Source organism: Meleagris gallopavo, chromosome 3, assembly GCF_905368555.1.
Source record: "Meleagris gallopavo chromosome 3, MGAL_WU_HG_1.1, whole genome shotgun sequence".
Classification (NCBI taxonomy): domain Eukaryota; kingdom Metazoa; phylum Chordata; class Aves; order Galliformes; family Phasianidae; genus Meleagris; species Meleagris gallopavo.
In genome coordinates this window covers 73,651,297-73,794,683 of record NC_139406.1, presented here as the reverse complement: position 1 = coordinate 73,794,683, position 143,387 = coordinate 73,651,297, and the positions used below count along the sequence as shown (strand labels likewise).

The window sequence follows — 143,387 nt, the reverse complement described above, 5'->3', positions numbered from 1 at the left end:
TATCAAGCATCTCTGGAAATTGTATCATGTTATTTCCATTAGTTTCCGACCTCGGTAAGCTGGGATTGACTGAATGCTCTGAGGGAGTTCAGAATGAGAACGGCTGAATCACAGCAGCCTCACTGCAATGATCGAAGGCAACCACAAGCAGAAATCTGCATGAGTCATTCCAAAGAGAGAGGCCAGAGAAAAGGGTGGGCGTGCTGTGTACTAAAGTACATAGCTCTTCTGGGAATGTGAACTTCTCAGGAGCTTTTACTTTACTATTCTGGTGTAAATCTGAAGGGAATCTGCTGATTTATATGTCATTGTCATAGACACAGGTGGGTTCTGCTGGGAACAACTAGTACAGCCCTGCATCTGCCATGCCCTGCATCTGCCATGCCCTTAGACCTACTTGTTATCTACCTGCTGCTCACCCATACATGCAGGAAGGAACCACTCCAGAATAAAGGCACAGGGCTGAGTGGGTACAAAACTGTACACAAAGAGAGATTATGGGACCACGGCCTTAGCTTCTCCTACTCTGATATCCCAAATGTTTGGAGGAAAAATCACTGCCCCTCCTGGGCAAGGGCTGGCAGTATGGTGCCTTATGCAATGGGGCCATGCCTTGCACAACCCTCCTCATGTAGTCTGGGTGACCAGCTGTCTTGCATAGCACCAGCAGGAAAGAGGATTAATAAGCTAGTTGGCTTGTCAGGCGATACCTCCCCTAAACAACAGGACACCCTCACCTACAGACAGAGATACAAACTGCTGAGGGCACCGAGCACACTATGGAATGGGCTCACAGCCTGGCAGGAATAAAAAGCAAAAACGGCAAAAAAAACAGCCTACCTGTCAAAAGTATCCCACAGGTTGCAGGTTATATACCTCATAGTGCCTGAGGCCAAACCTCAGCAGCCACAGGTACCTCTCATTCCAGTGACAGGGTCTGCGCCACTCACCTGGCTGCTCCAGACAGCGTACCTCCTCTCTGGTTTATTTTCCCTTCTTCTGCTTTAGCTTCTTTTTTGGTTTGTCCCAGGGTGAGAGCCATGAATCCTGCATTCCTCTGCAGGTTCCTATGCATTCAAAGGAACACTCTCTTTTACAAGAAACACCCTAATTCCAGAGTATAAAACCATTGTTCTGTCAACTTATTTATGCAGCTAAGCATTAAAATATTTATGCAGACTGGATCAATGTCTATTTCAAGTCAAAACCTCACAGTCAGGAGCTCCTGCAGCCTACGACAGCTTTCCCTCAAGCTGACACTGGCAGGACAGAGCTGACTAAAGCTGTCTTGGAGATAGAAGGGCCCACCACTGCCCGGGCACTGTCCCCTTGTTCCTGAAAAGAGGTGTCCAGCCATAGGTTTGGAGTCTCCATATTTAAACAGTGTTGCTGCTGTGTATGGGGATGGGTGCCCAGCATGCACCATGCAGATGGCAGCAGCCCACTTCGCAGAATCACAGAATCACAAAATGGTGAGGGTTGGGAGGGACCTCAAGGATCATGAATCTTCAACCCCCCTGTCACATGCAGGGCCACCAACCTCCCCATTTAATACTAGACCAGGCTGCCCACTTTAAAGCCTTCTGATGACCAATGAACATACATATATATGGCAAAACACATCAACTAACTGCTTCCTTCTAAGCACTGGATTACCTGTTGTTCCCATGGCAGAAAAATATCTCCCAGAAACTTCCTTCATTTCTAGATTCTCTGTATCTTGATATGAAAACACAGCATCTGACGAGATATGAGAACTGGATCTCTTTTAGTTTTATTATAGCTTTTTTAAACCACATAATTAAATGTCTCATAAAAATTCTCCTCATAATCTTATAGTATAAATCGTAGAATCAGAATGGTTTGGGTTGGAAGGGACCTCAAGTATCATCAAGTTCCAACCTCTCTGTCATAGGCAAGGTTGCCAGCTGCTAGGTTAAGTACTAGATCAGATTGCCCAGGGCCCTATCCAACCTTGCCTTAAACACCTCCAGGGATGGGGCATCAACCAGCACCTCATCATTCTCAGTAAAAAACCTTCCTCTGCCATCTAACCTAAATCTTCCTTCCTTTAGTTTAAAACCATTCCCCCTTGTCCTATCACTATCTACCCATGTAAAAATTCTTTTCCCTCATGTTCATATCTTTAAATACTGGAATGCTCTTCAGGGTATCATGGCATACATTTTCCCAGACTGCTCTAGAAATGTAACCAGATTTACAAACAGAAGTCTTATTTACTTACATATTCCTACACCTGTACCTCTAGAAGGTATACAAAAATACAAGGATTGAATACACTAATATAGTAAAAGCAAAACCAGAGGATATTCTTTGCAGAAAGAAACTGCGGTGACAGATGAAATGACATAGAATGGCAGTATGTATGTGTGCATATAAATATTGTGTCTTTCTGTTCCAGAGCATGGTGTTATCAAACTGGAAAGCTAAAAAACAGCAAGAAATAATCATGCTACCTTAAAGATTATGAGATTTTTTAAAAAGTATGTAATGAATTCTTGGTCTTTCACTTTCTCAGTGTTCAAGTCCAGCTCTAGCATGTACTTCCAAGCTGGAAAAAAAAAACCAAAAAAACACAACAAAACAAAACAAAAAAAGCATTGTTGAGATTCCTGTATAATCAAAACAGGGCCTGCAAAGACACCGTTTATCGAGAGCCACACACTGAGACTGTGAGAGCTGGCAGCAGTGACCATATAACAATTAAGAATAACATTTTTTCCAGACAGGATACACACCATTTGTCACTTTGTAAGCTTTAGGATTTGAAAATGGAACTAAAAGTATTTCCTTTACTCCTCCCAATGCAGCTGATGTTGCTTCATCTTCTGTCATTGCAAGTATTTGTTTTCATCACAAAATAAATTAAAAGCCTCCTTCCTTTCTCCTCCTTTCCCTTATCCCCAGTTTTGAAACTCTTCTCAAGCACTGATGTAGAGCTTTGCTGCTGATTGGTTCTACTGCTTAGATGTGATGAGGGGAAGCTTGGACATGAATGGCCAGAAGACCACCCAACTTCAGAGAAGGTTGGGGAGCAACCAGAAGGACAGGCCTTTCAGCTGGCTCTGTTCCCAAAATACAGTATGACCTTAAAACAGTATCAGCAAAGGCAGGTAAGGGTTTTACAAAGCATGCTCGCAACTAAAGCACCCAAAAATGACAGTTTGGATAGCTTCATAGGCAACATGCTTGGTGTTGTGCCAGTCGTTTGGCGTGATGTGAAAACTTGCAAATTGAGCAGGGTCAAAATGCCCTGCAGAGGAAGATGTCCGTCTGGTTCCCCCAGCACCACCGTCCTGCCTTTAGGGAGCTCTCTTCACCCCGCAGTTAAATAAGGGACAGCCCCGCAGCCCTCGGGGTGAAGGTGTTTTAGGCCGTGCCCTCCCCTTCTACCTCCTGCTTTCCCTCCTGCAGGGAGAGGCCTGCACGGCCATTAGCACCCACCTCCCCCCGCCTTGGCTCTGGCCCCCCCCCCAAGCTGTTCAGCCAACAAAGTCTAGCAAAGCAGGCGAAGGGCTGTGACTAATTAAGATGTTATCTCGTGAGCAGATTGAAATGAAGGTGCCTGGAAAGAGAATGCAAAAATCCTAAGTAGCTGTAAAATGGCTCTTTTCGCCAACCTTAAAGCAGGCCCCCCTTAATAACTCACAGCTGTGCATATTTGAACCTCATCTAGCACCAGCTCATGCATTATTGACGTTCTTATTACTGGCAGCAGAGCTGCAGAAACGACAGTGATATCTGCTTTAGTTGATGGGAGAGCGAGTTTTGGGTAGGGCTCCCGCTTTTTGCAGAGCACAGCCCCTGTACTGGGAGAGCTGTGTAAGAGGAGGAGGAGGAGGTGGGAAAGCAGCTGAGCTGGAAGACTGAAAACCTTACAGAGCAGAAGGGTGGAGAAGCACAGGTAGAGAAACCTGCAGGATTAGTGACTGTATGCTCTTGGAGAGTGAGCTCATCTCCTTGTTAGCAATGTCCTCTGATGCGCAATGGCCCACGCTGAGGGCAAAGGGCAGGTCCCCTGGCCATGCACCAAGGCAGGGAGCTGCTGCCTGGCACGGAGACCTTGAGTTGATGCAGAGGACTCTGCTGTGCCCACGAAGGAGGTATTGGTGTGCACCACAGCCTGTGGCAGACTTCTGCCACTAGTATCCCAGGACTGCTGTCACACAGCATGCTTGGTAGCTTTTGTATAGATGCCACCTGATGAGGAAATGGATGGACACTACCAATTGCATTCTTGCAAAGCACCAGGCAGCTGAAAACTTTCTCTCTTTCCAGTGAGGTCAAGGACAAAATGATGAAAAGCTCTGTTTTCTGTGCCTGAAACCCATTTTGTCTCCTGCTACGCTTTTCATAGACAGCCTGGAGCAGATTATTTGTGCAGTCTTTACTCAGCTGTTCCAAAGCCCTTGCTGGATGGAGGGAATGGCCCTCCCAGGCAAGTTCTCAGCAGAATGGTCTGGACTCTGCTGGTGCTCTCGCTTATCACTGGGAGGATATTCCAGAACCACGTCCATTGGCAGACAGGAAGTTAATGCACAGCCTCCGATAAGCCATCTGTTACAAAAACAGCAATCAAAATCCAAAGCAGCAGCCCTTCAGTCAGCAACGAGACTAAACTCAGGTTAGCTGAAGCCAAATTCTCCTTTTAAGTAAACAGACCTCCAAGTATTGCTACCCTGACACATGCTGGATCATTGCTTACAAGATGAAACTAGCCTTTCTCCTGCCTGAACTTGAAGTCAAAGGGAACTTTTGAATGAATCATGGATGCAAGCCTCGTGGTAGGCAAAGGTTCTGCATACATGGAAAACTTAGAGTCAGACCGGCTGCAACGGTCCAAGGCAACAATGCTTCAAGGACAAGCACAACTTCTGTGGAAAAAGGAGCCAGAGCAGTAAGAAAGCACCAGAGCTGCTTGGAGGACCTCTGAACAATGGCCACTGGGGAGGCCTGTGTGCATCACTGCCAGGAGTTTTAAAGAAAAAACCCACATTACGGCGTGACTGTTGACAATGTCCAGTTCAAAGCTGCTTTGTGGTTTGGAAAATGTCTCATCAAAGGGAGGAAAAAAATTAATGGGAACCTCCTCTGGGAAAGTTTAGCAGTAGGTAAGGGATAACCAGCTTTCTGTAGGTACCCCATGTAAGATCTCAAGGTGAGCCTGGCAGGTTGCCAGCAGGTTCTGATAGAAGAGCACTGCATGTCCCAGACTCAGGGGCTATGCAGGGGCTGTGTTTGTAAACTACTTCCCATCTTGGCTAGCTCAGCCTGCTTCTTCCTGCTCGGGCACTTGGGTGATTCAGCCTGGTCATGCATCTTCTCTAATGCCTTCGTGGTGAGTAAGATGAGCTTTCCAGGAGCCGATCTCCCAGTGATACACATAGGAAATATTCTTACATTCTGCCCCTCCTTCCTTAAGTTCTCCTATGCAGGAGTAAGGAACAGATGTGCCTTAGTACTAATTGCTTGGAGGTAAGCCTCACTGGAGACCCGTATCTTACTCACCTGATTTGCCCTGGCTCCTCAGTGTGAATGATGTGGGCAGGAGGACAAGCCTGGTGCAGAGGACGTGTTTGTTAGCACATTCCATCCATCCAGTTGTCCACAGAACGAGATCCAGGAAGACAGCCATGAGGCCAGGAAGCTCAGGTCTCATTCATAATTGCTTGCTGTGCAGCAAGCTGCAATCATATGGGAGTTATAGACATTACAGTCTAGGAGCAGGAGGAGAGACCTTACCAACAGGGTTTTAGTTTGAATCATTCCAAGATCCATCTGCACTCTGAGAATTGCAATTCATGAGCTCAGTCCTGAGAGTATTTCTCAGTATTTTTTTCTGAAATTGAAAAGCACTGATGGAAACTGCACAGATGTCTTGCCTTATCAAGTGCTTTGAGACCGGGTGTCCTGCTTTCCCAAAACAGGCATCTATCACCAGCAAAGCACACTTTGCCTTACAAAGCACAGAAGAGAGAGGGATTTTCTGTCCTGAGGAATTTACATCTAGGAGGTATCGCTCTGAGGATGGGCAGTCTCTTACTTTCATGGTGAATTTTTCTCCGTTCCTCTTCAGATCTTTCACATTTTGCTGGTTTTGGAAACAAGAAAATACTCAGCACTGTTATGAATCCCTTTAGAAGCCCAGAATAGCGGACTGCTCTGTAACACATACAAACTTGGTTTTCACCTCCTTTGGACCCCTTGAAGGTCTGGTTTTGGAGAAGTTCATGCTCTGGAGCTCCTGCAGTGATGATGGCAGGCACTGGCTGGGGGCTCCCCCACCATTTCTTACAGAACATGGCAAGAGGTTGTAAAGGAAGATGTCTCTTCTGCTTAGTATTTTCAGCAGGGCTGGGGCTTGTTCAAGGACTCCCTCCTCACCTCCTTACAGGCTGAGGTCAAATGAGAACACAAATCTCACTGATAAGGTTGTCAAAACATGCCAATTGAATGTCAGATATGATTAATAGGGAAGATAACACCGATGTGGTAGGTCATGGGGAGGAAACTGCTAAATCAATTGTAAAAATGGAGAATGTGTTGGAGGAGGCTCCAGAACCAGGTCAGAGTGGAGAGAAGTTTGTGTGCTGGTGTGGAAAGCTTTGCTGCTGGTGCACAGGGCATTCTGGAAGGGCTTGGAATATCATCAGGAACGTCACTTTTTTATAACATGCAGATGGTTTCAGGACAGCTTCCAGATATTCCCATGATTTCATTGCCTTAATGCATCGCACTGCATCCCCCAGTACACTGCATCCCCCAGTATCTGATAATCAACCCGGTCATCTATCCAGCCAAGCCGCCTCTGAGCTGTGGTAGGAGGCATTCCTTGAGAGCTCTTTGCCACTGTGGTTGTGCAGTCCAGGCAGGGGAGCTCCCCACTCATCACCTTTCACAGGATTACAAGGACACCTACAAGGGTCACTGCTTCACCTTTCCCTGTTAGCATCAGCTGCTGTGGCATTCATGCCCCAGGTCACCCAGGAATGGCCATACGGCTCCTGTCACTCAGATTACAGTTCCCAACCCTATGCATTTGCACAGGAGAAGGCTGGAGGCTGAGGTGGAGGAGGAAGGGAAAGGCTAGCCACAGATTACTGCACTGCTCTATCAGAAGAATGAGATGAGGGGCAGGACGGGTTTTGCAATGCCTTTTCAGCCACAGCAAAGCACCCGTCAGCAGAACTGAGAGGGGATGTGACAGAGGTGAAGAACAGGCGGCCCCAAGAAAGTAAGACATGAGCCAGAGCTCTTGCTTTCCCAGCCTATGATTTCTTGCTTAAATTTCTTTCGAGACAGTGGCCCTGTATAATGCTTCAGGCATTTCACTTCAATCTCAGCCTTATTTATTGCCTCCTCCCAATGCTCTGATGCTTTTCTCCTCCCCAGCACTCCTGCAGCTGAGGAACTTTGCCAGTGCCACTGCCTTGGCTGAGTGGAGGAATAAGCAGAGGTAAAAGTAGGGGCTTTGCATGCACCAGTGTTCCCACTTCAGTTGTCAGCAGTCACGCTGACAGACGACCCTGGCACAAAAGCACATAGCTGCAATTTACACACAACTTTACCCCAATAAATATAAATTGACGCTGGCTTGCTGATCACGGCAGGGAAGCCAGTTACCAACCCCCAACTGCAGATATTGTAGTTAATCTTTCATGCCAACAAAGCCTCGATTTTGATTTAAATCTCCCTTTTATCTTTCTGCCTTTCTACCCTAGAACAAACATACTTTCACCTACTGCAAGTGAATTGGATGAAAAAGCCATTTTTCTTGCCCTGTCACAAAGCCACATTCTGAGGCTACTGCACGTGTGGAATTTTCCATGTGGTTGTGATAAGCAGCCCATGTGCACAGAGGGAAAAAACAGCTTGGCTTTTAGATGGTGCAAGAATTGCCTCTGATTATTTCCGCAACACCTGTACAGGTCCTTAACCAAAGCCTCTGGCTGCCTCCAAGTGAAACAGAGCATCAGGTGCTAACACAACAACCAAGTGCCAACCAAGCGTGTAGAAAGTGTCAGCAAACAATGCTGTAGTTGATGGGATATTTAAGAGTGTCACAAACAGCTGTAGCCAGCTAGAGTACATAAAAGGGCATAGCCATTAATTCACAGTGGCCCACACCACTGATTTGATGCACACAAATTGGAGAAGCAGCTGGCTAAATGTCATGCTGCTGGCTTGTTTTTGAAGCCCAGGTAACAGATTTCCAGTTCCTTTCCAAACACGGTAGAAAAAACTTGTGCAATGACTTATTGCAGTAGCTCCCGACTCAGATCATTCTAGTGTGAAGGTTATGTACTCTGATCCAGAGAAAAATCAGATGAAGCCCTCTGTTTCTATGTAAGTATAGAAGAAGTCATATTCTAAAGTAGTTGCTTGCCACCTGTTGCTTTCCTGTAGATGTTTTATGTTGAGGTTTAGCTGAATTTCTAATTGGTGGTAATCTATAGAAGCCCCTTTCGTGTGAAATTAGAATTTTAGAGTTTCCTCAGTCCACTCCCACTCGTTTTAAAAACAACAAGAGTTTCAATGATGATTTGTGGGAGAACTACCCCTAGTGCAGGCTCTGATCATGAGATTTGGTGTATGAGCATCAGCAAGGTGAAAATATGTTCACAGGAAATCTGTGTACCTCCTTCAAACACACCTCTGCTTTAGCAAAAGATGTCCCCATTTCTGGGCTCAGCTGGGTGCTGTGTTTGCCATGTGAACCTGATGCACCCACATGAGATGCTTGGTGGCAATATGAATCCCCAAGCCAAAGAAAAAGGACTATGATGGCTTCCAGGTTCAGCAAGCCCAGCCTCTGACTGCCACAAGTGCTGTATCTGCATTCCCGGGATGTTTTTGGATGGGACTTTAAAGATATCCTGCCCAATCCCTCAAAAACAGCTTCATTCTTCTTCACAGAGACAGACTGAAGAGCTGAAAAAAGCCATTACAAAAAACGTAGCTTGGAAGGAGACAAAGTTCATACCAGCCACACTTCTGCAGTGCTGACAAATTGTGCTCAAGAAATCCACTTCTCCCGGAAACATTCACACAACTTGTTCTATTTTACGAGGAGTGTTTCTGAGCCATGGGTGAGTGCAAACAGCTGCAGGTCTGTCCATCTGGGCAAGGCCTGAGGATCACTATGGGAAGCGACAGCCCCTCAGAAACACACCTGAGAATGGCTGTGACTCCGACCTGGCACCAGGGATGGCACCGGGGATGGCCATCACAGGGCGGCCCAGCACCTCACCCATCCCTCCGCTCATCCCTACTGCCTCTCCGAGTGCTGGCGGTGCCAAAACCTCCAGGCCTCTGCCACAAGTTCCCTCTCTTCTCTCTTCTCTCTGCTGACGTAACCTGGCATTTTTGCTTTCAAATCCTGCCGTGTGATGAAAATGAAATATTAAAGAGGAGCGTGAAATTAAATGTGGCCTCCAGCTAGGGCTCCCCAGGAATGCTGCTCAAAGTGCATTATTCATTTTCATCTTTAATTCATTCTGAAATGCCATTTGTGGATCCTGCAACATGTTCAGGTCTGGAGCAGCACAGAATTACGAGTTCATTACCACAGGGTGTACGGGACCCACGTCATCTTCTTCCTCTTGGGCACACACCTGGGTGCCCACTGCTCAGCAGCCTGGGTCCATGGTCTGGAACCCAAGGTCTGCCCAAAATGTTCCTTGGCTTCCATCTCCAGAAGGGCAGAGCACAGCACCAAAGTCTTTGGGAGCTAAACTTTGGAATTGTAAGTATTGTTTGATGATGGATATGGTGAGAAATTAGGTATTTCTCAAAATACATACTCCAAGTTTTTGAATTTTTTTTACTTTCGTTTATCTGTTTTATCAAATTTGATCTACTTTACCTTAATCTAGCTCAGTTTGCTGTCAGTGCTGTCCACTCTGCCAAAGAGAGGATGTTGTGAATAGAAACTGATGAGGCACTCCCAAGCAACAGAGATGAACACCGCTGATAATAAAGCAACAAGGAAAAAGCAGTTTCTCTTCTATAGTGGGGTTTTTGCAGCATGCCGTAAGTAGGATGTAAATTCACATGTAGGACAATCAGGGGAAAACCAGTCTAGCCTCGTTGCTCACTCAGTAGGTTAGTACCACACATTTCATACAGCAAATGAGGCAACAATTTTGGAAAAAAGCAAAATATACGATCAGGTTGTTATCAGTATGCAAAGTAGATCAAATTAAAGCAGTACAGGACTCCATAATCCTGGTGTTTCTTATCTTTGGTTGCTTGACCTTGCAGCCTTACTGTTCTTTGAACACAGATTGTGGGTTATAAACCAGTATTTATAGTACAGGAATACCCTCATTTCCCTAAGACAAGATGTACTGAGGCAGTGTAGCACAGACGCAGCATCTGATCCAGCAAGCTTGCCATCCAAGGAGATTAATAGAGAAGGAAGGGAATGGAGGAGAAATAAAATAAGCTCAAATGCATATGGTTGTGTGGCTACATGCACACACTCATAAAAAAAAAAAGTATTTACATTAACATATGTATTGATTTAAAAACTCAGGATTTTATATATATATGCATAGAATATATATAGAATTATATATATGCATTTGAGTACCTAGCAAATCACTGCCTTTCCCCAGCTGCCTCGTAGCCCAGCTAACATATGGCAGCTGGTTGTCCTGCTGGCGTCATAGCACCAGGGAGCTATGAGCAGCATATTCGAGCCAGGCACTTCCAGGTTTCGTCAGGGAGATGCTCCACACGTAAGGTGAAGTGCAGTGGGATTGCAACAACGCACATGAAGGGAATAGGCAAATTTCCTGAAAGCCTCTGGGAAATTACCCTTCTAAATAAGTTTGATTTAAAATGTTTTGGAGAAACATTTTGAGAGGAAATTTTTTAATTTATTTGTTTATTTATTTATCTTTTTAATAAATTGTCCATTCTACTTAATTTTGAACAAGAGAGAACAAAATCTATTCTTTTGTTCTTGTTGTCATTTTCAAAATGATTTGAAAATCATTTGAAAACTGAGACTCAGTGTACGAGTTTTAATATCAGGAAACACTTTTTTTATTGTGAGCTTTCCAGAAAGCTTGTGGAGTCTCCATCCATGGAGGCATTTTGAAGCTGCCTGGAACCCCTGCTCTGGGTGGCCCTGTGGGAGCAGGGTAGGCCAGATGGCTCCTGCCAACCTCAGGCACTCTGTGATTCTGCCAGTTTGGGCTCAGTAGCTAACCTTGCTTATATTGCTCATTTATATAGAATCATAGGGTGGCTTGGGTTGGAAAGGACATCCTGACTCCCTGCTGTGGGCTGATTGCCAATTACCAGCTCAGGCTGCCCAGGGTCCTATCCAACCTGACCTTGAGCAACTCCATGGATAGGGCATCCACAACTTCTCTGGGCAGCCTATGCAATGCCTCCACTGCCCTCTAAGTGAAAAAATTCCCCCTAACACCTAATCTATACTTTATAAACTCATCTCAGCAACAGGCTTGGATATGAAGTAATTTGCTCTCATTTGCAAATGAGAAAAGCAGTAGTCAGTAGTTTTCAGTTCTTTTTGAGTCATTAAACCCCAGACGTTTTCCAGTAGAAATACAGATTCCTCTCCAGTGAAGTGAAACCTAATTGCAGGAAGTGTAATTTTCTTTGTGCATGGTTTACTGACTCTCCTGCTCCTGGACCAGAGGACCCCAGCCGGGGCTCCAAAGATCTTAATTGTTGTTGTGAATAACTGCCTATTTTCTTAGCAGGACTTTGAGCTCCATAAGGTACAATCTAATGGCTTCCAGTGAGTATTATTTATCATATGTGCATACTGAGACACATGGCATTACTTCCATCCTTCAAGTCCTAATAGAGATGTCCTGTAAACAGCTGTGGGCTGTTCCTGGGACATTATGTATTTTCTTGTCAGTATTATGCACAGCAGCTCTCGCTTCTAACTTCCAGTGTGGTTTGTTGGATTGTATTGATTCATTTTTGAAGCAATAATCTATTTTAACTATTCTTACAAAAAATAAACACAAGGCTTTACAAGTGAGCTGAACTTCCCAGGAAACCCACACAAACATTCTCTTGCTTGCTTGAAAGCTGATTGTACCATGTACAGACTGACACATCAACGCACTTGCAAGGTGACTAACGCTGTAACCTCCCTTGAAGGAAAAGACCATGTTTGCGTGATCTGCTGTACTTGGCAAACCTGCCTTTCTCCATAATCACCAGTGTAAATAAAGAGTAATTTAACTGAAATCAGTGGCTGTACCTGTGACAATCTGGGGTGTAGTAAGATCTGATTCAAGTCCACAGGGGTGAATGTACAGTTGCTGACATGGGTTCATACCACAAGCCAGTGCCTCAGAAAGGCTGGGAAGCCTCGAAGATGAATGTTGTATTTTTACTAATTGAGATCTGCTCTCTGAAATACCTGTTCTGATCTTGAGCTGAAAGAAAGGAATACAACACTTGTTCTCTTTATTCTAGCTGGTATTAGCATTTTTCTCCATATTAATAGCACTCAAAGTGCCCTCCCTTCCTTTGGGATTAAGTGAATGCATGAGTGGAAGAGGAATGACTTTTCATTGGAGGAAATTGATGGGGCAATGAACTGAGGGGAACAGCTCCTTCCAAAAAGATGAGAAGACAGGAAAGGGATGGCCGAGGGAAGGCAATCATTCAAACACCACAGGCTTCTGAGAGACTTTGTAAGTCCCTTTCCCCCATTCCACCTTGTTTCCCAGCTGCATTGAGCTGCTGCAGCCTTCAAGCAAGATTGCCTGAGCACACCTGTCAATCAGTATGGCAATGCAGGGAAATGGTCTAACTCTCACACTGCAGTTTGTTTGCTGTCACACTGCTTTGTATTAATCCTGGCTGCACGGTACATATGGTTCAGAGTAACATCTTGAGAACCTTAAATCTGAATTTAAATGTATATATTTTTTTCTTATTTCTGATATAATCTACCTCTAACATATGTACGCAACCCAGGAAATTTCTAGCATTTTATATCCCTTCATAAAGACACCTCCAAAAGAGCACCTGTGTACATTGAAGTGTTTGCTAGAAGCACACCAGTAAATGAGTACTATGTGTCCTTTCAGCTGGCATTAAGATTATAATGAATCATTGATAAAGCTAATAATGTACTCAGTTTAATCTAATATTACAGCACAATAGCTGTGCCTAGTGCTTACAGCACAGGAATATACAAAAGTAATTAGTTTTACACCACTGAAGCTAACTGCAGTTGAACCTATCCAGGTTATGAAAGTTTGCCAAAGCAAGTGGTACAAAAGATCAGCGAAGGCTGCACGTGGACTGACTTTTAAGCATCCAGGCCAGTCTCAGTGTCACTTCAGCAAAAGAAGAAATAATATATATCATATGCATCTCAAGTAGCTTACAAAGGAGCTATCAACATCTTGATGTGAAATTGAGCTACGTGGGAGAGTCCCTCTGATAGGTGTTGTTGCTTCCAAAATTTTTCCTGGAACTTACTCTATGTTTACCTTATGAGCAGAATCAGCTCATTTACAAAGCAAGCATGGATTCTATGGACCAAAAGTAATCATAGCCTTGGAGCCAGACCCTTCACTAGTATGTGCCGTAACAGCTCTTTGATGGAGTTACACAGCCATGGGCCACTGAAGTTCTGGTCCACTTGCTCTCTGAAATGGCAAACCAAACACTGTCTTCTACTGCTTTTTAAACTTAAATCAGAAGATTACGCCCCAGATTACTGCATCTTTAGGTATTATCCATAGACAGATAACCCTCAGGTATGATATCCTGTCCAGGTGGAAAAATACAGTTGAACTCATTCTTCTGACAGCAGTATCCAGAACCAGATGTAGCCTGGATTTATTCTGGTCCGTAGATCATCCCAGCCAAAGATGACCACAGAAGAGATTACTGCCATCTCACTGGCAACAGTGCTCTATTTTCTGCCTCTTCAGAAACCGTAGTGTTAACTATAGCATAAGAAGTAGGGTAGGACAAGGCAGGAATGCCAAACTGACCTGAGCTTCTGAGGCCATCAAACCCAGCCACCTGCTGCTTGTAATTCTTTTAATGAATGTCTCCAGCTCAAGGGCCAGCACCAGGTTACACATACGCCAGGCTTCAGCTGGCAGCAGCCAGGACCAGCCTCTGTCTCAGGGGGCAGCAAGGAAACATCAGCTCAAGTAAATGGACTTGACCAAAAAAGAATTTATGGGGTAGGGGAGCTGAGGAGGAGCTTCCCAAAGACCAGCATTAATTCCACAGCCATGAGTGGAAGTGGTTTTGCCTCTCAGTGACTTGTTAGGCCCGATGCCTTGTCTCTGCACTGCAGAGCAGGCTGAGCAGAGAGCTGCTGCCTCCTCAGCAGGGAGAAATGGCCCCCTTGGGTGCAGTGCAGGGGGCAGTGAGTCCCTGGCTTGGAAAGAAGGCTTCCTAAACAGTCAATCTCTTTGCCTCCATGCCTATACTTTATTTACCTCAAGACTAGAAGCTACAGCATTACTACACACCCGACTTGTTTATCATGTGCTAGCACAACAAAAGGATGCATTTCACATTAGGTTATGACATGGCTACCCTTCTTCCTTAGATTGACAGGACTAAGTCAAGCCAGACGTGTTGGGATGGAGCTGAGCATTATGTCTCAGCAAAGCCAGGAGCCCCCAGGAACACCTACAGTATTCCTGTGCCATATTTAGTAGCAGTGGTAAGAAAACAACAGAGCTCAGCAGAAAAACAAGTCAAAAGAGATATAAAATGATAGCAGAGATGGAACAACACCAGGAAACTAGAGTGCTGTAGCCAACTGAAATAATACTGAATATCAGAAAACTGACATTAACCTAGGAGATAGCCTGTCAGAGCTGAAAAACAGGGCATAGCACAGTGCTGCTGGTCTTGCCACCCCTAAATTGGAGCTTTCAATCTAATCTACTTTAGTTTATTTATTTTAAGAACCATGTCCAGCTGCACCATGGGTGAATTTTACAGAGGAAGTTTGTGTGTCTATCAACATGGAGGTGAATTTTGCCAAAAACACAACTCTGCTAGCAGTTTGTTGAGTTTTACAGTGATAGTCACTTCAGGCTGTTATTGCAAGTTCTGCTGGGAAGCTTTTATCACTGGGGCCACTTGTTTAAACAAAGAAGATTCTTACATCCACCAAATGTGGCTTTTAAATGGGGAAAGTTTCTGCAGAGTCACCAGTTTGTCTCTAAATTTGCCATAAACTCCCATCAGCTACTTTCCTGTCTCTTTAGAGAGCTATAATGATAACAGCAATTATAACAGATCATAAACAATTCTGAGAAGTCCTAGCCAACTCATTCCTAAGCAGAGTGATAGGACTGTTGTCCTTGCTGTCCACAACTCCCTTCATCAGATGACTTACTAAAGCCTTTTCTATTCCTGTGCTCATTTTCTTGCCATTTGTCCCAGCTTTCTTCAGTTTCTCTTTAACTTGGAAAAGATTAAAAGAAGAAAAAGAAAAGTGAAGAAAAAAGACCCAATTTCCTCAGATGATTTTTTTTTTCTTTCTGTTGGTGAGAACGTCTGTCTCTTCACAAGGACCAATTAACATTCTCAACATCGCTCTGGACCTAATCTAAATATGAATAAAATATCAAACCCTTCCTAAAATTGTTCTTTGTTCTTCTTACCACATTGAAATTGACTTTTTGACATGATGCCAGGCAGAACTTCAATGCAAAATGCATAATTCCTCCCCCTCCACGTTTGCATACTGAGATGTCCACTGGCCATTGCTACTGTAACAATGGACCCCCAGTCTTCCCTGAAACATCCTGAAGGTCATGTAAAACAATTCAGAACTGTCTTAAAAGTTTGGGATTTTTTAGATATCTGGATCGGTGAGCATATTACATATTCTTTCCTTGATCTAATGTCACCTTTTTATTGGCTTAAAGAAATGAGCCTGTAATAAGCATTGAACATATCATAGAAAAATGAAGAAATTCTTGTACATTGGAACATTTGCATGGCTCTTGTTCATTTCTGGCTAATTACGGTCACTTCCACATGTAATTATCCAAATAGCTCTAGCAATCAATGTAATTGTGCTAAGCTGTTGAAAAATCAGCCTCATTAGATTTTGCCTGGTAAAAATGTACAGTTTTTCAAAACCCTCCGTTTTGATCTTATGTTAGTTGCCAAAAGGCCTTTAGAAGTAAGTAGGTTTTGTTTGTCTCTTTTTTTGTTTGCCTGTGTGTGTTCTTTGACGCTCATTACAGTGGTCTGAAAAATGTCTATTGCCTCCTGTAAAAAGCTATTAAGTTGTCTGCAAGTTATTGTACAGTTCTTTCATTTTCAACACTGTAAAATCTCCAGCTTTGATGACTGTGGAATTAAAAGAATATCTCAAAATATGACCTGGAGATTGAGTGTCGTGCACCCCTAAAAATAACTGTGCTGGGAATCCCAAGCAACATGCTGAGCTGCTCTCTGGCAATTATGCCAACACGTGGTGGAGGAAGAGTGCATTGTGTCAGACGTGTGATCCCTCCTGCTCAGAATTGGAGAGAAGTGGGGTTTGTGCTTTGGGGTGACAGGGATGAGTGGAGCTGGGACAGGTTGGGGCTGGCTGCAGCTCTGCTCTGAGGGAGCCAGAGGTGTGCTATCCCTTCAGCAGTGCCTGTAATGCACTGCGATTGAGAGCCAGCCCCCTACCAGCGCTGCAGCACCAGGGAGGTGATAATTGTCAAAAGTAAGCAGTAAGTGCCCTGCTGAGTGTGAACATCCACTGATACATCACTGCCGTCAGCCAGCTGAAGGATGCTTTTTCACACTGGGTTTGCTGTTGGAAGAGAAACTGTTTGTTCTTCGGCAGTAGGTACTTGATTCTCTCTTTTTATCAGTACTAAATCTCTTGTGGTCCTAGAGATATGCCAGGGTTAGGATTTGTTCTAGAGAGGAAAGCACAAAACAGAAGAGGAAGACAGATGCAGGGAGAATTTAATAAAACAGGGCCTTGGATGTGGCCCAAGGTGCTGGCTGAGTGGCTCTGAGGGGCTGCAGAGGTTGTGCCCTGAGCAGAAGCCAGCCCAGTTCCCCACCAGTGGCCGTGGCAGACAGTGAGCAGGGACAGGAGGGGGGAATGAGGCTGAGCCCCAGGGCAGCCCCTCGACTCTGCAGCCCATGGCATGGTCCCATGAACACGAGGAGCTGACCCCCATGTTCTGCTGGAAAAAAAGCAAGTGAAAGGCTTAAGCACAGCTATGGACGGCTTTTCTCTTATCTGAAGATCTGCTGCCTTCCATGCCTCCCTTTGAGTGTAAAGGAGGTTATTCTGGAGTCATCTCTCGCAGCTGCACCATAAAATACCTCAGTCATGTGGTTTTAAGCAACCCAGAGCAAAAAAATAAACCACAGTTCTTTAAATAAAGATGCACGTATTCTTGTGACATTTCCACACAATTCCAATCTCCAAGGGAATCAAATGCTCATTACTATACACACTGTTCTGCAGAGTCCAAATCTGGTCTTTAGGCAAAGAGAATTCCCATTTGGCTGGGCTTATTCATACAGCCTGCAGTTTTATTTGAAGTGACTGAGAAAATTTTAAACTGGACTGAGCAAGTAATTAGATGAAGAGTTCAACTGTATTAAAAAGTCCTGCACCAATAGAGAAATGGCTCTGCTGCAGAAGCTGACCATCTTATCTGACATGCAGCTTCCAGGAATCTAGATGTAGAAGAAATGTGCTATGTAACACTTTATTGCAGCTACAGGGAGGACAACAAGATGAAGAATGGCCCCAGAGCAGTTAATCAAACTAGAAGTTAAAAGGCCACTCAGGTGTCTGATGTTTTTATACGGTAGATCCCAGTTTAACAAAGAGATGGATCCTCTCAAACTCTGTCTCTCCCCTCCTTTAAGGATTGTGGAGTTCATCTTTTCTACAGTACACTTTCACATTATCCCCTTGGGGCAGCCACATTCATTATTTCTGTAGAACACCGTTTTCCCTTGCTTTTATTAGAAACAAGCAGCTGGAAAAGATGAGGAGCCAGCAACATGTGATCAGATGGGTCTGTGGGGACCACCAGGCAGCTCTCCATAGGTTGCAGTTGGAAATTCTGAAACAGCTCAAAAAGAGCTGGTTTTGCTCTTTGTATGCTAACACTGAGACACTATGATAGTTGTGCCAGAAAGTAGTAGTGCATTATATGGGTTAAGACACAGTTTTTTTGAATTGTTCAACTAATGACCAAAAGGCGGGAGCAAACAACAGACAAACACTGTACCGAAGTCTTGGCCTTTTGGCTAAGATGTTAGTAAGCATGATTATTCATTTGAAAAACGAAAAGGGACCGAAGAACCTGCAAAACACCAAGGGAAAAATAATCTCACTAACTTTGTTGTCAGTCCCATCAAGACCAGAAGGGACAAAAGAGCTGAGGGAGTGACCAAGGTGTAGAGAACTGGGAGGCAAACTCTGCCAAGCCCTTGGGATATCTCCATGTTGTTCCTGAAGGAAGGTGAATGCCACTGACCAGCGCTCTCCTCTATATCTATTTGTGCATACAGAAGAAGAGAAAGAGTCTTCTTCGCATGTCTTTATTTTCAAACTGTCTTTCATTTACCTGGCTCTTAGAGAATGGCACCAGGATTGGATATAGACTGAATGGTCAGTTTTATTTACCGATCTGAAAATTGCAACTTGGTACATTCTACTGCGAATAGATCCTTGGGCAACTGGGATAAAGGAGCCTTGATATGGGAATGATCAGAATTACATTTAGGTTATTTTCTTTAGCAGCAGGAACAGCAGGCAGGATGCCCAGGGATTTAACTAACTCCTGTTCAAAATACCACCTGTGGCTTTTCTTGTTGCACTGCTACTTCATTCAGTATGTGAGTGAATATTTCTATGATAGTTGGTATAGAAGAGTCTTTGGTTAGTATCTATTTCAGTTTCTAGAAACATAATATTAAATGTTCTGTAGCTCAACAAGCTTAATTGCTCATTTGGTTTGAGCTCAACTGCATTTGTGGCTTAGATCTTCCAATCTCTCCAAAACAGGGCATACGTTAGTGAAGTTCCACTTGCCATCAATTTCCCCTTTTCTACAGATAAAAATCAGTTTTCCTCAAGCATTTTGCTTAAATTGATTTGTCAACTGAATGCAGCACTTTGTCATCTTGTTTGGAATTCTGCAATACTTCAGGGACGGACAGTGTTGACAGCCACATTGCTCCTGTTATATATGTCTATGGGCACGTGTCAAACAGAACACCAGATCTTGCAACAAAAATATATATTCAAATTACAGGTTTATTGGCATCACATCTTCCTACTGTGCTAAAATAGCCTCCTGCAGTCTATATTCAGTGCTGCTATTTCTGCATCCTGCATTTTGCTGAGCAGCAAGACAAAAAAGAAGGCAAGTCACAAGTCACTATGGCCCCAGTGTTGCAAGGGTGTTAACACTCTCTTCTCTGGGCACTTCCTGAACCAAGTATCAAGGGTGAGTCTTTTAATCCCAACTGGGGTATTCTCAATGTCTTTTACTTGGCTGGAGTGTCCCTTATATATCTTTGGTACTGCACAAACACTACATCAATGTTTCATGTGCAATAATGGAGAATAAAGCTAGTTTATATATTTGCCCAGCAAATAATCCTTGCAGAGACCCCACTGCATCCTTCCAGTTGCCTGTTGGGATCTGGCTGACAAAACTGTCCAGCTGTGGAAAAATTGGCTTAAGGGTCTTAGAAACGGGCTAAGAGTTTATTTGCAGATTAAACTCCGATGCAAACTGTCATCACTGACTAATGATAGCACTTTGCTTTTAAGTATGAGCATTTATTATAACAAATAATTATGCAAGAATCACCATCTAGATTTTTAGTAATGCTGTAGAGGAAGAGAGAAACATTTGATACCTTTTCTTAGACTAGCCTAATCCAAGGGAACAATTCATTTTTCCTAGCTTTTCAGATACTAAGGGTGAATCTAAGCTCATAATCTGTGCATTCTACACACTGAAAGACACAGACAGAAAGGGACTCATGCAGCTTCTTTAATGATAATCAGTTGACATGGGGCTACGGCATACCATGGGAAAATGGTATGCGTTGGATATTTACATCCAATATTTACATTAACCTGTGAGTTCAGCGTCAGAATGTGGAGTGTTTCTAGTGTCTCTATTCTTCAGAACAGTACTTTATATCCTTCAGATCCTAACTCTGGTGAGGCCTATAGAAAGGCAGGAAATTGATTCAGCTCTTAGGAATGCAAAATCCTGCAAACAAAAGAATATAGAAGGCAAATGACAGATGAGAAAGAGTTCTAAAAATAATAAAAATAAGTTTATTGTCATTCTGTCTTTCTGTTAGGCAAGTGATGTTGTTTTGTTCATGTAACCAAGCAATACAGTTGTCACAAGGCAGGTGGGAAATCAGAAGCAGGAGTGTGTCATGAGATCTCTGCTGTAAAGCTGTAATGCAGCACCATGAAGAGGATTTAAATTGATGCCATTTAAGTATCTGTCATTATGACTAATGTAATTACTCCACTGAGCCCTGTCTCTAGCAATGGACAATATCAGAGGCTGCAAACGAATTGTAAACTTATTCAGCCTTTTGTAAATATCAGCTAAGTATCTGAGTGTAATAATGAATTCCATTCCCCAAGAATATCAGAACCCATATTACAGGTCCCAGATCTGACAGCTAAATAGGTGGTGAACTGGGGAGACTTGAAGCTTACAACATACACCCCTGGCACTTCAGAAAATCCACATAAGCTGAGATCTATGCAGCCAGGAGATGTTGCACAAAATATCATTGTACCAAATCCCATAATCTTTGCTCTGTGCTAACTCAGCACTCCCTAATGAAGTGAAGGACAGAACAATCAGCAATGTCCAGAGTAGGATCTCAACATCACAACCATTCCAGTTACTTTGCACATCCATCCAAGCCTGGAAGGATGGTGAGATGTTATTCTCCACTGGGCTGTGTGGTTGCACAGCCAGCTGAGCCTATTTAAAGCTAGCTCAGATAAACCTACATACCCTGCATTACAGATAAACCCCACAGCAGTGTTACAGAGCCTGCTTGCTGAGCAGAATGACTGCACTTCTTTTGCCTCAAGTAGAAACTTGGATTATCTTAGTGGTTAAAATTTACTGAAACTTGAAAAAAAATTTTTTAACATGTTTCAGCATCAAATATCAGTTCAAGCCCTTTAGGAATAAATGTGGTGGAGAAACAGGTTCCAGAAAGTGGTGAGTAGCACTGCAGTCTTCAGAGAGGACTCACTTCTGTGGGTCTTCTGGTAGACTGCATCTGCAGTGAGTATTGAATTAGGAATGGTATCAGAGGGAGAAAATGATCTCCCAAAAAGCAGGTGCAACCCTAACCCTGCCTTCCAACAATCTAAAATTTGTGACTCATTACTCTTGGGTGAGAGGAAATCTCTGACTGTGTGGCTTGGCCAGAACTGAGTGCAGGGAGGGGGAGTGGAACGAAGGGCTGCACGGTGAGTGAAGTCGTAAGGTGTCATGTACTGAGCTGATCTAATGCAAAAATAGAAAAGAATCAAGGGAAAGAAACTCTGTGAAGACAGCCAAGAAAAAATAAAGGAAGCAACACCAATAACACACTGCACCTTCTGTAGGCACAGTCCTCAGAGAAGCCAAATCCACTAATTCCTGCCTTGATTACTTTGGGACAGTAGGCAAATTCTGACATGAAAGACAGTAGAAGGCTAATTCAAGAAATTAACAACTGTGGTCTGAAACAGATATTGCATATATTTCACATCAATTCATTTTTCTTTTTGAGAAGGTCAGACAAAGTGGGCACACCATGCAGGAGCTATATTACTCCATTTGTAGCATGGCAGAGGGGAAGCCATGTCCTGAGGACCTTGTTGGACAACATAGGGAAGAAAGTACATAGCAGCATTTTCCTCCCTTTGTCATCAGTGCAAGTGCACGTGAACTCCCTTATTTACAGACAGCAAAACATGCTTTCTGGTCCTGTAGTTTTGCACAATAAAAAGATTGAACTGGGCAAAGTCTTGACAAGATGTGGCCCAGGGAATTATCTCAGGAACTGATCCTGTTCTGGAAGCCAGTATGTGTAGACCCACTACCCATTCTCAATCACACTCAGCTGACCCTCTCCCAGATACCATGGTATGCAGCTAATCTGAGATATTCTCAGGAATGTTCTACCAACTCTGTAGCTAAATGGCTAACGGACAGTTAAAACAACAACAACAACAACAACAAACTCACACACAAAAAAAAACAGCAAAACAACAAAACACAAAACTTTCCCAATGAACCTGATGGGTTTCACATCATGCCTTTCATAGGTCCAGAACCTAAGTAGTGTTCTTTCAGTGTGGCAAACAGGACTGTTTGGCCCTAAGCAGGAGAGAAACTGAGAAATTATCAAAGGCTTCAAGAGTGCAGGGCGGAACTACAAAGTAGACAGAAGTACTTCAAGTTTGCAAACAAATATTAATAGGTTGAAAAAGCTGCTTTAAATACTCACCCTTAAAGTTGCTCTTCAAGCAAAGAGATGCAACTTCAAGCTCTTCCTACATTGCTCCTATGGTGTTCTCACCCCTCACAGCACTCTCAGAGTGCAAACTGAGTGCTGGGGACTTTGAAGGATGAAGCTTGAGGGACATCCTCCTTTCACCTCGCTCCATGCCTGGAGCTCACAGAGGTTACCCTTGGAGTTTCAGGCTAAACACTTAATAGACCATCTGCCCAGATCATGTTCATTTCTTGCACAGGTAGGAGAACAGATTCCCATCAGGGCTGGATCTGCAGCTGACAATAACACTGCTGGAGATAGATCTGCTTCCACCCCTCTGCTAGTGGTGACCTATAGGACCCTATTGGAACATGAATCCTGAAGATATCTGTATCCTCAGTGCCAGCACTGCAACCTTGTGTATGAATGCAAGGGCTTGGCTCAACCCTTTACAGATTGCATCCTGGTAGCATAGCTTGGAGCAGTTCTCCAAAGCAGGTAATACATAGAGAGGCTCAGTTCCCCACAAACTGCATATCTCTGTGAGAACCAGCTCAGCAGAAGGAAGAGAAAATGGTGGGAAGAAGCTGGTCTGCCAAAGGTTTGAGGAATTACAGTAAGTAATGGTCTTTGTTGATATTTCTTCTTCCCTGTAGCCCGGTCTGAGTGGTGACCAGACTGAAAAGCTTGGGCTGCTTCAGATACTTCCTTGTACATGAGACCAGCAGTTATCTTCCAGTCATGCCGTACATGGCCAAACTAGGCACATCCTGGTATGCTGCCAATCAAAAATTAGAACTTTTTGGAGCTCTCTGTCAAAGATTTAGCAAGGTACTGTTCCTGGGTGATCTCACAGCACTGCACTTACTGCCATCTCTGTGTGCCATGACTGTCCAGAAAAGGGGCTTGATGCCCTGGGAACTGCTGGAGAGACTGATGGATCTGAACTCTCTACCACAAGATATTGCTCTGCTAGCGACTTGTGTGGAGCCAGCTTCGTGGGAGGGAAGAAGTTCATACTTCACTTTAGAAGTCCGTATCTGGATAGGTTGATGAAAGAGAGAACAGAGACTTCTGGGCAAGAGGTGAAGTCTGTAATTCCTGCTTCATAGTGGTCATGCTGAGGGTAATAACAGTAAACAGCAAACTTGCCAGAGGCATTGGCAGGGAGACAAGCACAGCCACAAATGCAATGCTTGCAGTGAAATTGCAGTGCTGGTGGTGGCCCAAGCATGTAGAGGACAGCAGCTGTGCTCTGCAGTAAGAGTTCACCCACTGGCACTGAGAAGGACCTCAGGGTGCTTCCCTCATGTCCCCTGCCCTTGGGCAGCAGCTCAGTTGGCAGGGTGTTTTACTGCAAGTGGAAATCATGAGTTTGTTTGTGAGGGAACCCATAGATAACACTGTAGATGAGCCATACCATCAAGGACTAAGCAGTAACTAGGACTTTGGGGTGTAGTTAATGTGTCACCACAAAAATATGGATGCACAATGTTTGTGAATCTAAGTACAGATAAATCAGAGCAGATATAAACTCCTGGAGGAAGGGCAAATATAAATGTCGTCTGGCTCTGCTGAAGATGGACCATATGTGCTGCTTCAAGGACCCTCCAGCCGATTTGAAATCAGCTTTAGAAAAAGAATTGTCCTTTCGCAAGCAGGATTATTTCAACCATGACTTTAATCTTTTCACATCTAGCAGTGTTGATGAAGAAGCTATTTAAAACAACCTCTAGCACTTTTGCCTTCATACAATTCCTACCCCCTATCCCACTGTCCTCATGCTTAATACAGCAAAAACATTCTTGCTCAAGCTTTCCAGAAACAATTTCACCTTTGGGCAGAGACTAAGCACGAAACTTCTCAAGCCCAAAAAACAGAAGTTCCAGTCTGTTCCAAGTAATAGAGGAGGAAAGCCCAGGGACTGGAATGGAAACAATGTTGTGCAATAGAAACGAAAGTCTGCTGCTTTTCACAATGTAATTCCTGCTGGATTTTCATTTCTTCTTCTAACAAGTTAAAGCTACCCAAGGATACAGGGAGTGATGGACCTCTAATGGGGGCTAGCTCCAAGGAGGCACATGGGTATCACACAAGCACCTCATACCTCCTCTCCCATAGGTCCCTGACTTCCACAAGTCTCCAGAGCTTGAACATTTCACCCAGAACTGGAGTTTTAGGTGTTCACAAAATTTTAAACTCACACATGGTATCCTAGGCTCCATCAGAAGACGGGTGGCCAGCAGGGACAGGGAGGTGATTGTCCCCCTCCACTTTGCCCTTGTGAGGCCTCATCTGGAGTACTGGGGCCAGGTCTGGAGCCCCCAGTACAAGAAAGAGAGGGAGCTGTTGGAGAGGGTCCAGAGGAGGGCCACAAAGATGATCAGCAGACTGCAGCACCTCCCCTACGAATACAGGCTGAGGGAGCTGGGCCTGTTCAGCCTGGAGAAAAGAAGGCTGCAGGGTGACCTCATTGCAGCCTTTCAGTATGTAAAGGGAGCCTACAAACAGGAGGGGAATCAACTCTTTGAAAGGATAGATAACAGCAGGACAAGGGGTTTTAAGTTGAGGGAGGGAAGATTTAGGTTGGATGTCGGGGGAAGTTCTTTACTATGTGAGTAGTGAGGTGCAGGAACAGGCTGCCCAGAGAGGTTGTGGATGCTCTGTCCCTAGAGGTGTTCAAGGCCAGACTGGATGGGGCCCTGGGCAGCCTGGTCTAGTATTAAATGGGGAGGCTGGTGGCTCTGCATGCAGTACGGGGGTTGGAGCTTGATGATCCTGGAGGTCCCTTCCAACCCAAGATATTCTATGATTCTGTGATTCTACGAAATGAGTGCTCTTGGAGCCTTGCAAGTTGAGTGACAGCTGATGTGTGTTTAGGAGCAACTTTTTAGAATGTGACAACCAGATTTCTCTTGATCATTCTATTCCTTCTCTTTAGGTGGATGCACGCCTCTAAAGAACCAGTAGAGACAGCACTTTATGAACAGACATCTTGAGAACAATAAAAGTTCCAAACAGAGGAAAAAAAAAAAAAAAAGAACAAAGAAAATGCAAGTATGTTATTGATGGCCTTTTTCTGCTGTTGCAAATATGCTTGTCTACAAATGTCTACCAGACTGTGGAGAAACTGGGGAAGATACAAGGATTCCTAAGATTTTAGAATTGGAAAATAAAATCTATTATTATCATTATTTGTGTAAGGTAACAAAAGAGTATTTCCCATTTTCCACCCATATCCTGTTTATGATCATAATTTAATAACTGGGAGTTACACACTAAAGAGTACGGCTCCTTGCTGCGATGGCACACCTTACATAGCATTGTGCCCAGTACTTCACGTCAAGAAAATGCTGTAACTTCCATATATCATGGGACTTCAGTGCTGGGGGAAAACAAACAAACAAGCAAACAAACAAAAACACCCCAAAACTAAAATAATGAATGGGATCTTTATAAATCACAGAAAATGCCATGTATAGACTATCTAGTATTTGCAGAGAGATGTACTGGATGATCTGTAAGACTAACGTTGTCCAGGAGCTGGCTTAAAACACAGCCCACCATTGGAATTCAGATGTCATGTGGCCAGCATAACTATCTGCTGGTTAACTGGTTGTCTAGGCTCTTCCATTTCAATTAAATCAAACCTGCTGTGCAGTGGAAAAAATGTATGTATGGCCAGTTGTCACCGTTAATATATTAGATAAGTATGAAGTGCCAAAAAATGACAATAATTAAATTTACTGATACAAAACTTTAAAAATCAAGGTTTCCCTCCGCAATGGAATTCTTCATTCACTGAGCTCCAGCTTGTGCTCGTTACTCAGCACTACTCCCTGCAGTTAGTAGAACTAACCATAGCAGGCAATGCAGTATCAAGCCCTAGGACAATAAAGTCTCTCTTTTTTCTTTTTTAATCACTTGAAGCAGATTTTCTTTCTTAGGGCAGGCATGTTTTGGGGCCTGTAGTTCTAGGTATCTTGAATTTTCTACCCTTGTTTTTTCTTTATTGACTACTATGAGAACTGATTCAATCACATGATGAAACTGTGAGATAGCTGATGTTTGAAGTGGCTATGGAAACCTTAGAATCATAGAATGATAGAATCATTACGGATTGGAAAAGACCACCAGGATCACCAAGTCCAATCTCAACCCAACCCCACCAGTGCCACATCTCCACATCTCTCGAACATTTCCGGGACAGTGACTCCACCATCCCCCTGGGCAGCCTGAGCCAATGCCTCACCACTCCTTCTGAGAAGAAATCGTTCCCAGTACCCAATCCGAACCTCACCTGGCACAACTTAAGGCCAGAAAAAAGGACCAGATGGACAAAAAAAGCCCCTGTCCCAACAGCATGATTCATCTTTAATGTTTTATGACATGCTGAGAATTTGGAAATTCTCAGCCTGCACATTATTTACCGGTACTTAGCCATTCTGTAGCTCAGATCAATGAGAGCATCTACCTCATCTTGCTCTGTTTGATACTAATTCAGTCTCTTAAGCATTTATAATGTGTTTCTTACCATAGAAATCCTGAGTTTAAATATCCTTTCATTCTATCTTCAGGTTAATTATACTTCTTGACAAAAATCCTAACTGGGATTTCTCCCATGATGTGTATTTTTTAACCCACTCCACTCAATACAATTGATGATAATCAGTGTGTGGTAAATGATTTTTCACGGAGTAAACAGAAACTTGACAGAATTCAACACCTCTTCCTATCCTTGTGCAATTTGTATCTCAGATATAATGATATATAAGAATATATTTATCAGTTTCATGTTGATATTCATTCTTGCACATTTTTTCATGCCTGGTCTAAAGACATGTTTTGCTCTCAATGGATAACGCAGATGTTTCAGTTGGTCAAGGGATTTTGTCCTTTCTTCTTCAGGTGCAAGTCACAGTGCGTTTTTACACTAGATTTTCTCTAGTAGCAAAATTGATCCAAGCAGTTCTCTGCCTGCCCCATGCCACTTGCTTCTGCTGCTGCATCAATTTTCTGTCACACTTTTCATACAAATGCAGCCTTTTATGGGGCAATACTGCAAGATGGATTTGTAGGATGAAGGATGCTGAAGATAAACTCTCCAGAAAAATACATTTTTGGTAAGAGATTTGAGCTGGTAGATGTAGGAAAGTAGTGAATTCCCAAAGAAAGAGTGTTCTTCAGAACAAGATGAGAGAAAGTTCAGAGACACAAATGTGTGTGGCAGAAGAGGAAAGCCTGAGGATATCTCTTTTTTCCCTAGAAATGATAGACGAGACCAGATGATGGCAGAGGCTGTAGGAAATATAAAATTATCTACAGAAAAAAAAGAGTTTGGCTTTGGAGATTTTCTGTTTACGAAGGCTGAACAGTCACAAGAAAATTTCTGAGAAAGATAGGTGTGCAATCAGAGGGACGGAAACATTTATCCACCATGTTTGATGCTCTTCCAAATGAGTTAAAAGACTTGAACATAAACATTTGGTGTTCCATCTCAAGGCACAGTACCCTTTCCTATGAGATACCACTGCTACCACTGCTGCACACATAAATACTGACTGTGCTGAGACCTGTGGTCCACGCTAGCATGGACAATGAGAAGAATATACCAAATTAGGAAAAGGTTATTCACATCATATCCATTCCCTAATCCCCCATCACTAAGGGAAGAAGCACTTTTCTTTCTCAGCCCCGTCTGCTCACTTCTGTTTGCACTGCTATGATTTTTGCCATTCCACCTTTGACAGTGTGCTGTGTGTGCTTACATCTCTTTAGGACATACTGGATGCTTTGTTTGGATTTTTGTATTCTGATGCAGCACTTTGTACGTTTCTGGCAGCTGCGGAATTAAATACCCTCCTATCTAGACAGAATGTTTCAATCTTAGATGTTCTCCAGAAAGCGAATTGGAAAGACAGGTTTGTTTGTTTTCATAAACCTTGTATACTTGACAAAATGCACTACGCATGAGGTATTTCCTTTTTGAAGAAGGGTCTGGGCAGTCCCTGCTTTTCCTCAGTATCTCTTTGTCATCCTGCTCTATAAAAATAATAAGAAAGCAAACAAGAAAATAAATATATCCTCCTTACGAATCAAAACAAACCTCTATCATTTATTTTAGTGAACTGCTTGTGCAGAAATGGCTCTCTTTCCTCCCTGTGCTTTCTGCATTTTGCTAATTGACTGTTTTGAATGCTGCTGTCAAAAGGCACCTACGTAGCTGCAGGCTCTCTGCTGCATGGCTCTTAGGAGGCAGCTGGATAGAGCTTTCTCTTTTGTCCCTCATCAGTTTACAGGGGAAACCATCAGACTGCCGCAGCGACCACTCTGACTCCCAATGCAGAATTTAAAAACCTGGCCTCCATTGCCCTCCTGTTCTCCACCATTAGCCAAGAGACCTCCTGTTCTCCACCATTAGCCAAGAGACCTCAGAATATTGTTACTGATTTGCTGAATCTCTCTAGACATTTAGATACCAATACATACTGCATTACTTTGCTTTTCTTCTTGCTGCTTTTTGTTTTATTGCAACTGACAGCTGCACATTTGAGTTGGTAAAACGGTTTGCTGTTCTGGTTCCACTCAAAATGCGTTCTCTTATCGGGCTGTGTGCTGTCTGTTCCCCTCTTCATCCTCTGCAACTCATTCATCTTCACTCTCGCCTTTGCTTTTTCTCCCTTAAAACCAACCTCACTTCTCTACTTTATTTCTGTGCACCACATTTAATATGTAAGAAATCCGAGATGTTTCCCTGCATGTTACATATAATAATTTTCTGCATATGTTGTCCAGCCACATGCAAGTGCTCTATAGGTGAGCTTGAAGTGACGAGCGCATGTCTGCAGTGCGGGAGCCTCAGAAACTCACCTATTTAGCTAGGAAGCAAAGAAGGAAGTGCATGGTTTGTAGACAGCATACCAACATTCCAGTGTAATTTTATTGCTGTTACCCTTGTTTTCCATTTCCCCTCCCTGCTCACTGCAATCACCTGTTCTATCATACAGATTAAGCACTTCACCATGAAAAGACCTGTATCCATCCTTAGTTTTGTGCACTGGGAGCAGTCCTGCTGGCTTAGAGCTGCACACAGGAGTAAGGCTACGTATACGTGCAAGCCTGTAACAGACCATACGCTGCAACTCCACAGCAGAACAATAGTACATGCCATTCATTTTGCAACACGTGCATGTTAAATGCAGGCTGGGTAACCGGGATGTATCTCCACTTCATGGGAGCACCACTGCTCATCCCTGAGCGTGGGGCAAAGCCCACTTCTGGGCAGTGCACTCTCTCCAAATGAGAAAACGATTAACCAGAGAGGGAAAAAAAGCACAAGGCTTAAGACCATTGTAGTAGCGATGTATGCAGGTAACTCTTCCAGTGCGGCAGAGGGCGGGGGGGGAGGGGGGGGGTTTGGGGCTGGCCCAGAAGTGGAGCTCAGCTAAAGTGTGCAGGGAGAGGGCAGGCAGTCGCGGTGTTCCTGCAGAGATGGAGAGTTCTGAGGAGAAGCGGTGAAGGTCACAGCAGAAAGAGACAGAAACCTGACCGAGCAGCCGGGCTGGGGCTCTCCTGATGGCAAGAAGGGACTGACAGGCTGCTCTAGGGCACGAAATCAGGGCCGTGTCCTTCCTGCAGGTCAATCGGCACCCAAGCTAACCCAACGAAACGCCTCGGCGCTCCACTCTTCTCCCAGCACTTCTACACCTTCCCGGTGTGGAGCCCACCGCACAGCTACTCGCTGCGCCGCGCCGCGCCGCACCCCGCCCAGGCAGGGCACCCAGGGGGACACGGAGCACCCACAGCCACCACCCCCTCCCTCGTTCGGCGCCCCTCAGTCCCGACCCTGCGGGGCCGTCCCACTGCGTGCCTGGCCCAACCCAACAGCGACCGGGGGAGGGCGGGGGCGGCGCCGTGCGGCTGAGCTCAGCGCGTCGGGAAACCGCTGGGGCCGGGGCGCCTCCTCCGCGGGCAGCGCCGCCCCTCCGCGCTGCACACACTCGCGCACACACACACACACAGCCGCTTCCTGCGTGGGGCCGGACCCGGCGGGCGGAGCGGCACCGCTTCCTCCCTCCCTCCCGCCCGCCCGCCCGCCGCCGCCTCGCAGGTACCGGGGGTGGGGGCGAGGGGAGCGGGGAGCCCTGCGGCGGGAGGCGGCCTCCCTTCGGGCCTCCTGCCGGGGCCGGCAGCCGCCGCCCCGAGCGCGGCGGAGGGGAAGGTGGAGCGGAGCTTCCGAGCCGGGGCCGCCCGTGGGCGGGGGCCCGAGCCCGGCGGGGCGAGGGCCGGGCGGGGAGCGGCCGGGGAGCGGTGGCAGAGGGGCGTCTCGGGTCGGGGGGCGGTGGCGGCTCCTCGCATTGCTGCCGAGTGAAGTCATCGCGCCCATTGTCTCCCCTCGGCTCCCCCCGGGCGGGGCGAGGGGCCCGGCCCGCCCCGAGGAGGAGGAAGGAGAAGAGGAGGGGGGCCCGGCCCGCGCTCCCCGCCGGGTGGGTAGCGGCGTGCGGCCGCCCGGGACGCCGCGCCTCCGCTCGCGAGGTACGGGGGAGGCCCCGCCCGGCGCTGCCTCGGCCGCGCGTCCCGGGCCGGCGCGGCGGGTCCGGGTGCCCGGGGCTTCCCTCTGCGGAGGCGGAGTGGTGGCGGTGGGCGGTGTCGGGCCGGGTGTTCCCGTGCTCGGGTCTCCCCGCGGCGCGGCTCTGTGTTCCGTGCGCAGGGGGAGCGGGGACAGGGAGAGCCGCGGCCGGGCGGGGGCTGGCGGCCCGCGCAGTCTTCGTGCCCTCGTGCCCGCCGGCGTGAGCGTGCCCGCCGGCAGCGCCGCGAGCGCCGTGTCTGTGCGCGCTGGGAGCGATGGATGGATGGATGCTTTATCGCCGTTGTCATCGAGGACAGCGTTGTTTGTAAAAGGCAAAGGGCAGGTTGGGAAATGGGTCTCGCGGGGTGGGAAAGCCCGCTCGCAAACTCACCGTGCAAAACATGTGTTAATTTTTCCTTAAAAGTTAAGAAAAAAAATGTTTAGGAAAAAAAATACATATTCTCCTATATTTCATTATCGGATGAGTTTTTCGTTGTTGTTAAGTTCGGTAGAAAGGGGTTTCAGTTCGACGTTCCGAGCGAAGTGAAGCGCGTGCTCCGGGATGGCCCGCGGGGCGGCGGCGCTGCTGCGTGACTTCCGAGCTCTGCCATTATTTAGCTGTAAACATCGAAATGTTTCTACTCGAAACTTTCAGAAATATGAGAAAACATTTCGTTTTAATGGCGTGTGAACCAGGCCAGCTTGGGGCGGAAAGTGAAAATGAAAGCTTTTAGCGTATTGGCAGCGATGCTGCTCCTAAAATCACTGCACTAAAGGGTTTACAGGAAACATCTCCTCTGCGTGCGTATTTCCTGCACTGTGCTGGAGCTCCAGGTCTGCTTTATGAAGTTCAGCATCTACAAAATGCAGAGTTGTAGCTGTTGTGTTTGTGTCGGCAGCTGTATTGGAGTCAGAGGACAGCATCAATTCTGAGAGGGGGAATCTATTTGTCTATTTGTGGTTTTCTCTGCTTCCTCTTACATCCACCAGGCAAACATACTGCTTTTCTTATATAAAGCGCTCGTCAGGTTGTACTTAATTGTGCTGGTTGGGGCTCGGGAGGAAGGAAGACACTCGGTAGGTGGGTTTGTTTACCTTCGTGGTGTGTACAAACCTCCGGCTCTGCAGTAGTAAATGAATCACTAAAACTCCTGTAGCTATGGCACTCCCAGAGAGCATCAGCATACACGTTAGGTAAGCTTGTGTTGTGTGGTTATTTTCAAGTCCTTGAATTTTTTTGTCAGTTTGGTACAGCCTTTTGATGGAAAAAGTGCATGCACGTTTTATTATTCATTAACAATCTTTAACTATTACTGCACGTGACAAACCTTTAGACTTTGAATTTGTCCAGTGAGTAGGTGGTTCTTCCCAGCCATTCAGGTTTATTCAGTGAAGCTGATATTCTTTAGATTTATCAAAAGGATTCTTTGCAAAGATACCTTTCTGCCTTTCCAGACGAACAGACAGACAAACTCCCTTTTTAGAGTGCCAAAATCTTTTCAGAGGACTTCTGGTTTGGAAGTACTAGGAAAGGTCTTTGAACTCTGAAGTACAACTCAGCTGTTCTGCACCACTGATGGCTTTTAGCCAAGTTTGTGGTCTCTATTATGAGGTCAGTTTACTCTGGCCCACGGTTAGACACCCGTAATTATCTTTGTGATTTGTTTTTGGAGTTGGACCTAGGCACTGCATACCAGCATAGCAGAACAGATTTTAATACCTGACTGGAACAAATGGATCGATGCATGTTTCAGGCTCTCCTTTTCTCAGCGTGGTTCCTGGCATGAGGCTGAGCTGTGAGCTGGTCTGATCTGTAGGGTCAGCAAATGCTCTGTGAAGGAGCAGTAAAGATGCTCATTTTAACTTGGGCTTATCTGTGAGAAAGTTAATGTCATTTTTTTCTCTTTCTGCATTTGTCATAGAGCTGAGTTTCTGTTGTCCACTGTATATTAACTGATGGAAGATGTGTAGCTGAATGAACTGCCGCATGCAACACGGCTTGGAGATGCTGAGAATGCTGTTGGACCTAAAATTGTTAAATATGTTTGAATCACCTGGAGGTGGGCTGATGCCAGGAGGAACAAATGTAACATCAGGCCCTGCAGGAGTGATTGTTTTGGGCTTTGATTTTATCAGTGTGTTGGTGGTTTTGCTTTCCTTTTCCCTGTAAGAAAAACATGAGGGGGGGGTCCATCAGTTCCTAGGAAATAGAGTTCCTGATGTTCCTGATATTTCACAAGAGTGGACTTCCTTTAATTTTTGATTGCTTGAAGTTTTCTTCATGATTTGATCTAACAGCTCTTCTGTAGTTGTTTGTCTTTTATGGTGAAGCAGTCTTTAAGGAAAAGATAATTTTTTTGGGGGTTGTGCATAGGTTACATTTCAGACATTGTCTTCTACTTTAACTCAGAGAGAAATAAAACTCCAAATACACAGCTGTGAGTTTCAACTAAGGGATCTGTGCTCCACCAGACTTGTGTGTTTTTTTTTTTCTGTTAAAGTAGAATTTCAGTCCTTCCCTCTTAAATGTTTGTGTAAAAATTATTCTTCAGGCGCTCTTATTTATTTATTTTTAGTGCTCTGTGATAAATCATAAAAGTAGGTCTTCTGTCTATTGCTGATATTTATAGGTAGACTGATTTGTTCCAAGCTTCTGTAAAGTGACAATCACCTCACTGTCAGACTTCCTTGTAAGGTTATTTTTTTAGCTGATGGGATCAGTGGAAGAGACTTTCTTATCTGAGTTGTAGGAAGGCTCAGGCTTCTTTCTAAATTGATCTCTGGTTGTTTTGCATATGTTTCTGGCAGTTCTCAGGCACTGCGGGACTGTCTCACCTTGGTTTAGGTTGTTGGTCCTTCCCTGGTGCTTGTGGCTCTTTCTTTTTTTCTTAGTACAGCCTGCTCAATGTTGCGACTTGAGAATCTGAAACATGGCAGTGATTCCCAGAGAGAACTGTGGATATTATGTAGGACTAAAATATTGCAGGCCTTGGTTACAAGTTTCTTGTTGCATGCATGGCTTATGTGAGTTTGAGTTGTTGAAAGAGTGTGGAGAAGAAAGAAAAGCCTCACAACTGAATTGTAATAAAGCATTTGTAGTATCACTCTGAGGTCTTTCTTCATTAAGAGATGTGGGGAAGGCGTTTCTTTGCACTGTTCTGCTGGACTTTCATGGAAGTTCTTTGAGGAGAACATTTACCCTACGTTGGGGTTTATCCATAGAATAAGAAAAGGTAGGAGAAATCATGGAAAAATTGTGGTAGGCTTTTCTGCTCTTAAACTGTGGCTTAATCGGTCATCTGCTGAGTGACTGTTGGCATCTTGTTGAACAGAAGTCAAAACACTGCACCTGTACTTGCCTTGTGCAGGGTGACAGAAAACTACTTCCATAGCTGAAGGATGAGTTTCCATCAGGTTCCCTTCACATCTAGTTATATATTACACTGGTCTGGAAAGCTGATACAAGAGCTGCTTTAATGTAAAGCAACCTGGCGGAGGGTCCTAATGAAATAAGCTTAAATAAAAGTTACACAGTGTTTCCTCAGCCATTAAAACTTCCTTTCTTTAGAGGCCAGCATATCTGCTAACAATGCCTTCAGCAAGGCATTTGAAGGGCATCTTTGTTACAGTTCAGTTTGCTATAGTCACTTGTTTTTGATTTTTCTTTCTTCTTTTGCTTCCTAAATAGAGCTTCATTCTGTTAATGCAAGTATCCTGTTATTGTCCAGAACAAGCTGTTGTTGTGGGACTCTGTCAGTTCTGTTTCCATTTATAGTTGAGATAAATGACTGTTAAACAAACATTTTTCCATAGGTCCTTTAGCTGCTCCCATAGGGGAGATTAGAGCTCTTGCTCTAAATTGGAGCCCCTGGCTGTCCCTTTCACTTGTTCCATTTATTGAAGGAAGAGCTTCTTCAGCAAGAGGAATAGTTCTGGAGGAACTGTGTGCTGTAAGAGTCACGGTACTTTGTTCTCATCATGATTCCTTAGTGCTGCATATTCTCCGTAAACGGAAGTATGAGTTTTTAAGTTTCTTGGTTAACAGTCAGATTTTTACATAAAATCCCACTGTGCAACTTACATCAAGTTAATCGTGTTACATTACTGTGTGAAAATGCTCAGTCTGTCAGTGTTGTGCACCCAGGGAGACTTCTGGTGAGATGGTGATAGGTTTCCAAGGTGGGTGGGCTAGCTGTGCGGCCTGGTCCTGTGCCTTGGGGGTCTGCTGAACTCTGCATGCTGAGCTGGCACTGAAGATTTTAGTTGAACCGTGGGGACTTCACAGTGCTACCTGACTGATATCTCTGATCCAATGACATTGCAGCATTAGTGCTGCTGCACTTTTTTTATATACATATAAACACATACATATACATTTATATATGCGTATGGCCTATCTAATGCATTCCTGTGGAAAAGACTTGGTGGTGCCATGCCTAAATGCGTCATCTGTCCATTTTCTTAGCTTTGCTTTGAAAGCACATAGTGCACAGAACTTGCTGTATATTTCAGTGAAACTGGTCCAGAGAAGGAAAATTTTGGCTGGTCAGAACTCAGACTCGGAGAGAAAAAATGATACTTTTCATAGGAAGTAGGAGACTTTTACTCTGTCGAAACTAAATAGTTGATGACTGCTTTTCTCCCAGTGCTTTGGGCTTTTTATGACCTAAAAATTGATGCCATATGCTCATATTCAATGCTGCAGCTTTTTCCTGTCTTGAGATCTAATTGTACTGAGACAGTGAATGTTTGTATTCAGGTGTTACCTGAACATCTATAAGGCGACTGTGTATTCAGCAAAGATGCTGACAAAAAGTGGTTGATGAAACAAATTATGCTCGCTCCTTCATTTAAAAATTCTTTATGTAGGAAGCATCCTGCTGTCCCTCAAACATGTAACAGTGGAAGAACATTTGGTCAAGATAAGCAATAGCTGCAGTGAGACCACCCAGCTTGCAAGGGAGCTGGAGCGAAGCCTACTGCAGAACTTTTCTTTCTGGTGAGCTGTTGGGAAGTGTCGTAACTAGGGCCTATCTTTCATGTTTTTCCACAGTGAGCCGTCTAATATGGTGATTAATTCAAAGACGTGTCTGTAAGATGAAGTGTATCCAAGGCTAATATCTTCATTTTTAGAATGTGTGTTAGAAAAATTATTTTTCTAACAGCTCAGTTTATCTTTAGTTTCTTTGTTGTGCATCCAGTTGGAGGCGTTCTGACTTTGTATTCCTCTACTTTTAGTCAAAAAATAAATAGAACAAAGCTTTCAAACTTACTGTTTTTTGCTGAGTTGAAGACCTTGCTTCAGTTTCCTGTGAAGACCAGTTTCCTTCTCAGTTTTACCTGTAAAGTTATATCTGGTACTTAGCTTTTGTTTGACTGTGCCTCTTCAAAAAAAGGCATCATGCTTTCGTTTTATGTGACGCTACTAAAAATACATCCTGAGAGTCCAGGAGCTCTTTTACTCAGGGTCAGAGATGGAGGTATCAAACTTCTGCGTCCTTTTTTAAGCAACAGGAGCCTTGGCGCGTGTAGCCTGTGAAGCCAGTCTGCTGCTTTCTTTCAGTCATAAACCTGCAGTCAGTGCATAGAGAAGAAACCTGCAAAGCTATTGTGCTTCTGTATTCTTTTAATTTCACAATGCTGTGGTTTTCAACCATCTCTGTTTGGACAGAGGAGTTTTCTGTATCTAGTAACCAAAAGCATTTTCTTCGTGAAGTTCCTACTTGAGTAATTCCTTTTTTCCCCGTTCTTTCTTCCCTTTCCTGTTACTGTTTGCTGTGGGCTTTTTTCATTCCCTTACATGGTAGTATGTAGATTTTTCCTGTGGTGGATAGTTGCAGAAAAATGGATTTCACCTTCTGCGACCTGACACCAGGCAGAAATTCAGCTGGGAAGACGATAGGAAAGAGCTGTGTAAGCTCAGCAGAGGAGTCCTGAGTCTTTCCATTATTAACAATTAAAGATGATTCCATGATAAATTAGGTAATGGATTAACTTATTAAAGAAAAGAGAAACAAAGGTAAACAAAGAGAAGGATCCTGCCTTGCAAGAATTTGGATTTTTGGGATTACGTGCTGCCTGTGTGTCTGGAAAAAACCCTATCTCCTCTGGTTTTAGTGTTAATTTAGTTAGTATAGGGATAAGGTATGTTATGTGCCAGATAACGTTATCTTTTGTCATTGAATTGAATCTTTGCAAGGAGCTGTTGTTTACTGGGAGGGTGGATTAAGAAATAAAAGCATCTCGAAGCATAATATTTAATCCTGCCCAGCAACACTTTGCAGCTTTTTCTCTAAAACTTGCTTTTAGTGAGACCGGCTTCTTCCCACCTCCTGCACCCTGCCCTAATCAATTACCATCTCATGGCTACTAGTGTTGTTTGAGTAAAGAATGAACAAGGACATGCTTTTCTTATCTTCTGCTTTTTTTTCTCCTGGTTTTCTTCCTAAGGTGTGATTTTTTTAAATTTTTTTTTTTATTTTTTTTAGGGCAGTGTAATTAATCCGTATCATTTTCTGCTGTTTTGAGTCATACAGTATTACCTTTCAGTTTAAAGTGTAATTTAGGTTGAAATACAGAATAATTTGGGTTTGAACTGTGGCTTAGAGATGATCCCCCACAAACTGGGAATATTTGCGCTCTATGCCTTTTGAAGCCATCACACAAAAAATGGCACATGCACAAGGAGCGTGAAGCCACAATACGCTCCGTTTGTTCACCTCTGGTGGTTAAAAGTAAAGAATCCATCTTAATATGGTTGGTGTTCCTCCTGCAATTTGGGAAAACGCACCTCAGGAAGGTTGCATTGTGCTAAAAATTGTTCACAAGAGAGACGAATCAGAACTGCAGAAGGAATGAGCTTCCTGCTGGCAATACAACGAACAGAAATGCAGCGATTTGTGGAAAGCAGATCGATGCTTTTATCTTGGTGGTGAGGTTTTTTTTTTGTTTTGTTTTCTTTTGAAAGTGGTGTAAGTTCCCAAGCGCACTGTGAAAGCAATCCATCTGAAGTCGGAACGAGTCACCTGCAGTGTTGAAATCCCAGAAACGTGGGCCTTGGTTCTGCAGTATGAAACTGCAGGTAGGATGGTTACCTGAACCTGAGTGGCTTTGCAGTATTTGGTGATTAAGATAAAACCTTGTTTTAGAGATTGAAGAGTGTTTGGTTTGGTTTTTTTTTTCCAAAAAAGGGAGGAATGACCAGATTTACATTTGTTGTTCTGTGACTTTGAAGTTCTGAAACTTTTTCACTGAGGTTTGACTTCTGGTATTGTCTGCATGTGTGTATTTCTTGAATGGCCATTGTGCAAAAGAGTGTATTTTGTAGGTGGAGAATTGCACAGCTTTTAATAGTGGGCAGAATTTAAAAACTCAGCTCCCCTTTATGTGATGATGGCGAGGAAGATACCTCCAGGATGCTGGTAGTTTATCTTCCTTGCTTGGAAACCATGATTGAGTGCACTAGAAATGCCAGAAACAGGTGGATATGGCTTCTGCAGCAATTAGGTGGCTTCTTTGCCACCTTCTATTAATGATAAAGGGTTGCACATATCAACAAGGTGAAACTGATTCCTCCATTGCCTGCAGCATGTCATTTCAGGGTTTCAGGTCAGTTGAGAAATACCAGAATTCACGTTGAAGCAAGCATAGCCTGATCACCTTTTGTGCCTATCCTTGTTAAGCTGCAGTCCTTAATTATGTAGCTGTGGTTTTTTGGTCTGTTGCTTTTCCCCTAGAGAAATAAGTGAATGCTTTTTGCCCTGTATGCTGGGTAGTGGATCTGGGTTGGGCAACGTTAAACCTTGTCTCTAGGGCAATTGTTTCCTTTCAGTAAGTTTGTAGATGTACTGCAAATAAACCAGAAGACTGAAATAATTTTCCTCTTCCTTGATTAAGGCATCTGAATAATGGCTGTGTATAGCTATCTCATCCTTCTTCTTTGTGGTTGATACGATCTTTGTTGGAAGCCAAGGAGAACTTTTCATAGGTCAACACTAGTGGTATTTCTTGGTATTTGTGATGGCTTTTTTTCCATATGCATACTTGTACCTACTTGATAGTGCAGACATCTTTGGACACATAACTTGCTGTATAACATAAAAAGAAGTGAAGTTCTTGGGCATCTCAGATCCAGCATCCGAGGCTGGTAAATGATTCCATCCTTAACCATATGCTTTTTAGTATCTTATCTGTTAAGAGGAATATTAACCATTCTACTTCAGTGGGATGTATGTAGTATTTTAAGGTTTCAGCAGTATTAATCTGACGTGTTCTGCTGTCAGGAAATTGGTTTCCTCTTGCACAATATTCAGTATTGTTCTGTTCTTCCTTTAGTATAAGGGGAATGATCAGTAAGAACAAACAAATGAAACATTGAGTAGTGACCTGGTAAGTGTGAATCTGGTAAAGATTCTACAGGGGAGAAAGGAGTAAAAGTCACGCAGTTAAACCATCATAAGGTACTTTAGCCCTCATTTCTGAACTGCATGAAGTAAACAGAATTAATTGTGTGTGGTTTCCTAGTTGTTAAAAATAATAATTGCACTGACGGGTTTGGAACCTTCTCGCTAAGCAGGCCTCTGCTATTTGAGCTTGTCGTATCTAATAATACTCTGTCATGCTTTACAGGATTGGCCCCGGACAGTATGATCCATGTGTGTGAAGGGGTTTTGTGAGTATCTTCATGCTGTGGGGGACCAAGCTGTAGAGGAAGGCATGCTTTGACAGCACAAGCCCCTTTTGCAGTCTTTTCTTGTCACCAGCAGTGTACCTTTTACTTTCTGCCTGCTCAAGTGTTTTATCCAAATCCTATTCTAATTTAATCGGTTCAGATCTTCATTGAGAAGTTTCCAAGTCAGTCTGAATTTATACCCTTTCAGTGCCTAATCTGATGCCTTTCTCTTCTGCCATTTGGCAGCACTCCCTCTGTCAGCTTTCCCGGTTCTGCTGCTCTTTGTGTGTTCTCCTTGTTATCCGTGCTCTATGCTTGTTAACTCATTTTCCTCTAGTGTTTGCAGTCTCTATTTTGGGGTACTTCGGCCCTAGTGTATTGTGTATCTGGAAATGAAAGGTAGACCCTGTTCAGTTCCAGGCTGGTTCGAGTGCAGGAGAGATTCCAAGAACCTAAATTTGTGCTGTTCGCTAGAAATTATGTATTCCTCTCTTGGAATGAATATTGACAAGGCCAATAAAATGTACATCCTAGATGCACAGGTCAGAATTCCAATCCCAGTCTCAAAGCAACACTAGTGCTTAGCCTTTCCAGAGGAAATATTTCAAGTTTTGGATTTGTTTTTTCTATGATAACTTTCAAAAAAAATCCAAAACCTTGAAGAATTTGCTTAAGCAGCTTGTTTGAAATAACTGTGCTGAAGATCTTAGCGTATAACTTTTCAGCCGTTTGCTCAAGAAGCAGCAACTAAGCAGATTTGGAAATAGGATGTTATAATGGGAAGTGACAGACAGTTGTAATAACAGAGTACTGGCTTTTCTTTTAACAAGAGATCGTTGTCTTTTGGGATAAATGACATACTAAATTGTAAAAATGAGGTGAGTCACAATGCCTTTTACTTGTTATTACTTGGGTTTCTGTTTTCAATAGGATGGTTATATTTTTCCAGTTTGACTTAATCTGGCTGTCTGCTTACATTCTCCTCCCCCGTACCATCTGCTGTTTAACCGTGAGGTGTTATACCCATCCTTACATTAAGCCTCTGGTAGGTCTGCTGTACTCTGTGTTGCTCATGTCTGGCTTGTCAAGTAAGGTCTGACAAATTGTTGATTTTTGGGAATTACTCCCACAAAATAGTGTAGCATGCTAATTTGGAAGCTTAGCTGCTACCCTCAGGACATCGTTACTGCAGCAAATAGCCTCAGTAGTTTAAGCTGTGAAGTCTGTAGCTGCCTCCTGTTTATTGCTCTTCTCCCTCTTGGGATCTACTAACCTACAGCCATCAATGTAATGAAGTGCATGCCCTTGCTTTAGTTGAGATCTGAAAAAATTAGCTTAAGGTATCTTATAGTTTAAACAGAACATCTAATTCTGCTCTGAAGTGAATCTGTTCAGTATGTCTGCTGTAGGTTAACCCACAGGAGAGGCAGAGGACAGCTGCCTGTGCTAGTTTAAAGCTTTTAGGCTAGTTCAGCAGGGGCTTTCTTTGTAGGACTCAAATGGCACAGAGAATCTTACTGGAGCTACAGCCCCCTGTAGCAGAGTCTCTTGCTATGGACCTTGGAAGAGGTACATACCCTTTAGTATGCAACATCTTAACATTTTGGGAGAAAACTTAATGTGTATTTGCCTGTAGAACATACCTGCTGTGTGCCTGTATAGATGAAGTTGCTCAGTGCATCACTGGGGAAAACTCTATTAAAATATCAGATGCAACCTGCCTAGCTCTGCATATCAGTAGCATTTTGAAATGTTTTTTTTTTTTTTTTCCCTGCAGACATACCTTTCTTGAAGTTGCATATGGCTTAATTAGTCCTGATATTACTGTACCTGAAATGATAACTGATTTATAAGACAACAAATAACTCTGAACCCAAACTGAGGGAGCAGTGGAAACAAACGGTGTGCTGCATTAGAATTCTGTAGCTGCAGTCTTGCGTAGTTTGGATTTTTTTAACTGTCTTGTCCCTAAGTATTTTACCATTTAATTGTGGTGATAGAGATGTATGAAGAAAATTCTGAATAACTTCAAGTGATGTTAGTTTTCCTGGTGCTGTGGCCGTTTTACTCTCTATTTTAGATTATAGAGCCAGCAGTTGTTCTCTGGAAAACTCTGAGGTTATTTTCCTTTTGTAATGTAGAAAGACAAGTATTGAAGGGTATGTTCTCCTGTACCGACACAAGATTTATGTGTAACAAACTTAAATAGCTTTTAAATGAAATTATACACCTGCTTCCTTTAATGCATTTGTGTAGCTATTTTCTTTGGAACTGTAGGAGGAAATAAATGGTTGCAGATAAACAGTGAAGCTCTTGACTTCAAAGAGCTTCCTTCAAAAGCAGAATAACTTCACTTTCCTTTCTCAAATGAATAAAACTGAAATGTAACTTACCTTGTTTTGGTCCTTGCCCATGTGTATAAATCTGTGGGAATTTTTCATCATGGGTCTTTTATAGGAATTTTATAGGAAACAGATTTTTCTCTGTTGCATATCCTTACTGTGTTGTATTTTTTTTAATAAAAAGCTCTCTGAAGGTAAGTTCCCTTGTTGAGAATAGACTATAGAGCTGAAGTGTTCTACACTAACACTGTAGGACAGCATCTTTTCTTCAGTGAGTCCTTACCTAGAGTATTCCGAAAATAGACTAGACAGCATCTGTTCTCACATTTTTCTTAACTGGGATGTTACTTAAGGAATCTAATTAAAACATAATAGTTCTTACTGACAGAGGCTGTTAAATCAGGATGCATGTGGATATCTGTTCTTCAGATAAGCTTATGCATACACAAAGATCAACTGTTTGTAAGCTTTGGACACCCATTTGTTTTCATTATCCTTCATCTCTGAAATACTCAGTGCTCCTGAACATGTTTTTAGATTTCAGTGGCAGACAGTTTCTTTTGCAACTCTGACTTGTAAGGACCCCTTTCTGCCTACCCACCCACATTCTTGGAGTGCACTGTGTGTATATTTCTGCAGTCTTCATAAGTATATATTTAGTGTTTTCAAAAACTAAACTTTTTTTTTCCTTTGGTCTGTTACCAGAACTTTTTATTAAGGTGTGCTATTCTAATGTTATGCTCCGTAATACATTGCATACATCAGTCTCGGAACACAATTTCTAAGATTGGTACCAGTTCAGCTCTACTTCACAGCTTCTACTTTTTGTTGAGAGAAGCATTTTCTGAGTTCACGATAAGCAAATTATTTTATTGTTCTTGGCAAGCCAGACCTGGTATGAATTAGATATGACTACAAGGCCTGTGTTTTATATAAAAATGCTCTCTCTAGGTCAGGATGTGATCTGATTTCCTTTTGCTTTAATCAGGGTGTGTTATTAAATGTTAAATCTTCAAAAAGAGTATGTGTTAGAAAAGGAAAACACAAACATTATTTTCATGCGGCATAAAATTGTAACTGTAAGCCTGCAATTAACTCTTAACAAACTTGTTCTAGATTTGAGGGAGCTCGTGTTCCTCATACAAAACTGTGTACAAATGCTCATTTTTTAAAAAGGTGAAGCTTTACATTACTGGAGCATCTGACATCTAGACCATCAAGTTAAAAACTTTCCTTCTAGCCAGTTATAGAATCACGAAGGTTGGAAAAGGCCTCTGAGATCATCCAGTCCAGTTGTCCACCTACCACCAATATTTCCCCACTAAGCCATGTCCCCCAGTACAACACCTGAATGTTTTTTGAACCCTTCCAGGGACAATGACTCCACCATCTCCCTAGGCAGCCCATTCCACCTTCTGACCACTCTTTTGGAGAAGAAATTTTTCCTGGTGTCCAACCTGAATCTCCTCTGAAGCAACTTGAGGCCATTCCCTCTAGTCTTATCACTAGTTACATGGGAGAAGAGGCCGATCCGCACCTCACCACAACCTCCTCTCAGGCAGCTGTAGAGAGCAATAAGGTCTCCCCTGAGCCTTGTCTTCTCCAGGCCGAAGAATCCCAGTTCCTTCATTTGCTCCCCACAAGACTTGTGCTCCAGAGCCCTCACAGCTTCATCGCCCGTCTCTGAACATGCCCCAGGCCTTTAATGTGTTTCTTGTAGTGAGGGACCCAAAACTGAACACAGTACTCAAGGTGTGGCCCCACCAGTGCTGACTACAGGGGGATGATCACCTCCCTGTTCCTGCTGGCAAAGCTATTTCTGATACAAGCCAGGATGCCATTGGCTTTCATGGCCACCTGGGCACGCTGCTGACTCATGTTCAGCTGAGCATCAGCCAACACCCCCTGGTCTCTTTCTACTACACAGTCTTCCAGCCATTCTACCCTGATCCTGTAGCGTTACCTGGGGTTGTTGTGGCCAAAGTGCATGACCTTACACTTGATCTTGTAGAACTTCATCCCATTGGTCTCAGCCCAGTGATTCAGCTTGTCCAGATTCCTTTGTAGGGCTTCCTACCCTGATAGGATAGCTAAGTGCAGTTTGTAGTTAGTTAATGTATTTCTGAGGCATGCAAAATAATGAGGAAATAGAAGATTTAGAGCAAAGCTAATAATTTTGGATAATTGGACTGCTATTACAATATTAGGTATTTTTCTTTAGTTCAGTGACTTTGATTTAAAAAAAAAATAAAAAATAAAAAAAACAGTTCTCGCTTTGGGCTATTTCAGATATTCATGTAACCAGAGGAAGTTGTGGGGACAGCAGGGAGTTATTTCACCCTGTGCTGTAAAGGAACACAAAGGGAACTTGCCTGCGTGCTGAAGCGTGGTCACGGGTGTGCCTGTGCTTAGCTGGGTAATGAGTGCTGTCATAATGTTCTTAATAATGTGAAGAGTACCAGAATACCCCTACTGTATCCTGGTGTGTGTGTGTGTGTGTGTGCGCGCATGTATGTGCGCGCGCAGCCAGTCTATCGTGTGCGTGACAAGAAGGTGGATTTCCCTTCCACCTTTCAAACAAAGGCAGGAGGAATGCTCTAGCTGAGCAGGCTCTTTCCCTTCCGACCCCTGCAGGTGTCTGTGAAAGCTTGGAAGTCTGGGATGGAATCGCTCTAACAAGTGTCAGCTTCAGCTGAAGCCATCCAGCCTGCTCTGGGGGGATTTCACCACCAGTCTAGTGATGCTTGACTAAAGAGGAAAATACTATTTCAGCATGCTGAAAGACTTGTAAGTAGCACAAAAGCCATACCTGGGCTGGACACAGTTTTATTTTTCTCCTTGTGGGCTACTTCTGGTTGTCATGAGGAAAAGTAGGTTAGTCCAAAGTTGAAATTCAAGTGATCACACTGTGATGTAGTTGGGGTTCTGGCCTGGCTCTGTTCTTCCTCTGTATTGTACTGTGCAATTAGCTGTCAATGTCCTGTGACATCCTGTGTTGAAATAACCTGGCTTCTGACTGCTGTTACCATTTTTGCTTTTTCTTTATGTGGAAAGGCTTTTTCTATATTTGGTATCTCTGCTTTTTGTCTTTCCTCCTTCTCTTATTTAAGAGACAGAGAGGTTGGAATAAATGGTCCTCAGGGAAGAGAGGATTTTGTGATAGCACTGGGAAGTAATTTCAGAACTTGAAGTTAATGTTTGTTGCTGTTGTCATTCATTCCTGAATCGACTGGTTAGTCATTGGGAAACAGAAATTAGTAGAAGAATGAGATGAAGATATTGGGGAACAGTCATTACAGCGTGAAGGGCAAAAAAAAGCAAGTAGAGGAATGGAGCCTTGTATGTCTAAGAGAGGACCCAGAAGATGGGAACTTCTGGCCTCTTCTTGAAGAGTTCAGCTATCCTTTGGGCTTAGGGGAAAAACAGATTTTGCCAGAAGTCTTGGATAGCTTGAAATTGAGATAGGAGTGACAGTAAAAACTGCACATTTTGCTTATGCAGAAGTGAAAACCCTTGCTTTCCTCCCAGAACTAGTTGTAGAAAGGCTATATCATAGGAGTAATATTGGTCTTGCCAATCATGCCCCCTTTTCACCTTTCCTTTTTAATTTAAGCTCCCGAGAACTCAACTGATGCCTGAGTTTAGTAGGTTTGTTTCTTTCCAGTGAATGTAGCAGTATTAAGATGTTCTGTAGGCAGAGTTACATCTTTTCCTGCTTTTGCAACCCTTGTTGTCTTAATTCTGTTTTATATTGAACAGATGCAGCTTTATGATTTAAACAGAATAATTTAACTCAGGAAGATCAAAATCTGCTTTATTCTTTTGATGGAACTGTCTTTGTAGCAAGAAGTGATAGTAAAATTTTCTTGAACTAAAATAAACCAAAAACTTGTTAATCTATATGTAAAAGAAAAAAAAATACCATAGTATCTTGGCTGCAGTTGTAAAGCCTCCTTTGTGATTTAGATCACTGTGATAGGGAATGGCAGTGCTTGGTGCTGCTGCCATTTAGGTGTCTGTTATTGCTGTCTATTGGGTTCCTCAGTCATTGAAGTCCTTGGCTGGTACAGTCTGTATGCAGAGCACAGTGCTACCTGAGTTTTGTTCTGTTACTCGCGAGTTCCTTCAATAACATTTACATTCTTAAATAACATTTATTTGTATGTTAGAATATTATGAACAGTAAATATGGATTCATCAAATATTTCAAAGGATAAAAATAATTATTCTAGCTGCTGATATGGAAATAGATTTGATTCTTGATGCTGCATTATGATCAGATTAATCATGCTTATTCTCCTTGTGATGTGAGGAGAGCAGCCTCAACATCTTAGGCTTTTTATTGTGATACTTCATTTAAATATAATACATTCAAATGACATGAAGGCTTTTGGAGCAGTAACTTGTGAAGAGCCAAGTCTTAATGTCTTAACCTGTTAGGCAATGGTGAGACTTTATCCAGGGGAAAGCTGACTACATTTGGAACAAATAGTGGAAGTTCTAGAGGAATGTAAATGCAGCATCAACTGCAAGTCTATAAAACAGAGGCCTAGAGCTGTTTCAAATACAGCCTGCTGTGTGGCTGAGCTGGGGAGTAAATGAGGGCTCACTGTGTTTTGGCACCGAGGCTCATTTGGCAGCCCACCTGTCTTCTCTTATCTTGGCTAATGTTCTCTCAGTCTGTGTGCTTACATAGGGACCGCTTAAATTTCATTTGTTCGGTATCTACCTGAAACTGTGATACAGCAGAAACTCAAAGATATTTGTCCTGTGCCATAGCAAAGGAAGAAACTCTCATTTGTTTTCTACTGCTCTGGTACAATCTATTAAAATGATCATACAACAGATCAAATTGTCTAAGTTTCTATCATTTAAAATAAAAAAAGTTCTTCTTGTGTAAGACCAAAAAACTGAATCGTGTTTCTTTTCAAGGTTTATTATTTCAGTCTGATTCATTTCCTGTTTTTCTGCTAATGTACTGACAAAAGCAGAAACAAGTATCCTTCAACTGTTTGTCTGTAAACCTAGGAAATATGTAATTCACTGTATGACAAGTGATTGTGTATGGCTGTAAGTGGTGCGGAGGTTGATGCAGTTCTTCCCTGTTGGTCCCTGGTCATGTGTTTCCTTCCCTGGCTGCCCCAAGGTTCCAGTGTCTATAGGTGGCAGTTCTGCTCAGATATGGGTGAGGGGGGGAGTAAGTTGCAAGTCATGATGGCTTGTTTTTTTTGTTTTTTTTTTAATTATGTAGGAACAAGGAGTTAGTAAGATTGGAATAAAATTAAATTACTCCTTCAAAGTCAGTGTTTTTTTCAAGCCGTATTTCATTAGACTTCTGGGCTCATTACCATAGAAGCTGTTGAGGTTTCACAGCAGTGAGATTTGATATTTATATGAATAATAATACAGAAGGTTAATGATCAGAAGATGCTAGATCATACTGGCAGGGAGGTTAGCTTAGTTTTGTGCTTGAAAGTAGTCTTACGGGAGTTTAGGCTTATGGCATGGGCACAATGGGGGATTTCCTGCACCCTTCATCTCCACTGAGGAGCCCGGTGTGCTCTGCAGACGCTGTCCTGGTGGAATCCAGTGTTCTGTGTAGTGTGATGGGAGTCAGGACAGCAGATGGGTATTCAAATGACAGTGGACTTTTTTCATGGTTACTGATACCTGGTATGTATTAAAATTCTGTTAAAAGATTTGTAATGCTTGAATTAAATAGATTTTTTTAAAAAATGCAATATATATTAAAGATATAGTGAAAGAGTATATCATACATGAAAGCTAAATCCCATTCCTTCCAAGAAAATGCCTGGGAAAGATAAAGACACTTTAGACAGAGTATTTTTCATGATGCTGTAGTTTATGTTCTAATTCACAAATTCATGAATTAGCAGACAGATGGAAGTTTGCAGTTTCTTTTAGAAAACATAATCAAATGAAGTAATTGCTGAAATGGCTTTTTAATTAAATTTGGGATTACAGCAGTCTAGTATTTAAACCTTTTTCAAACTTGTATTAGTTGGATAATGTAGAAGGCTTTGTCATGTATGTGGTTTCCTTTCTTGGTTAAAGAAGACTACTTCTCCAAGGAGAAGCAAAAGCAAGGCCTTCACTCTTCTAAATACTTTCCATAGTGAACATTTCTGTGTAGGTAGGGTTATATCAGATGCTTAACTGAAGATAACTTCTGTCCAGAAGTATCTGCAGTTTTCTGTTACATTCTATGAAGCTGGTACTGAAGTGTTAGGTACTTCAGAATTGCCCTTGCACTTTGTCATCAACTATTTGTCTTCCTCGATGTGTGGCTTCTCAAAGGGTGGGATAGGCGTGCTCTCGGATGGCTTGGAATACCCCTCTTCCTCCCCCCCCAGGCTGCCAGACCTTGGCCTTCTGCTGAGCAAAGGAAAACATCAGAGTTCTCTCTTCAGCAATGTCAGATGCATGAAAAACATTATATTGAAAAATTAGCAGTTGATTAATAAATAAAAGCATAATACTTTTGTATTATTAGTATTATTACATATATATATTTAGTATTATTACATAAAGTACTGGTGTGGTATGTGGGTATTTGAAAGAGACTATGGGGATAAGTTTGAGGAAGGAAAAAACATGCTTTATTTCTGCTCCAAACAGTAATGGGATTTATAAATGTTTTTAAAGATGGCCATGGTGATGAGAGAGAGAACTGGTGTGCTGCATATCTAGAGTTCAGGCAGTTGAGAACACATTGAAAACTTGCTGTGGGTTTAAGGTGAGAGGTGATGGCCTCAAGTTGTGCCAGGAAAAAGTCAGATTGGATATTAGGAAGAGTTTATTCTCATAAAAGGTGGCCAAGTACTGGGATGTGCTGCCCAGGGATGTGGTGGAGTCACCATCTCTGGAGGTGTTCAAGAGACATGTAGGTGTGGCACTGAGGGATGTGGTTTTGTGGGTGTGGTGGTGATGGTTTGACAGTTGGACTAGATTATCGTAGTGATCTTTTCCAACCTTAATGATTATATGGTTCTAATGCTCAGTGCTTAGAGGAAGAGGCTGGCAGTGGGTATGACCTCCAGACTAACTGAGATATGGTATGGTCCCCTCTGCCTCTGTGGGAGTTGAGCAAGGCACGGTACATCAGCCCCAGTCTGCATAGGAGGTGTGATGTTCTGTTCTCTTAATGCTTTGTGTTCTGTAAACTGCACAGGGAAAACCATACCTACATGTGTGCAAAGTGCATACCGTAATGGAAGTTGTCTTGGTAGGTTGTCTTTTTGACTAGGGCTGCTGCCATGAGATAAGCAACAAAGAGTTCGTCTTTTTAGGAGGTTATAGCTCTGTGTATACAATATTTGTGACTATCAGTATTTCCTGTGATGAAGTTTGGTTAATATTTCACTTTGCAAGGGCAGGCTTTCAGATTTTTTTATTTGATTTCAGTGAAAAAATAATTTATCTGAAATCTTTTTTTTGTGGCTCAACCTGGATACAAACAAAAAAAGTAAGTGCCCAAATGTTGTTTCTGAGGTTCTTAATGCTTAAGAATATAATCCCTTGCAGCTGCTCTGCTGAAGTGATACAGTCTGTGTTCTGGAGCAGACGTGGCTATCTCTTTCTAAAAAGAAGCCTCTGTCTTAATTCCATCAGCAGATTTTTAGGAAATTGTTTTGAGCATTTTCTTTTGAGTGGTTGGTATGGCACCTAAATTTCTAAATGTCTCACGTACAACTGGCCTTTTTCAACAGAAGAAAATGGACTGGAGGGAAGATTTGCTCACAGGTATTGTCTTTAAACCCTGCTAAGTTGTCCTGACCAACATCTGGACCAGCCCAGCCTTGTGTGGGTTTGGTTGCTGGAGGAGGAGGGCTGGCAAGGCTCAGTGAGGCTTAGCCCTGGATAGCCCTCTAAGCTACCAGCTGGTGCTGGTTTCTGTGGGAGCATGGATTTATGTCATGGTTCCCTGTGTTCTCTTCCCCATGGCCCCTAGTATGAGCAATGCTGCAGCATACTGTAGTCCTTTTCAGGGAAGATATTCTTAGAGATTTGTTTTTGTCTTTAGAAACTCATTGGCCAGTATTAATCAAATGTGATATGGGGATGGAAGTCTCAAAGAGAAGCTAATTCTAGCTAATGCCAGTTAAGTCTTCTTTTTTAGTGTTTGCGCATTACTAAATTGTATAAAATGAATATAAGAGAACATTTTTATGCTCTAGCCACAGAAAAAGGTATTGCTGACTTTTAAATATTTATAGAAAACAGCTCCCTTTTTTGAAGATTGCTGGGGATAAACTTAAGGTAGAAAATGGTAGGACGAGAAGTCTGTGGTAGCCTCACTTGTAGAGTGTATACATGGTGTTTTGGGCAAGGCCCCTGTAGTCTTCTGAGTGTTTGTTTTTCTTTGTACCTGTCTCTAGACATTAAGGAGCAGTTTTGCAAATAGCTACTACTGCCAGTGCTTAGCAGAATCTTTGATTGTATATTGTTCAATGAGGACACAAAGCAGCCCTACAGCTTGAGCATCCTGCAGTGTCTTTTTTCAGATGGCAATTTTGGCCTTAGTATCTGTTTCTCGGTTTGCAAATTAGGAGAAATAGTTTTCTGTTGCAAAAATTACTATGAAGATTTCACAAGAGCGCTCCAAAGACTTTGTTTTAATATTTTTAAAGCCATTAGTTAGGTTAAAAATATCTTACAGACTTGTATGGTATTTGTGAATTCAGTGTTGTATAACGTTGTTGTAAACCAAAAAGACGTACAACATGTAAGGTATGGGGCCTCATTTGTTAAGAAGATGAAGAATGAGGCATCCATGGAGTGAGGCCAGCTCCAGAAAGATCAGTCTGCCTGTGCGATCCTTTGGGCAGCTCAGCAGCCAGACCCAGAAGTTAGGACACTTCTGTCAGCCTTGGTGCCCTTCTCCCTAAGGTCTGGCAGATGGCTGTTAGAGCACTGAATACATCCTAACAATGGTGGTCTTCCAGCCTCTCCTACCAGAGTTGGTGCACATGGTTTTGTGACTGTACCATGTCCTTGCAGGAAGCAGCCAGCTGCTGGTGTAGGAAGCAGCTGGCCTCAATTAGTGCACACATCTGCCTCAAGCAGTCCTGGCAGTGGGGATGACCCAGAAGTGGAGCAAGCATCGGATACTCGTCTCCAGCCTTTATACGAGCCGAGATTGGTCCAGCGCTTGTATTGTGCTGCAGTGCATCTGTGACACAACCAGTGGATGGACAAGGGATGGTGGATATTATGTTTATGGATCACTTTCATTGCTCTACCTTGAATTTTTGAGTACTCACGTGTGTGATGTTGAGCATCTCCTTAACAATTTTGTGCAGCTTTGTGTGCACATCTTCGCAGTGTGTGAGATGGCACTGTGTCAGAAGCAGGTAATGTATTTGTAAGGACGAGGGCATTCTGGAGGGTAGAAAAACTTTAAGATTCTTTCTTACATCACTTGTGATGTGATAATGATGGCCTTCCTGTGCTGCCACATAGGGCATGGCTGTGTCAGGCTCTTCTGTAGCACAGTTAAACACCTTATGGGAAATAATGGAATCTGAATGGAAAAGGTTTCCTCTTGATGTTCTAGGATAGATATACTAGACAAATTAAAGCAAATTGGAAAAGCTGCTGGTAAGGCAGGAGGATAAGGTGGGAGGTATAGGTGTTGTGCTGCTGAAAAACAGACTTGATCCACAGTTGTGCATTAATTTACTTCTTTGTTATTGAGCCAGGTGTGAGGAAGAAGTAGAAAATGCTGCTTAAGTCTCTCAGCCTGGTCTAAAATAATTGCATATATAATGGAGAAAAAGGCAACTTTTAAAAACTTTCACATTTTTTTTTCCTACTGTCTTGAGAATAATTGGTCCCATTTCCTCCTCCCGGTCATTTGTGTGCTGCAGTATCATTGGTGAGGTGAGATGGGTGAGTAAACAGTATTTCAACCAATGTGCCTGTTATGCAGAATTACGACTTCACTGGTAGTGTATCTTTCACTCCGCCCATTTCATATTTCTTCTTTCTTTTCTTTCTGCCCTCCTATGTGTCAGCAGCAGAGCTCTCATGGATTGTGTTTCTGGAGGTGAGTAGGTGACTCTTGGAGGGTGTTAAATGGGAGGGAGCCAGATTGTATCCAGGCAGTTAAATCTTAGAAACTTGCTGGTTGTTGCTGGCACGTGTTTCTGTTCTGTTGAAAAGCCACAAACAGAGCTGAAGCAGCTGTAAGCTCTAATGGGGAAGTGTGGGCAGATACAAACTACTCCGATTACATGAAAGCGTATACTTAAACAGTCATATCTTTCTGAATGTAGCTGCTATCTTCTTAGCATGGAACGTCAGCCTGACCAGTTATGTAAAAAGGCTTCGCTCTGTGTATGTTTCAGTTTGAGTTAAAGCTTACTTAGTATGAGTAAATAATGGGAGTCCTGTGATGTGAGACAGAACAGTTCTTTTTGGAGGTGGTCTTGTGACTGATAGCGGAGTTGGTTTGTAACATCATTATTCTAGTTTGTGTGTCTTTTATTATTCATATTCTCCACCTATTTTAATACTTTTGAATTTGTCTTGGCTTTGTGCATGCTTAAATTCCATTGCACAGCTCTCACAGTAATACTGCTGTGGTAGCTATGAGGTGATCTGCCAGAGGATTCTTCAGGCCAAAAGTTTGCAGCAGAGCCAATCTATTGCTGTGTGCAATTCTAAATGGTAAGGAATCATTTATCTCCCTTCAGTTCCGTGTTTAAACACTTTCAGTCAGCAGACCTGAAACTTCTAAATAAGTATTAGGTCATAAGAATTAGTACTTTAATAACTTACGTTGCATTATGATTAGAATATCTCACTTCTAAACTGTTAGAACTTTTGTGCATTTTGTAGGCCTCATTTCTTAGGTGAGATTACTGAGTTTCAGACTCGCTGAAAAATGAATTAATCCTTGCTTTGTACAGTGGAAACAGATGTGCAAGTGGAGTTTTTGCAGAGGACTTCCAGTTTTCAGTAACAGCAACCGTGTTATTCTCTGTACTGGCGCAGTTACAGCACATGATTCATTTTGGTCTCATGCTGTAGCAAGGAAACCGCATGCATCTCGCAGCGTAGCGAGGTTAGAGAAGCACGTTTTAGGCTGAATGCAGAACAGCTATCAAGGATACTTACTCATTCCATGGAAGTCTCCTCCTGCATTTCAGAGCAGGCCTGGGGAAAATGAATCTCTTGCACAGATGTTTCACCTTTGCTGGAGGCAGCTCTGTGCTGCCTGAAGAATCAAGCTGATGGTAATACTCCATTCTTGAAACTCGGTTCATTTGTATAATTTGTTTTCTCTGGCTGTTTCCCTGCTGTCCACCTCCAAAATTTACACCACATTTGTTGAATTTGTTTCAACAGACAGTGGGAAGGGCTGGCTTGGGATCAGAGCCTGAGTTCATACCTGTGCAGAACTCCTTGCAGCTGAGGGGAAGGGCTCCTGCTGCGCTAACTGGAATTTGTTAAAAACCTCTGGCATAGTTTCCCAGTGCACTGGTCTTTTTGGTCATTGATCTGGTCTTGCTGGGAGATGGTGAACACAATCACAGGTTTGTCCAGATCACAGTCCACCGTGTTGGAATTGGAGGCTCTTAGAGAACTCCTGATAACGGTGGGTGCTGTTTGATAATGTCACTGGGTTATCTGGAAGTTAAACTTTGCCCATTGTGAATGTGAAACTTGAAGCTCTTTGGGTTTGGTTTTCATTTGAATGTCTACATTCTCTCTGGTTTGTCTGGTTTCTCTGTTAGGCGCTCATTTTTCTCCCAGGAGCTGTGAAGTGAAATGTTGCTATCCTTGAATGTTGCTTGCGTGCAGGTTTGTAAAAATCGCATTTTAAATCTGTGTCGGCTGTTGCAGCCTTCTGTTGGGATTTCCCAGGTTGATGTGGCACCACCTCAGGCAGAAGTGCTGGCAGCAGAGGAAGGGGCTGTTTACTGTAAATGCGTGTGGGCAGCTGGGAGTTGTGTGGGAGGATGACTTGTGAGTCCTTAAGGGGTGGCTGGGTGCCTTTTCACCTATAGACCTGGCATATCAGCTTTTGGTGAGCGTGCCTTGGTGTCTGCACACAGCTCGTTTGGAGCCAGTGCATACCTTTGAAGGAGAAATTAAAAACATTTCTGGTGTTGGACTGGAGCAGGGGTGACCCCTGGTAGCTGTAAAATGCTGAGGGAATAGAGGAGGTGTTTGAGTTCAGATCTGAGATCTTACAGGGTTGCTGTGTGTTCCCCAAGCAGCCAGCACAGAGTGTTCTGTGACCACCATCGGGACAGCAGCATCTGCCAGCTGCTTCAGGAAGCCCTCCCTCCATCATAAGGGAGCTGTGGTGTGTTCCGGCTGTTGGATTTGACTCTCAGAATAATTCAGATATCTGTTTCTTTCTTGAGGCATCTGCTTTGTGTTTGGAGATAGATGAGAAGACAAAGGTTGTCCTGTCCCCCTCCTGCCCAGGGCAGGCTGCATGGCTGGTTGATGGGGTGTGCTGGTGGGGCCTCGCTGTGTCCATGGTTGGTGCGAGGATAGGGATGTGCCACTGCTCTACCACCTTCTCAGCACTTGCCTACACTGCTCTGTCCTCCTCTTGGCTCTGCCTGGTGCGCAGTTTACCTGTATCCTAGCAAATAAATCAGCTGCACTGGGAGGCTCCGTGTGGCCGAGCCTCCGTCTGACAATCAGAATCTGTCCTCCCGCTCTTCCTGCTCTGCTGCATTTGTCTGCAGACGGGAATCTGCGTGAAGTCCCTGTCATGCTGTGTGTGTAACGCCTGCCAGAGCATCTGCTGGCGAGGAAGGGCTGACGTCAGCAGAGCTGGGGCGAGGTTTTGCATTGCGCACATTCAGTCACCTCGTTCGTCGTGGGCGATGGCTTGTTGGAACCGAAGCAGTTTGCAGGGGGGATAAATCAATGTGAGTGCCAGTTGTAGCCTGATCTGCACTCTGTCTTCTGTGTGTAGAAAATGTACCTGTCGACTGAATTTCCCCATTTATTACAGGCATCTCAGGTTATTTTATAAATATTTGTGCCTGACACAGTTGGTGTGCAGGATGCTGCTTTCAGTTACTTAGCTGGGTTTGGTTTTAACAGCTCTCTGGTGTTCAGAGAGAGGATGTTTTTCAGGAGCAAACTAAGTGCGTTGCTTGAGGGTTTCTCCCAATGTTAAAACTAAACTAGAGGTTTTTAAGCAAGAAAAAACATCTGTAATTTGAAATTCACAATGATTAACTTGGAAGTAGGAAGAAGGCGGGGGCTTAAAGGCACTCTGTGGGTTCATGATCTTCCAGAGAAAGCAGTATTTTATTTTCAAGATAAGCAGAGGACTGGCTTTGTTACTGCCGGTTAAACAAGTATATCTGGCATAGAAATAATACCAAAGCCTGTGTGTTAGGTTCAGCGTGAGCTACTTGTTTTGTCTGAGATGTGTCTGGTTGCAGGCAGTTTAGGAGAGCTGTGCGTGAGGCGATCAGAGCAGGACGGGGTGTCAGTGTGACAAACTCCAACTGAGCAGGAGGACTGCAGCTGATATAAAAATAAATAAATAAATAAATAAACAAGAGCTGTTGGAGCTTTTACAAACAGTTTACTTTGTCTTTTCAAGAAAAATTCATCCTGACACATGAGGACTTCAGCTCAAGTTCAGGTTAACTAGCAGTCTTGGCCCGAGGCAGCGTGTTCTGCACTAATTCGGTTCACCAGATCAGTTGTTTCTGTGATCTAGGAAGCTTTTAAATCTGACTTCAGATTTTGTTTTGTTTTTAAGGCTTACTAAATACCATACTGAGTTGAAGACATGAACCAGCATTACTGTTTGAAAACCACAAAGCCTGCCTTTACCTCAGAACCTGAAATAGCACAGTTGGAAGTTATAATTAGCGTTGAAGCCGTTTTCAGTAACGGAGAAAATAAACACAGCAGTTTTTCTAGGAATTGTATTGTGCTTGCTTCATTTTTTTTTTTTTTTTATTACTTGTAATTGTTTGAAATGGGTGCTGTGTCACGCAAAGGGACCTGTCCAGTGATGCTTCCACAACTGCTGGGGAAAAGCTCTTTAGGATGGTGCTGTGTGAAGAGGAAGGTAACAGCCAAGCGGTTGTGCTGACAGAGCTGCTGGAAGGAAGGTGTGAGGCTGCATGTAGGGGGGGGGGAGTTGGGGGTGAACCCCCTCAGAAACATAGAGACAGGAAACTGTCTTTCAGAAGTGGGGCTGGGCCATAGGTATGTAGCTTGCTAATTCTAGGAATCATGGTGTGAACAGAGCAGTGCAGGTATGCCATGACCCACCCTTACTCTCCTTTCCAGCAGAATGTTGCTCACAGAATGTTGCAGCTGCACTCCTCTACCATCGAAGGAAAATTATGAGAGGGTCCTGTACATTTTTTCTGACCTTATATCCTAATATTAAATGTGTTAAGCACAGCCTTTGAGTGTTTTAGTTTAAGCGGCATGATACAATTTCCTGATGCTACAGAAAGCTAGGACTTCTGCTGGTGGCATTAGCTCTGCACGAGCCATGACGTTGTTGGCATGCAGACCTGTGCTGTGTGGGAGTGCTGCAGAGATTCACCATCTCCTTGTTGCTCTCCCTTAATGGTCATTAATGAGGCACTGAGGACCAAGGAGGTTTCACAAGAGCCTTTGAAGCTGAGTGGGTGCCCTTCGACTAACACTTCTAGCTGTTTCAAGCAGTGGAGTTCTGCATAAAGGAAGTCTGCTTAGCCCCGGGTCTGCATTATGGTTACGCTGCTCTGCTGTCAGTGGAAAAATATTTGGAAAAACTCGCATCAGCCAGGCTAAATCCTGCTGCATGCTGACACAGCCTGTTTTTTTGGCATAGTGTGTGATGTTGTAGGTAGTATAACTGTGCTGGCAGAATAGCTTCTCCTGTTGGCACGTACTGTATTTCCAATATAGGTGCAGCATCAGATGTCCTTCTGATGGCCACCATTCAGCTTTTTCTTCCTTTGTGCTTTTGAACTAGCATTTGCACTATTTGTAATGCCTGTGGAGTCTGTAATTCTGGATCATTCCCCTTGTCTTGTTCCATCTGTGCTGATCAGGCTCTATCTTTTCAGTCCAATCTCTTTCTAACTGATTTCATCTCGGTGGGGCTGGAAGAAACCTTTCCATACTTGTCCCCAAAATAACATGGTAAGGTTGAACTTTTTACCTCATCTATTGGTAAGCAGAGGTCTGTGTGTGTTATGGCTGGCTGTTTTGTCTTTGCTGTCCCTCGGTGCTGTTCCCATTTCTCCCTGCATTAGGTTAGGCTGTGCGATAAGTTCCGTGGTACTTCTACCGCTTCCTGACGCCAATGGTTTTTCTGGAGGCAGGGAGTGTTTCCTGTCTGGAAGCTCAAAGCAGTGTTCCTGGCAGGAGGGATTATTTTTGTTTCCCTGGCGAGGACCTTTCCCTGTCTTTGTTTTTGTCTCTCTAAGTTGTTTGTTCTGGTTTGGTCTTGGTCTGTTTTTAAGATGGCACAGTTTAACTAGAGTTGTCACTGGACTAAATCCATCCACACAGGACTTTTGTAGCTAATGTTTGTGTACTGGCTTGGTGAATCCCTATGCCAGGCAGCAGTGGCATTGGGTGCATAGCTCCAGTTTGTGCACTGATTTCACTTCTTGAGTGAAGTGGCTAGCTGTGCTAGTGCAGGGATGCTGTCTGACAGATTGCAGTGTTATGGCATCAACCACAGCAGAGTTAAGAAGTCATAGTTCCTGCCTTTGCTGTGGACCTGCTGTTGCTGGCATGGCTACCATGGGTTGTTCATTCAGGTCTCCAGGTTCTTCATAGAATTGTATCATAGAATGGCTCGGGTTGGAAGGGACCTCGAGGATCATCAAGTTCCAAACCACCTGCAGGGCCACCACCCTCCACATTTAATAGTAGAGTATCCTGTATTTCTGAGTCTCCTGCTGAATTATGTTTATCACAATGAATAATTGCTTTTTACAGAGCCTTTGATCAGATGGAACCATGTGCAGAAGCTGTTGTCAAGTTGAGGTGCACTTCAGTCACAGCATCTTAAGTTGCGGTGAGCTATCCCACTGCCTTGCAGGATCTGTGACCCAGTTCGGATCCATGCCATGGTGAGGCAGCACACCTGGCTTGGTCTCACAGAGAGAGTTCAAGACCTTTAACCTCATTTCCTTTTAAAGTTAGTTTTAAGTATGTTATACATGTTATCTGTGTATCCATTTTGCTAATAATAATGGGTAAAATAGCACTGGAGAGCTGGAAATCATGCCTGAATACTTTCCAGTGCTTCTTATTTTGAGGCAAAGATATTTCAAGATGGTATTTTTTTTCTTTTTCTTCCCCACCCTGAAAATAGGTGTTAGGTCTGCCAGAGACAACTCAGAAGGGTGCTGGAAGATGCTGTCTGTTGGTCAGCTGTTCACTAATGCCTTGCTTCAGTGCCAGACAAACTCCTGTCTGCTGCTGCCAGATTGAATATTAAATTGGAGCCAGGACCTGAGATCTGTTACCTCTTCTGTACCCTGGCTGCCATCTCTGCAGTGTGGTATGCGGAGCAGAAGCTGTCCAGGCTTCTCTGGAACTCCTGCTCTTGGTTTTAGATCCTGCTGCTGTGATATTTGTCCTGCCTTACAGCGGGGTACGCGTTACTTTGTTTTTAGAGTAGGACATGCTCTGAAGATTACTTGAAAACGAAAATGTCTCAGAATTTGATGTGTGGCCATTGCTGTCTGAGCAGGCATGATTACAGGCCTGAAATTACGTCTATGTATTCTGGAGGTTTGCAGAAGTCTGAGTTATTTTCATTTTGAAGCAGTTTTTGTGTAAAAATGACCTAAGCTCTCAGAAGTGTTGCAATGGTTTCCACTTGCAGTGTTGGTAATACTTGCAGAACTAAACATTCTGTTACTGTTTCACTTCTCTGAGTATTCATTCTAGTTGTTTTGCAGTATGTAATTTAGAATAAAAAGCAGCTGAAGTAAATCCCAAGGCAGAAAGTAAATCCCAGTAGAAGTTTAAAGAGCAAAACCCAAAGTGGGGAATAATTGCTTTGGACTATATGCAGAGCTTAAAAAAAATCCAGCATTGAGTTTTTGTTCTGAGCAAAGTAAACGTGATTGGGGATTATTTTGATGTTGCTGATTATTTCTTTTGTTTCATTTATATTTTTCTTAACACTGCATGGATGGAGGTATCTGGGTCTGTTAATACCTTATGAGCATTCTCAGAAGGAGGAATTTAAAATGAAGTTCCCTAGCTCTTCTGTGTTGATTGCACCTAAAGATGATTAAGAATTTAAAAGCAGAATTTACAGTATATTCTTTTAGGGTGAGAGTTTGGTTTTTAAGTGGTTTTGAGGGTTTTTTTTTAATTCTGTGTTTTTTTTCATTGTTGTTGCTATTGTTTTCTGGTATTTTGGTGTTTGTTCTGGGTTGTTGTTGTTGTTTTTGTTGTTGTCCCAGGCATGGCAGACAGTCATTTGTCCATCCTTTTTCAAAAGGATTTGCTCCCACAGGCCAACTTTCTTACTGGCTTGATGGACAGAATGAGTACCAAGTTAAAATGAAAGCATTAACGCAGTTGGATTAAAACCCCTTTTTGGTGCGTCGGCAGCTTGGGCAGTTTTTAATCCCTCAGTGTTGCTTCCACTTTCCAGACTGCCTGCCAGCCAGATGTTTTAGAGCATGACTTCAGCGTCTATATATATAAACAAATCACTCCACGGAAGTGAAAATACATGCCCATCATAGCACAAATTAAAAAAATTGCCAGCATCTATGCAAGAAAGCATTGTGTCTGTATGAGGATTTTAATGGTTAAAACAATAAAATACTTCTGGTGAAGTTTTGTTTTTCTCCCCTCTTTTTTTTTTTTTTTTTTTTTTTTTCTTTTCCCCTCTAGGGTTTCCAAGATTGGTTTGAGTTGGCTGAATTTGGTGTACATTTGCTTACAGTAGCACCATAGTGCATAGGATCAGCTTCTTTTTGTCATTACAGTAAGAGAGCATGGTTGGGCTAAGGCTGCTCTGCTCAGGTAGATAAGAAAAAATTGATCCTGTTAGTCTTCCCTGCTACAGATGTAGGCTGGGAGGTTCATAAATAGAGCCAAGTCTCACTGCTGAGCTGTTGGTTTCTGTCAGCCATTGTGCTTGACGGATCCAGAAGTAATGCTGCTGGTTTGGAAAATTAGAGTATATATTATTTAAGGAATCCTATTGCATTTGTCATCAACTGTACGTAGTGGGCCCTTAGAAGACCTCTGCATTACCATGACTGACCTTGCTTATAATGTGCATCTGTGCAGAAGAAATCTTTTAGTGGGCATCTGAATTGTAGAGGAAAAGATGCTTCTCCTCTAAGCTGCTTGTGCCTGATTGCGGAGTGTTTTTCTGGAGTTTGAAAGGACAGTGATCAAAAAGCATCACAGAGCCCCAAAACAGTCAGGCTTTGGGGAGGCCCATGAACTACTTGTTCTTCTGTGTAACTGCTCTCCACAAGGGTAAGGGAGTGGTCATGTCGGCACTGGCAGCGAGCGTCATTCTGACTTCCAGAGTGAGCTGAGCAGCTTGCAGGACTTCCTTTCCTAGCAGCAGCTGTCACAGACATATGATACGGGATGTGTTGCGCAGTCAGTTCTAAGGAAGAAGTCTAAATACTGAAGGCTTTTCCACTGTTAGGATTGGTTGGTCATGTGCTACGTACCAGTGTGAGTTTTAAAGCAGAACATGATGTATCAGTTAACTTTTGTCAATTCTGCAGCAGGTGCTCTGCAGGACTGTGTGTATTTTAATCCCTGTCAGTCTCTTGACTTGAGTGGCTGGTCAGAAGGACTGTCCCAGGCTCTGAGCCCAAGTGGGTCTGCTGTCTGCGTGCTTCACTGTCTTAGGAACAATCGTGGCTTTGTTCTGTAAGTGAAAATAACATTTCCATATAATTGACACGAGATTGTAAAGAAAAATGAACTGTAATCAAAGTAAACTGTGAGGTGACGATGATTACCATGCAGCGTTTAGGGTTTTAGGAGATCTCTGCTGCACAAGTGCTATTCATATTAAGTAATGTATAATTGTAGCTGTGTAAACCAAAATTCTTTTATAGTATGATTCGGGATTTGAAGTAATGCTTTAGACTTGAAGTTGATAAGAGAAACCACAGTGTTTCTTTTTAATGTTTGTTGAAAGGTATTTACAAACAGAGCTCTTGTTCTGCTTCAGTGATCACCCAGCTGAGGTGTAGGTTAACAGCTGAAAAGAAATGCTGCGTGTCACCTGGGAGCAGTGCTGGCCTTCCGCCTGCTTTTAGTGTCTCATAAATATACTTTCGTTTAATTTTAACAAAATGTTGGTTTTTTTCCAAGCCTGTCCTAATCATTAGAAGATTTATAAAGCCAATTGACTGTGTGTTAAAGAAATTTTGGAACGGGCTGCCCAAGGAGGTGGCTGAGTCACCATCCCTGGAGGTATTCAAGAAATGTTTAGATGCTGTACTGAGAGACATGGCTTAGTGAGAAAATGTTGGTGGTAGGTGGATAGTTGGAGTGGATGATCTTGCAGATCTTTTGCAACCTTGATCGTATGATTTCCACATGTTAGAGCAAATCCTTTTCCTCCTGGGAGATTTCTCACTTTGCTTGTGTCAAGCCTCTATTCTGAGAGGCTCTCCCTTCCCAGCAGTGCAGAAATAAGGGCTGCCCCCTGTTCTGCTCGTCAGTGCTGTGCTGAGAGGGATGTGGCCGTCATCTTGTTGGCGCCTCCAATTGCGGCAAACACGAAAGTGGAGTTGGGAAGTGCCTGGAACAGTGCTTAAAAGCAGAACTTACTTTACTGAAATGGTTCTGTTTGTTTAAAGTTGATATGTAACTTTTGAGACTTGTCTTGACATTTCTAAAGATTTTGACAAACTTGTCTTTTGAACAAATGTGAATCTGGGAGTCTCTTTTCTGAGAAATGGCTTCCATGCATCCATCAGTGAATCTGCCATAGATATAGAGAAGTGAGAGCCTAATTAACTAAATAATGAAGTAATGTGCACTTTGAAAAAGGTCTACTGGTAATAGGAGCTCTGGTAACTTAAGGAGTGGTCTGGTCTCTGTCTGAAGCGAAGCATGTGTGTGTGTGGAGGGGGGCATGAATGTGGAAGTATCTTCCTGCACAAGTGTCTGAAAGATCACAGTTACTTTCTGCTCAGATCAGTTTTGTAAAATGTAAGCTTGCTATTCTGGTACCCTCTTTCTGAAAAAGAGAAAACCACAATGAAGGAAAATTTACATTAGTATACACTTAAAATAGTCTTATGCAGCTCAGTGTGAGGTGAATGAATTATTTAGGTCACTTTGACTTTGCATTTTATATCCTGGCATACTGTAATACATCACTGTAAGTGTTTGGTAAGCACAGGGTTTTTTTTCTCTAGATCTGGGAACTTTCTCAAAGCTTGAGATTTTTTTTTTTATACAAATCTGTTAACTTAGATTGAACGATCTTATTAGTTTAATCCAAATAATGAAACTCCTTAATTTTACCTTGTATTAGAAATCAGAGTTAAAAGGCATCCCGAAAAAACCTGCAAACTGAAATTAAATATCTTTATAATCTTGTAAACATTGAATGGCGAATATGTCACTAATTGTTGTAGTTTTTGAGGGAAAACACTGGAATTGTTGAGAAAACAATTGAACTGTTAAGATCTTTGAAGGGTATACCTCAGTCTGTATTAATTCTCCATGCTGCCAAACTTTGAGTGAACCTGTTCAAAGGCAGTAGGGTGTATTCTTCTAGAAGTCACGAGACAAAGTGCTCTTTTTTTCTTCTCAGTTTAAAAACTACTATGGAATGAATTGATGTGTAAAGAATGCCTGTTAGAGCTATAAACTTGATTGATATTTAAAAATCCTGTGCATTGGCTTCTAACTTAGTAGCTTAAGCTTTTGCATACGTTTTACTTCTTACTCTGTTTTATTTTTACAGTTCTTACACTGTGGAGTAAACAAAAATGACGGTGTGTTTTTCTGATGATTTCTTTAGATGTTTACAGATCTTTGTACATATAGAACATCGTAAACTAGAAATTCCAGGATACAGAGAGATTGCAACAGGAGATGTTCATTAGAAGAGGGAGGCAGAAGCAAGCATCACATCTGTAGGTACGTTGTCTGTGGGTAAACTTTGATTTCTGGGCTTTTTTGCTAAAGCTGTCTGCTGGCTGGGGGAGTACATCTCGCAGAGAGCAGGAGAATGTGGGTGTTGGGTGTTACAGGTGTTAAAGGAAGCTGTTATTTGTTAATTTTGATCAATAAATAGCATTCAACTTTCAATATACCAACACCAAGTTGATGGTTGGTTAAATCGCCAGGAGGAACAGATGCATAGGATAAAGGATGCAACAGGAAAAGTCAAAATCTGTAATTTAAGCACCAGTGACATAAGGCAGTACTTAAGGATTTTAGTGATCACATAGCTGCAGCTATATTTGTGGTCTTTTCTGTTTTCTTACATCAACGTTTAAACCTGCTGTCATGTTGCAAAGCTGCATGTACAGCTGGCTGGGAATGCCTTCTTTGTGATTGCTGTGCCAGGTTGTGTGTGTGAAGAGCAGGCAACAGGCTAAGCTGCTGTCTCTGTGTTTGAAGGAGTTAGGGACAGAATGGTAGTCTTCTGCAAATAATTAGCCTGTGGAATTAGGACTTTATTGCTCTCTTCTTGCAAATTCAATAGGATTAAACTTGGTTGTCTTAGACCATTTCTCAAGAAATTTTAAAATTGGTGAGGTGCTAAAGTTACATTGCAGAGAGCCATACTAGAAGACATTTTTCAGTCATCTCAAAGTAGAAAACTTAATTTGTAAGATTTTCTCATTTCCTTTCCCTCTTCCCTCATTATATGGTTAGCAATAGCATTTACTTAAGACAGCGTGGCCAACAAGAGCTATAAAAGGGAATAAATTGGGTATAAGTGGAGGTAGTTTGCTGGGGAAACCTATTCAGGAAACGCAACTGAAGGAACATGCAGAAAATAAGTGCTGAGTTATGTCTATAAACGAGTTATGTCAATAAGCGTCATTTGTACTTATGGAAATCTTTGAATTAAGTGTTTTTGTGCTGTGGGAAGTTGACTTGTGGCGGTCTATGGCATGAGAGGAACACAAAGAACTGCTAGAATCTTGATTTGTGGTAGGGTTTTAGGCATGGCAGGAAGCCAGAAACATGTTTTTATGTGATCTGTTATGTGTTTTGAGGAAGTGTTGAAGACAGTGGTGAACTTATATTTCTAGGAGTTGAGTGCTTGTTAATCCCTTTCCCATACTAAGTGCTTGTGTATCCAGGTCAGAAAGAGTGGCACAAAATTTGGAATGAATGCTGCTGCTCAGAGTCAGATTACTGATAGCTGTCATTCTAATTGAGCATCTCAGCTCCTTTGAAATCTTTTGATTTCACAACTCGACTTTTCACACAGCATATCTATTCCGTATGGGCTCGTTGTTACTGGAATAATGCAGGCATTGTGTTCTCCTGCTGTACAGAATGAAATACTTTTCTTTCTTCTGTCAGCAAAAATATGCAGATGCTGTGTTGGGTTGGACAGCATGAGAGTTGTCGAGGGCTCCATATTACACCAGCAAGGCTTTTGTGCTTCCGTTCAGCTCTGATTGTAATTAGTATTGTAAGATTTGTCTTCATTTTTCTCTGTAATAAATCATTTGCCGTGTCTTTTCAGCAGTCATCTTCAAATGCTACTAAAAATGACAATCCAAAATTACTGCATAGGGAAGAAGATGGATTTTTCAACTAACCTTGTGCACTTGAATCTAGAGAGAGTAATTGATGCTTGTCTCAAAGTATCTGGCAGCTTCTCTGTTCAGTAGTCCTGACAGAATTTCAGCCTTCTTTAGAAGAGCATGAGAGACTGCTTATTGGATCTCTCTATGCAAAGAGAACTGTAGGACTTAGTGGTTTCTTTAGAGCATGGGAGAATCCGTGTATTTAAAAAATAAAAATAAAAATGAACATCTGTTTAACCACCAGAACTGCTATTTCTTGATTTTTGTACATATTTTGGAACTAACAAAGATGGCTAAAATATGCATTTTTTCCTCCCCAGAGAAAAGGAGGGGGGAATGGTCATAGTTATAGACTTGGTTGGGTTACTCTGTTTTTTTCCTACTTTGGTTAAGGAAAAAAAAAAAAGCAAACACTACCATCTTGCTTGAAATAAATGCTTTGATTTCTGTTACTGTCCTTCATGGATTCTCCTGGCTTGATGAGGATGTTATTTTCCACTGTCCTGGTAGTACCAGCACAGTACTAAGTAGTTATAACGTAGTTACAATCATGCTTTTAAGTGTATTTGTGCTCTTCTAGACATACAAACGGAATTTATCAAAAGCATTAGGCTATGATTTGTGTGTCTTTAGTATATTTCAGACACTACCTACCAACTGCAAACTGATAATACATACAAAAGTATCTATGATATAATGTCAATATTCTATACAAAAAATTATTCCCTTTTATCCCTTTGGGCAGTTTTGGACATTGGCTGGGAGGAGTCCCTTGTGAAACAGTCCTGAAGTGCAGAGGGGACCAGGAAAGCTGGAGGTTCCTCAAGAAGGAAGCCTTAAAGGCAACAGGAAGTGGGCAAAAAGTAGGATCTTCCACTTTATTGGATGTAGTGGGGAACGCTGTCACCAGATGATCCCAGCGAGGATCATCTTGAGTTCAATTTGATAGCATGTGTGGGACGATCTAGACAGCATGGGTTCGTGAAAGGCAGGTCCCTCTTGATCAACCTCATCTCCTTCTGTGAGAAGGTGACTCACCTGGTGGATGAGGGAAAGGCTGTGGATGTAGTCTACCTATACTTCAGTAAAGCCTTTGAATCTGTCTCCCTCAGCATACTCCTGCAGAAGCTGGCAGGTTGTGGCTTAAACAGGTGTACACTTCTGTGGATATAAAAGTGACTGGATGGCTGGGCTTAGAGAGTGGTGGTGCTGGTGACTCTCGTCACTAGTGTTTGCTCCTTGGGGTCAGTATTGGGGCCGGTCCTATTTAATATCTTTATTGATGATTTGGATGAGGGAATTGAGTGTACCCTCAGTGAGTTTGCAGATGATACCAAGTGGGGAGAAAGCATTGATCTACGGGTAGAAAGGCACTACAGAGGTATCTGGACAGGCTGTATCACTGAGCCGAGGCCAATTGCCTCAGTTCAACAAGACCAAGCGTAGGGTTCTGCACTTTGGTCACAGAGTGGCTGGAAAGCTGCATATAGGAAAAGGATCTGGGGGTGTTAGTTGATAGCTGTTTGAAAATGAGCAAGCGGTGTGCCTGGGTGGCCAAGAAGGCCAATGGCATCCTGGCTTGTACCAGAAATAGCACAGCCAGCAGGACCTCTCACTACAGGAAGGACATTGGGGTCTTGGAGTGTGTCCAGAGAAGGGCAGTGAAGTTGTGAAGGGTCTGGAGCACAAGTCTTACGGGTAGTGGCTGAGAGAACTGGGATTGTTCAGTCTGGAGAAGAGGAGGCCCACTCTCTGGGAAGGAGACTTCCAGGAAGACTGTGGGGTCTCCTCCTTGGGGATGTTCAGAAGCTGCCTGGCCATGGGCCTGGGCCCCCTGCTCTGGGTGTGCCTGCTGGAGCAGAGGTGGAACAGAGAGGCACAGAGGGCCCTGCCAGCCTCGGCTGTCCTGGGGTTCCTTTTGGCTAGATTTTAGGCTGATAAACATTCCCCTCCTAAGAGAACATTGTTATGTTCCTGAAACTGGCTTTATTTTAGATAGACCCTGGGAATAAAAATAAGAATTTTTTTTTGATAGTGTTCCACAGAGATTTTCATGAACACAGTGGCTTTTTTTTTTAATCTTAAAAAGGAAAAATTAAAAAAAAAAAAAAAAAAAAAAGCTGAGTGACCTGCAATACAAGACTTCCCTTTTAACAAGTGTATGTGTTGTTGTGCTTTTCTTTGAAATTCTGACACCTGAGTGAGTAGCACTCCTGTACTGTACAGCTGCCCAGAGAGGCGGCATGAGTATGACCATCCCGACTGTCTGACCTAGGTCTAAAAGTGGTCTAAAGCAGTCTGGCTATGCATGGCTGCAGTGGCTGGGGGCTGCCTGGGAGCCTTTTCTGTGCCTTCTCTGGGTGGGGTGGGGAGGGAAGGAGATTGCTGCTTCTAGTGTCTTGGCTCAGTCATCCTGGGGTTAGGGCTCAGGTGTGCAACACACAGCATCCAGTGTCTGATTCTGTCATACTGAAGTGAAATCATGGAAACCCACAACGCTCCTTCCAGGGGCATAAGATGGGAAGTGCCGAGGAGAAAAGTGGTGCCATCAGGTGCAGCATCCAGACACACACTGCTGATGTTCAGTGAGAAATAGCTTTCTTTTGTTACAATGCCAAGAATTCCTCTTGTACAATGAAGCTACCAAGAAGTGGCAATACTTGCATATTTGTGCAAGTTGGTGGTTTTGGTTGGAACTGATCTGCTACTTGTTGTAGAAGGTCTCCTCTGTTAGGAAAATGGGAGAACATCTTTCTGCCTCTTTCCTTGGAGCAGTTCCATCAACAGTTCCTTGCCTTGTACAGGGAGATTAGCTGACTATGTGCTGGGAATTCGTTTTTTTTTTTTCTTAAGTTTTGGTTTTTACTTTAAATATCATGAAAAATTCAAATGTCATCACCTTAACTCTGGTCTTTGCTTGAATTGCAGTATGGAAATTGAATGGCAAAGCAGCATTGGCTGTCACTCTGCAGCTCTGTTTCCTGAAATATTCAGGTGCTTTACATCTAAATATGCATCTGCGTGCTTCTCTGCAAACCCTTAGGATTTGAGAATATCATAAGTTGTTTAGCCACAATGACTTGTTTTCTGTTGATTGTCTAAGTGAATTCAAAGCACACAGAAATTCTTTGTTTGTTTTATTTAACCTTATACGTGACCTGATCACATGTAAAGTAGAGGAAACAAAGTTTCCAATGCTTATCGGCTTGTTAGCGTGCGTTATGTAAGAACTGGTTATACATTTACTTAATTGTCACCTGGGATTATGGTGATTTCTATACACATGCATGCACATCCCTAGAGAGCAGGGGAGTAAAGTTGCCTTCTCAGCACCGCTTAAGAATAAAGATGTTCCTTGCCCCCAGGGAATTTTCAGACTCCTTAAGATGGGAAGGATGTAATGGGTAGAAAAAGCAGACAGAAAGAAATACTGGGTGAGAAGATTGTACTAATATGAATAACAGGCCATTAGAGCGTCAGGATCTTTCAGATCCAGAAGTGATGAATGTTCTTCTAATCTTTCTCTTCTTTTTTCTCTCCTAATGTAGGAGATTCCTTTGAAGAATTTGCTGCAAACAAAGATACGTGTGAATTTTCTGCATGACTTCTATACTGGATTACATAATATTAGGACTTCTGACTCTGTTTTGATCCTTAAAAATGATTAGGTTTGTATATGAGATTTAACCCACTTCTGATGAGTGATCTAGACATGAGTTTACATCGGCAAATGGGCTCTGATCGGGACCTCCAGTCTTCGGCTTCCTCTGTGAGTTTGCCTTCTGTCAAAAAGGCACCAAAGAAAAGAAGAATTTCCTTGGGCTCTCTTTTTCGGAGAAAAAAAGACACAAAACGCAAGTCTAGGGATCTGAATGGAGGTGTTGATGGAATTGCAAGCATTGAAAGCATTCATTCAGAAATGTGTACAGACAAGAACTCTATTTTCTCCACGTGTACCTCTTCCGACAATGGAACAACCTCTAGCGGCAAGCCAAGCGGAGACTTCATGGAATGCCCCTTGTGCCTTTTGCGGCACTCCAAGGACAGGTTCCCGGAGATAATGACTTGTCACCATAGATCTTGTGTGGATTGCTTGCGTCAGTATCTCCGGATAGAAATTTCTGAGAGCAGAGTTAACATCAGCTGTCCGGAGTGCTCCGAACGGTTCAATCCTCACGATATCCGTTTGATACTGAATGATGACATCTTGATGGAAAAATACGAAGAGTTTATGCTTAGGCGATGGCTAGTTGCTGATCCTGATTGTAGGTGGTGCCCAGCTCCAGACTGCGGGTATGTTTTCCTCAGTGTCTGCAAAAAAGTGACAGCATAAATGGATAACACGCATAGCATTACGCTTTTTGAAAAGTGAATTGCTTTCTGTAGTATTTCGTTGTGTTGTGTGAGTGGGTGGCAAACAGAATTTTCATTTTTAAAAAGACAACAAATAAACCCACCACAGTCATCGTGTCTCTCTCCTCCCCCTGCCCCCCCCAGCTCTCAGTTTTATCTCGTGCAGTATTGCTTTGTTCTGCACAGAGAGAATTTCAGTAATGTAATGAAATGCATTGGTAGGTGGATGCTGTGTATTTCTGCAGGGAAAAACTTCAGGTGTGCTGTTAAGGTAAGGGCACAAAGCTCTGACTAAAAAATGTTGACAACCAGGTGGCTGTAGTTTTGACTTAGTCCATTTGTTTGGATTTTTCTTAGAAAAGAAAACAGGGTATTTCTGTTCTGTTTTTTTTTTTTTTTTTTTTTTTTTTAAACCATGAAGTATGATTGAAGATTTTCTTCTTATAAAAAGCCTGCTCCAGCTTCAGTTATCTTCTGTCTCGTGGCTGCTTGACACACCACTTGTTGCCTGTCAGCAGGGCTGTGATGTGTGATAATCATCAGTCTGTTCCTGCTTATTATCGGAAGAGCGTAATGTTTAACATTGCTTTAAAACTCAAACAGTTCTGAAACCATTCTGAATTCTGACACGAGTAGGCTTAGTACTGCCATGCAGCTCATCATGCTTCTCTGCTGCTGGTGGCTCATAATCCCGTTCTTCAGCAACTTGCTTTTTTAGAGAGATTCTCTTGCATTACTGTAACTTCTAAAGGTTGTAGCCGTGACTGCAGTTTGGATGTGCTAAAACCATTAGAATTAGAACGTGGTATTTCTGTTTTAAAGCCTCACAAATGAGCGATAAGAAAATGGAAAGGGAGGAGTGTTGGGAGAGAACAAGTTAAACAGGATTGGCTATCAAATAGGTTAAATATTCTGATGGTAATGGTCAGATTGCTTAATGTTTAGAAGGCTTTTAAATGTAACCATATGGTAAGAAACACTTAAGATAGTAGGAAAGCAGAATTTTATGAGGTGAAATAGAATTTGCTAATTTGCAGATGTGATTTGTGAACTGGAAAGGTATTAGCTTCATAGGTCCAATGGTCCAGAATGGGTGGAACTGCTGTGGTTTCGTCTGAGCACAGGAGAAGAATGACTTAAGAGACAGATTGAGTGCATGACTTTGTAACAGAGTTGTGTGGACAGAACCAGTGCAACTTACTCCTAATATTTTGATACTGCCAAAGAAAACAAACAGTGAATGGCCTTGTTTGAAGGATGCTTTGCTTGGGATTTCCCGAGTTTTGGTGTTCTGAACAAACTTGTCTTACTCAAGCATGTGAGAACTTGGCTACATTGTCTGTTAAACCATATTTCAGTGATTCCGGTCACGTTAGAAAGTGCTGAGAAAGGAGGGTGCAGAGGAGTTTAATGGAGACTTGACTTTGCTTGTTTTTTTTTTGCATCTCAGTTTTCTGATTTAAAGAAAATCCAAAGTTTATTTAAGGAGTTGGGGACAGTGAAGATAATTCTTACAGATATATCATTGGATACTTCTCAACAGGAACAACCCAAAGAAACAGGAGATTGTGTGGTTGTGTTTTGCCTTGCTCCCATCCTCCTGGTTGCTTTTGGGACCTTCAATACTTTGAAATAGTTCGACGAAGAACACAGAATCATAGAATGACCTGGGTTGAAAAGGACCACAATGATCATCCAGTTTCAACCCCCTGCTATGTGCAGGGTCACCAACCAGCAGCCCAGGCTGCCCAGAGCCACATCCAGCCTGGCCTTGAATGCCTCCAGGGATGGGGCATCCACAACCTCCTTGGGCAACCTGTTCCAGTGTGTCACCACCCTCTGTGTGAAAAACTTCCTCCTAATATCTAACTTAAACCTCCCCTGTCTCTGTTTAAAACCATTCCCCCTTGTCCTATCAAGAAAATTCTGATGAAGTGGAGAGTAAGGCGGGAGGTTGTAAAGAAAAGAATGTGGGGAAGGCAGAGTGAGCTCCATTTTTCTCATCACATATAATCAGGATATTTAGATTGAAAGAAAAAAGCTTCTAGCATAATTCAATTACTAAGTTCTGTGGGGAAAAAAAAGTAGAAGAAAGACGACCAATAATGCCTTCAGTGAGAGAAAAGCTGTGTATGGATCCTGCTGATCTTGCTTTGTTTGGCCTCTGGTCGAGCTGGCAGCCAGTGCAGCTGGGAGCAGCATGCAGGAGGAGGTGGGAAGGGGAAGTGAGAAGCAGTGGGAGAATAATATCGGGGATTTTTAGGGTGTAGCGATTAGAAAGAGAGTAGAGGAAGGAATTGTGCAGAGGGGAGGTTTAGAGAAGCAAACATGATTCAGCTTTTATGCTAACAGTGTGTGAAGGTCCCGTGCCATTTAGGATATGCACAGACTTCAGCAGACGTTTGCCCTAGTCGTTGTGGTACAGCAGTAGTCATACTTCTCCAATTGCTTTAGCAACTGCAATCAGTTTACACGATATCCAGTTAAAATGGAGGGCTTTCTTCTTTTTTATCAGTTAGTTGTGTGTGTTACTGGGGAATTGCAGCATGTTTGTGATGGTAGCTGACCTGATCTTTGCCTGAATCAATGTTTTCTTGAAGGTGGTGGATGGAATGTATTTATTGAATTTGCAATTAATCCAAGGTAGGAGAGGGAGATGTAAGAAGTTCAGAGAAGCAGTGTTTCCTGAAGTTGTACATTTTGGTGAGAATAATTTTCTGCTCAAATAGGTAAGAAAATGAACTGAGTAGATGATACATAAGAGCACTTCTGCTCATCATCGACGAAACACCTGGTGTAATTGTTTCAGGCTTTAGAATCATAGAATTGTTTGAGTTGGAAGGGTCCCTAAAAGGTCATCTGGTCCAACTCCCCTGCAGTGAACAGAGATGTCCACAGCTAGATCAGGTGCTCAGAGCCCTGTCCAACCTGACCTCCACAGACAGAACATCCACCACCTCTCTGGGCAACCTGTGACAGTGCTTCACCACTGTATTGTAAAAAAAAAAAACAACCTTTTCCTTGTATCCAGCCTAAATCTCCCCTCTTGTTGTTTAAAACCCCTTCTCCTCGTCCTATCAAAACAGACCCTGTTAAAGAGTCTGTCCCCTTCTTTCTTACAGCCCCCCTGAAACGCCATGTGAAAAATGGTCTCTATCAGAAGAACTAGGTTTTTATTAACACTACAATTGTTGAGTGTAAATTGAGGAAGAGGCTTTGGGGGTGGGAAAGGAGGAAAGCGGGGTGAGTGTCATAGGGTCAGCGTGTGGGCCAGCTGCAGCTGCCTGCAGTGCCTTGGTAGGGATGTGGGCCAGTAGCTGATCTTTCCATGGGAAGGACAACGGATGAGGAAACCTCTTGGGCTTTCTTCCAGACAGATTTCTGGAGATTCTGTTTCAGCATATGAGTTGTCTGATGCCATTTTAACAAGCCTGCAGTGAATACATATTCCAGATGTGTTGTGTCCTTTATTCTGCCTGAATTATTTAGTGATTTTGCTCAGAGATTACATTGCTGACGTTATTAGAAAAGAGCAGTGATCCTGAGATTCTAGCTTTCTCAAGCAAGAAGTAGATTGGGCAGAATACAGATTCTTCATTCCTTCACCGTACACCATTTCTGCAATTACTTGCTCTTCTCCCATTATTTTTACCCAGAGTTTGGCTCTTGAAACGAATGCAGGTGAAGCCTGGAATCTTGCACAGTGTGACCTAAGGTTTGCTGCGGTCTGAAAGGTTCCTTTCTGAAGGCCTGCTGGTACATCAGCTCCAGAAGGGCTGTGCCATCAGGGATGTGCCCTGTCCTTGCCAGCAGTGGGATGCAGATGTGCTAATGCTGCAGTAACCTCAAGCACAGGCCCAGTGCACATCTTTGATGTGTCCCTTTATGTTGAAGAAGTGTTTGGATCAGAGTTGTTTTGTGTGCATACAAAACAATTATTTCTTCAAGTTGCTGTAACTGGGCAAAATTGAGCTGATTAACTTGGCAACAGTATGAAAGACTCTGACAATTACTGAACACGTTTTTACTTGGAAAGCAAGAAATGTTTGCAAACAGGCATGCATGTATAATTTTTGTAGCCACAGCATCTGTAACTTAGGGGTTGAAAACTCTTGTTCTCCAACCTGCTGTTTTAATTCATGAATGAAACCGATAGGACTTTATGAAGCTTCAGACCTATCAGCTCCAAAACTGAAATAGCTACATTTTCAGGTAATCATTTGTGCAGAAATAGTTTTTAGTAACATTACTGAATGTTTCACATGAATTTTATGCAACTGCTGTACATGGGAAAGGATCTGTTAATAATGTACAATTTAATTTTTTACAGTAAAGCAACTTTCCTATGAACAGCCATAAACTTAAGCCGTGCTGTGCTTGCAGATCTGCTAAATTCTGTTCAGAGGGGCTGTTAGTATGAGCTAAGCTGTGCATCTGAGCAGGAGATATAGCATTTCTATTTAAAATAAAGCTATTGCCTCAAAGCATTAAAAATGTCACAGTGGAGTAGGAATTAAGAGGTGTGTGCATATGTATGTATATCTGTGTATTTATATATTTGTTTAGGACCAGACCTAGTGTGAATTGTAATACGTGTCTGTATCTTTTATCATATGAACTTCAACATTTAAACCTGTGACAGGAATTATTTTCAGCTGTGATTTGTGGCAGAAGCATCCTTGAATGCAGTTGCTGATGGTTGTATTTGATTACAAAATAACAGTTTTATAAGTCTCAACATTTTGGGAGCTTTTTGGTTTTTAGTGTTGTCAGAGTAAAGCTGGTAACAATGTCCCAAACTCCCATCTATCTATGCATTTCTGGTTTGAAATTAACTTTTAAAATAATGGAGAAACTTTTGTTTTATAAAAAATATTTGCTCCGTTGTTCTGATATTTTAGAAGTTTGAAGAATAAGCAAACATCTTTTTAAAGAAAACAGCAACATTCAAGCTAGGAGACAACCAGCAAAATAAAAACTGTTGCAGAACAACAAGTCAGCTGCCTTGGGAGTAACAGCTGACGCTACTGCTCCTGTGGTAGGGATCGTCCTGTGTCAGAGACACGATCCCACTTAGACATGACCAGAGTGCCTGGGACACTTCTGAAGCTGTAACTTTTTCTAAGTTGCTTGAACACCTTTTTTGGTTTTGTTCTCCCACTTTGTTCCCATCGCTGCTTTCTGACCTTCGACTTCTCAGTACTGCATTCAGCACTTTCAGTACCCCCTGAAGCCATTAAAGGTTGGAGAGAACAAAGTGTTGCATTGATCAGAGTGTTTCTGTGCGGTTTTAATCTACTGTAGTAGCAGTATGCATGTAAAAGATTGAGGTTTTAAGGAACCTGTGCTGGCTGCATGGTGCCAGCTCCTTACTTCAGCTATTCTGGCAGCTCTTTCTAGCTTTGGTCTGCAGGTGAAAAACACTTCTGTTAACAAAACTCTTCTGCCCCTCTTGATCATTCAAGATACGCTGTGATTGCATTTGGATGTGCCAGCTGTCCCAAACTTACATGTGGACGAGAAGGCTGTGGAACTGAGTTCTGCTATCACTGTAAGCAGATTTGGCATCCGAACCAGACCTGTGATGCTGCTCGCCAGGAGAGAGCTCAAAGTCTGCGCCTGAGAACAATCCGTTCCTCATCTATCAGTTACAGCCAGGAGTCTGGAGCAGCAGGTACGTATGATGAGGATACTGTGCCTGTAAAATACCTTCCCAGTAATTGCACAATTAACTTTGAAATGACATAATAGTAGCTTGGAAGATGATAACTTCTTTGTGTTTCAGAAACAGAAAGCATACGTTTTTAGGTTTGAATTCAAATTTTTGAAGTATTAACTTCAAAATCTCTGACCAGGGCACCTGACTTTGCTTTTAGAAGGATGTCAGCGTTTTCAATTCTTACTTTGTAGCTGAAGAATGGGAATTCTGAGAAACTTAATATAAAGCAAGTGTGTGTTTGGCAGGCTGCCTTCTTTAGTTCTATCACTTACATGTTGGAAATGTGTATTTGCTACACTGTCGGTGAAATTTCACAAGGCTGCTAGTAGTAAAAAAAATTTAGTAAAGCTAAATTAAGCCCCCCAAACACTTGATTTTCTGTTTTCCAAGAGAGTCTATTTGTCTGATGTCAGCTTTGTTTGAGACATTTTTTGAGTAGGCTAGCCCCTGTTCACAAGGAGTTACCTAGCTTCTCTTTTTCAATAACATGTTCCTCTCTTTGACTATCAAAAACCAAGCAATTCCAGCTTCTGAAAAGCTATACTTAAAAAAAGGCTGAGTGCAGTTTGCTATAGATAAGAACGTCTTCAGATTTCACCCAGCTCTGATCTGCTTGGGAGCTTTTGCATCTGGCCGAAACACAGTACATATTTTGGGAAAGAGTCTATTGCAGTTTGAATGTGGTTGGAACTGTCGTTCCCTAATTCAGCCCTAGCCTTGGGAGCCTTTAGTTTCTTGTTTGTTCTGGCTCGTATTAACAAAGCTCACCTTCTTGCCTTAGAAATTGACATTTTGCTATAATTTTCAGGTAGATTTTAAAATTTAAGTAAATTAGCATGCCAACTCCTTTTTGTTTTCCTTCCAGTCCCTACTGGCACAATCACCAGTAGCTCTACCACATCCGTGCTCGGTTTAGTTACTGCCCTGTAAGTTGTGTGTTGATGCCTATCTGGGATTAGCTGGTGCATTGTTTCGGCTGTTCACTGCCTGACTGTTTACTGCTGGAGTCAGTACCAGCAGATAGTTCCTGCTGCTTCCTCACCTCTTTGGTTATTCCTTACATCAGGCATAAGGTATATATCCCTCCCTTCCCTTTGTGCACACTGTTAGCACAGAGGTAGGAGACTGGGACTTTTGCACTACGGACCTGCAAGTTGCTTTGTCTGCTGTGCATAAATAGCTTGTCTCAAAGTGCATTTGCTGGCCAGTGATGGGCAGGAGCAAAGATCACGACTGTGGTTGTGTCACTGTAGCTCAATGACCTCTTATTTGCTGATGGTAGAGCTAGCTGCTTAACCACAGTTTTTAAATATTTGATGTAAGAACAAGGAAAACCTCTGGAATTTTCTTCTTTCCTACAATAGTTTTTTCTAGGGAATAAGTATTGCTGTGAAGAGAAGTCAAGAAGAGGACAGTGATACCAAAGAAATACAATTAATGTAGAACAGGAGGTGGATTTATGATAAGACGACATAATGCAATGGAGACAGAATTCAAATAAAAGATTCATAACAGCACGAAATGTAAAAGAGGATTATATTTAGAAAGACCATGTTGTCAGTCCTGTTTTAACATGCATGTTTAACGTCTGACTCTAATATATTGCATTAAGCCTAGAAGATCCTCAAACAGTATGTGCATTAACTATTGAATCACTTGAATGTGAACCAGTGTATTTTATTTTTGATCAGTGCTATTTAGTCCAGTATTTGTCTATTTTAGTACAAATACAAATAGATGTCAGAAGTCATTGCCAAATCATGGTTTGTAATGTAAGCTATACAGTAAACTTTCTCAGTTTTTTAGATGGTGGTTCAGTCAGCTTTCCCAGTATCTGTCTGTATTTTGATTAAATCGATCTGCCCAAGTAACTGATAAGATCTTAATATTCATTTTTAAACAGCTGATGACATAAAGCCATGCCCGCGCTGTGCTGCTTATATCATAAAAATGAACGATGGAAGCTGCAATCATATGACTTGTGCTGTCTGTGGCTGTGAATTCTGTTGGCTATGTATGAAAGAGATCTCAGATTTACACTATTTAAGGTACGTTGAAGAAAAAAAGGATTGGTAACTTATTTTTTTCAAGCTATATAGAAGTACATTGCTATGTGCTGTAAGTCTGGCTTTCTTCCTGTTGGAGTAGAGCATCGAAGTTGAAGTATCTGTACCTGAGAATTAAGTTAGTTTTCAGTGCAAGTATTTAAAAGTCAGTGCACTGTTGTTCTTATAAAATATTTTTCTAAGTTGCATGTGTACAGTGTGTATGTTGTAGAACAAATGGTGTGTTACAGATGAACGTAGGCACTATTCTTACTGATTTCTTGGTACTGCTGTACTGTGTTCATATAAAGCTGCACAGCAACTCTGATTATGGTACATTACCTCTGAACTACAGACTGGGTGTGGTAACATGCAATATGCTTTCCTTTGCATTTCGAAATCTGCTGTAAAGCCTCTCTAAAAGTCTGAAGAGATAACTGCTGTTCTGAGGTTCAAGTGACAGATACCACAACAATAGTTTTGTGACTAGATAGCAGCTAAGTACTGCAAAGCTATGTCAGTTTGCTTACAATTTCTTTACAGTTTTCCTATTTCTGTCTTAGCCCATCAGGTTGCACGTTTTGGGGAAAGAAACCATGGAGTCGTAAGAAGAAAATACTGTGGCAACTAGGGACACTTGTTGGAGCTCCTGTAGGAATTGCACTGATAGCTGGCATTGCTATTCCTGCTATGATTATTGGAATTCCTGTGTATGTGGGACGGAAGGTAAAATATTGTGTTCAGTTGGTCGTCTTCACCAAGAGAGGGGGGCTGGGGAAAAGATTGCTTAAGACTGATTTCAGTTGTGCTTTTATGTAGTTAGTCATAAAACAGGTAGAACAACATATGAAAAAGGATTTCTACATTTTGCCATTTTACTTCGTTATTTTAATCTCTAGTTTCCATTGTGTCCATTAGAACTGAACAATCTTTAGAAAGAGGGAAGGAAAAAAGAATCCCTTTTTTTTTTTTTTTTTTTTTATAAAGCAGTGGAGCTGAGCTTTAGTGCTGCTGAGTTAAATGAAAGGGTGATTCTCTTTGTGTAACTGTAACTTGTCTTTTTCTCAACACCGTGCTATTTTGATTTCACGTACAACAAAACCCATACCCATTTTCACAGTAGTCACACTTTTCTCTCCTCCTGAGGTAAGTCATGCACCCATTCCCATTGTAATGTATCCAGTGCTTTCGGCCCAATTTCTCAAGACTGGTATGAGTTCTGGCATTTTTTAACACTGAAAAGGTTGGTGGCTTCTTCCATCCATCTTCTAAGTTAATAACAATATTGAATACGTCTCTTGAAAGGGATAGCAGGGGGAGAAGTTTCAGTTTGGGGAGTAAATGGTAAATCTGATGGTTTTCTGTCGGCTTCACGTGAAGATAATAGTTGTCTTCTCTAGACTATTTTTCAGTCTTGGCCATTATAACCAGGTTGAGCGTCATGAAAGTTTTCTTACAAGTCTCTGTGTGACATCTGCTTCTCCCTATCATCTTGGCCAGTTATCCTTGCACCAAAGAAATTAAAACAGATGTGGTCTCCACTTGAAAAAGCTATGGTCTCTTTATTTCCTGCTTTTACATTAGTGTCTCTTAAGTTGCTGATTTTCAGGAAATTGAAGTTTCATTCATTGGCCTTTAATTCCGCAGGTCCTTGTTTTGTACTTTTTTTTAAAAAATGTTATCATTGCAGTTTAACTTTTTCCAGTTTTCTTTTTTCCCCTCAAAGATACTCTATGAATAATGTTTTTCAGAAATCTATTCTTAGTGGCTCTGAAGTTGGGCCTGCTTTTTCAGATCAGCTCATGCGACTGTGCTCTAACCTGCTGTTTTCCTCCAGATCTCACTCCTTTGTCACCAGTCACCTGGCTCACAGTAAATCTTTGGTGACATCTGAAGGAAAAAAAGAATGGAACAGGCTTCTAGTTTAATGTGCTGGCTGTCTTTCTGTTAAATACCAAATTGATTTTTGTCTTCCTCTTGCTGGCATTGTACTTGTAGAATAACTTCCTGTTAGCTTTGCCCTTTCCTTTTTTGTCTCCTCTATTTTAACCTTTCTGATTTTTGTCTTGATACCCTCATGCTGTTCCTTTGTACCTATTGAAAGTAATCTGACCTACTTTCCATTTTTTAACACTACTTCTTCAGTAGAGGAAGCTATTTTGTTATTCTGCAACATTTTCTTCTGCACTGGGAGAGTTTGTGCTTGTATTGCTATAGCTTCTGCAAGGAAGCACTCATTCTCACTCATTTTTATAGATATGCATTTGGTAACCTACCACTTTTCTGCTGTTATTGAAATCTCTCTTATTTTGGCCTAATGTTTTTATTTGGGCATTCTTTGCTCAGAATTCTGAAGTCTCTGATTCGGTGAACACTGGTAAGAGAATGGCTTGGGTTGGAAGGGAGCTTGGGTATCATCAAGTCCCAGCCCCTCTGACATCAGCAGGGTTGCCAGCTGCTAGATCAAGTACTAGATCAGATTGCCCAGTGACCCATCCAGCCTGGCCTTAAATTCCTCCAGGGATGGGGCATCCACAGCCTCTCTGGGCAGCCCGTGCCAGCACCTCACCACTCCCTCAGTAAAAAACCTTCCCTTGATATCTAATCGAAACCTCCTCTCCTTTAGTTTAAAACCAACTCCCTGTTGTCCTGTCACTATCTATCCATGTAAAAAGTTGGCTTCCCTCCTGTTTATAAACTCTCTTTAAATATTGGAAGTCCACACTGAGGTCTCTCTGTACCCTTCTCTTTTCCAGGCTGAACAAGTCCAGTTTCTTCAGCCTCTCTTTATAGGAGTTGTGCTCCAATCCTTGGAACATCTTTGTGGCCCTCTTCTGGACCCTCTCCAAAAGCTCCACGTGTTCCCTATGTTGGAGGCTCCAGACTTGCCTCATGAGGGCAAACTAGAGAGGGACCATTACCTCCCTTGCCTTGCTGGCAACTTCTGTTCTTGCTGGCCTTCCATGCTGCCAGGCTGGCCAGGGCAGACTGCTGGCTCATGTTAAGTTTTTCATCAGTCAGAACCCCTAAGTCCTCAGCAGGGCTACTCTCAAGGAGTTCTTCTCCCAGTCTATATACGTATCTGGGATTACCCTGGCCCAAGCTCAGAACCTTGCGTTTTGCTTTGTTGAACCTCATTAGGTTCATGTGGGCCCAGCTTTCGAGTTTATCATGGCACCCCTTCCTTCTGCTGTATCAGCTGCACTGCTCAGCTTGGTGTCATCAGCAAACTTGCTGAGGGTGCTCTCAATCCCATCATCTAAGTCACTGATAAGATCTTAAAGAGTACTGGATACAAGATGGACCCGTGAGGACACCACTCATCGACAGTCTCACCTGGAGTCCACAGTCCTCTGGCTGTGACCTTCCAATGAGTTTCTTATCCACCAAATAGTCCACCTGGACAAATGCAAGTTCTTATTTTTTTTCCAGAGTGAGAACTATCCTAGCAAATTTAACAATTAATTTACAGAGCACAGTACATTATAAAACTTAAAGTTCTACTTGTGTTGTTATTCTTGTTGCAGTGGCAATTTGATGTAAAAATAATAATAATAATAATACTGTGATTATCCTCTTCTTGTTGTTCTTTGCTCTTCCTTAGGTCTACTGAGAATTCACTTAGCATGATGCCAACTATTAAGATAGAGACCTGCCGGTCATTTGTAGTTTTGTCTTAACCAAGAGTTCTGACAGATGAAGCACACATGCCTAAAATGCCACTTTCTTAGAGAGAGTTACATAAAAATGAAGTAGGAAATCTCTGCAAAACAGTGATTTTTTTTTTTTTTTTTTGAAGGCCTTCCAAATTCATGATTTGCTGCAGTTGCGTTTGAAATGGTTGTGTTTCAGAGTTATGGCAGACTTAAAGCATCAGTAAGAGTTTTGGTTAGCAGATCCTTCTGAAGAGGATCTTCTGATCTGAGACTTCGCAGTGCTATTTGCTGGTTTGCTGAAATAGTCTCTTCCTCAATGGCTTGTCATGAGAGCGTGCCAGAGCAATGGAGTTCTCACTCTCCCTCCCGCTAGGTTATGTTTGGTGAAGGCTGCCTTTCTGCGAGATTTGCGTGCCTCTGATGTTTCAATCTGTGTTTCCATAGGTCTAATTAACTGAAAATTTCACTCCATATTGTTTGGGGGAAAGAAGACAGGGAATGGGAAGTGTCAATTTGCTTAGAGGAGGCATTCCTTTGATCTTCAAAATTATTGTTTACTTTTCTCAACCATGTAAGCTAGAGTCATGATTCAACAAATAAACAACAACAACAAAAGCTTATTAGTGATTTAGCTTTCTTGAGGCTGAAATTAAATGCTTAGGAACTGAATTGGAGGGCTTCTAAGTTCTAAGGCAGTTGCCTAAAATAAGATGTGTAAGAATTTCCTTCTTTTGAGATAGGTTTAGGTGTAAATCATGGCGTAGAATGTAGTCTGTATGGAAGAGAGCAGGATACGGGTTCCAAATTATGTCATTTTTTCCATCATTGCAGCAGTGTGTTATTGATTATTGTAATGCTCTAAAAACCCATTTTTCTCTTCTTTCAAGATTCACAATCGATACGAAGGCAAAGACATTTCAAAGCACAAGCGGAACCTGGCTATAGCAGGCGGTGTGACCCTATCTGTAATTGTTTCTCCAGTTGTAGCTGCAGTAACTGTAGGTAAGCAAATATTATTATTTTGTATACTGGTAACACCTTGCAACCTGCGCAAGCACCCTTGAATAAAACACTCAGCTGAGATAGGTCTTACGGTTTCCTTTTGCAGGGACAGAAATGAAGACATAAAAAAATGAAAAACAACACATAAGGAGTGTGGTTATACATTTATTGGGGTAGAATGGAGGATAGAGTACTTTGGGAAATGTGGCATAAAATGAAGAGCTAATTATTTTTATCTTGCAAATTGAAGTTGTCACGTTGTCATCTGTCTTAAAACTGAAATATATAGAGCTTCTTCTAAATAACTAAGACAAAGCTTTTGCCACAAAGTCTATTGATATTCTAATAATTTTAATAATTCCTATCAAACTTTCCTCAACACGGAAGAAAAACAGTATTTTAAATTTAACATTGCAGTAGTTGGCAAACGATAGTAGAATACCAGTGACTTCTATGTTTACGTTTAAGGAAAAATTGTATGATTAAATTCTTAGATGGAATTTGCATGATACAGCAAATACGAAAGATCCAACAGTAGTAATGATGGTGAGTCTCATAAAATCAATAGCAAAGCCCCATCTGGCTTCAGTGAATGCAAAGTCCAACTGAATTTATATGAATATTAAGTATATTCTTTTTTTGTCTGTAAAAGAGGTTATAGACATTGGAAGCAGTAATTCACCCAGCAGTATGCTTCTTGCCTTCCAGTTCTGAGAGAGGGCCCTTGTGCCCAATGAAAGTACTTCTGCTGTCACTTCACTTGATTTATCAGCATTTCTTACTTTTGTTTTCTCCTAGTTTCTTTGAAGCCTGAAGTGCTAAGTAAACGTCATTCTATGAAATCACTTTCATAAGAGAGTGCAAAATATGAGTTGTATTTAGTTAACTCAAGATGGTACCTTCCTCTGCAGGTATTGGTGTTCCTATCATGCTGGCCTACGTGTACGGAGTTGTGCCAATCTCCCTCTGCCGAAGTGGAGGCTGTGGTGTTTCAGCAGGCAATGGAAAAGGTGTTAGGATAGAATTTGACGATGAAAATGATATAAATGTTGGTGGAACAAATGCAGCTGTAGGTAAGAAAATGTTTTATTTTCTGGACTTTGTGACTTACGTACATCTGATAGCCTCAGATACCCAGAGTACTTGCAGAAGAGGTACAGCACAGTCAGGGCTGTCTCCGCTCTGTGCTAAAAGATGAGCTCTGACATGAGAGAGTAGCTTCTGTGTTCATGTTGTTTGTGCTGTGCTGTAGTACAGCATTTGCTCACGTGGACATAGAGCAAGACAGTCAGCTGTCTTGTGGTTTGAATTCTGTGTAAGCTGTTGTCCTGCTTTTTGCACAGCACTGAGTGAAAGGTGACAGCTTTCTCATTCTTGACCAAGGTTAAATGCCAATAAGTGACTTTCTGGCAGTAAAGAGTGCTGTCGTGTTATTGTCCCTTTTAACTAATTGCTGAAGCAACTCTTTGAGTTTTCTCTTAAGCTGGCACGCTTTAGTTCCTTAGAATCCGGTCTTGCAGTTTGGTCAGCATGACTGAAGCAATCTGAGGATCCCACTGCCATTTCACCTCCTTTCTAATGGTCAGCAGGATGCCTAAAGTGCAGAAATGCAGGACAGTGGATCTGCAACTTAATCTTATGTTAAAAATGATTGTTCATTTTTTTAAGAAAAAAAAAAAAAGTATCCCCTCTTAAAAGTCATTTATCAGAATACTAATTCAAAGCAGTGATGCATTAAAGCTTCACTTGCCAATTTGAACCAAAACCAGACTCGTGCAATGGCAATCCCATAGGTAAAAGTTTTAAGATAAAATCAATGCTGCTTTTTCAGAATACTGGTTTGTAGAAGCTTGCTGCTAGCTTTCCTCTTTTTATCTGTAATGGGAAGAATTAAATGCCTTTAATTGCTGATCTGGTGCTGCTTTTTTTTTTCTTTTTTTAATTACTTGACGATATCCTTTGATACTGGGTTTCTGTGATCCTTGACTCCATGTTACATGCCCCACCCATGGACAACTTCTGGATATCCTTAGTACGTCATGTCTGATACAACCATAACAGCAACTGCAAGAAAGGTCCCATTTTCTTTGGCAGTTATCTTTTTGTCACTGTATTTTATTAAACCCTTTTTCTCAGCGTAACTTCAGAAACAATTTCCGTGGTCACGTTCTAAAAATCAGCAAGTTCTGTTTCTATGAATGACAAGCCTTCCTTCTCCCCTTCTGTCTTAGATGCCACTTCAGTCGCAGAAGCACGTCACAACCCCAGTATAGGCGAAGGAAGCGTCGGTGGGCTGACCGGCAGCTTGAGTGCCAGCGGCAGCCACATGGACAGGATAGGAGCCATTCGAGACAACCTGAGTGAAACGGCTAGCACCATGGCGCTGGCTGGGGCCAGTATCACGGGCAGTCTCTCGGGAAGTGCAATGGTCAACTGCTTTAACAGGTAAGAGGTGTTCTTCCTGCCGTATAGACCCGGCCCTGAATGTAGCATAGAAACATAGAATGGCCTGGGTTGAAAAGGACCGTAGTGATTGTCTAGTTTCAACTCTCCTGCTATGTGCAGGGGTACCTCATGTCTAACACAGCCATGTTCTCTAATGGGAGAGCTCTCTGCGTGCATCTCACACTGACATCGTGAGTTCTGACTTGTTCAGAAGTCTGCAAGTACAAAATTGCCCCTTCTGAACACCTTGGCCTTGCCTCGGTGTCTGCTGTGAATTGGGGTCTTGCTGTCTGTAGGAGACAGGGAGTATCTGGAAAGGATTGTGTGGGGTTCTGGAAGGAATTTGCTCCTTAAGAAAATGAATAGTGTTTAGCACCTCATTTAAATAGCTTGCAGGTCCAGGCTATGTAGAAAAAGGAGGATAGGGTAGCACAGAGAGCTTCCTTAGTCTAGAGCTGTAACTGCTGGTTGAGGAACACTTGTCCTCCTCTTGAAGGAGTTGAGAGAGGAAAGCAAAGCAAACACTTCCAGTTCACTGTCAGAACAGAGGTAAAGAAGGCGTTTGGAAAGAAGCTTACAATCCAGGTTTATCTGTTTTCAAGTTTCTGTTATTTCTGTTGAATTTGATAACAGTACAACAAAGCAGAGTACAGAACACAGTTCTCTGATTGTTATTTGATAAGTCATGATTTTGCAGCTGAGTCAACATGGGAACTGTTGTGAATTTGTGTGTCCTTTTTTCTCTGTTTTTGGAGTATGGTACATTATCTGCAAAGGAATTATAGCTCAGCTTGGAACTCATTTTTGTAACTCTCAGGGAGAAAATAACCCAGAAACTCTGTTTTGTGTGCAACATTTTACTTTGTTGGCAATTTCATCTAATTTTGTTTTTAACTGTGAAACTGTGCTTACTATTGTGTGGTGGAGGAACTTTACAAGGTGATAGTAATTCTCAGCTAGGGTGCTTTAACTGTAGTAGCAGCTCATGCAGCCCTTCTTCTTTCTCTCCAAGGCTGGAAGTACAAGCAGATGTGCAGAAAGAACGCTACAGCCTTAGTGGAGAATCTGGCACAGTTAGCCTGGGAACAGTTAGTGATAATGCCAGTACCAAAGCAATGGCAGGATCCATTCTCAACTCCTATATCCCTTTGGACAGGTAAGAGAAATGTGAAAAGAGATTAAGCCTTACTTACTAAAGGATACCCTAAGTGTGCCTCTGCAGTTCTGTTTAAAACTTGGAAGAAAGAAACAATTTTTTGGTTAGAAATTGAATTACACGTGATTGCTTGTATTTGCCAAGCCTTCTTCCAAAGAGGAGAACAATCTCTGTAGCTCAGTAAAGCATTTCATTTTCAGACTGTCTGCTTCTCTTTGGGCTGTTTACTTGGTTTTAAACGCTTTTTCCAAAACAGGTGACATTTCTCTCACTTGCTTTTGCAATGTATTTTGAAAAGCTGCAAGTTTGTCCAGCTGTATCGCCTGGCTTGTTTTAGATAACTGCTTACACCCAGGTTCATTCCTGTTGCAGGGAAGGCAACAGCATGGAAGTGCAAGTGGATATTGAATCAAAGCCAGCCAAGTTCAGACACAACAGCGGAAGCAGCAGTGTTGATGATGGCAGTGCTGCAGGTCGGAGCAACGCTGCGTGTTCATCGGCCTGCGTGCCAGAAAGTAAATCTAGTGCCACCAAGTGGTCCAAAGAAACAACAGCAGGAAAAAAATGTAAGGGTAAGCTGAGAAAGAAGAGTAGCATGAAGATAAATGAGACAAGAGAGGACATGGATGCTCAGCTGTTGGAACAACAAAGCACAAACTCCAGTGAATTTGACTCTCCTTCTCTTAGCGATAGTATTCCATCCGTAGCAGATTCTCACTCGAGTCATTTTTCTGAGTTCAGTTGCTCAGATATGGAAAGTATGAAAACTTCCTGTAGCCACGGTTCCAGCGACTATCATACTCGCTTTACCACAGTCAGTGTTCTCCCAGAGGTGGAAAATGATCGCTTGGAAAACTCTCCGCAGGCGAGCGGAATCCCGCCGCCTGTTGTGGCAGCCCCAGGCACTGATGTTCAGCAGCTGAGTTACATTGCTGAGGAAAGCATTACTAACGGATCTTCAATGGATGTAGGTCTGGGTGTCGATGAAACTCTGAAAGAAGCAAACAACAACCATTCACAATGTGCTGCGGAATTAAGCACTGCTATTCAGACTGAAATTTAAGCCAAAAAATGCTGCAAAAACATATTTACCACTAATGAACCCTGTCTGAAAGCTGGTTTAATTACATGCGACGGCTTCCGTAAGCTTCAGGTGACCGGCGGAAGCAAGGTTTTGATACAGCTGCATTTTATATACCTGTCTGTTAAGGCAGAATACTTCATATGGATCTTAGAGCTGTGTGAAGGGACATGAAGGCTTTAACAAGTGCATTACAGCAGTGCAAATACGTCCGTGTTTTTTATTTTTGCCACAACTTTGCTTGAAAGCATATACTTGGTGTATTTAGAAAAAATTGGGTAATTCTTGATATGTTAAATGCTAAAATAAGTAATACATCCTGCACTGTTCGCTCAAAAAATAGGGGATGTGGGATAAATGGGTGTTAGCTGAATATTAGTGACTTAAAACCATTCTAGCGTGAACTTGAAGGGAAGCAGAAGTTTTGCGGAGACCTCTACAAACATTTTCAGCAGTGAATATCCATAGTGATCATTTTGTTTTATAACTGGGCACACTATTTGGAATGCATGTGGAATGGATCGTGTACCTCCAGGTGATGTGGCCCTGTGTCAGAAGCCTTCGTGTGTACACTTTGAGCGAGGCTATGGCGTGTTACGTCATTTAGAAAAGGAAGAAATTGGTACTTAATACATGGAGGAATGGAGACCTCACCTGTGGACAACAGTGGGGTCACTTATTTATTCATGCAACCAACCGTGCGGCAGATAAGGCTGCTCTGCATTGTGTAAAACCTGTAAGATAATGATCCAGTGATTTATGAGCATCGTAGAAAAGCAGATGCAGTCACCTTTCATGAGGGGGGAAAGCGGTGCCCCGTCAATTCTTGGTGCCTTGGAAAAGACTGGGTGTGAAGTGCCTGGTCGTTGGAGGATTTGTCTGTCGTGTTTTCCAGAATGTCCTCTTTGGCCACCTTCAATCACAAAAGAGAATCCTAGCGAATAAATGACTGGTAGATAAGTGTATGATAACAAAGTATTAGCCTACCAAAGACTCACTCAGGCTTTCGTGAATGACTTCTTTCACGTGACATCTCTTTGCAAGACGTGCATCTTCAGTCCCAGAGTCGGAGTGCAGGGCAGTGGCTGCCCAGCTGCCACGATGGCTTCTGGACATGCTGGCTTATTTTTCTTTTGCATATGGAAGATGTATAGATAAACACAAGCTGAAGTTGGCAAGTTGGCCAAAGCGCCTGCACTGTCCAATTTTTTTTTTTTTTCTTTTTGCTATGTAAATCACTAAAAATGAGGGGAAAAAAAGTTGTGAATATCAGAAAAACAGTTACCAATGTTCTGTCTTGTGTTCAATGTATTGCCATTATGGTGCTACTGGGAGTTGGGTTGGATGAAAAGAAAACGCCATGTGCTGCAGTTCTCTTCCATGACTTATCCTCACCAGTTTCATTAAATGCTTATAACACTAGTGCCAGTTACGTCATTTGATAATGCTTGTTACGGTATTTGTATATTTGCAATTCAGTTTTGCTCAGTAATATGCGTGTAAACTGCATATCTGAAATAAATGTCTAAGTACTGAGTTGAGTGGTCCTGTCAGCATGCAGGCGGCCTTATGGAACACATCAGGCGGCTCTCCCCACTGTCCAGCTCCGACTGCTGGCATCTTCTGTTGTCCCAGATCTTGGTTTTGTTTGGTGGCCTTTGGGGTGGAGTGCTCTGGTATTCTGAAACGTTTCCAATGGTGGATTCTTAAGGAGAGAATAGAAAGGAGGATGAATGAAACAGGCTGTATCCTAGAAATGGCAGTGAGGCACAGAGGCACTTCTGTCATTGGGTGCTCTGAATTGGAAGCAGGTGTGAATTCTGAGTTTAGTGGGAAGGTTTGAATTGGATATTTTGGGTGTGTGTGCACTTCATGCTGGATTTTCTTTTTTTCTAGTTTGAGCAGTTTTACAGTACTCTGTTATTGATGAGTGATGTGTTGAAATAAGATCAGCATTAACTAAACGTTTTATTGTGCCCCATTCTGGGCTCTTCAGCTCAAGGAAGACAGGAGCTGCGAACATGCCCTTTGGCATCTGGTTCAGCTGTTTTGAATCTGCCTCGTGCAATAGCAATAAAGTTGTTGCAGCTCTGAAAGTGCTCCTTTTGGCTTCTTCCACTCTGTTTGTGGAGTGACAAGAGCATGCCGAGGGGCAGTGATGCCACCTGATGCTTGCAGCTGGGAACTGGAGCTGTTTTTTGTTCTATGAATTTAAACCTGACTTAATCTCTCAGCACCTCAGTTTTGCTATGCGGGAAATTGAAAATATATTATTTCTTTTTTTCCTGGCAAAGAAGCTTTATCAAAAGAAAGTAGTAGTTTCAGTCGCTCTGAAATAATCTTTGGTAATTTTATATTCCACATGAAAGCAGTTAATAGAGTTGCAAAATTTGTTTTAGCAGAGCATTGTACTGCTGACTCGTTTTGTATCTTCTCATATGTGACGCAGTCCAAACTGTGCTGTCTCATACATTTTTAAGCTTAAAGTGGCATTGAAATGGTTTGAGTCTGTGAAGGAGCAAAGGCTCTATTAGTGTATTGATGAAAGGCGGTGTAGGTTTATTGAAGAGAAGATGACGGTGTATGGAGCCACTCAGGGATGCTGGGGTGGGGTGTGTGGGGTGTGCTGGTTGCAAGAAAGATAAAGGATATTAACACAGGTAGTAGCCTGGGGGAAGTGGATGTTACATTGAATAAGAGCTTCCAGGTCATCTCATGGAAGGGAGCAGAGTTGTGCTGTTGGGCTTGGCTGCATGCCTGCTGCCCTGCTGTGCCCCAAAGCTGTCACATCAGAGCATGAAATGAGAAGCGGTGTAGGAGGTAGGAAGGTTTCTTGGAGAGCCTGAAACCACTTTGTGAAGATGTGATTGGAAAAGATACTGAACCCAGTCCTGGCCAGAACATGTAGATCACTTTTTTGGACAGACTGGAGTTCAGCATACAGGAGCAGCCCCACATTGGGCTGTCATTGGGCATCCTCTGCACAAGAACAAGGCTGTGATGGCACATCCAGCCCTGCTGCTAGGAGGGAACCCTGCGGGCTGTGTGCTGAGCAGCTGCCCCCAGTCCTTGTCGTCCAATTCAGGTGAAGTTACTGCTCCAATAGCTTCATGCACTGGATGGAGGTGGGCAGGCCACAGGGAGTGGGGATCCTTCAGCTGCATCGTGGCACAGTTGTGTGTGACTGAGTTACACGGAGAGGTTGGTTTGCGTGAAAGCTCCTGCGTAACACCTGGGGTGCCATCGGAGGCTCCTGGCTGTGGCACCTGGCTGGATGCCGTGTGGGAGGCTGGTCGGGTTATACCTGAAGTGCCTGAGAGCTGCTGGTGGCTCTGAGCCATTTCGTGTGCTGCAGGAAGGTTCCAGTTCCTGTTCCCCATCCTATGCCTTTGAAGATGAGGGGTTGTTTTGTTCTGCAAAATTTGCAGTGTCAATTAATCAGTGTGCCCCAGGGGAAGGAGCTCTCTCAAATGGAGTTCAAAGATGCTGAAGGCATGCTGTGAACAAGCACTGAGGTACTGACCTGCTCTTAAAGTCCAAAGACATGGGGTTCTGGCAGCAAGACCTGCAGCACCTGGCTGAGCCTGGCTGTGCTTCTATAGCCATATGACAGCATAACCCAGACCACCCCTCCCTCCTTAGAAGAGGTAACTGCGCTCTGCCTGCACCTGTGACCATGGACAGCTGGCCCACCTACAGCAAGAGTAGCTGGACTGAACTCCCCTGGGTGCCACTGTGAGCAAGCTCTCATGCAGTGCAGGTGAGTGGATGTGATGGAGAGCACACACCTGGAGGGAGGGGTCTGGCCTCCAAGGCCAGTGGAAGGGCAGGTCCTTGGTTGTTGTGAGCTCCTTGCTTCAGCCAAGTGCCAGCAGTGCTGTGTGCTACCTTGTGCTGAGGTTTAATCACAGCTGTGGGCACAGAGAGTGAGCAGGCAGGACCCAGCACTGCTTTTCCCAGGTCCTATCGACTCAGCTCTACAACAGGACCATTTCTGCATCCTGTTTCCAAAACACAGACGTAAAATTCACAGCCACCTCAACTGGAAGTGTTTGTGGCCTAATAATACATCTCTGTGCTCCTAGGCATTGAATGGAGAATGTGTTTAATTCTAATGTGATAAAATGGAGGAAATACCTGTTTGGTGGTTGTTTCTTTTTCTTTCCCTTTTCCTTTTATTTTCTTTAGAGAGTTTTATGGTGGGAACAATTTCCATTGGCTTCATTGGTTCCAAGACTACTTGCAGAGTGGTCCTCCAGTATGGCCTGTGCCAGCTTCTGCTGTCTGTGCCACTATGAAGGAGTGAAAGGAGTGGTGGAAGGCCCTGGCAGAGAGACACCTGATGCCACTCATCTCTCATAGCAGCTCTTGCCTTAAATATCCATTTACTTGGATACGACTTCACTAAAATTTCAAAAATACGTTGGAAGGGACAAAATAACAGCAGTGTACCATGGCCTGCTCTATTCCTTACCCAGTAGTCTTCCTTTAAGGGAAGAAAACAGCTACTTTTCCACTTGCACTAGAACAAGGGATTCACATCCATGATTTAACCACTCACCACGTGCCTGGCTATTGTGCAGACACAGGATAACGTTTTCACTCTGCTGCTTGCTGTGCTTACTGCCACTCTGGGACCACACTTCCCCTGGCCCCTCCTCCCACAGCAGCAGGCCAAGGTTAAGTTTTCTTCTTAGAGCACTCTTCCCCCTATCACTGTCCACTGAACAGAGACAGGTTAATGCTCATCTCTGCACTTTAGAAGACCAGTAAAGTGCTGATTACTCAGATAAGGGGACGTTTGTTATTCAGTCTCTGTTGACTGCCTCTGAACTGCAGGGATACAAAGCTGTGAGGGCAGCTGGTGCCGGCTCTCCCCTGCCAGCCAGATAGCGGGTTTGTTTGTAGACAGTGCTGCAGTTCTTCATTTAGAACTTCTGCTCAAGAGGTAATTACAGCTGACCTCTTCGTCATTTCCGCTTCAAACTGAGTTTGCCTCTGTTTCATCTGACAGTCAGTGTTTCTCTGATGCATTTGGGAAATTTTCTCACCACGACAGGAACCTAACAGGATTATTTCCATTGCTAGTTATAAAACTGGCTAGCTGTAAAACTCTCCCTGCAGAAACAAGAAAATCTACAGGAGAAATATGTTTAATCAATGCAGTAAAGCTGTATTTCTGCTACGGAAGGCAATATCATCCCATTTAGTAAAATAATTCAGTTTCAGTAGGTATTGTCTTTCTAAATACATAATGAAATGAATAAAAACAACATATATAACTTAACTCTAAACTATGCATAGATAGACTCATGGAATGGCTTGGGTTGCAAAGACCTCAGGGATCACCAGGGTCCAACTCCCTGCCACAGGCAGTGCTGCTGCCACTCATCAAATACTGGATCAGGCTGCCCAGTACCCCATCCAACCCCAGAACATACAAAGCTACAGTTAGAATGATTGAGCTCGCCATCACAGAAATTAATGACCACCAATACCTGGCCCTTGTGAAGAACGAAGCAGCCTGGCACTTAGTTGGCTCAGTGCAATTGGCTGTAGCTACAGAGCTCTCTCAGATACACAGCTGTCTCACTGCAAGAGGATGTTTAAGAACAAAACCCATCAGTTGTGCTAACGGTGTTTTAGGAATTAAAAACTTCATTCTTGGTATTCTACTTCAAAACCAAACTCATAAACCACACCAGAACTATAAGCTCAAAGAGGGTAGAAGCAAGAGTCCAGAAATTCTACTTTTCAGGAAAAAGACCTTTATTTATTTATTTTAATTAACCTGAGAAAAGATTTCACTGGAACAACATCCTTAATGGTACTTCTGCAGCACTTGTGAGTATGATATAATTTATATTAAGTGTGCAAAGAAGGCATTGGGGCATGTGAAAAGTTTTAACGCTTCATCTTGAAAAAGGCAGCTCTGTCACAATGAAATATAAAACAGAAGTACTGCCTGAAAGAAAACAAAAACCCTACTGGTGCACCAAATAGCCTTAGTTTTAGCTTTATGAATATGTCTGTAAGCAGCAATAGCTGGTATTTTAAGTAATCTGATTACAGACTCGGAGTTAAACATTTTAATTGTTAGATGCAGCCATTTGTTCCTTTAAAAGCTGTGCAAACTAGCAATCCTTCCATGCACACAGAAAACAAAATTCTCTGTGCACTAAAACTTACTCGTTTGTCATTTAAAAAACAGACCCATTTAGTTAATAATTAATTATTTTGAGCCAAAGTGTTCCATGACAAGCTAATATATTATTCATTCATCTTTGTACAGCACCAAAAATATTTACATCTGTTGTGTGCAAGCTGGGGGGCAAAGAAACAGATGGGCTGTGCAGTTTATTTAAAAAATGTTTATACTTGTAAATTCTTTATAGCAAAGCTATCACTAACGGATCTGTTTGTCTTGGAGGTGCTTCCTTCCCACGAGAATGTACAACCCACAAGGTGACAGAACAAGTGATGACTGAAAGTGTACTTCCATTGTACCACCAAGGTATTTCATGCTATATATAAATGCAAAATAGATATTTCCATGTCTAAACAAAATCAGGATGCAAACACGAACTCCATAACTGAACACAAAGATATGCATTAAATTCTAGACTAAAAGTGTATACAACTGAAAAGAAAAAAAAGAGCAGCAAGTTTTAAATATGTGTATGCTATCAAAATAAAACAGAATTCAGACAGTCCATGTAGAGACCCACTTCAACCCATGCGTGTTGGCAGAGTTGTACAGACATCTCACAACCGACAACTCTAACTACACAACAAATAAACTTTAAGTTCTTAAAGTTCATACACCTCTTTAAGGCTGTCAAGTTCTTCCAAAGAGTACTGATGATTCTGGTTTTCCGTGAGCAAATCAAACAATCGCCGAACCTGTTCTTTTTCGTTTTTGCTGAGAAGAGCCAACACCACCTGAGAAAACAGATTAGGTCATAATCAGCACAGGCATAGCATTTGACAGAAATATAGCAATCATTTCCTATTGAAATATTAAACTCCTAAATTTCTGTTTGATTTAAGTACTCATTTAACCTAAGTTCTTACCTTAAATCTTTCTGCTTTGCTTAAGTAGAAAAGATGCTGATATACAAGGCCAGGATCTTTTCCAAGGACGTAATGTTCCAATGACTGGATGAAAATAAAAAAGATTTCTCCTTCAAGTTTGTTACTTAGCAGCATTGGCAGTTTTTTTGGATCAGTAATTGTTAGAAGATCTGCACAAGCAGAGTGATCCTTATTGGCATTCACTGCATTTACAATCTGACCAAAATCATAGGCATTTGATGGTTCAGAAATCTTCAGTTTTTCACAGGTCTTTAATGGCACACTCTTCTGAACTGCTTCTTTAGAGCAAACATCGTCAGCCACAACGTCTTCTGATGTCACAAGCTGCCCCTCTTCCTGTTCATCAGTTACCTTCACAAAAGAAATGGCATCAAATCATTAATTCCATACATGGCATGTGTATATTCAACATGAACATCACTAAATTAAAGCAGGCATTTTACTCTTCACAAAGGCTTCTCTTCATAGGCTTTACTCTTCATAAAGGCTTCTATGTTCCTCTGTGTCCTTCTTCCCCCCAGAATGGTACAACCCTTGTTTATCTTTAAAGGTTTCTTAGTCAAAAGTCTGTATTTTGCATTTCATTTCATTGCTTGGCATTCCACTGTAGAAAGACAAATAAAGCACTGGGAGAGACTGAGGAATAGAATACATATTTTAAACGTGAAGTTACACAACCTAAGCAGAACTGAAGTTTAGTTTCCACATACTTTTCATTTACAGCTTTATTTCGTTGTTTTGACTTCAGAATAGTACAGGCACATAACAGTTGCATCAGGTTGCTGTTTGTGGACTTGCTGTGGAAGTAGAAGGCTCATCATGGTCTAACTAACTGCGTGCATTCCCACTTCTCCCCAGACTGCAAGCTGTACAGAGCTCCATCAATCAGTTACTAGAAAATTAGCCTTGAGTTCCACTATCATAGAATCCTTAGAATTGGAAGGAACCTTAAAGGCCATCTAGTCAACTCCCCTGCAATGAACAGGGAACTACAGCTAGATCAGGTTCCCATGGCCTGATCCAGCCTCACCTTGATAGTCACCAGGGGTGGGGCATCAACCACGCCTCTGGACGACCTGTTGCAGTGCCAACCACATTTACAACTACATAACTACTTTTACTAAAGTACACTTCAAACTTTTAGGAGCTGTGGAGTCAGTACAAACCTACCAAAACAACTCACTGAACAGGGTCTCTCCAAAAGCTTCATGTCAGGCTTTTGGAAAGTCTGAAGATGCAGCACTACACATTACAGTGCTGTGCTGGGAGCAAGCTTAGTCATTCCCGCAGGCACTGGGCTTATAGAGCTTTTGCTTTATTTTTAAATAATCCTTAGCATCAAGGGAGATATCTAGCTGTCTTCTATAAAATTATAGCTTGATTAAAATGGAACAATAATGATAAATCTCTTTCTAATTAAATTTTCTTTCATTTTCTTTGCAGACTGCTTTCACGGCATTCTCATGTAGGTAAAACAAGGAATGCTGTCTTAAAGGGGCAGCAGCAATAACGACAGCAAACATCAATGCTTCCTGCCCCAGCCCTGCAAGAAATTACCACTGCTGGTAATGTAGTCAGCAGGTCCCCAAACACTGTGTTCACTGCCCAGAGCTCCTCTGAACACTCTCAGTCCCTTTGTCACAACTCACAGCTTAACTAATACTATTCCCAGCTTACACCAGTTACATAAAATCCCACAAACTTGTGATACTGGGAAATATACCAATAAAACAAGTTGTTGCTGTGTTAGTAATCACCATTTCCATTACACCATCATTTTGAAATTGCACAATCCAAATTACAGTCTCAGTTTAATAGCATAGATTGGAAACCATATATTTTAAACAGGAAAGGGGAAAAAAAAACGTTCTTAAAGGACCATCGAAATTACAACTGAAAACATCAGGTGACTGAGAAAATCCCTTCACTACTTAATTCAAAAAACTCTGGAAAGATATTATTTTGATCCAATGCATAATGTAAAATCATGCATTTCTTTTGCCAGACTTTGCAGATTTTTATCCATGTCATTGCTTGTTAAGGAAAGATTTCATCCTTCATACCAGTAGCTTTACTACCAGCGCAAGAACAGCTGGCATGTTGCTAACACCTTTGCCAGAGGTTGCCAGAATAGCTCAGACTTCAAAAGCAAAACTGCTCTTGGGCAGCCATATTCTGTAAAATTACTGTTTCAAAATCTAAGCGGTTTTTGATTATAAGGAGCACGTGCTGAAGTTTCTTGCTGTCTAAATGTATTTTTTTCACTTCCGCTGTGGTTCTGAATGCACCTCGAAGCAGACAAAGCTTTACTGCAGAACAGAGCGGATGATGAACACATCGTATGTGAGCATCCTCCAATATGTTAAAAATACAACTCTGCCTAAAGCAGGTGTAGAGCTAAGAATTAAAACCCGAATGCTTTGGTATTATGTTTTCAAATGTATGGCTTCTGTACTGCCTGTTTGTAAAAACAAACAGATATACCTCTTGTATGGTTATTTTCTTCCTTTGCTTTTGTTGACAGTCAGCGACAGCAACGCTGGCGATGCTGAGCAGCTGGGTTATCTCCTCTAGTTCATTTTTTGCTTCAAGAACGTTTGGATCTATTAGAAGTACTTTCTTGAGATCATCGATGCTGGCTTGATAGTTCTGTAAGTAAAAGGGAAAATATTTTTTTTCTCATAAACACACCAGGGGAAAAAGAAATTTCAATTATCGTATTGTCTTTTACTATTAAGAGAAATAGAAATGCTGAAATCTTGACGTTAAATAGACAAAAATAATCTAAATGCAGTGTAATTTTTAAAGGAAGAAAAAAAGGAAGCCAAGGATGAGTTTGAATACTTCCTGACTAAATACTTTCATATCAAATATATACTGTGAATTAATTTATGCTCTGAAAAACATTTCCCTATATTAGAAAATAGATTACTGGAGATTGCTGCTTTTAAGCATAATTAACATTTTAATACCTTCTCAATGCAACTCCCTCAACAGTTTGTGTACTTTGACAGTAGGCCAAATTAAACTTAAATTAAAACTATGCTTTAACTTCCCGGGCATCATTTCAATAGCTCATCTCAAATGGGCTGACATAGAAAAATTCCTGGTTATACTTGGGAAGACTGAGATTACATGATGAATTCTAGGATAAACTACAGAAGGACCAATACAAAGACAGAGTGACACTGGGACACAATTCTTCCAGAATCAGTCTTGTCATTTATTTAATGCTTTCGTTTCAAGATTTGACTTTCAGTATTATGCATTTTTATATTAAATTTTCCAGAGAGACAAAGTTCAGAGCAGCATCAGTTCTGAGGAAAGCTAAAATACCACATGAAATAAGTTAGCCTGGGGGCTGAATACTGAAAATAAGGATAACATGTAAAAGACTGTGCACAGAAAAGTGAGGGAGCCACTATTTCCTCTGTTCACAGTGTCTTAAGGTTATTAAGGGTCATATTATCACAGAAAAAGAAAACAAACCCTAAAAAAAAACAATCCTCTGTTGCATCGTCATTTGACATCTTTTCTCAGCATCTCAACAGTTACGAAACCACCAGTGCAAAAGACAGACATTCTCTTTTCTATCCAGGATATTTTGTTCAATACCAATTAATTGCATTCAAGGTACAGAGAAATTGTATGAAGTCTGTAAATGAACCAAGGTTTGCTGTATCATGAAAGAAGAGCAAAAGAACCAGAATTCTGCAAATAAATGCAGCAATGGGACAGCTTGCCTTCTTCAGCAAACAGCTACTACTTGAGCTAAAACATTTGAATATTCACAACCACAGAGAAATGAGGTTCCAGAACAGACTTCTGACAATGATCACAATGGCCAGCAAACAACCAGTCCTCCTAGGTTTTAAACTGCATCCTGGGCTATCAGGTGTAGGAGGTACAGTCCAATCCCATATCCTATGTTGTAGGCCTAACTCAGCAAACAAGTACCATCTTTATCCTGATCTTTCCTTAACTATATTTCAGTGAATGTATAAAAATCATTAAATTCCACTGCAGCTTTTGTGATATAAATACTTGTTTATAAACAAATAACACCTTCCAGCTAAGTTACGTCTTGACAAAATAGCTGCATTTAGCTCTTACTATCTTTTGTTACAGAGTCATTTGTCAATCCTAGATCGTCTCTGTTGCTTTCCCTAGCATTACAACTCACTCATCCCTACAACTGGCTGTAAAGAAGGTATTACATCTGCCTCAAACAAACAAATCTTGAGAGTCCCTGGGTGCTCAATTCTGAAAGAATCCATGAGCACCGTGCCTCATGTTATGACAACAACTTCAGTGTGCTGATGGAAAGGCAAAGGCTGAATCCCCACACTGCCCACAGAGTGAGAAAGGAAATCACTGACAAAGATTTCCAGTGCGTTTGGAGAAGGAAAGTAGAAGAGAATGAAGATAATTAAAGTCCTGGTTTAATATGACAAGCACTCAAATACGTGCAGATGCCAAAAGACAGCTTGAGATTTTAGTTTGAACAGATGAAGACAGACTTGAAGAGAATCTGTATGTAATCAGCTAAGATATGGTGAACACTTTGACAAAAAAAATAGACTGGGACGCAGGGGTAAACTAGAACATTATAACAGAGTTTAAATCTGCTTAACTGTCTTTATTCAAAGCTGATTTATTCCAATATTCCTGTCTTTTCTCAAATTATTGTAAATCAACATGCAGATCTTTATGTTCAAAAAATATTTATATTCCATATATGCCTAATGCTTTACAAAGTAATACATCATCAGCACTGCATACTTTGCTTATATTCATTGACTTAATTACCTGATGATTGCCTTTGAAGAGGATAAGCAAGTTTAGAAGTGCTTAAGAATACCTGCCATGTTCTTTTTCCTCACCTGTAATCCTTTGTATGCTAGTGCTCTTCTGTAAAAAGCTTTAATATTAGAATCTTCTATTTGAAGAACATGATCACAATCTTGCTTAGCCTCTTCATATTTATGCAGTTTCAAGTAACAGAGAGCTCTAACACAGAAAAACAGAATACACTGCAATATAAGTAAATTCTAGTGTCTGTAATGCCCTCTGACTCTGTATGTTTATTACAGTATTTCACACAATATCAATATACTGTTGTTGTTTTTTTTAACTTATAGTACATCTTTTTTTTCTATTTTGTACATTACTGTATTAAATACAAAAAAACTGTTTAGTACTGTACTGTACTAAAAGCAGAGCCTATTTTAGCTTAATATGATAGTACAGTAATGTACAAAATACAGATTCTGTGCAGCCACTCTGGGTAAAAAAGTGCTCTGCATTAAATAAGCAATATCATTTTCTGTACCTAATTATTACTTGGAAGTCTCCTATTCAGGTTTGGGCCTAATAAAATCCTTCTTAGTTTGAGGAAGCTGACAGGATTACAGCATAAAGAATTATGCCAAAGAATTAGGTCAACCTTTAAAATAATGCTGCTGTATGACTGTGTTTCTACTTCTATCTTTTCAGTGTGTACATTTTCTTGAAATTATTACTCTATTTGGTACACTGCAACTGCACCTTAGTTTATAATTAATATCAAATCAGTATTCTCACAAAATTCTGCAAAATGCTATGTTAATTCTAACTTTTACTTCGGTAACTTTACATACATTTAAAATCTTTATATAAATATCACTGACATTATAATATGTGCTCTGCTGGAAGACAACGTGGTTTAACCAAAGATCAATTTTGTTGTTGGAAATGCTCATCAAGTGGAAAAAAAAAAAAAGCCTTTCTTTACAAAAGTGGTTGAAGTGATGCAAAATCCTTATTTTCAGTGCAAAAATGTAAGCATTACTATCCCACAAAGTGGGGTCAGATTTTAATCTTTACCTGTTAGTGTAGATTGTGCAGTCCTTGGCATTTAACTTCAAGCATTCGTTGTATTTATTTACAGCTTCACCATATTTACCCTTCTTCACAAAATCATTCCCTTGACTTTTTAATGTCCTGAACTTTTCCTCAGCTTTCTCACCTGCACAACGAAAGGATCACAGCGTTACGTAAGAAGGTTGGTTCATTACAGGTAACTGAATAATCTGCCCGGCCTAAGAATAACTGCCTGGCACCTGGAGTATTTTTATCAGTTTGCACATTCCGATTTCTGTCCCACATCTTCCCGATGCCCTAAGGAAGGAATGAACATCCGTACATGCATTTGACATAACACACACTTCCCAATACAGCAAGGTAATTATTTTTGCTGAAAATGATGTGAATGCAACAGACAACTCTATTTTTATCTTCTCCTGTCAACCTGCTCTTTGTGGTACAGAGGGATGAACCACTGAAATACTGGTTTTATTTACAGTGGTTGGAAATGTAATCAGTAGCATTAAAAGCCTTCTAGATCTTCACCATCACACCAAAAAGGCCATTATGTTCCCTAATATTCTTTCTGCAAGAAACCAATCCATCACAATTTCTATGATAAACTGACAGTGACAATCACATCATTGGGGTTAGGGAGACATCAACAATATTCTGTTTATGAACTTTATGATAAAGATGTTTCAAGTAACTGGAAAACACCAAACTATACGTATATATACAAATGCTTTGTTCTTTCATAATTCTCTCTCTTTGCAAAGTTACACGATGTTGTAGAGAGGTAAATTTAATCTTTCCTAGTTAAGTTAAAATGAAATAAAAAACCTCAACAAATTGCACTCCTTAATAACAGAAAAAGCCCAGAGTACAACCACTGCAGCACAAATACAAAAGCTTAGCTTGAAAGTTTTCCTAATAGCAACACACTTATTTAAAATATCACTTTTCTACTTCATTTCAAAAATAAGTGCTAAACTGTCCAATCCTTAAGTGATAAATCAGTAACAATATGCACAACCAACTGAAATGCTTCAGTCATTGAACATTTTAAAAAGTAGAGTAAAACTTTTATGAATTTAATTGAGCTTAAAATATACATTGACATCCTTCCTGTTCCTTAAACAAAAAACTAAGTTCCTGTAGCTTTACCACTGTTCTATATATGCTATTACTCACATTATTCATAACCTACACCATTCAAGTTTTCCAGAATCACACTTAATTCTCAAGAAAAAAGGTCAAATTCTCATAAATGCATGTATGTGTAAGCTGTCTGTTGCTCTAATCAAGCATAAATAATTTTAAGGATGACTTTTCAGATAGTGTTAAGGTCTTTACATCTGTAGTGCCCAAGAGTACAGATTATTTGAAGGTATGCATTAATGCAATAATTGATTGTATCACTGCTACATATTAGGCCAGCAACGTAATTATGCGGTGCGTTCTCCTCCCTGTTAAACAAGCATAGATATAGATGCCCCATCCCTGGAGGCATTCAAGGCCAGGCTGGATGTGGCTCTGGGCAGCCTGGTCTGGTGGTTGGTGACCCTGCACATAACAGGGGCTTGAAACTGGATGATCATTGTGATCCTTTCAACCCAGGCCATTCTATGATTCTGTGATCTTCAGTGCTTATTTTCTTTATATAGTTAGAAAACACATAAGGGAACCTTATTTAACCTTAATTAACAGCCAAGGAAGATTCAAAAATGATACAGCTAAGGCCTCTGCAAGAGGATTTAGTATCAATAAGAGCAGAATTGGAGAGGCTACTTCACCTGATTTACTGGAGCAAGAAAAATGAAAACTCCACTGAAAGGAAAAAATCAGAGGGAAGAAAGTGTCGTACCTGGAGGTGAGCACTCAGTGCATACATGAAAAGTCTGAACCAACATTTCTTAAGAGTGCTTACTGAATAGCCACTGTTAAATTCTGTAGTAAAAAAAACATCAGAATTTTTCTTTTGTAGTCCATCTCACTACATGCTGGCCACATAGAAGCCTACTTGTTCTGTTTTGAACAGCTGAGTAATATTTTTTATCAACAATTAAACGATGGCTACAGATTATGCAGCTGGTTCTGATACTTAGGGTTTCAGTCTAGTTTACTTTTTGGGGGGGAGAGAACTGTTCTAGCTGCTGTACGATGAGGTCAGGAAAACCAGTGACCCTTGTGATGGGACTCAACACACTGCTGATGAGCATTTCTGCTATATTTTATATCACTTTAGAAATGACATGCTGCAAACTAAACTGCATCAGTTGGCCTCCAAAAAACATTTACCATAACTGTGGCTCTATAAAGTGCATCAAACCTAATCACATAAAAGATCATCTAATTTGACTTTTCACAAAGTTCTCCAATAAATATTTTTCTAAAGCCATTTCTTTACTATATTTGATTGTATTCCATTTTTTGGTTAGAAGTATTTCCTAGTAGATACATATCTGCATTAGCTATACATACGATTCATCTGCAGCTGTTCTTCTTTGTTGATATCTGTGGGACTTCTTGGCTTAACCTCTGAAGTAAAGTTGCCTCCATCCCACCTGTGTAGCTGAACAGCAACAGGGACAACTGGAATCGGTGGCAGTTTTTCCCTCCAACAAGAACCATCTTGATCAATTAAAGTCTTCGTTATTCTGAAAAGGAAAAGCCCCATCAACACGACTCTTCATACATTTAATTCATGCTTTAATAACTTACAAATTAAATAATACAATGTTCCAATTAAAAAAAAAAACACACACACAAAACTGAACAATTATCCTTAAGATTATTGAAAAAAAAAAAAAAAAAAAACAACTGTCTTGGTAGTCAACACTACTGAATTTATTTATTTGATTCAGACTTTTTTCCTTTTTAAATCAAGAGTACTTATGCTCATATGTAGGAGACAGGACACTGACATCAGCCAGATCTATAAAAGCAAATGTCAGATTTTGCAACCAAGCTCTAAATGCTGCCTCAAACCTGCAGTAAAGAAAGGGGGAGGGGGAAACAGACATCTACGCTGCTTAGTTTTCTCAGTAGCTCATTGGTGTTATCTGAACAAGAGTAAAATACAACATCCTGAGACATAAGCATGGTACCTAAATTTGCCCATGTCAAACAAAACACAATTATCTCTCACAAAAATATTTTCTAAACAACTAGTGCAGCTCACAAATTACTCACTAAATTACATTTCTTACAGCAGTCAGAAATTCTTCACTAGATTATTCTTCATTACCATTTAAAAAGGCAAAGAAAAATATATTCAAACTGTTCAGTCTCTCTTTAACCAATAGACTACAGATCATCTGTTTCTACACATGAGAGGATCAATACAGAATGCAGTTAACTGGGAGTTTCCCATTGCTGTGATAGGTTTTGGAGAAAGACCTGAACAAATATGAGTAAAGAATTCATGGTTTTCTTGCAACTTTTGTAGTGATTTAAAAAACAAACATACAAACAACAAAAAAAGCCCAATCAAGCAAGTATTGACATATGATGAGAATGCTAATAATATAAGTGATATAAAAGACTTCTAATATCAACATGAATTTAGGAGCCAAGAGGTAGCAAGTCTGATGTCTACTTTAGCAAAGAAAAGCTTTCAAAATAGTATCAATTTGACTTGCTTTACTGTGTAAATCAATAAATTGGAATATGCATATTAGATGCATTTCTATCTAATGTAGTGCAAGAAAACACTCTATGCTAATTATCTGCCAAAAAATAAAATCTAGTAACCCTAAATGTGACTCAAATGAGACAAAATGAGCACTAATAACCCAGATAAAGTTTCCTTCCTTGTTTTTTCCTTTATAAAAGTTTCAATAATAATGGTTATAAAGTAAAAAACTCCTCAGTGCAATACACTGACTGGAGTCAAAGCAGCTGGCACCAAACTATTTTCCTATTAGGATCCAAAAGAAGAGCCAATACAAGAAGCAGCCCTTTCAATATTATTTCATAGAATCACAGTGTGGTTAAGGTTGGAAGGGATCTCTGGATCCATCTGGTCCAGTTTCTCTGCTCAAGTAGGGACAACTTGAGCAGTCCAGGCAGACACTGATTGTAAAACGGAAATTAATTTTAATTATTTTAAAAAATAATACAGAATAAAAACACTGTTTGTAGAGCTATATAAGGCATGATTTTATGTGTTATGTTGCATGAAACATGCATGCTACGTGCTGCATGAAACATACCATTTGGTATTGAAAATAAGTTCTTAACACTACAAAATGTGATATTCTGTGTATGATCTAGCTATTTAATCTGTTTTCCAAGTGAACAAAAACACTTTTCTTTGCATTAACTGCATATACCCTTCCAGGGCTTTCCTCTATCTGGGTGATTAATAAGCAGTATTTTATAGGGCGACAGAAATCTGTGCTACTTCTGTTTTGTTCTTATTCTAGAGTTTTAGGGTTTTTTTAAGCATCATTTGAATGCAAGTGTTAAGAAAAACGTGGCACACTATCATAAGTTAGAGAGCCCTAAGATTTACTCTGGTAATGTTGCTAGAGAACAAAACTGTACACTTTATATTAAAAAATCAATTATTTCTTTTTCTGGTTCTTCTGATAGAAAATAACAGAATAATTCTGTTGGGAATTGAGAGAAGTGGAATGACATTTCAATTTAATAAATGGAAATGCATGAACATACTGCCCAGCATAAAAAACACAATTGAAAATCATCTAACCATGATAAACACACAATTTTTTATGCTTGTTTTCAGTTGACTTTTCGGAAAAATAAATGCATTCTTTCTTAATTTACTTTGATTGTAGAATGGCAGGTAAAGGCTCTATCTTAAAAATTCTACTCATTTTTAACATGAGAACAATCTGAAATATTAGACTGAACAGCTCTTAGGTTTTAAGAGTTTTTGAAAGCCTGCTTAGCAGGTAAACACAGCAAGATGAGCCTTAACAAGATGTAGTGAGCCCACTTTCAGACAGAAATAGGAAGATGAGGTTTTCTGTCAGTTTCCTACACAATCTTCATCCAGTTTCCTCCAGAAAATCAAGAACAAATAAATCCTTCAGTAAAAGCAAATTGTTAAGACCTGACGTTTCTAAAAAATTCAAAGATCTATTTTGAGGTTGTCCCACTAAGTTGGAGGGCTGTACAGTATCTACAATTCTTTGTTAAAACTCATTTTTAAAGGTGTATCAGTTTGGAAATAAAAATTGATAGTTTGGTCATCGATTACAGGTTAATTTACAAGTAATAAAATACTCAAAAATAATTTATATTAAAGGTTCAGTAATGCAGGAGGTCTACGCTCAAGAAAGTAAGAATTCGCAAGCAAAAATTAATTACCAGCAGAAGAGAAGACAAGAAGGAAGAAGCAGCTGAAATAAGGTGATGGGTTGCCAGGGAGGAAAGAATAATGAGCAGTGAAGCTAAAAACATAAGGAAGGCCTAGAGAGGAGAAAAGGAAGAATGTTAAGGGAAAAGAAGGAAATAAGCTTATTACTAAGCAAGTTACAAGTCATTGTCAGAAGAAACAAAAAAAGAGTATCTGCAGATAAATAAGCCAAGAAGATTAAAAAAAAAAAAAAAGGTATAATAAGTCTAATAAGCTGTAGAGATACCAAGACAGGAAGTTACTTCACCAAACCAAACTGTCTATTATTAATGTAGATACAGGAGATCAGTGACAATTTGTTGTGTAATCAAAAATATGACTACAAAGAGGAGATAATAAAGTTTCATGATCTCCTTTGGATGTCTCTTCTTAAATAAGCAGAACTTAAAAATATTATTGCCTTTTCATTGAAGCATAAAGAAAAACATAGACACTCATGACCTTGCCTTAAGAAGGAAAGTACTAGATTCCATTGTAAAAAGTTGCAGGAACGTGGGGTCCTGCTCAACAATTAATGTCTGCTTTGCTTTCCTAAGTATTTTTTTTGTCCAATAAAAGGAAAAAGGAAAGAAAATCAACATGAAAATCCTGTCATTTGTGCACTTAAGTACTTTCAACATGTTAATGAGAATAAAATTGTAAAAACACTGTCATAATAATGATTATCTTACAGTAAGATATTGTAATGTATCTCTAAGCGATCTGTTATGTTCCTTTTTTTTTTTTTTTTAATCTCTAAGCTTTGTAGCCAATCACTGAAACAAGCTGCTCCAGTGCACAACTGCAGCATACTGAAGAATTCACACCTAACATAAATCTTAGTTGCCACATAAAGAATGCTAGTAAATTAAGGAAACAGAAACGTCAGAGAAAAGGTATGGACTTAAAATATTGCTTTACATGATATCAAATACAAGATAGGAAAGAAGTTGGAGTTCCAGTCCAAAAAAAACAAAAGCCTTTTAATATTATTTTAATACTATAATTTTAAAAGAAAAACGTGCTGCAGAATGCAACTGTTAAGCTGTGAGAAAACAACAGAATTAAACAGCCAGTCCTCTAGTTCTAACACACTAGTTGTGATGACCTTGCTGTGGGATAAACGCAGAAAGGACGTACTCCCAGGCAAAACTGAACTACATTCCTCTATTTGGACCGATGTGTAGAAAATGTACAAAGTGCATTTACCTATTAACACTGTCATTTGCTGCTTGTATGCTGCTGTCTATTTGTAGAACTGTTTTGTAATCAACATACGCCTGTCGATACCGCTCCATAGACTCGTATGCCATTGCTCGTCGTAGGAGAGGCTTGAGGGAAAATGGCTGAAGCTCCAGAGCTCTGGAAAAAACAAAAGAGAGATGATGTTAAAGCAGAAAAAAGTAAATAATAGTAGTACAACTGTTTTATTATACATACAACTATATGGAACAACTGTGTGATTTCAGATTTGACTTACAGTAATATAACCCAGGAAGACGCTGTTGAGTGGTTTATTATTAATGCCCTAAATGAAATGCAGTTCAGAAATGGCTTTACTACAAGGTACTCAACTCAAATCCACGTCTTCCACCTGCAGAACTAATCCCTTCCTGCTGATGAAAGTAACAAAATGACAGCTGTTATTTTTCTCAAGTCACGCCTAGACCTACAGGAATTTCAAGTCTACTGTGCTTCTGCCTACACAACTTTATTCTTCTTCCTTATGTGAAAATATTCATGTAAAAATACATTTAATGAAAAACAAATATATCCCTGTCTACTTTCACCTTTTAGGTTGTTTTTGCCTGTCTTGTTCATTTGTGCCTCGATCCCTGAAGCTGTGCAATCAGAACTTCTGGACATCAAGTGCTTTGCCAGTAAGTTGATGAAGCCACAAAAGCTTCATCAATTAAATATTATCTTTTACTAATCGCCGATTCTTGCTCATAAGACAAAAAGATAAACACCAAAATACTTAAATTAGTGTGAGGCTGGGCAATTAGATGTCATGGAATTCTGAGCTAATTCAGACTCAGTAAGGTCTCTAGTCTGACCTTCTGCTAAATGTGGAGATAGCTCTGACATCAGACAAAGATTGCTCAGAGCTTTATCCAGTCACGCTTTGAAAACCTCCAGGGAAATTGCTGCACAACCACACTAGGCAGCTCGTCACAATATCCCATTGTCCCCCACTGGGAAATGGTTTTTTCTTCCAACGTGCAGCCAGAACCTCTTGGGTTTGTTTTTGCCTGCTGTCACATATCCTCCTACAGTACACTCAGTGCCAGAGTCATGTTCCACCTTCTGGATGATCTCCTCATGGGTCCTGGCTGCCTGCTGCTAGGAGCCCTCAAAGCCATTCTTCAAGCTGAACAAAACCAGCTCCCTCTGCTTCTCCAGGCAGGTGTTCCAAAAGCCCAAAGCCCCGTCAGCGACACTTCACTGAACTCATTCTAGTTGATCAATACCTTTCTTGTACTAGGGAAACCAAAATCCAACACAATAACATAACATAGTTGCTGTCTAACAAGTGCTGAGTACAAGGGATAATCACTTCCCTTAATCCACTGACTATGCTCCTCTCTGTACTGCCCAGGATGTTATTGGCCTTCCTGGCTGTTAAGTTAGCTTTTCACCATCACTCCTCCATAAAACTAGGGAAACAACAATCTCTGTCACAAAGATTTCCAATTTCTATTTCATAAGCATACCAACATTCCAACTCTCCTTATCTTCATGAATGCATTTGAAAAATACAAAAACATATGATGTCACAGCTCTTAAAAAACTTTGCAAAAATGCTCCCCATTCTGTAGCTTACACAAAAACTAACACAATATTCAGGCTCCTAATATTTAGAATGACAGGAAAATCACAATTATTATTTGGAGTGGAAGACATTCCTTGAAAAATAGTTTTGGTGGGAATGCAAAACTCTCTTCCCAGAGCAGAAAGTAAAGATAATACATTCACAAAACAAGCCATACCACCATATTAAATTAGGGAAAATGAAGTTAGTGTAGGAGCCCTGTTTCACTCATAATAACAAGAAATATCCAAATCAGAGACTTGAGACAAACAGTGATCCAACAGATGGCTTTTCATAAATCTTTAAGCTTTATGCAGCTAAAACTTAGTAGATGTTCAATACATTTGTATATTTTTAATGTCACAAACATAAGCACTACATCAAGCTTTACTTGATTGAATCAAGTAACTTATTTGGAAATCATCCCTTATGTTGTGTTCCCTAGAGTAAATTTAACTGACATTGCCTACTTTCTGCAGTTTGGCTGTTCTGCCTCCCAGTTCCTACAGTACTTCCACCTCTCTTATGCTTAATAGGTATCACTTGTTCTTGAATATGCACAAGATTAAGAACATTGTGATAAAATAACGAGAAAATAAGCTTTCAGTCAGTAAGAATGTAAAAACCAAAATCACTGCATTACTGACTTTGGCTGAACTCTTCTATAATAGAAAACTCCTGAGTTATCTGTTGGCTGTTAAGTATGCCATCTTGTTTTATTGTAGAATCACAGAATGACCTGGGTTGAAAAGGACCACAATGATCATCCAGTTTCAAGCCCCTGCTATGTGCAGGGTCACCAACCACCAGACCAGGCTGCCCAGAGCCACATCCAGCCTGGCCTTGAATGCCTCCAGGGATGGGGCATCCACAACCTCCTTGGGCAACCTGTTCCAGTGTGTCACCACCCTCTGTGTGAATCTGTTATCAGACAGCTGACCACAATCCTGCATCTCCTTTAACAAATGTGGTTAACGAGTCAATTTTTTCAGATGAAATTTTAACAAAACTTTTTTTTATCAGGCAGAATTTATGCAGTATGTGAAATATTTAGTTAATCAAGTTACACACACATTTTAGATTTAGGGTGTCTTTTTTAATAGTTGGGTTCTAGTATGCAAAAAAAAAAAAAAAAAAAAAAAAAAAAAAAGATCAAAAGTATCCCAACCATCTTCAGAAACTCTTAGCCGTTTAAGCCTTGGTCTTATTAACCTTATTTAAGAAAATATAACAAAAGACATCTGGAAATACACTAATAATTTAGTTGAAGGCAGTTTCAGAGTTACTGAAGGCATCTCATCTTCTCTCATTCCTGTATCCATAAAAGCCATAATAAGCAGGAAGGATTTTAGCTCAGTTTCTTAACTGTAATCATTGCTTGTAGCTAAGCTGAACATATATTTAAAAAATAAAAACAACACAGAAACAGAGCAGGTATGTGAACCTCACAAATGCTTGGAAGTAATTTCCTACATTATCAGAAGAATTACGGATTAATAAAGATTGCACACAGAGGTTACTAGTTAGCATTACTGAAGCCTGCTGTTATAATAAAAAACACAGATCTTCTACACATACTTGCGTATACAAGAAGCCTTGTAAGTCAGTTAAATGTTATTCCTTCCCTAAGTTTCACGTGATGTTTACATAACAAATAAAGGCATCTGTCAGATTATACAGGGATTCAAAGTACAATAATAAGATATCACAGAAAATGTTTAATCATCATCAGGAATGTTGTTGCTCTGCATAGAAGGTTGCAATTTACCTGTTACAATCTTGAACGCAGTCACTGCAGTTGCCTTCTTTGAAGTAACACGCTGCTCTGTTTGAGTATAAGATACTTAAATCATCTGGACTTCGTTCTCCTAAAAGAAGTTACAATTTCAACCAAAGACCATTACTAAAATGACACTCAAGAATTAAAGCATTTGTATACAGTAAGTTGTACTGCAGCGATGCAGTCTGCTCTTGATGCAAAGCCAGAAGGAGCTTCCCTTTATTATGTCATGTAGAATACTTAGTTATTCAAACACAAAGAAATGCAACCATCTCTGTCCCAAGAAAGTTAAAAGAATATTTCACTCATCTTCCTCATTTTGTATTACATGAATTATCCTCTACTGGCAATGACTAAGTATTCACTGCACAGTAACTCATGCCAAAAATCCAGGGATAGGTTAGGTTAGTTCATCTGCAGTCCCTTCAAATCACATAAACAACAATTCTAAATTTAAGCGTAAGGTATCACACTTACCAACACTGATGACATATTCAATTGCTTCCGAGTATTTGGGCACAGCTTCTCCAAACTGCCCACTCCTAAATAACTCGTTTCCTTCACTTTTCAGTTTTGCAGCAGCTGGAGGAAGCGAAGTTGAATGGGCAGCACCAGCTGACAGGGACCCTGCTCCATGCGATCTGGAGGACTGGCCGGCTTCAGGGCTTTCACTTGTTTGGTTGCTGTTTAAATAACCATTGGCTTCACCTTCATGGTCTGTTTTCTGTGATTTTTTCTCCGCTGTGCCTTTTTTTAATCTGCTCTCAGTTGATTCCTTCTGCTTCTCGGTCTCTCTGCCTTCCAACTTGGAGCCACCTCCTTTGCTGTGAAACTTTCTCAGTGCGTTCCCCATCTCAGCCTTCCCCAAAGCCGCCTCGTCTCTTACTGGCAGGACAATTTCTGCAAGGAAGTTAATCAGCTGAGTTAGAGCTTGCATCATCAGAAGAAACTACTGCCATGCCAAACGAGGGGTGCACTTCCAGAGAATACAGACAACAAAGCTGCATTTCACAAAGATTGATTTGCCTCAAAAAAGACACCAAAGTTCCTACTTAGAAGTGATTGTAATGAATACTGAGAAAGCATTCCTGCGAAATCGCATTTCTCCCTGCTGAGCACCAGGGAACACCCCTGTTCTGCAGTGTCAGAATGGAACAGAGCTCACCTTGAAATTAACTCTTTAAATACTGAATATTAAAATAGCAACACTGATTTTCCATGACCAAATCAAAAGCTCTGCAGGTTAAAATCAGAACACGCAACCAATAAAACAGTGATGTTACACATTTTAGAATTCTTCTCTCTTTCCTGTAGGAGGAATAAAATTTCATAAAACATTCTCAAAAAAGCTTCATTTAAACTAAGTTTAACAAGCCTTTTGTAGACAGTTCAGATCATTCAATTTTCAACATTACCATTAATTAGAAAAAAATCACAGAGTAAAAGTATTGGATATTAACATACATAAATCTCTTATTCACCTGAATTATTAGCAGATTACCAATCCAGTATTCAAATACGTATTTCAGTAGAAAGCCTGACTATTGAAATTACCAGTTACATTAAGGGACCTCTGCAAACATTTTCTTTTAATTATCACTTGGCACAGTTAATTAAAATGCTGGGTTTTCGTCTTCCCTTGACGTGATGTGCTCACCTGCCAAACACTTTTTCACGTCCTCCTATATTAGGATGATACTTTCAAATGACTCAAACTAAACTTCCAAAGTTGACAGAATATGAAAGTACATTTTTTGATGCACAAAATGTAACTGAAACTAAACCAAACAGGATGGGAAAGCATAAGTTTTTTGAAAACAATTCATGCCATATGCAGTAGAACTGCTGGAGTCTTGTTGCCTACGTATGTTGATATGTACGTGAGCGTTTAGAATCTCCACTGTCTAATAGACAAAAGCTCTGAATCCATCTCAGCCTCTCTGATTTGAAATACCTTTATTTTTTGGTAAGCTGATACTCTGCAATGGGAATGACGATAAGAAAAATCTGTTCTACTTCCCCTTCCTCCATTTTTATGAAGCTTTGTTATTTTTGAGACTTCTGTCCAGCCAAAATGTGGCAATGCTAAATATGCCAAAAAAGAATTTTAATCCACGTTAACACTAAAAGAACCAACTTAAAATGGAAAGGCTGTCAAAAGGCAAAAGTTATTGAATACTCTGAAAGGAATATCTGACGTGTTTATATAATGGATTACATCATGTTTCACTTAAAATGAATTTTCAGCTACACAAGGTCTATCTCCTTCAGAAGCATGGCACAAAATGAAGTGCAGAATGAACAGCAAAATATCTAAGAACACTTCACAACGAAGTCACCTCCTATGAAGCCAAATAATAGTTTCAATTTCTTTATCCATTCTGGACTAGCTATATATAAAGGCTACTGGAATCTCCCTAAGCTTGATGGATAAATGTTTAATAATTTTTTATATTTTTTATATTTTTATTTTTATATTTTTATATTTTTTGCTTTTGTACAACACTGTGTCAGTTAAACTGTTCTGTATTACATGTTCCTGGTGTAGCTGACTGAAATGAAACTTGGATTGTTCTAAACCAGAACACATAATGAACAGATTTCTTAAATAATTCTGGTCTCTGATTGCTTAGAAGTAGTCATAAAGAATGGAAAACAACTTACTGGTCAACATTTACACTGACATTGTAATTGAGGGGTTTTCTTGATTTCAGGAAGTTCACTACAAATTCAATTCTAGAGTTATTTTTCAACAGTGTGTATTCTAACGTGACCTAATTTCTCACAGAGCTAAGAATGGTTCCAAATCATGTTAAAGAGACACCTGATTGGTACTGTCATAATGACAAGCACCTTAAGTTGGTACTAGCAAGTAAATTTAATATCACATAGAAAGTAAATCTAGAAGGCTAGGCTGCTTATTGCTGTTGACAGAACATATCAAATTTATTCAGTAACTAAATTGACTTCATATTTGTTTCCGGATGTACTTTAAAACAAAATTAAAACTAGGGCTACAAAGATGTTTAGGGACCTGGAGCATCTCCTGCACGAAGAAAAGCTGAGAGCCCTGGGGCTGTTCAGCCTGCAAAAGGGGAGGCTGTGAAGTGATCCCATCACTGTTTATAAATATCTGAAGTGCAGGAGTGAAGAGGACAGGGCCAGACTCTTTAGTGGTGCCCAGCAACAGGACAAGGGGCAACACAGACTGGAACACGAGATGTTCTATACAAACACAAGGATGAAATCCATTACTGTGAGGGTGACAGAGCGCTGGTACAGGCTCCCCAGAGGGGCTGTGGACTCTTCTTCTCTGGAGGTATTCAAAGCCCATTTGGACGCTTTCACATGAGACCTACTGTAGGCATCTTGCTGTAGCAGGGGATTGGACTGGATGATGTCCAGAGGTCCCATCCAGCCCCTACAATTCCATGTGATTCTCTGTTTCTGTGTGAAAGTACACAGTAATCTATGAAGATTGCCTCCTAAATCTCAAAAAAACTTAAATATATCATATGAACACACATGACACTGATGTCAGTTGACAAACTTCCCTATGTTTAAAAGCCTAACCTTTCATCAGATGAATAGGAGTCTTCCTGTGGAGCTGAAAGACATTTAGTCATCTGAATACTGCCAATGGAAAGCAACCCCCAATTAACTGATATGTAGGGCTAGGGACACGATCCATCCTTTCTTCCAAGGTATTTTCTGAGAAGACTTAGTGGATAACAACTGATTTTGAGGATATATTCTCCCTAAACTCTTGTGCAAATAGTGCATTATTAAATCAGCCTTTTACAGTCTGTAATTCACATGTAAGTAGAACATTTGGGTAACTGAAAAAACAACAGACTGAATTAATTTCGAGGTACAGAATTACATAGGCTGTGGAAAACAGAAAAGCCACAGCTGTCTTGCCAAATTACGTTAAAGTACCAATAAAAAGAGTGGAAACCAACCCAAAGATGTTTTTCTGTGGCATGCTGGAGCCCAACCATGCAGCTGAACCCCAAACAACTTGACAGCACAAGCCTCAATGGCTGCTGTTGCCTTACTTTCTTCTGAAGCCAACAGTTTCGACTATGCCAGCAGCCTCACCTCAGCAGTGCTGCAGTTAATCACACCCCAATACATTCTGGTCTATTTTAAGCAGTGAATGTAATTTTAGTCTTTATCTTCAGACTGAAATTAATAGGAAATTATACGACATTACTTTTATCACTGCTGCTTCTTCCACATTCTTCTGCATTTTCCCCTCTTTCTTCATCACCTGCTGAGTCCTCTATATCTTGAATAACTATTCTTTTTCCTCTGCCTTCAGTCTTAGATCCAGGCTTTAATTCTTTCAGTTTCTTTTCAATCTCTAGCAGATTTTTCTGCAAGAGAAAAATAAACAGTAACAGCAAAAGCCTTTATCTCTAGAAAATACATTCTGTTAAGTAATATACAAAAGATCCTGAAGAATTATCCAGATAAATGTTATCAATATAAAACCAGAGAAAATAAACATGACTTTTCAGTCAGTATCAAAATCATGATTAACACTGAATTTCTATCTCTTAGAAACTCAGAATAAAGCACCTAAATAAATATGTATCTTTCTTTTCTTAAGCGTAACTAAATAGCTGAATAAACATATCATGCTATGATGATATCTGGCATGGTCTGCTCATAAAAGCCACACTGAAAACAGGCTTTGTAGAGTCACTGAAAAAGCCTAAAACAAGTTTATCAGTGCTTATGCTATGGAGAACTCAGTGCCTGATGGATATTTGATGGACTAAATGTAACCGACAGAAATAGAACCAGGAGAGGTAACAACTTAGCAGTGTAGCAGGACATTGCTGAATAATGAAAAGTTTTGTTTTTCTTGTAACATCTACGAATTAGGAAGGTCTCTCATTCTTTAAATATTTTTGGATTAGTAAAAAAAAAAATGCCCCAACAACACTTCACACTTTCAGGACACAGTAAACACACCTAGTATTAAGCACATTTTTGTTTTGTATTCAGTGCTGTACAAAGAAGTGCTATTTCAGTACTCACTTCAACAAGAAAAAGATAAACAAGGACAGGAAAAAGCCAAGATTCATTGAAAAATTCCTGTTACTGACAAGCAATTTACCTTTCTTTCAGTGACTCTGCATTTAAACATTCATTTTGTTTGTGTTCTACATACTATTTAGTTCAAGAGGGTTTTGAGGATCTTTCTAGCAAAAAGCAACTGAAAAACATGTCCTGCCAAGCACTGTATCACCTCTAGGTGTCTCAGCCAAGGCATAAGAGCTGGCACAGATAAGGACAAAGGACCAACATTGTTTCAGAAATGAGAAGCATTAGTCAGCAGAGTTACCACTGTTTTTGGATCTCTTAAGAGCGTACTCACAATGAATACCATTATAAGAAGTCTCAGCACAGCCTTTGCACAAAGACTTTTGTGGAGTTTGTCAGTATAGACTGAGAAGTTCAGTGTTATAAAGGGTAAAAACAAAAAGCAAAAGAGCTCTTTTAGCAGTCAAGACAGATGTGTTTGAAAAGATAAAGAAGCAGGTAAGTAAATTCCTTGATTGATGTGAACTCTGGAGCTAGTCACACTACTAATGTGAACTGTTCTTCCTAGGAAGTTATCTGCAAGAACAGGCATGAATGCATTAGGTCGTTAATTTGACATATGGGCTTAGATCTCTCTGACTTTTCTGGTGCAAGCAATAGCAGTGGTCAAGTAACTCCACAGAAAGAAGAAGCAATCAGCAAGCTTCTAGTGTTTTAAAATGTGCTAACAGTAAGAACCAAATAGAATTCACGTGATGAGACAATTCCCCAAAACTGAGGGGTAGCAGCATGATGGACAAGCAAAGAGCAGCTTAGTATCAAAACTGCCTAGTAGTGAAAACTCTCAGGGCATTTGGTATCCATATTCTAGGACTAGGTTCAAAGCTGTAAATCACCCGTAAGAAAATACCAATGAAATGACAAGAACCAATCTCGTCCTAAATAGCTGAAGTAGTAGTTGTACAAGGACCACATCCTGACACTGAGCTTTCAAATAAAGCATCCTGCCTTCCTAGGTGCCTATTCATAAAGTATGCAAGGTTGGTTTGTTTGTTTGTTTTTTCCCAGCCTGGAGATGAGAAATGACATTCGTAACATTGAACACACTGAAGTAAAGACAGAACTTAGGTCTTCTCCTTTCACCACCTTTACCACCACAACAATAAAAGTCTGGCATCTCTTTTGAATTCTTCTTGTGAATTACATATCAAACTTCAAGTGTGTTTATCCCAGTGGATCTTTTTGACAGAAATTTTAGCCAATGCACTAACACTGTTAGCATGTTCAGCAGCTATATGTCAGGTACCTGGATTACTTTAATACAGAAGACTTCAGCACCTACAGGTTCTCACAACTAAGTACGAGAAGATTTGGTCACATTCAGGTACCTACTTTCTACCACAGGCACATAAGTGCTCTCGGGAAACGGATCATTGGCACAGTAGATGGTTATGTCCTCAACATTAAGATCCAAATCAAATAATATAAATGATAAGCACTATTCTGCAACTGTCTACAATATTTTTCAAGTCATATGCAAGTCATTTATCTTTACCTTAGCTACAGCGTTTTCTGGTTCAATGCATAATACTGTGTTCAGATCCTTCATAGCTGCCTGGTAATTCTTCAGCTGATTGTAAATAGTGGCACGGCGCAACAGAGCTACAAAGGAACAGTATGTATTACATACATTTTTAAAGCATAAAGTGAATAACTATTCATTATTTTTCTATAAATATGAAGTGTAGAACAATTTCTAAAGTTTACTGCATTTACTTCATAATGAGTGTATTACTGATTCTCTTCACTGTTTTTAGCAATCTGATTTCATGACATCCTTTGAGATAGGAATAATGACTTGTGAATCATAGAATCACCAAGATTGGAAAAGACCTCAAAGATCATCCAGTCCAACCATCCACCTATCATCAATATTCCCCGCCACGCCATGTCCCTCAATACAATATCCACATGTTTCTTGAACACTTCCAGAGATGGTGACTCCATCATCTCCCCAGGCAGCATATTCCAGTGTTTGACCGCTCTTTTGGAGAAGAAATTTTTCCTAATATCCAACCTGAACCTCCCCTAGAGGAACTGGAGGCTGTTCCCTCTCGTCCCATTGCTAGTTACATGGGAGAACAGGCTGACCCCTGCCTCACCACAACCTCCTTTCAGACAGTTGTAGAGAGCAGTAAGATCTCCCCTGAGCCTCCTCTTCTCCAGACTGAACAATCCCAGCTCCTTCAGCTGCTTCTCACAGGACTTGTATTCCAGACCCCTCACCAGCTTTACTGTGAAGCATCTTTTCATGTTTTTCCAATTTGTCCACTCCTCACGTGCAAATACAGTTAGTTGCACTCAAGCCTTTACCTTAAGAAAGGATTAAACCAGCAACTTCCATTGTTTTCACGTTGCTTTTAAGGTGAAAATGCTATTTTACATATTACATATATTGTAAGAATGTTATGAGGTAAAAGAGTGGGATATTATATTTTACATACATATATTACAGAGGATATTACATATCCTAATGCTTCAGTATAGTCACTATGTAAACAACTGCATGAATATAAAAGAATATATACTTATCATATAAAAAACAGAAGTTAGCTCCACACTGTTGCACAAGAATAGCCATCACGGAACAACAGAGTAGACTGCTTAAAACTTCCCTGATTCCCAAAATACTGTTGAAATTACTTTGGGAAGCTAATTTCCTTCTTCTTCGTACTTGGAACTCTACTCAGTGAAAGCAACTAACAACACGAATGGATACAAATAACAATTTTATTTGCTAGGAATAAAATAATATGTAGAAAGACACATTTATATTTAACTCTACCTTTTACATTGCCAGGTTCCATATCTAGCACCTTCTCACAATCCTGCAAAGCACTGTCCCAATCCTGAAGTTTGATTTCTGCTTGAGCTTTGTTATTGTATGCAGCTGCAGTGGGCAGTACAGATATACTCCTGCAAAAGAGTATTGATCATGCTGGGCTCATCATTAGGTAGCTTGAATATAGAAGCAATGTACTATTGGAATCTGTAAAAGTATTGTTACAACATTAATGCTGATACCAATTTAATCAAAGTAGTTAGGGACTTCTTGCAAGAACAGAGACCATTATCCACCAACTATGTTTACTATCTTCAGGGCTCCCACTGCTCATCCATATAGATTCAAACCAAACTGTCAAATGATACCTTTAGAGTATCAAAAATCATAGAATCAATTAGGTTAGAAAAGACCTTCAAGATCATCAAATCCAGCCATCAACCTGACCTACCTAACAAGTCTCATCATTAAACCAGTGGGGCAGCCTGTTCTAATGCTTGCTCACCCTCTCCATGAATAAATTATTCCTAGCGCCCAATCTAAGCCTTCCCTGGAGCAACTTGAGATCATTTCCTCTTGCCCTATCACATGTCACCTGAGAAGAGAGACCAACATCCACTTCTCTGCACCCTTCCTTTCAGGTAGGTGTAGAGAGTGAAGACTCCCCCCACCCTCCTTTTCTCCAGATGAAACAATCCCATTTCCTCAGTCACAAGGGAGTGTAAGTCCTGTTTTCTAGTCCCTTTACCAGCTTCACTGCTGTTCTCTGCACATGCTGGGGCAATTCCGTGTCCTTCTTGTAATGATGGGCCCAAAACTGAACACAGTATTCAAAATGCAGTCTCACCTGTGCTTCATACAAATGGACAATCACTTCTCTAGTCCTGCTAGTCACACTATTTCTGTTACAGGCCAGGATGTTACTGGCCTTTTGGGTCACCTGGGCACCTTGGCTGCAGCAGCCATGACATGGTAGAGTTTAAGATTCTAGAAGCAAGCAACAGTATCTTCATGGCCAAATAGGTAAAATGTGGACTACCTAAGTGGGCAATAAGATAGAAAGAAAACTGGACTGTTGGGCTCAAAGAACTATGACAAGACGTACGAAGTTCAAGTGGCAACCAGCTACTAGAAGCCTCCCTGCAGGACCAATACAACTTAACAACAGCAGTCTCTAAGATGGAACAGAAGGCACTCCCAGGAAGCTCCTTGCTGATACACAGTTGCAGGGGAAAAGTCCATAATACAGCAGAGATCTGAACTCCAGACAAGAAAGGCTTTTACAAGCCAGAGAAACAAGCTGACAAACTTCACAGCAAGCTCAAAAAACCAACCAACCAACCAACCAAACCAAACCAACCAACCAACCAAACAAAAAAAACCCAGCAAATGCAAAATCCTGGACTTGAAATAGAATACAGGACTAATAAAGGCAAGATTCAGTTGTTGTTGTTGTTTTTTTTTTAATCCAGTGCCTACATGAATTGTGGTTTAACCTGTGTGGCTGAGCACCACACCGTTGTTCTCTTTCTCCCTTTCTTCCAAGCAGGATGGGGGAAAGGATCCAGGAAAACAAAGTAGAACTCATGGACTGAGATAAAACTAATTACTAAGATAGAGAAATGGATAACAATTATGACATATACATACATACATACATACATACATACATATATATATGTTTATAACAGGTGATGCACAAGCAATTGTTCACAATCTCCCAACCCATGCCCAGTTAGCCTATGAGCAGCAGAAGAGAGCAAGATGAACTCCCATCCCCTCCAAAACACCTGTTTAAGCCATATGGCATAGAATATCCCTTTGGCCTGTTAAAGCCAGCTGTCCTCATTCTGTTCCCTCCAAGCTCTGTGGGCCCTTTGATGAGAACGGCCTTGGCTCTGTACAACACTGCTTAGCAGTAACTATAAACATCGGTGTATTATCAGCATTGTTCTCCTAGAACCAAAACACAGCATCCTGCCAGACAATTCTGTCCCAGCTGAAACTAAGATGATATGCTTTTCCTTGGACTGCTACTAATTACATAGTTATGATTAAGTTGCACGCAATTATTTTTTTTTCTCGTAAGCACAGGTTATTAAGTCAGTTTTTAAAAATAAAAGCTGAGATAATCATTTGTTATAATTATCTCAAATTAATTTCGAAAGTCTGTTTTCTCAAGACATTCTTTAACATTCAATTTTTGTCCATTTGCTCTTGAATCTCAATTGTTTTGAAGAGTCTGAACAACTTTGTGATACTTGTAAATTTGTATCCCATCCCATCACCTATTTCTTCCTGATCTATCTTCTTGATAAATAAAAATTAGTATCAGGATGCAACAGTGCTATAAGGATTCTTCTGTAAAATCCTTTCACCCTGTTGAAAATAATCTAATTGTCATGATAGCTATCAAAATAATGCTCACAGGTAAATGTTATTAAAATAAAGGAACATGCTGTTTACTCACCGAGTGTAATATGTCACTGCTTCCACATAATCTCCACTGGCAAAGGCTTCATTGCCCTTTTCTTTTTCCCGAGTAGCAATAAAGATCTTCTCTTTCCTTGTCATGCCTATAAGAAGGTTTTTAAACTTGTTAAAATCACCAGTTTGCATAGATGCAATCAAAATATTGTCAGCTAAAATACTTTGAATGTCATATTCCTTATATTATTTTTAAAAGAACTTGGATTATAAAAAGACAGAATTGCCTTATAATTTCAATAATAAAAACCTCAATCCTTCTGATGACACATACAATTCTGAACACAAGATGAAGGTTATTGGTTAACCTCTAGCAGTGGATTGCAGCAGCAGAAGTGCTTTATATTTTTACTTAATTCTCTCAACCTAAGCACATTAAAATATTTTAAGCAATTATTAAGACAAAGATATTTTTAAACATGAACTTCTACGAAATTTTAGCATCTCTAGGTACTGAAAAATAAAGACATCTCTATAATACAATTTGATTTGTATTCACATTTGACAACAGAATACTACAATCAAAGAAAATAAAAAAATATGCTTCTAGGACATTACCAGTAGTGTTTATTTTCTTCTCAATTAGAGGTAGACTTGGTCTAATAGAGAATCTTGCTTTTGAGTTATTTTCTTCACTGCTTTCATCAATTTTAGAACACTCCTTTTCCACATCGAACCTTAAATTAATACAAATAACAAATACAACAAGAAGAAAAGTCCTCTATTTTTTCAACAGCATGCAGTATTTCCATTACAAACCAAAGCCAAGCAGGCATAAAGGCAGCGATCAATTACACATTACTTGTTAGGTAAAAGATGTTTAGTCTTACCTCCTTTCCTTGTGTTACTGTTTGTTTCCCCCGTATCTATGTGCATATACATACATACAAATATACATACATACATATATGTACACACAGGTGCACAAATGTATGTAAACATACATACATATAAACAATAAACAACAAATATTCCTTCATCCTCCCTTCTTGTTAAAAATAAACAAAACCAAACAACTAAAAATCAGCAAAATATCTGCCTCCCCTCCTCACCACCTCCAAATAAAAGCAGGTGAAATTTATGAAACTGTATCTTCAGGCTCAATTCCAGTCTTGTCAAATATCTGTATTAACCTTTATTGAAAACACTGAATAAACAGCTTCATTGTGAATAACAGCATAAACTTGAGAGAGGTTTCAAAACAATCTCAGATATTTCTAAGGTTACTCTGAAGTAGCTTCTGAAAAGTTTAGGAATTTATATTGAATAAATATTGCTGCTGTAATCCTATAAAACAAACATAGTAATAACCAATTCCTACACTACACTGCTTTTCTATTTATGACCTAATGGAAAATAGCCTTTGTTTTTCACAATAATCTCAACAACTTGGATAATTTATTTCTGAAAAAGGAACATCAGTCAGAAAAATTACACAATTCAAAACCTCTTTAGGTAAGACTAACTGTGCTCCCTTTTAAAATCTGATCTTTCACTACTTTCACTTTTTTATTATAAATTAATCAGATTTCATAACAATGATTTTTAAATAAGTAAAAACTTTCTTGTTCAGGAATAGTCTAAACAACTTCTGTTTTAGTATACCCACATTATCCAAAATATTTCCTATATACTCTACAGGAAAATCCACTATTATCAGCATGTTAAAGGACAAAGGTTGAGCACATACATAAAATTGCAGGTAGCATTAAAAAACGATTACTTCAAATGATACAGAGTAAAAAAGGATGAAAAATAAATTGTTGCAGAAGTGATTTTGATAACCCGCTTATTTAACCACATTTGAGCAGGAAGGCCACAGTTTTTGGAGTGCATATGCATGACAAGGGCTTGGAGAATATGCCCTACAAAGAGCAACTGAAGGAACTGGGGCTGCTTAGTGTGGGAAAAAGAAGGCTGAGCGGAGACCTCATTGCTCTCTTCCAATACCTGAAAGGTGTTTACAGCAAAAGCAGGGCTGGTCTCTTCTCACTGGTGACAGGTGACAGGACGTGGGGAAATGGCCTCAAGTTGTGCCAGGGTAAGTTTAGGCTGGATATCAGGAAAAACTTCTTTACCAAAAGGGTTGTTAAGCACTGGAACAGGCTCCCCAGGGAGGTGGTTGAGTCACCATCCCTGGATGTGTTTAAAAACCGTTTGGATGTGGTACTCAGGGACATGATTTAGTGGAGGGTTGTTAAGAGTTAGGGTAGTATGGTCAGGTTGTGGTTGGACTTGATGATCTTTAAGGTCTTTTCCAACCTGAGCAATTCTATGATTCTGTGATTCTATGGCAATATACTACATGCAGGTCTTAAGCAGACAGGGTCTCTGCAGAGTTTTTTTGGTGGCAGAGTGAGATATTAAAAATTTTCATCAACAACCTCACTGTCTCTAGATTAAGTTCCCCACCAAGAGCACTGGAAATGCACTTATCTTCAGTCTGATTCTATGACTCTGTGATTCTACAGCAGCATTTAAAGAGCTGCAGGGAAGCTGCTACTGTTCATAACACAGAAGTATACTTCCTTCACATTCAATAATTTGGGGGCATCAATCTGTGATGTGTCATCATTATTTTATTTTGAAAATGTGATAAATTAAGCTATCTTTAATTTCCTGCTTAATGTACCTCCATAGGCTTTATATTTTGGATGTTAAAAAAAAAGAAAAAATATTAAACAAAAATCACATTTTATTTGTATTTTCTGTTGACTCATTATATTTCACACCACTTGGATAGAAAAAATACAGACTAACTTGCTTTGAGTTGGCAGCACCACAGTGCATCATTTGCAATTTAACAGAACTGTTATGAAAAACCTAAATTTCATTGAAGCATTACAGCTTCCTGAAAAGCTAACCTTAATACTGTGCTTCTGGACAATACTTTAAAAAAAACAAACAAACCACTATGTTTCATTATAAAGTAAGAGTTAATAAAAATTAAAATAGAAAGGATTTGACATACTTATCCCATTCACTGTAATCCCGTGGTATATTTTTCTTACTTCTTTGTTTGTTTTGGAACTTTTCATTCTGAAAAAGAAACGGCCAACCTATAAGATAATTTCCAAAAGAAAAAACTCACTTTTTTTTTTCTGTAATAGATATCCCTACTAATTAACAGTCATGACTAATTTCAGTACAGTCTTGAATATTTAATTTGCGTAGCTTTAAGGAACATCTTTATGCATTTGATGTATCATTGTAATCAGACTTTATCTGCACTGCCCTGTTACACATCACAGAGGCACTGGATAAATTTTTTCAAACAGGAGACTGCTCTTTCTAAAAAGTATACTGAATTGCCATCTTCCAAACCATATTTTCAACACAGCAAGGAACTTTATTTAAAAGGTGGGAAACTCTGCCTTTGTAATGAGATGCTTAATGCTGAAATTGATTCACTAACCTCATTTTAGGCTTGCCATTCCCAAGAGAATGCAACGCACAATTTCTCACAGCCTCTGGAGGCTTCAAAACAAGCATAAAAAGAACATTTGCTCTGACTTTTAGATAGCATCTTTATACTTCTTTGACACATTCCAACTGAGCTAATTTCCAAGATGATTTACACTCATTCTTGCTTTTAGACAAGGTCCACCACTGCTATTTGCCTCACCTAGAATTTATCCTTAGGATAATTTATCCTTCAACAATCCATCACAATAACTGACTCAGCTGGCATGTATTGCAACCCATCTCCTATCCCAGTGGAACATATTTCCATAGCTGTCACCTTTGGCATCTCTTCCACCTTTGCCAGACCGTTTCTGATACGTCTCTCCCTGCTTGTTGACTCCCACATTCAACAAGGTGTGGTTCCAAACAGGATTCCATTGTGGAACAGCCAGTTCAAAATATTCCATGTACTCTTTGCTGTTTGTTCAACCCTCCTCTTACCTTGCAATCCATCTCTCACCAAGTTAGACCAGTGTAATTGTTTGTAGGATTGCAGATTTACAGTCATGTGGGTACAAACAATTTGATAGAGATTAAAGTGCAACCCCTAAACATCTGTACCAGTGCAAGTGAGCACGCGATAAACTGGACCAAGGAAACCAGCAGCAGCAACCTCTTAAACTAGATTTACCAGTGGTGACACTGTTACAAGGAAATACTTCCGCACTTGAATACAAGCACCTCAATTTACATAATGCAAATGTGTGCCTTCCTATAAACACTTGCAGCTATCTATAATACTAGGTTACATAAACCTTTGTAGTATGTGACTCCAGAATTACACATAATGTTCTCAGTTGTTCAAGAAGCTAGACAAAACGACAAACATGCTTAGTGATTAACGCATGTTTGGAGAAGGTAACCTAGATACGGCTTCCTAGAAAACGACATTGTTATGAATGCATTCTGTATGTTACAAACTTCTTTTCAAATATAAGCACATTGCTTAAATGAGCATATAGTTAAACTCAGAAGAAAACTCATGCTGTATTACACACTAATGCAACTTTAATACAGCAAGAGAACTACAGTGTGTCCTTTAATGGAATAAATCAGAAATGTTGACTCAAAATTTCAAAAATCCTTAACATTCTAGGTCTCATATTCTCAAGGTCATTGTAACCAAACCATGGCTACAGCAGAGTCAGGAATTTCTCGTTTGTTCTCATCCAAGAGCCTCTCATGAAAAGGTTATGCTTGCATGCTGTGTTAACTTTTCCCTGGTACTTGGCAGAAAACTAAAAAAATCCTCTGCCACTGTCATGTTCCTTGCTAGAACTCTCAATGCACGGATCTCACAGCGTCTGTAGCTCAGTGAATAATTTTTGGACCAAAAAATGGAGCTCAGACTGGATTTAGTTCAGATGCAAAAACTTGGCCTTGGATATCTGCCGGGTCCCTTGTGATAGAAGTTACTATTTTGAGCCAGCTAACCAGTATTCTTTTTCAATTTGGAATATCCAAAATAATATGAGGGCTGTATAGATAACATCACAGAGGAGTTTCCTAAAACAAAACTTGGAATGTGCACATCCTGCACTGTAGTACTGTGTTTGGCAAAGAACCTACATCTGCTGAAATCTCATCCACACTGCTTTATGGAAGTGAATACTTCTAAGCCCATACTTCTAGAAGATGGTTTAGTTCTGTCCTGGAGGAAGTGAGCAAAACTAATGATTAATCAATGTGGACAATCAGAAACAGAAATAATCAAGCTGTCTCCCTGATCCTCTTTTATTTTGCAGTATAGATGTAACCTCAAAATCCAAGGCAGTGTGAAACAGAAACAGGATTGTTAATACAGAAACTTCTGTATCATGTAAGAGAAGGAAATTCTGTTATAAAGCTCACTCTTCATTCATTTGTGGAAAATATGTCCCATGACTCTACACCAGTAAAAAAAAACCCTGCAAAATAAACCTAGTATATACCGTTTAACACTACCCTGAAACATGAAATGTGCATAGAAAAGGGTGTTTAAGATTTGCTTCAGAAATTGACTCTTGATCAAGATTAAAAGATAATTACAACATGCATGCTAGTATCTAAGAGGCAGTTTTGTTTAAACATTGGTCTCTTACAAGACAGCTTAAAGGGTTTTATTTTCTGGTTAACAAAATCTAGTAAGAGAGGTTCAATGGATAGAAGTTCTTAAAATCTGAATTTACTAATTTTAGAAAGACATAATTAACATACTTATGTAAAAATAATGTTTTAGAAAATTGGAGATACCTCGAAAGCAGGAAGACAGCTGCTGGAACAACGAATAGGTGGCAAGTTATCTTGTCCTTCATGCAGTGTGCCTGTTTTCAAAAGCTGTGCTTTATTATCATCTTCATTCATTTCTGCCACCCAGCTCTGAAAATAAGTAAGAATCCATTCCATAAAGCTGTACAACAGACACACATTGTAGTCTACAACGACCCTGCAACTATCCTTACAATACAAAGCTCTTAATGAGGAAAAGCAATTAAAATAAAGATTAAAAATAAACCTTAAAATAAAGCTTAAAAAGCTTAAACATAAGCTTAAGTTCCTTAAATTAAAAGGGTTATTTTTGTTCATAACTTTGCCAATTCAAGAAAACTTAATGATGAACACAGTACAAGTGCACCTTCCTTTATCATCTTTTAGAGTCCAAAAAGGGGAACCATTATAAAGAGAAACATGCAAAAATTAAAGCAGAAGTGCTTCTGATCATTCAGAAGCACTTGGAGAATCATCCTTAAAAGACTGGAAACAAATAGTCTCAAAAAGAAATAGCATAATTGATTAGAACATGCTATGAACAAAGTTGCCTCTAACCCTTTAGATTTAGAAAGCAACAAAAAGCATTCACCTGTCTTTTCATATAATGCATTTAAAAATAGTTTTGTTTAGTTTCTCATAAGATTAGTTTTGCTGCTTCACTTTCTCCTACATAATTCAAAGCATGTTTGTTTCTGGGCCGTAAAAAGCATTACTTCGTTACTTAAGGAGCGTGACCAGCAGGTCAAAGGAGGTGATCCTACTCTACCCTGGTCAGGCCTCACCTGGAGTACTCTGTCCAGGTCTGGGCTCCCTGGTACAAAAAAGACAGAGATCTCCTGGAGAGAGTCCAGCAGAGGGCCACAAAAATGATAAAGGGCCTGGAGCATCTCCCCTTTTGAGGAAAGGTGGGGTTACCCGGGTCTGTTCAGCCTCAAGAAAAGAAGCCTAAGAGGGAAACTTATTAATGTTTATAAATATCTTAAGTGTGGGACAATGGCTAACCTCTTTTCAGTGGTCTGTGTTGACAGGACAAGGGGAAATGGCCATAAACTGGAGCATAGGAAGTTCTGCACCAATATGTGAAGGAACTTCTGCACAGTGACAGAGCACAGGAACAGACTGCCCAGGGAGGTTGTGGATTCTCCTCCTCTGGAGATACTCAAGTCTTGCCTGGATGCCTATGTGTGCAGCGTACTGAAAGGATCCTGTTCTGGCAGGGGGCTGGACTTGATGATCTCTAGAGGTCCCTTCCAGCCCTATAATTCTGTGATTCTATAATATACATATCTGGATTTTCTATCACAGGCAAGATGCGCTACTGAGGAATGTCACTACAAGAGATTCTGTTTTTCAGATAAAATAATATAATCTAAAATGCTTATGCCACCTAGACTTCTTCAATATTTTCAGTTGGATAAGGAGATCTTTAGTTCCTACACTGAACAGTATGGAAAAATTATTTGCATTTTCTTGAACAGATTGTGGAAAGTGCTTTTTCTATACGCAGTTTGCAATTGTTTTGAGCTTTTTCAAATGAAAAAAAATAAAAAACAAATATGTTCTGTAGAGTTATAACGGGTATTAAAGATTCATTAGCATTATCTCAATAAATATTAAAAAAGAAAACCACAACAGAACCTATCATTTCCTCATTTAATCAAATAATCACTTTCTACTTAAGCATAAGATGAGGTTGAATAACCACTCACAACTGATAAAACAAAGAGATTACATTACTGACCACTGTAAACTAGAGTCATACTGTACCATCAGTTCATCATTAATTGTTTCCCATTCTTCAGCTGTAAAATCAGCTGCTGTGGCTGCAGGTTTATCTTTTCTGAGAACTCTGCTCCCTGGAGCTAAATGCTTAATACGCTTTTCACAAAACAACGTCAGGTCAGGATAACATCCCTCTTCACCAGACCTTTAAAATGAACACGTGTAAGTAACACAAGAAAATTCTCTGCAAATGTCCGTACTTTTCTGTATACAGTGACTACAGAGTGCTGTTTTCCTGTTGAAACTGAAGTCTATCACCCCTTGATTTTGATCAGAAAATTTCAGTTAACCACTTTCCAGCAGACATACAAACACAGTTCCAAGTACTCATAAAAAATGTCATTGTAATTTTCAGCAAAAGTGGAACAGGCATAGCACTTGATATTGCCACAAACAGGAAAGATGTGATTCCGTAAAAACGCAGTAGCAGAATTTGAGAAAAAGCTGGCATGGTTTATCAAACCTTTTTGATGGGTTAAATGAGAACTTGAATTTCTAACTCTTCATTTAATCATCTGGACACTTTTAACACAATTACTTTCACAGTGCATTTTAATTTCAAATTTTTAAATGGGAAAGTCACAAAGATTCAAGAGAAATAGAATGAGAATCCAATTAGTAACAAAGTGTAGAAAAGATAACATTTACCTTAGTACCCTCAGAATCTTTTCCAGGTGTTGAACGTCTGTACATTTTTCAATGAACTTGTAGTCGAGATGACTAATAGGTATTTGATATGTTTTAGTAGTTCCTTGATCCAGCAAATACATTTTTGACTCATCACCCATAACTAAACACTAAAAGAAAAAAAATCTCTGGGCACTTACATGTATTTTGAAGCAATGCTAATTTAAGGAATAGCCGTGTTTATGCCACAAAGTACTATCTGCAGTAGAATTATTGCTACAAAAGAAAAATTTCCGATTTAAAGACCGGATAACACAATTTGTTCTTCACAGAAGCCTACAGAGAAGCAGCAATCGCAACATAGCAACCGTTGCTATGTACAACATGGCGGCTGGCGGCGCGGAGGTGATCGACAGAGAAGGCGCGGGACCCCACACTGCCACCCCTTTGCGAGGCGCCCGCAGAGCCTCGCCGGCTCTGTGCGGAGGTAACGGCGCTGCACGACGGCCCCGACACCCACCTGCCCGAGCGTCGAACAGCCCTGCCCTTCACCGTGGACACCCGCCTCGCCGGCGCATGCGCAGCGGAGAGATGGAGAAGGAGAACTGCGCGGCGGCGTAGGGCGGGGGTACGAGGCGCTTCCCGCGCCTAGGCTGAGGGGCGGCGGGCCCTGGCAGCGCGCGGTCTCTGGACTTGCAGCTCTCTAGCGTTCTGGCTATTAGAAACGCGTGCCGCTATTTTAATTTATATTTTATTAAATATAATTTCCAGCATTGTGCTGATAAATGAAAAGGTTCTTTGATCTTAGAAATGATTTGACTTCAGGGTATTCCCTTCAGAAGTACGGCAGTTGGGTTTCAGGCTTCATAAAACATCACTGGTTTGCTTTCAGTGTATTTTATCCAGTGTAAATCGGTTCGATGCTCTTCCAAGTGCCCTGGTCCTCACCACTGCCCATAACCTTACGTTACCCTCACTAAAACCCATCCCTGCTGCTTTCTGCAGTAGCCTGTACACTCCCTAACAGCGGCATCATACCATACTGACAGCAGTGAAATGACACGTTTGTCTTTCAACACTCTCATCAGCACTAGCCTCAAAATTTGGATTTGCAAGCATTTAATCAGGCTGAATTAGCATCAGGCACAAAGCAGCAGTGTTTTGTAAGACACATCACCACAATGGGTAGTTTAGTATCACTTAGCAAATACTCTGAATAGGAAAAGGGATGCAAAAAGTTTTGGCTTATCAGTACAAAACAACCACTTCTTGTTACAGATTCATGACAGAAGCAAAATGATGTTATTTCAGTTTTACCTTATCCAAATATCTTTATACTCCAGACCTACTTATTTTGGTGAGTACAAGCAAGGTCACAAAGCAGTGTGAGAATTTGCATTTACACATTTCTTAATTTTTATCCTGATTTGGGTCCTGTCGAGTTCAAATCCAAATTTCAGACCTGATTTTGTGTTGCCTTCAATATGTCTTCACTGGATTTATTCAAACCAAGATTTTATGTAGTTCACAGGAGTCCAAAAAACGTTGAAAAGAGTTAAAACACAAGTAAGGTTTAGGCAAGAGTTGTGAAAACAAGGTTAACACTTAACTAAAAAATGAATACAATACTAATGAATTTAATAGACTAAAATTTAAGTAAGAAATCCGTTTCTGAAAGTAGTATAGACAGAATTGTGATGGTATGACAAGTAATATCACAGTAAAGTTTAATAGTTCAATATCTTAAACCAGAAAATTATGCATTTATACACCAATGGATTTACAGAGCAAAGTTGCCAGAAATACTGAAGTATAAAATTAATATATCTTCAAGTCAAATCACCGGGCATCAAAAACCACCACTGGAATTGTGCAGTTAAAGAAAAATGTGTTGCAGTTCAAAAAAGATCCAGGAGAGGAAAGGGGTCAGGGAGAACAAAAAGAGAGAATGCATAAATCTGAAGTCACAGGTAACTGTATAAATTGTTTCTGAAATGCTCTGATAATTAACCCCACAACACTTTCCCTCTTCAGAAGGCTGTATAATAGCAAACATTCACAGTATGTCAGACAAGATTATTAATTATAGTTTTCTTAAAAAATGGAAAACTAAAAGTACCAAAAAACAAGGTCCTGAATTACACTCCAGAGATGTCCCTATGGTAGTTTGATGTGTTGATTTTCAGCCTTGAAGGATCCTTGCATCATTAATCTCAGTTTTCTTACACACCTTGCCCCCATGGCTTCCCAAATTCATTCAATTGCCTTTGTAAAAGGATACATCTTTTTGTTCTTTTCTTGTACATTATTCTGTACCCACATTCTCGGCATCTGATTGGATCTCTTGCCTTTATTTCATTTTCCGTATGACATTCTGATATGATGGAGAAAGAGAACAGCAATGGATGAACAAAAGCAGTACTGCTAAAGCACAGATAACTTTCAGAAATAATAATAGTCAAATTCTTTTTACTGGCAAATAAAGCATAATAGAAAATAATTGCACTGAATTTTAATAAGTAACTGAATGATCTTAATGTACTGTTAAGGGAAAAAAAAAAAAAAGGATTGGCATACTTGTATTGCTAAAAATTATCAAAACATTACTGTACAGAATACATTCCACAATCAAAACTCCACTAATGAAATCTTCATCTCAGCCCCTCTCAGCCACCAAGTTTATTTTCCTAAGCCAAAATTTTTCAGAGGCTTTTAAAGTGGCTATTCAAAAGCTCTAATTTTCACTTTATTAACTTATGTATAGCTAAGAGAAAATTTGGCTATTGCACATTAGTAAAAGTTGAGTATTTCCAAAAAACCTTGTCTCCAAGATGCAATAAATAAAAGTTCCACTCTCATCCTCTAGAGATGCAGGACCTCCACACAGCAGAAGAATTTCTAGTCAACGACTTCCATATCGATATCCACAGGTAGTCCACGTGTGTGGGAGCATCAGTGCATAAAGCTTAATGGATCATCAGGATCCACAATGCAGTTATGTAGATTTCTGTACTCTGCAGCACTATGATCGCGCATTCCTCATTATTAGAGCATCAAATATCATTAATGCCTTTTCTTTACCTCCACAAATGTAAATCATTGGCTGCTGCTTTGGAGGCTGAACGTCCTTCTGTGAATCCATGTTCTAAATAAAAACAAACAAAAAAAAAGCATGTTTTTTGTTGTTGGCCTACGCAAATATTTCAATATTTCCATCTGAAGTTGACAGAAGTTGAAAAACTTATTTTAAAATAAATACAAAAATATTCAAGCTGTGTTTGATACATGCTACGTAAGATGATTCACATTGAAAGAGACTTCAAAAATTCATCTAGTTCAACTTCCTCCTCAAAACAGTCAGCTCAGGTCTTTACAATCAGCTGTCAAAAAGCTCTGAAGATGGAGGCTGCACATTGTTTTATATTAAAGAGAATTTTAAACAGTAATGCTCACTTAATATTTTTTTTTTCCTCCCTTCTGCTGGTGGTAAGAGTTTTAACCTTGCTGGAAACAAAAACTAATTCAATTTTTTCTCTCTCATAGCACTAGATGCCCCAGTCTACCTTTTCATTGTTTGATCTAATTAATTAGAAATCCTGGGAGAATCCTCTGTTGGTAGAATAGTAGCCATTAAAAAGAAATTAATAAACGGGGGCGAGGGAGAAAAAATTCTGTGAAAATTCTAAAAGAACTACCAATTGACTAACTATTAGATAATCAGTAGTGCTCTCCAAGCATCAGTTCATGTCTTACTGTAATAGTTTAGGTCGCTCAACCTTATTTAGACTCAAGTATTCCTTCACAGTATCAGACAACTACTCCACAAACATTTCACTTTTTAGCAACCCTGATCTAACACGTAAGCACTGTTGCAAACATACATTTTGAGGTTGTGACCATACAGAGAAAGAAAGCACTCTTTTTTTTTTTTTTTTTCCTCCCAGTGTAAATCTAGGCTAGAATACAAATATATTCATGTTTTGTTTTGTTTTTCTTTGAGGTTGCTGAGCCTGGTTATGGGACACTTTTGCTTAATTTCCTAGTACACTTCCCCGACCTTCAGTTTGTCCCAACCTAAATGCACTAATGGCTTGAGAACTGGAGAATGACAGAAATATTTCATTCTTTGTTGGCAAGAGGCTGATTAGCAAATGCCAAATCCCCCTGCAAAACCCCCTATTATGCCACTTCATTCAAGATAATTCGAGATAATCCATTAAACTCTGTAGCTTTTAAATAAGGCTTTGCTTTATTGCTATCACAGTAGAACCTTAACATACATGCAATATAGTCATGTTATACCAATAGATTACAATTAGATTTTGGCAGTCATTCCCTCGGCGCTTGAAAACAACGGCACCAGACACCACCCCAAAGCCCGCCTCGGTTTAGCGACAGGCACGCCTCCTCCCCGCTGACCCCCAGGGGTTTTAACGGGCTTGGGCGGACCTTTCCCCACTCACCCCTCAGGGCACCACCGCCAGCCCGGCAGGGAGAAGCCGAAAGCGGCACCGGTCCGCACACGCCTCGTCGTCCTCTCGGCGCCGAATGATGACGTCACTGCGCAGCGCCGGGGGGCGGGGCCTGCGCTGCCGTCCCTACGCGCTGTGGAGGGTTTGCTGCGGTTAGCGGCTCGCGGAGCTTCTGCAGAGAGAGGGCGGGAGGCGCCTGAGGCTGGCGCTGGTAGCCACGAACCGGCGCTGAGAGAAGAGGGACCTTCTCTCAGGAGGAGAATGCTCCCAGGCCACCATATAGGCATTGTACGCTGGGGGGTATACACGAAGGAGCTGTGCGACCCGGGAGCGCCGACTTTTCCTATGAGAAAAGTTCCTTTCTCTGTGTCCTACAGAGAAAGCAGACAGCTGCGTGTTTAGCTTAAATCCTGCCACAGGTCTCGTCATACGAGTGAAGGGTTTTACGGCCGATGACTTTACTTCGCCATTCTTTTCGTGCTTAGAAACTCTTTATCTAAGATATATGACTACCAACTAAATCTCGGTACCCTGTGGGCTGTGCCATATATCCCCGCGTTGAAACAAACTGACAAGCCGCGGTGCTGTATATAAATACTATTTGTAGGATCGTGCTCCGCAGGCGTCCTGTGGGAGTAATCACATGTCCTCAAGTCCGCAGGAATTCTGCTTTATGCCTGGAAAACGTTTAACAAATACTGTTCAATATTTACAAAACGTGTTCATCATTCAAGAATCCCACTGATGTAAGGAAATGCCTCTTTCTGAATGTCGAATAAGAATTGTTTCCTGGGGAAACGATGAGGTTTTATCAGTTATAATTTGATTCTCTCATAGCAGCAAATCACCTAGATGGATAACCTATAAGTCACGTAAAATAAACTTGAGAAACAATAAATACTTGCTGTTTTCCTCATTTAAGCTAAAATTAATAACATACTAACGATTTCTAGGCTGCTCACCAGCTTTGTCATGCTGCTGTGCGAAAATAAAGCTAAATCTAACTTCTGAGTGCCAGAATAAAACACGTGCAAGAAAAACGGGACGTGCACGGCAGTGACGCTCGCTGCCCCCGGTCCTCCGCTGCGGTCCTCGGAGCTGGAGCTGCTGCCGAGATCAAAAAAAAAAAAAAAAACAAAACCGGAACGATCCCTTCCTCTGGTGATGGACACTAAGTAATTAACACTCCAGAAGTAACCAAACATTTAAATTAGTGAATAAAGCCGATAGTATTTCCCCGCATTCGTTTTGTATTTTCAACTACCCAGGGAGGTGGTTGAGTCACCGTCCCTGTATGTGTTTAAGAGCCGTTTGGATGTGGTGCTCGGAGATATGATTTAGGTTGTTAGAGTTAGGGTACTATGGTTAGGCTGCGGTTGGACTTGATGATCCTTGAGGTCCCTTCCAACCTGAGTAATTCTATGATTCTATGATTCTGTGATTAAAGCATCGAGATGATGCTTTAAAACCTACTTACTAATTATGCGCCATGAAAAAGTCGATTGTCTGCAGTCGCTTGATTCTATCCATCATTTAACTGTTCCCTCGGTGCAGAGAGAGGAGGGAGTCTTTAAAAGTCCATTACTTTCTCCGTTTGTGCTTCACGCCGCCTCCCTCGGGGTACAGCCCCGTTCAGATGGGCTGATAAACGCCGGTCCTCAAAGGACGTTTGGTATATGCGCTTAAATGCTCCTCGGCCTCGCAGAAAGAGCCATTTCTTCCGTGAATACGTAAGAGAAATTCTTCCGATTCGCGTGAAACTGCTACCGAAAACTCTTTGGGAAATCCTGGATTCCATTTCCGAACTCTTCAATTCCATTCTAAAATGGAATGGGAAACATGGCAAAATCCCTAATTTTTTACCCTGTACAGGTAACCTCCGGTCGCACGACCCGTACACGAAGACGCCCCGTTCCCCACGCTGGACAGGGAATGCTCTGCAACGCGCGCTGCCTCCGGCCCGCCTCACGGCGCCGCTGCTCAGTCCCGAGGCGCGGGGGGGATGGACCGCCCGCCCCGCGCAGCCTTAGTTACCACGGAAAGCCTCCGGCTTTCTGCCCTGGGCGGAGGCGTTACTCTCAGAGTGACGCCCAACGATTTAAAGCCTCTTTCATCTCACGCTGTTTCTTGTGGAGGAAGAAAGCCGTAAGCTTTCTAGGAAAGAAAAACAGAAATCGTGTATGATTATCTAGCTCCTGAGATGTCGGGTACAGATAAGATTGACGTGAATTAATTAGCACCCTTACAACTCAGGCTTAAAGATCCTGGTGCAGATGACACTCTGTCTGTGAAGGCTCGGGCTACCCGCTGAAGGTGCCTCCCGCCCGCCCGCCCGCCCCACGGGAGCTGAGTGGCTCGGAGCAGCGGGAAAGCTTCACCCCGGCTCCTGAGAGGAGCAGCTGAACGGAACCGGCAGACGGGCGGCACCAGGGCGCTTTGTGGAGGGCTGGGAGTGGCGGGAGCCGCAGAGTTGGAGTATAAAGTGCAAGGAGAACGCGGAGCGCAGCTGTTGCCGTCCCTATCCCTAGAGGCAGTGCTCTTCAGCCCGCCCTCCGCCCTGCCCTCGCCTAAGAGCCGCGCCGCTCCCCTGGGGTGGCAGCGCGGAGCGGTTGGTAAAGGCGGGCAGTTCAAACCCAAGCGAGGGAAAGCGGCTGCGGCCGCACGCGAGGAGCCGGTGTGGGTGGAGAGAAGCGAAGCGGCTTTTCACTAAGGGCAACGGGCCCCGAAGCCGGGCGGCGAGCTGTGGAGGCGGCAGAATCCCCGCCTTCCCCAGCCAGCTGGCCGGGAGGGAGGGCAGCCTCGCCCTTCGTCTCCTCAGGGAGCACTGCCGACCTCCTCGGCTGCTCTCGGTGGTGGGGGCCTCTGGGATCGGTTTTCTCTGCCCAGCGGTGTGCTAGATAAGGAGGTGAAGCTGTGTGTTCGTGTCCAACAGCCAGGTGACTGAGAGAACCCCCTCATCCCGACACTGCTCCCTAGGTAGCATCAGTTATCCTTATCGCTGGTACGTGAATGTGACAGTGAAAGCCTGTGTAACCGAGGAGAAACTTTCTCAGCTGTCATCCCACTTCTTGGTAACGTTTCTTTTGTACCTCTCTTTTTTACTCGTGCCCCGTCTCACTTTAGGTTGTCGGTAAGGGATTAAATAGTACTTTGCGTTAAATACATTTGCTGTGGAGGATCTCCAATTGCTTCACAAATTAGGGTAAGTTAACCCAGTCTGACAGAAGGGGTTGAACTAAGATATCGATTAGGTCTGGAAGCTCAAAGAGCATAGACTTCAGATAAAGTCAGTTTTATTGCAAGCATGTTTTCCATTTAAATATCTGATGGAGTAGTCCTGTATCACCAAAGCTTCACCTTTATCTGTTAGGTTAACAGGATGGACAGCGACAAAAAAGTACAGAAAACATTTTGTTAGAGGCAGGTTTGTACAGTGTGCGTTAAAAAGGAATGTAAGTTAGAATCCAGATCAGGGTAGCTCCATTCTAGAACTCATGTCTGTGGTATAGGTGCCATTTACATTGCCTTCCAGTAAACAACATTTTTTTCCTCTCCTTTTCAGGACGCCTTTTAAGTCTAGATGTGTCAGATATTCTAAGTCTAGCATCTGAATCCAGTCCTTACTTTAGTTTGGGTCTCTGAACATTAAATACTTTGTTCTGACAAAGTGCCAGAAAGTTTGCTGTTGACCTGTGGGCCAATTCAAAAACTACAGAATTGAAAAAAGGTATTTGAGAAATTGAAAGGGAAGATATGCCTTTTATTCCTTCCTCTGTAACAGGCTTGATATGTCCTTGCTATGCAACCAATCTGTTCTTCCTAGCTTGTCTGTTTCCTGATGCCTAAAAAGGAGCGTAACACTTTCAGCAATTACTTCAAGATCCTCAAGTAGGAAAGGCTTGGTTTTTTACATCAAAACTAGTAGATCAAATGTTTCTCCTGATGAGAGTGCCTTATAAAACAGTAAACAAGTCTTTAAGAGTTTTACTAGATAACTTTTATGAGTATAAATAGTATGCCATTCTATAATGGTATATGTCCAGCAGATCAGAAGGTCTCTCCTTTTGGTACTACAAGATCTGTGAAACAAGACCTAGTGTTTAATTAAACTTCAACTTTAAAAAGTGATACATTCTGGGAGGAAAATGTTTATGGAAAAACGGAGGTGTAAACTTGGATCTGTTGTAAAGAATTTTAAGTTGATACTGTCTGCTCTGTCCATATTGTAGTGGCTTCCCTGTAATTTTTCAGAAAAAAAAAAAAAAGACAAAATCAATATAGGAAGCTCAGAGGCTCCTCCTGCTGGACGTTGGCCCACTAACATTGTAATTTTTGCTTTTGCTTACAGTTTCAACGCTGCCTTTTCTTTAACTCTACTGTTCTGATCATCCCAACAACAGTAAAAACCTTTTTTTTCCCTGCAGTTTTATGCTACTTAAAAACATACTACAACTTTATGTTGTAGTATTTCAAATTTCCTCCATTCTTATTTTGTTAAATGAGTGTATAGCTTGTCTGTATCCAAGGAATGAGTAAAAAGCAATGAGGAAAAACAAGTGCGAAGGTGAGGTACTAGAATAAGGTGAAAATACTGTACTTATTGGGGTATATGGGAACCTGGCTAAATTTGTCTTTCTTTTCTAACTTTTTTTCTGCAAAAATTATTTTCAGTTAGGTGCATTCCTTGTTTTAAATCTAATCTTGTTTCATACTGTCATCAGCCTGATTTCACAGACCTTTATGTCAGATTCTAACAGTCTGTTCTCAAGTGTTGTGGTCCTCTGGACTGACACTGCAATCTGCTCACTATAGACAACAAAAGAAAATGGCTGGAAGGCTGTGCAGAGGGAATGGACCTTAAGGTGTTAGTTGACACTTGGCTGAACGTGAGCCAGTGGACTGTGCCCAGGTAGCCAAGAAGACCAATGGCATCCTGGCTTATATAAGAAATAGTGTTGCCAGAAGGACCAGGAAGGTGTTTTCCTCTCTGTAGTCAGCACTGGTGAGGCCATACCTTGAGTACTGTGCTTGGTTTTGTGCCCCTCAATACAAGAAAGACATTGAGGTTCCTGGAGGGTGCCCAGAGAAGGGCTACAAAGCTGTGAGGGTTCTGCAGCACAACTCTTATGGGGTGCAGCTGAAGGAACTAGGATTGTTCAGCCTGAAGAAGAGAAGGTTCTGGGAGACCTCATTGTGCTCTACAACTCCTTGAAAGGAAGTTGTGGTGAGGTGGGTGCTGGCCTATTCTTCCTTGTTGCTAGCAATATGACGAGAGGCCTCAATTTGTGCCAGGGGAGGTTCAAGTTGGATTTTTGGAATTTTTTTTTCTCTGTAAGAGTGTTCAGGTGCTGAAACAGGCTGCCCAGGGCGGTAGTTGGGTCACCTTCCCTGGAGGTGTTCAAGAAGTGTACAGATGTACTAAGGGATGTGGTTTAGTGGGGAAATACTGGCGATAGGTGGATGGTTGGACTGGATGGTCTTTTCCAATCTTGGTGGTTTTATGAAAGTATGTTCTATATTGCAGTGATCCTACAGAGTGCCTTGATCACTTGAAAATTGACCCTAGATCACTGCAGGATAATTTCTTTCCCCCTTCTTTCCCTAGGAGTTTGGGTTTGCCTCTGCTGTACTTGGTAGCTAAATTCCTGACTAGGTCAGTGCTGTTAGTAGCAATGTCTTAATGTTTGTTGTTTAAGCCACTATAAAAATTCCAGTTTTGTCTGGTCTAAAACTTCAGCAATAAATTGCAGATTTTTATTCCAAGATACCTGTTCTTGAGGCCAGCATCAGCTCACTGAAATCTTTGAGACTCTTTTGATTTTTTTTTTTTTTTTTTTCTTCCTGTGAGAACACCCCCCATAATAGTGTTCTTCATCGTATCTCCTTTATCACTATTATATCTTGTGCAACCCATTGCTATTTGGGGCAAGGTAAAGAAACTCCACATTACTGGTTGGCAAAAATCAGTCATTCTGTATCCTTACAATTATTACTTAAATGCATGCGTCAACTATTTATTATTTTTGGTTGGGGGAGAACATATAGTAGCTCTTAAAAACTTTAGTACTTGCTAAGTTTATGTTGAATTTCCTGTGTATATGTTGTATAGACAATGAATAGACAACATCCAAAGTGTAAATCTTCAGAACACTTAGTTTATTCAGAGAGCTGTGTGAAAACACACACCTTTGCAAAATAACATTTAAGTTTTAAGGCAGATGAGAATATGTTGTCTGCTTTGTAGGAGGTCAAATTTTATTTTGTCTGGGTACTGTGGGAGCTACAATAGGGAGAACTGTAGACTTGTCTCTTCACAACTAATCTTCTCTTTTTTTTTAATGTAAAAGGTATTTTCTCATTTGTTAATCTATTATCAGACCTTCTGCTAGTTCTTGAGGGCTACTGCTAGTGGTTTCATGAACCAATAACATAATGCTGATAAAAAATAATAATAAAAAAATTGAATCCTGTTGGAATGAGAGGGAAGTTGATCATTCTAACAACATCCTTGACTGTAGTTCATCTTTGTACTCATGTATAAGCACTGTTTCTATTAAGACTAATTAAAATACTTTTTTTTAACATGTATAGGTAGATTTATGCAAGGCTTCTTTTTACTATTCTGGGTGTCTTTTGGTGATTACTTTCATTGTTTGTTTCAGAAATAACACTGCTCTCTTCATTTACAGAGTTAAAGTGCAAAGCAGAAGATGTCAGATAGTCATTCAGTAACGTTCAATATTATTAAAAGAAATAGGTTAACATCTCCCAGCAGCAGTTTTAAATGCTCCAGTTTTAAAGACACTTGTTCCACTTCAGTAATTCTGGACAGCAGATGCAATGAGTCATTAAAAGATCCTGAAGCAGAACTTAAAGAAACACCGAGAGCAACAGGTTTATCTTTGCTACAAGAGCATTCTGACCATATTCATCCAAATGACCTCTGTTCTGTGTCATCTATTGAAAATGAAATGAATTCAATCTCCTTATCGGAGAGAAGAGAAGCAAATAGGAGTACATATTTTTATGAAACCCCGAAAGCGGGTAGAAAAGGCTCCTCATTACGCAGGAGGCTGCTTTTATCTAAGGCTGGTGCAGCTGTAGGAAGCTGTGAAAAACAAGCTAGTTCTTCAGAGAGCAGCAGGAAAAAACTATTTCCTTCTGTTCTGAGCTCTGAAGAAAAACTGTCACACATTGCTTCACACTCTTTGAAAGATGAAAGTTGCAACACCCTGAGAGGTAGTGCTGTGAAAACTGAGGGCTCTAGTCCTGATTGCCCAAAACGGCGACTATCCTTTTCACAACAAAGGACTTCTACTCTAGATGAGTCCAAATGTAAGGATCCCTCATTGCTGGAAACTGAATGTTTTTCTCCAATTGAGGGTAAGGATGTTACTGCTAGTAACACTAATGAATTCAGCGAGAGTATCCTTATAAGTGTTAGTGAACAGTTGCTTCAGACTCCTACTTACAGTGTGTTACCTGAGGCCAGTGATAGCAAGATCCTGAATTCTATTGATAGTCTTGTAGAGAACTTCAACTTTGAACTGTGCGATGGAAACAATCCCTCCGTTAAGCTGGCAAGTTATCCGAATATTTCAACACCTGAGGATAGTGGATATAATTCACTTCAACTGGACAAATCAGGAGACTTGTTGTCTGATCACGAGGGTTCTTTTCAAGAGGGCTTTCGAAAACGCAAAGAAGGTTCCAAAGTTCTGGATTTAAAAAAAAAGGCAAGAAAAATTGAACGAGTGAGAAGGTTGTCAACTCTTCGGGAACAGGGCTCACAGTCAGAGACAGAAGACCATCATGGCAGTCCTAATTCAGCACGAATGTTAGTGGAAGAAAGAAGCTTTGTCACAGAAGACCATGGATTAGTTTTAAAGGAACGGACGAGGGAAGACTCAGCTGAAAATTATGGAGATCTCTCAAGAACTCCAGCTCTGCAAGTTGTCCATGAAATTTGCTTGCAAAGACAAAGATCAGACAAAAATCAAATATCAAAGAATACTGATGGAACACAAATAGTTGCATTAAAACATGTTCTTGCTGGACTTATTGGCAAGAAAATGGGCCTTGAAAAATTAGATATTTTAACTGAATTAAAATACAGAAATTTAAAACATGTTCTTGCTATTGTTTTAGATGCTTTGACAGTGGAAAGTCTGTGCAGGTAGGTACTATCGCTGTTCTGCCTTCTCTCTCTATCCCATGAAACTTTGAAAATGTTTTTGTGAATGAATGAGGGTAATTTCTGGAATAAAGGGAATTATCAATATTTTTTTTGTGTGTAATTTAGGGGAAATTAGAAGAGGTTTGTCACAACTGCGTTATTCTACATAGTATTACGTTGTATATAGGAATTAGAGGAAAAAATAGAAGAGGAGATTAAATTAAAACTGTCACACTACTTGTAAGTTTCAAAACACTGACATACTTTTTCAAACCTAGAAAGTCAGTTATTCTTATTACAATTTTCCCAATCATTTTTCTTGCATATTAAATTTCCTCAGTTATTTCTAAGCACAAAGACAAAAGAGCTGAAAGAATATTGTTTAATATTCTGGATTTATTTGAAATCAATAGAAGTTGTCACTTAATTCAAAGAAATCAAGAGTGTCACGTGTGTTACAAGAGGAATAGGTAGAAATATCAGGGCTTAGATATTGTCAGAATACTTAATTCTTAGAAACATAAATTCTTAGAAACATAAAAGGAGCAAAATTAAGTGGCTTAAGTGGGAAGAAACTTATTTAATTTGGTGAACGAAAGATGTGCTATGATGTTTATACTGCATTTATTCACTAGATTTTTCTGTGTGTACTGTGCAGTGGTGCAGAATGTGTGAAGTTTATTTTATGACAATGCAGTGGTATACTACAATTCTGTAGTACGTAGAAGTACTCTATAAAATGACAAAAATAGTATGTGAAATCATGTGAAAGTCTTAACAAGGTACATGTACTGCTTTAAAGATTGTGAGTGGGTAATTTTTCATTCATTTATTACAGCATTTGGAAAGTAAGCAAAAACTGGCGTGAAATCATTGTACAAGATAAAAGAGCAGATAGGAGGAGAAAGTCGTACATAAAACAGCTGAAAGAAGAAGCTGAGGTAAGGGTTGTCTCAAAGGTAATGTTTTTGGTTTTGGTTTTTTTTTTCATGTGTTAAAGTATTTGAGACAGAGGGGGCAGTAAACTTTTTAAAGGTAGCTAATAGCAACAGTTCTAGCATGCTAACATGAGAATGTCATTGCTTTGATTTCATTGCTTTTCATCTGGTCCTAGTTTGAGTACTAGTGTTTAAACCATGTGATTTCCTTCCCCTACACCCTGAGCATATTTTGATCAAATGATTCTAGCTTGGGATCTTTAAAATAGCTTCTAACACCTCTATATCATGGTATTTCTCATTTCACTGTAGTCTACAAGTCCATTAGAATTCTGTACTACTTCCCAATTATTTTTCAGAGCTGCTAGTATCTTAACTTCTTCATGGTATTCTTGTGCCCATCAGAGGGAAATACAGATGGTTCTTAAGAGGTTTCCAGAAATTAAATGTATTATTAATATAAATATGCATTTTCAGGAGATTCTCCATGTGTGCACAATGCTTCAGTGCAATATTGCTTTAGCTGGAACGAAACAGTTAAATGTTTTATGTTTGGTAGATTTGTGATTGCTGTTGAGATGCATTCTGTTTCAGAAACATGAGGACCAATATGAAGGTAATCAAGTGCTAAAGACTGTTAGCTTGTTTACCCTGCTCGTGGGACTTTATTTTTAGTGGTTCCTATCTTGTCTCCTTACTAAATACAAATGTTTAATGGAAATACATGCACTGTACATATTCTGTTGTGCTGTTGCAAGGAGAAAACTTAGGTAGCAAAAACATTCTAAAATAAATAAAGCTCTGACTTGCTTCCTTCTCATCCCCCCTTATAATTATCAACTTTTACAGGAATACTTACTGAAAGCGGAAGATGCTGCCACAAGACTTAATGCCCTCAACAGATCTGCTCTAAGGCCAGTTCAAGCTCAAGCCAGAACTCCTGTACTGCAAACCCCACCCTCTTACACTGAACTTACACCCAGGAGATGCAGTTCTGTTCCCCAGACAACCAGTAGACAGGAAGAATACATAAAAGTAGGTAGCTGAGAAATTTGTCACTCTCAGTTCTAAGAAAATTCTCAATTATGAGAGCTAACTTACTTTTCTCTCCCTCCTTTTGCTACAGGTTGCTAAAACTCTATTCACCGATGAAGCTCTAAAACCCTGTCCAAGATGTCAATATCCTGCTAAGTATCAGTTGGTAAAGAAATGGGGGCTATGTAGCAGAGAGGCCTGTGCCTTTGAGTTCTGTATTTTATGTCTGCATGCTTTCCATGGGTCTAAAGAATGTAATAGCTTATCAGCGAAACAGAAGAACAAAAAAGATGCTCCTCCAGGAAGTGCCCAAAGCAAAAGAAATTTAAAAAGACTCTAAATTTGTAAGGCACGCAAGTCCTTACGGTTCATTCCTTTTTCCCTTCTGCCTAAGTACCGACACCTTGGAAGTCTAATTTGATGTAGTTTTGCTTATCAAGATAACTTCACGTGTACATATCTTAATTCAGTGCAGTTTTCTTTTTGAAAAAAGTGAATATTTTAAAACGTTTTGTTTACCTGTCATGTAGTAGCTAAGCACTTACTAACATCTTAATTATTCAATAAAGTATCTTAAATGTATTATTCAATATCTAGCTTACGGCATCTCATAGGTGTTTAAAAATGCAATTCTTGTCTTAATGACAAATTAAAGAAAATGTTTTTTTAAAGAATGTTTTTGGAAATTTCTTTATTGTTCACTTATTTTTAAAATATTTACTTTAAATACGATAGAAATACTTCTACCTATATAAATGGTGACACCTCAAAAAGAATGCATTAGTTGTCTGAATTTATGTTTGCATAATTAGAATAGTAATTCTGTTGTTCTTAGACTCCATAGTGCAAGTCAGTAGAAGAGTAATCTAAATTAAGGTGTGGCTCCACTGATGATCGATTCTACTGTTTTTTTTATAGTTTTTTCTTTACTTGAAAACTGCAGGTGACACAGCATACATCACATATCTAAAGAAGGTGTTGTATCACTCTATTGTTATGGACTTAGGCTATGTGTTTAGTGAGGTAT

The 143,387-nt window shown here is 41.0% G+C and overlaps 4 protein-coding genes across 16 annotated transcripts; 2 read left to right on the top strand and 2 right to left on the bottom strand.

Annotated features, from left to right (window-relative positions):
* The first annotated feature begins 30,503 nt into the window (after positions 1-30,503).
* RNF19A (ring finger protein 19A, RBR E3 ubiquitin protein ligase) lies at positions 30,504-87,868 on the top strand. 7 transcript variants are annotated; one of them, XM_085221481.1, is made up of 11 exons: positions 30,504-30,643; positions 63,123-63,241; positions 68,424-69,168; positions 74,694-74,902; positions 76,851-76,995; positions 77,556-77,718; positions 81,536-81,650; positions 82,562-82,723; positions 83,882-84,095; positions 85,108-85,251; positions 85,624-87,868. In XM_085221481.1, exons 3-11 carry the CDS (start codon positions 68,552-68,554, stop codon positions 86,312-86,314), a joined length of 2,460 nt encoding a protein of 819 aa, XP_085077607.1. In that variant the 5' UTR covers positions 30,504-30,643; positions 63,123-63,241; positions 68,424-68,551; the 3' UTR covers positions 86,315-87,868. The 7 variants fall into 7 exon arrangements, with proteins under 7 accessions (XP_085077607.1, XP_085077610.1, XP_085077609.1 ...); XM_085221483.1 differs by lacking the exon at positions 30,504-30,643 and adding an exon at positions 30,813-31,019; XM_085221482.1 differs by lacking the exon at positions 30,504-30,643 and adding an exon at positions 30,813-31,068.
* Positions 87,869-92,083: 4,215 nt separating this feature from the next.
* SPAG1 (sperm associated antigen 1) lies at positions 92,084-129,303 on the bottom strand. Of its 6 annotated transcripts, XM_019614173.3 has the most exons (19): positions 128,260-129,303; positions 127,761-127,909; positions 127,098-127,257; positions 125,313-125,438; positions 122,587-122,654; positions 120,174-120,292; positions 119,599-119,704; positions 117,132-117,262; positions 115,842-115,948; positions 113,448-113,610; positions 109,709-110,131; positions 109,220-109,319; positions 105,849-106,001; positions 101,756-101,931; positions 99,293-99,434; positions 98,311-98,437; positions 95,912-96,076; positions 93,407-93,778; positions 92,084-93,274 (listed from the first exon to the last, which is right to left on the bottom strand). In XM_019614173.3, the coding sequence occupies exons 2-19, from the start codon at positions 127,898-127,900 to the stop codon at positions 93,143-93,145; spliced, it is 2,910 nt and encodes a 969-aa protein (XP_019469718.2). In that variant the 5' UTR covers positions 127,901-127,909; positions 128,260-129,303; the 3' UTR covers positions 92,084-93,142. The 6 variants fall into 6 exon arrangements, with proteins under 6 accessions (XP_019469718.2, XP_019469719.2, XP_085077605.1 ...); XM_019614174.3 differs by lacking the exon at positions 127,761-127,909 and having other exon boundaries at positions 127,940-129,303; XM_085221479.1 differs by lacking the exon at positions 127,098-127,257.
* Positions 129,304-129,449: 146 nt separating this feature from the next.
* POLR2K (RNA polymerase II, I and III subunit K) lies at positions 129,450-133,055 on the bottom strand. 2 transcript variants are annotated; one of them, XM_019614186.3, is made up of 4 exons: positions 132,189-133,055; positions 130,821-130,884; positions 130,021-130,113; positions 129,450-129,601 (listed from the first exon to the last, which is right to left on the bottom strand). In XM_019614186.3, exons 2-4 carry the CDS (start codon positions 130,879-130,881, stop codon positions 129,579-129,581), a joined length of 177 nt encoding a protein of 58 aa, XP_019469731.1. In that variant the 5' UTR covers positions 130,882-130,884; positions 132,189-133,055; the 3' UTR covers positions 129,450-129,578. The 2 variants fall into 2 exon arrangements, with proteins under 2 accessions (XP_019469731.1, XP_003214302.1); XM_003214254.5 differs by having other exon boundaries at positions 132,203-132,358.
* Positions 133,056-134,915: 1,860 nt separating this feature from the next.
* FBXO43 (F-box protein 43) lies at positions 134,916-142,902 on the top strand. Its single transcript, XM_085221477.1, has 4 exons — positions 134,916-140,387; positions 141,226-141,328; positions 142,175-142,360; positions 142,452-142,902. The coding sequence occupies exons 1-4, from the start codon at positions 138,922-138,924 to the stop codon at positions 142,698-142,700; spliced, it is 2,004 nt and encodes a 667-aa protein (XP_085077603.1). The 5' UTR covers positions 134,916-138,921; the 3' UTR covers positions 142,701-142,902.
* Positions 142,903-143,387: the final 485 nt, after the last annotated feature.

Excerpts from the sequence above, each read along its gene's own strand:
- RNF19A (XM_085221481.1), top strand. The coding sequence starts at position 68,552 with ATGAGATTTAACCCACTTCTGATGAGTGATCTAGACATGAGTTTACAT. Across the intron at positions 76,996-77,555 it reads TCAGATTTACACTATTTAAG|CCCATCAGGTTGCACGTTTT; the intron begins GTACGTTGAAGA and ends TTTCTGTCTTAG. Across the intron at positions 85,252-85,623 it reads TCCTATATCCCTTTGGACAG|GGAAGGCAACAGCATGGAAG; the intron begins GTAAGAGAAATG and ends TTCCTGTTGCAG.
- SPAG1 (XM_019614173.3), bottom strand. The coding sequence starts at position 127,900 with ATGGGTGATGAGTCAAAAATGTATTTGCTGGATCAAGGAACTACTAAA. Across the intron at positions 119,705-120,173 it reads GAAGAAAATAAACACTACTG|GCATGACAAGGAAAGAGAAG; the intron begins GTAATGTCCTAG and ends ACCTTCTTATAG. Across the intron at positions 96,077-98,310 it reads TAGCATACAAAGGATTACAG|AACTATCAAGCCAGCATCGA; the intron begins GTGAGGAAAAAG and ends TTTTACTTACAG.
- POLR2K (XM_019614186.3), bottom strand. The coding sequence starts at position 130,881 with ATGGATTCACAGAAGGACGTTCAGCCTCCAAAGCAGCAGCCAATGATT. Across the intron at positions 130,114-130,820 it reads AATGATTTACATTTGTGGAG|AATGTCATACGGAAAATGAA; the intron begins GTAAAGAAAAGG and ends CCATCATATCAG. Across the intron at positions 129,602-130,020 it reads CAAGAAAAGAACAAAAAGAT|TGGTGGTTTTTGATGCCCGG; the intron begins GTATCCTTTTAC and ends GCACAATTCCAG.
- FBXO43 (XM_085221477.1), top strand. The coding sequence starts at position 138,922 with ATGTCAGATAGTCATTCAGTAACGTTCAATATTATTAAAAGAAATAGG. Across the intron at positions 140,388-141,225 it reads ACAGTGGAAAGTCTGTGCAG|CATTTGGAAAGTAAGCAAAA; the intron begins GTAGGTACTATC and ends CATTTATTACAG. Across the intron at positions 141,329-142,174 it reads AGCTGAAAGAAGAAGCTGAG|GAATACTTACTGAAAGCGGA; the intron begins GTAAGGGTTGTC and ends CAACTTTTACAG.